Here is a 143,518-nt window from a genome sequence, read left to right as displayed (position 1 = left end):
CCAGCCATATCCTTTAACAATTGTGAAACACAATTCAACATGCGGAGTCCAACACAGTTAGCTCAGGGCAACTGCAGCACAAATACAACTGTGTCTGTCTGTCTGTCTGTCTGTCTGTTCCACCTGTTGGTATCAGTGGCTCTTTCTGCCTCCCCATGTTGTACTTCCTCAGTGATGTACAGTGGCTCTTACAAGTAGCCTACACTCTGACTCTGACAACTTGTCATAAAAAATGAAAAATCAATTGGCTCTCCAAAATATAGTTGTCAACTGCAGCAGCAAACTGCTAAAGCGATGCCTCCAGGCGAAGAGAAGACAACAAAGTCTCTCTCTGTTAACATCAGAAACCCCTGGAAACATACAGAGAACATAGGCTGGCACTCTAGTACTCTACATTATAGATCCACTACAATATGAAAAGTACATGTCCATAGTTTGAAAATAATAATTTAAGGTGTAAAATGTAGCATCTTCTGCTTCTTAAACTTCAGATGACGTTTTACACCACTTCTAATCATCCTCCTCATCAGGTTCTATTTGTTTTAAAGAGGAAGAAGAGCTAGCACCACATCTTGACAGGTGCAAATATGCATTTCAACTATAGCTATATACATTTGAAACAACTGAGATATAACAGAGAAACTGAAATCCTATTCAATCGAATGAGAATTTGAAATGCTGTAAAGATGGGTACACCCTGCCAGTCTTTCCAGTTGTTTTGGCTCTTGATCACTGTGATGTCTCATTATGAATTAGGACTGCAATTTAAAAGTGCCTTTCTAGTCTTATCAACCACTCAAAGCACTTTGCAATACATGCCAACATTCACCCATTGACACACACACTCATACACTGATGGCAGAGGCTGCCATGCAAGGTGCCAACCTGTTCATCAGGAGCATAAGTGCTTCTTATCCAAAGCACCTCACAATGTTTCAATGCTAACCAATTCACACACACCATTTGGGTTCCAGTATCTTGCCCAAGGACACTTCGACATGCAGACTGGAGGAACCGGGGACCGAGCCACTTACCATCTGATTAGTGGACGACTCGCTCTAACTTCTGAGCCATAGCCGCCTGTCTTAAAGTCACTCATCTGAGCTCATCTCGACATCATACCTGTTATCACCCACAGCTCAGTCTATTTAAACTAGTCCCTTCACAAAATGTTACCAAATGTAACAGTCAAAAATGTACCTTTAAGACATGTGTATACTGTGTTACCTAGATACGAGAGCAGAAACGTCATCAGACAGCGCCTTGTATTCCTTGAGTTAGTTGGGTGGTGCACATGCTATGGATGGATGCATATTGTTGAGCTCCTACTTCCTTTTGTCTCTCAACTCAAGTGTAATGTTTAGGTTACATGTGGCCTCTGTTTTGTTCATGTATGATAAAATAGTAACTGTACAACCGAACTTGGTAAGGTTGATGGGTAATAATGAACAAGCTTTGTGGAATCTCAGTACTTGTGTGGATGCGAGTTTTTGCTTATGTTCTTCCTCTACGCTCTCCAAGCTACCTTAACCTACAAACACTGACCCAAACTGTTACACATTGTAATAAACAGAAACGCTTGTGTGAAAACACCCATAACCTCTTTCTTAGGGGTTCATCTGGTCAACTTTAACTGTTTGAAGCCATTATATAACATTTTAGTAGAGATACTTTTTTAAATGTGATGTTTAATTGCAAATTCATTTCATATTCCTCAGGTTCCCCCACATGAGAGCATAAGAATAATTGTTACCCAGTTTAATTGCAGGCTTCGGTGTAACTTCACTGTTGATAAACATCATCATGAGAGAGATTTGCCATCCCTAATTGATTTAATATGCTTGGAAATTAGTATCATTTACTTGGCAAAAAAGCACTCTCATCGCCAATATAGTCTGTTACTGTATCTTGACATCTCTTTTATTTAGTGGAGGCACACAGAGTTGGTAGGAGGATGTTGTTATTATATTAATAGACAAAGACTGCTCAAAAGCTTAATTAACAGAAAGGAAACATTTACTGTGTTTACCTCTCAATCAAACTCACACTAAAAAGGAAGTGACCAATCTTTTTTACATCCTTGAACCTTTCTGTCAATAAATATTCTGTCTCCTAAATATCTTCTGATTAACTGATCAATAAAGGTAATTAACAAAATTCACTAAACACCAAAATCTCATCTGTCCATCCTATAAAAAGAAAGAAAGAAAAATTCCGGCACTGCTTTATGAACACAAGAATATATGATCACACCAAGACCATGGGTTTACATGTAGTACATGCACATGCACATGGGAGGATATCATTACAAGCTGCAGCAAATCCTCTGATTTTCTTTGCCACAACATATTAATAGTAGTAGTACCTTCACTAGTTGTTTAATTTCCCACTTCCTGTCTTCTCTCACACCGGGCTGTTGTGTATGTATTCATACACTGGCATCATTTTTAGAGCAAGCTCACAGCTATTAGTTCCCTGCAAGTTCTCCTTGGGGAATCAATTCTTTGAAGATTGAACTAATAAATGAAAGCTGCACCACATTTTTCCACTCGTCTTACTTTCTCTCACTATCTCTCCTTTCTTTCGTGATGCACGCCAGTCCAGAGCCAAGCAAGCAAATGAACCCATTTCACAAATGTTTCACAAACTCCCATTTTAGAGTTATACAAATATAAAAGCATATAACATACAGTAAGCCTATAATACACTATATTGCCAAAAGTATTCACTCATCCAACCAAATAATTGAATTCAGGTGTTCCAATCACTTCCATGGCCACAGGTGTATAAAATCAAGCACTAAGGCATGCAGACTGTCTCTACAAACATTTGTGAAAGGAGCTCTCAGGAGCTCAGTGAATTCCAACAGGGTACTGTGATAGGATGCCACCTGTGCAACAAGTCCAGTCAGGACATTTCTAAATTCTAATTCCTAAATATTCTACAGTCAACTGTCAGTGGTATTATAACAAAGTCGAAGTGATTTGGAACGACAGCAACTAACCCACGAAGTGGTGGGCCACGTAAAATGACGGAGCAGGGTCAGCGGATCCTGAGGTGCATAGTGCGCAGAGGTCGCCAACTTTCTGCAGAGTCAATCGCTACAGACCTCCAAACTTCATGACTCAACTTCAGATTAGCTCAAGAACAGTGCGTAGCGACAGTCATGGAATGGATTTCCATGGCCGAGCAGCTACATCACCAAGTGCAATGCAAAGCGTCTGATGCGGTGGTGTAAAGCACGCCGCCACTGGACTCTAGAGCAGTGGAGACGCGTTCTCTAGAGTGATGAATCGCACTTCACCATCTGGTGATCTGATGGACGAGTCTGGGTTTGGCAGTTGCCAGGAGAACGGTACTTGTCTGACTGCATTGTGCCAAGTGTAAAGTTTGGTGGCGGAGGGAGAATGGTGTGGGTTTTTTTCAGGAGCTGGGCTTGGCCCCTTAGTTCCAGTGAAAGGAACTCTGAATGCTTCAGCATACCAAAGAGATTTTGGACAATTCCATGCTCCCAACTTTGTGGGAACAGTTTGGGGATGGCCCCTTCCTGTTCCAACATGATGTGCACCAGTGCACAAAGCAAGGTCCATAAAGACATGGATGAGAGAGTTTGGTGTGGATGAACTTGACTAGCCTGCACAGAGTCCTGACCTCAACCCAATAGAACATCTTTGGGATGAATTAGAGCGGAGACTGAGAGCCAGGCCTTCTCGTCCAACATCAGTGTTTGACCTCACAAATGCGCTTCTGGAAGAATGGTCAAAAATTCCCATAAACACACTCCTAAAACTTGTGGAAAGCCTTCCCAGAAGAGTTGAAGCTGTTATAGCTGCAAAGGGTGGACCGACGTCATATTAAACCCTATGGATTAAGAATGGGATGTCACTTAAGTTCATATACGAGTCAAGGCAGGTGAGCCAATACTTTTGGCAACATAGTGTATATAGTATTTATAGTACAATATATTCTAAACTTTTTTTCATTATTTTCATTCATCAACATGGAAAACAAATCAGTGAATACTTGTTGTTCCCTCTGTATTTCAATTCTCTATTGTTCCCCCTGGTAGTGAATACACACAAATACACATATACAGTGCACAGTGCTGCAGACAATTAAAAAGTCAGAAAAGCATTACATTTAATGTGTTTCAAATTATTAAAGCTGAGATAGTGTAAGGTATTTGTTTGATTTGTTTTCACTTCTTGTTTAATAATGGAACATTTCTTTTCTTGTCCCTGAGCAAAAAACAGTGCACACTAAACTGCTCCATCGACTCCATGTACATCCCTATGGCATCAATGCATGTGATAGATATGCAGTAGCACCAATATCAATTACCATGTGAAAAGTGAGAAATAAAGCTTTTAAATCTTCTTTAATGGTTAAGCAATAAACTAAGAATAACATGAGTATGGTTAAGGCCAATGGGACATCAGGAATAGTGCTGTCCAGCTAATGCACAGCACCATGATTTCTTACATCTTATACAGATGGTAAAAGGCTGCCTTCCTAACACCTGCTGTACATCAAGAACCAGCACATTTAACAGCCAGTTTACCACCTCCTCTGTAAGAAAATTGTGTAAGGCTATTAAGGCTTAGGAAAATGCAAATGTTTTGATATTTTCAGCCCAATTTTGTAGGCATACTGCAGAATGTTGTTTTTCATTTTACATTGCCAAAAAAGCAAACAAGTTCTCCATTTAACATACAAACATGCAACGTCAAGACTGGGCCAAGAAATACCTGAAGACAGATTTTTCAAAGGTTTTATGGACTGATGAGATGAGAGTGGCTCTTGACGGACCAGATGGATGGGCCCGTGGCTGGATCAGTAATGGGCACAGAGCTCCACTTTGACTCAGATGCCAGCAAGGTGGAGGTGGGGTACTGGTACGGGCTGGTATTATTAAAGATGAACTAGTTGGACCTTTTCGGGTTGAAGATGGACTCAAAATCAATTCCCAAACCTACTGCCAGTTCTTAGAAGACACTTTCTTCAAGCAGTGATACAGGAAAAAGTCTACATCTTTCAAGAAGACCATGATTTTTATGCAGGACAATGCTCCATCACATGCATCGAAGTACTCCACTGCGTGGCTAGCCAGTAAAGGCCTTAAAGATGAAAGAATAATGATATGGCCCCCTTTCTCACCTGACCTAAACCCTATTGAGAACCTGTGGGCTCTTCTTAAACGGGAGATTTACAGTGAAGGAAAACAGTACACCTCTCTGAACAGTGTCTGGGAGGCTGTGACTCCATGGCTTGTGACTGTTATTGAAAAGAAGGGTGGCTATATTGGTCACTGATTTTTTTTTTTTTTTTTGAAATGTCAGAAATGTTTATTTGTAAATTTTAAGTTGTTTGTTTATTATTCTCACTTTAACAGATGAAAATAAACAAGTGAGATGCATAATAATGCAAATGAGTTGCATAATAATTCTGCACACTAATAGTTGCCCAATAATTGTGCACTCATAGATATTCTCCTAAGAAAGCCAAAACCTCACTTTTTCTTTCTTAAATATTCAGGTTTGAGGGTTTATTAACATTTTGGATTGACCGAGAGCACTGTAGTTGTTCAATAATAAAATTAATCCTCAAAAATACAACTTGCCTAATAATTGTGCACACAGTGTAGATCCCTGTGTCGATGACGAGTCCCCCGCTCCATCTGGTTTCCTGCCACTGCAGCCACTGCTGCCTGACTGATTCCTCACTCAGCTGGCTGGACAGCAAACAGGAAGCTGCAGCCTCTGTTGGTGCAGGATAGGGACACCCTGGAATATTTAGAGAAAATTTTCTAGCTGGGGGTGCAGCTTGCAGTAGTAACTAACAACCTGGGAGTGTTGGGCGTCACTGCATCTAATACACCGCTTGACGCATGTTTGAAAGTTTTGTGCACAAAGATATAATTTGCACATGTGTAAACATTTTTTGTAGCTGTGGAAATATTTTGTGTAAGTGTAATTAAAATTTGTGCAGGAATTTTTTCAACAGTGAGGTTTCACAAAGTCTGAAAGACAGACACACAAATTTCCTACTTTTGTGTGCGACAGTTAAGTTACATAATAGATGGACACACAAATTTCCTACCTGTATATGCGACACTGAAGTTACAACTACAAACTGCAAGTTACAAGTACAAATTTTGACCCTGTTTTTACATCTGAATTTGACTGGTCGAACGTAGTCCAATCTGTCCAATCAGAGGGCAGATGGTTCCTTGCGTTCATCCCCTTGCAGGTCTTGAAAGTTTGACGGTCTCTCCCACATCCCAGGTGGGTTTAATTAGGGCTTGAGCCCCAAAGGGGCGAAGAGCCTATTGTATTTCGTGTGTTTGTTTCTTTCTTATTCTTTCTTTATTAATATGCCACTTAAACCCTAAATTTGACCCCCTAAACAAACCAAACAACCAAATTTGGAAAGAACATCAGGTCTGGTGAAAAATTTGATAAAATGTAAAAATTAACCCCCAAAGTGCCAAAATGTGCTTGAGAGTGCCACCCATTTATGTAATATGGCCACCACGGCCCGTAGGAATGTCGTAGAGAGATCGAACCAAAACTCAATTATTCGTCTCATCAAGACCTACAAATCATACACTGACACCCCTGACCTAAATCCAACAGGAAGTCCGCAATATGCCCATGAAAATACGACTTTGCGCCAATTTTGGACCCCCATGAAACGCTATCTCCTCCAAGGGCGTTAATGGTATCTGCTTCAAACTTTAATACATGACTTATGACACTGTGCTGAACAAAAGTTATTAAAAACTTTGTAATAACTCGAACGGTTTAGATTTGATAAGCCCCCAAAGTTGGGAGTTGAATGGAGCTTATTGAGTGAGAGTGACAGTTTAGTGATCAAGTGCTGCAGAAAAATAAAATCAAAACTAAAATTTGTAGCTCTGTACTGCAGTTTTTCCTTTAGTAAGGTCCGAGCACCTAGCGGTTCACTCACACTTTCTATTCAAATACATGAGTATTTTTCTGTGTCCAGCTGCAGTTACTTATTGTCTCTGCACACCTGACAGTACACATGTCAATCAAACTTTGACCAGGTCATGTGGGTTAAAAGCCTTTACTTTTCTGAGAATAAACTTGATGAAAATTAGGAAATGAATTTGTTTTACACACAAATCTCACACTCATCAAGAGTTTTCAGTTTACTAATTGAAATTCAAGTGAATGGGCCCAAAACATGCATAATTTTGATGCCACAGGTGTGAGCAAGACAGACATGTCTCACCCTGCAGAAAATTCTCATCCTCGCACCGTTGAGATTTGATGTTTCACCATGACAGAGGAAGTTGCTATAACTTTATTGTACATGCTCCAGTCTGCACCAAACTTAACATGTTTGATAAGAGTCCCAGCCTGAACACGTCTACATGACAATATTCCATCAGTGATACAAACTGAAGTGGTTGCTGGATGTAAGCGGCAGCAAGACGCTGCCTTATATACTGTTTGAGACACATGTAATCGGTAGGCGCGTCCTGTTTGGCCGGCTACGTACATGCAAATTTCAGTGGGAGATTGTGTGTGTGTGATTGGAGGAGAGTATTACCCATAGAGTCCAGTACAGGGCTCAGCCTGTGTTTATAGAACTAGGGTTACGATATCTTAACCTTCATCATGGAGTATGTTTATCGACCAACGTGCACATTAGCTAGCACAGGGTTTGAATCTCTGTTTCTTTCAGTTGGGAGGCAAAAATGTCAATAATGTGAATAGAAGCTTATTATGTCTTCTTAAGAAGCTGATGAAGAAGATGACAGCCATACTGGTGTCATCTTAAGGACCACATGAGAAGGCATCAGCCACAACATTGTCACAACGCCAATGACAGCCATACTGGTGTCATCCTAAGGAACACATGAGAAGGCATCAGCATCAGAACACATGAGGGTTGTGATCTGTAAAAACTACCGGCTGCAGAGTAAGCCTCGAAATGCCAGAGGGCCCAGAGCATTGCTAGGGCTTCTTTTTTGATTGTGCTATACTTACACTGGGTGCAGAGAACTTCTTAAAGAAGTAACAAACCGGATGATCAAAGGAATCTTCCTGTAGCAATACAGCACCAGCTCCAGTACCACTTGTGTCAACCTCCAACTTGAATGGTACTGCAAAGTCTGGAGCTGACAGCACTGGGGAGCTACAGAGAAGAGTTTTGACAGTCTGAAAAGTCTACTCGCACTTTGTTTCCCAAATCAAACTTTTAGTGGGGCTAAGGAGATCTGTCAAAGGGGACACAATGGAAGCAAAGTTATGACAAAACCCTCAGTAGTAACCAGCTAAACTTAGAAAATGACTGAAAAATGATGCAGCTCCTGCTTAGTAGTGGGAACAAGAAACTTAGCGATGGCAGTTACCTTAGCATCTACGGTACACACTTGGCCCTGACCGACCTGCTTGCCTAGATAGATGATGGTAGCCTTAGGAAACTCACATTTTGCAAGGTTCAAGGTTAGAGAGGCCTCTTGCAAACACAGAAGCACAGTGGACAGGGTTTCCACATGAAATCAGTGGATTAGACTACCACTTCATTGAGCTATGCTTCACAGTTTGCCACTCCAGACAACACCCTCCACATTAGATGTTGAAAAGTGGCCAGGGCATTGCACATCCCAAATGCCATGACGGTATACTGCAGGACATTGTCTGGGGCAACAAATGCAGAAATCTCAGAAGCACAGGCTTTCAAGGGCAATTGCCAGTGCCCTTGAACAAGTCTAACTTTGTGACATAGCGAGCAGCTCCAACTCTATCTGTGCAATCTTCCACGTGAGGAAGAGAAAATGAATCTGGCTTCGTAACACTGTTTGCTTTCCTGAAATCAGTACAAAAGTGTGGTGTCCCATTGGACTTGTACTAACAAACACAGAAAGTTCCAGGAGCTTGAACTAGGAACAACAAGTCGCCATGCTTTTGTAAATACTCAACCTCTTTCTGCATTTGAGGTCTTATTGAGGGGCTCAAATGGTAAGCATGCTGCTTAATAGGAAGACAATCACCAACATCAATTTCATGTTGCAAGACAGTGGCTTGGGTAGGTATATCTGAAAATAGTGCACAATGATTTTCAATCAACCCAATGATGTCACTTGTACGGGAGCCAGAGTGATGAAACACATTGCTTTCCAAATCAATTAACACTTGGGAATTCTGCAATCGATCACACAGAATAGGAGAATCTTGCATCACTAAGTCATCTTCCTGGGGAAAATAAGAAGGCAACACTGAGGCTAAAGCTACAGGAAACAACTAAGCTGAAGTGGATATATCTGTTTCACTAGACCTTGCAACATAAAGCTTCAGCGTGTTCACATGGCACACAAGAGTCTTGTGTCCCCTATCTGGGGTGCAAATAATATCATCTGTTTCACTCAGTTTTTTCTTAACCAGATAAGGATCCCCCATAATTATGCCCCTGGGTGGAGCCATAGACATTTCTGAAAGGTTCACCACATCTTCAAACTTATGTGAGTTGCAACACAAGCAGGAAACACTGCAGGCAACTGGGATGATAGATCACCCTGGTTATCATCAAATATAGAGCCAGTTGGATAGAAATACAGAGCCAGAATACGAATTGGGACAGGCTTCTCCAACTCAGAAATGGTTACTGAATTCATCCATATGGAACGGCGCAAAGGGGTCATGCTCATGCCTGTCTTGAACGGACTGACTGAGACCATTTTCTACACTAGGCAACTGACATGGTACTGAAGCTATCTACTTTTTTAGCTTTTTACTGAGAGCATGACAGTCAGCTATCATGTGACCAGGCTTTTTACAAAAAAGACAATAAAATAAACAAATTCTCTCAAACTTTCCATCGCTAGAACTAGCAGCCTTTGTAGCGAAAACTGAAGAATGAGGACCATTGCTACTAGTTTTAAAGAGAGGAGTGCAAGGGGAAGCATAACGCTTAGTCTCACAAGATTTGTCACTAAAACTATTTTATGAGCCAAGACACACTCATCAGCAAGCACAGCAGCCTCCTCCACCTTAGACATTCTCTGCTTATTGAGATAGGTGGCAGCCACCTCAGGGACATAATCTTTGAACTCCTCCAGAAGAATCAACTGTTGAAGTTTCTCTCTGGTCTAAACTTTTTGAGATGTGCACCACCTATTAAACAGGATTTCCTTCTCTAAGGAAAATTCCACAAATATCTGCTTCTCAACCTTATGACAACCTCTGCAATGCTGCCTGTAGGCCTCTGGGACCAACTCATAGTCATGCAAGGTGGCTGCTTTAACAACCTCATCAGAGTTTTGAGTGAGTGTTAATGAGGAATACACCTCTTCAGCTTTACCTATCAGTACACACTGCAACAATAATGTCCAGACGTTTTTAGGCCATTCCAAAGTGGTGGCCACACACTCAAAATGGGAAAAGTATGTTTCCACATCCTTCTCAGAGAAATGAGGAACTAAACTTATGTTCCTACCAACATCAAATCAAGGAGGGGAGACAGAAGATGTATGAGAACTAGCAGTGTCAGTTTCAGATCTTGACCTAAACTCTGATTCCTTCATTTTCTCTTCATGTACTTACCACAACCTCTCCATTTCCAGCTTCCTCAGCTCTTCTCTATCCCTTGCCTCAATCTCTAGCTGTTTTATCTTGAACTGCAGGTCCAATTTTCGTAAGTGTACAGACTGATCATCTTGAGTCTGCAACTTTACCTGCTCTGTCTTGCCAAATTTGTCATTAACAGATTTTTCTTGTATTTTCAATTAAAGACTATCTTCTGTAAAACAAAATGTGTAAACATGCCAAGCAACTAAACAGACTCACTTAAGTCTGACTCTTCATCAGACTGGCTAGACTCCCCGGGCAGTACTTCCTGCTCAGCGAGTACAGTGGCTATCTTAGTTCTAAGTTCGTCTTTCTCACAAGAAGTTGGAGTAATTTCAATATGGTAATACTATGCGATGGACATGAGCTGTGCTTTGGTACAACAAAAACTTGATGTAGAACACACTTTTACAGCAAAAGTTACAGGAAAGTACTACTGGAGGCAGATCACAAAATAAGCTCCTAACTAGGTAGCTACAAACCAGCACAACACAAAGTAACACTACCACACAGAACAAGCGCTACAAACTTAAGCACAGTTAACAAACTACAAACAAACCAGTGCAACACAAGGTAACACTACCACACAGAACTAAAGTGTTATGAAACAAAAGCACAGTTAACATTACCGTAGGCCTACACAAAACCAAAAGTAAGCAATAAAAACTTACAAAGCACTCGGCTGATACCAGTAGCATTTTCCACAACTATTTCAGGCCACACAGTATAGAAATAGCATTAAAACTGCCACCCTTACATGAGACAGTGCAACTCAAGCACTAAACGCTACTAATCTTCCCCCACTGAGAAGAAAGTAGGTCACACAAAATGTAGTCCCTGCAAAAAGCATGTGACTACACAAACACAAAGCTCACACAGACTAAATGAAAGCATGAGCACTGGCAATTCTTACTCAAACTGCCAGACTAATCAGGGTTACAAATGTTCTAGAAGAACAAAACTACAGCCTAGCATTTAACAGGAATTACTGCGCATAACAAAATAAAATGGCTCTGACTCCCTACATTCACACAGAATATGGTGTGTGTGACCAAAGGCCAGCGAATGCCACCACATGCTATTTCTAGATTAGAAGTTGACATTTCTAACTAACCTAATCGAGAACTTACTTGGTTTCCTCTCTACATAAGAGACTGCAATTCTATCTAACTAGAACGCGACTAGTCTTCATCGGCTTTCTCGGGCACGCCAGGGGGCATCCCAGGGTAACCACACAAAAACAATGAAGTGGTAATGGTCACACCAACACTTGCAGGCTTACTTAACCAGGAAAGCTCTAAAAATGAAAAAATCTACCTCATGTGGCAACATCAGCATGAACCCTCTAACTAACAGAAACAAAATAGAAAATAAAGTTTTAGAGGTACAAAGATTAACTCACCCACTCCAAGCTGAGCTTTGCACAAGCCCCCATTATGTTATTACCATCTCGAAAGCTGCAACATAAGGAGGGACATGACACCTGGTTAGATGGATACATTTATTTACAAAAAGGATAAAGTAAGAGAATAAACAAAAAACTGGCTCTTGTGTCAGGGAGTTAAGAGAGAATGCGGGAAGAGGAAGGAGCAACCTATGTAAACCCAGCTCACATCTTCACACAGGTGCCCCCAGTCAGTCATCAGTGAGCTGCACCTATAACACAAAGACATAAAGCAGACACACACACACACACACATATACATGCAAGCAAGCAAAACAATAACAGGACACAAAATGACACATAAAAGTACAATAATGCTTTACATGTATGAAACAACCGACCTCAATCAACTTTGATTCATCTTCACTGTTTTGTAAAAAGTTGACAATCTGTTGTGTGTCCCCTAACCCCCTGCTTCTGTCTCTCTGGAAGAACGGGGGACACAGTCCTGGCAAAGGACAAAGATTAAACCAGAACATGTTGGCACCTATGACAATTATAGTTTGCAAATGACCATGCAACCAAGTCTCCTTTCTACTGGGACCTTTTGTCTGAGAGCTTTTAAGTCTACAGTCTGGCCATAAGTTTCGGAAAACAAAACTTGTCAGGGTATGTAGTAACCCTTTACACTTAAAACGGGCACTGAACTCACTAACTCTGCTACTAAGCCCTGCTGCCATACTATGTCACTGAGACTTGAATCCATAATTTCAAAGTGAACCCCAGTCTTCGCTGTCAAAGTCCAGCCCTTTGACACTCATGCAAACGATCACCAACCACCCCCCAAAGGAACCTAATTAGTGAAATAATCCAGTATAACATTTGGTTGGAATTCAACTTGAGGGAATTGTGGGGACCAAGAGTACCAAGTCAACACTTCCCTAAAGAGAGCGTTCCTCCTCAGTCATCTCAGGAAAAGGGAACAGAAGCATGACAAAGCATCTTCACAGTTTGAAATGAGCTTTGTGCTCAAGTTCGTGCCATTAATTAAGCCACACAGGTGTTTCCTCCACCTGTTTTTCTGTTCTAATATAGAATAGCTTTCTTTGGTCACGTTGCCTTTTTCACATAATGAATTTCAGGACTTCCCTTCCCTTGGGCCTTTTACATCAGCTGACTGACCATCTGATCCTATTGGATAGTTGATGTCATCATATTTTGGTAGTGAAACATTTTCTCAAAGTCTTCATGGAAGACACACAAATGTTTAATGAGGACGACTACTGCAAACTGTAATTGGACAACTCACAATGATGAATTACTGACACTGACTGCAATCTGCACAAGTAATAGTTGTCTAATACTGAGCTTCTGTTGTGTGAGAGGCAGGTTGCAAGCACACCAAAACTCCTTTATCATCTTTTCTAATGGAAAACGAATCAAGGATTTAAATGTTACTTACATATGAGACAACCATATTTGTATTCTGTTCAGACACTTATTATTTACTGCCAAACTGGGTGCATAAGAGCTTTAAAAGGAGAATTCCCTGTCTGAATTTTCACTTGGACTTGGAAGTCAAATTTGTGCTTTTAAAAAAATAAAATGCTACACTTAGCCTAACCCAACAGTAATATCCTAGAACCGTGAGACTGTGTAACATTTAGCCTCTGACAAGAAACAGAAGGATCAATCTGTTCCCTTTTCACCAATAAAGCCATGCACACAATATAAAAAAAGCACATGCACTCGTGGCTCCCCTTTTGGGAATACGTCCAACAGAAATCAATAGTTCCCTTTGAGAAGTGCAGTACATATATGCAACAGTTTGTTTCAGAGTCTACAGAGAGAGCCTTTCTACGCTGACACACATCCTGCTTCTCTGGCACAGAGATTGACAAGGTTCCTCCCACAGTGTTTCCCAAATCACACACACGTAGGCAGAGGTTAATAAGGTGTAGGTGCACCTCACTGACTGAGTGGACTGCTGCTGCTCTTTCCATTTACTAACATTTCTACCTTGTCCCACCAAAAACATATTAATATTGTTTTTTAGTAAACCAAAAAGAGACAGCAACATTATCAGACCATATTTAAATCTGCTTTTATCTATTCTCCTTGATGCCCTTACTTGCTCATTCTCTTTCCCCCTGCTCCCTCTCCTTTCCTAACCATCCCCACAAAATCACCCCCACCTCACTCCATGTTTATCCCGCTGCAATCTCACACTCCTTCCTACGCACCGATGTCAGTTTGTCTTCATGAATGTGTGTATTCAGCTCTTTTACAATAGTTGTAGTCCTGTTGCCATGGTGGCTTGGCTTGTTTCATTACCAAATTTGTCATTACCAGATTTTTTTTTGTATTTTCAATTAAAGACTATCTTCTGTAAAACAAAATGTGTAAAATACCTCAAGAGCTAAATGCTTTATATTTTCAGAGCTGTATTAATTGATACCGTCAATTAGAAAAGGGTATATTAAACTTGAGGATAATTTGAGGTAAGCCATGTGGCTTTTCAGAATAGAGAACAGCTTTTGTGCAAATCTTGGCACAGCTTGTACTCTTTCGCCCATGAGAATAACTCGGCAGAGGGAGTCAAGTGTTCTCTTGCAGATAATCGGTTGTTTCAGCTTTAAGCTCTCTCCAATAGCCAAATTGCTTTGTGACCACAGCATGACTGAACTACTGTCCCTCTTTCACTTGCTGATGAAGAAACCAATCGCTTGCTTTAGTATTTCAGAGAGCCGGCTGCTATTATCAAGTTGCACAAATTAATCTTTTGTAAATCAGTCCTGTGGAGTGTGTTATATGTGCTGAAATGTGCAAAAATTGTAAATGTGTATGTGGTCAGCTGTGTTTTCTTCTAGTTGTGTTGTGTTTGTGCTGTCTGTTGGTGGTAAAGGTCCTGCACACCTATTACCCACACAGGTGTTTTCATTTATTTTGGCTGACCAGACCTCTTCTCAAGTCTGTGAGAGTGTGTAGGCTACACACTGTTTGAGTGGCATCTCCCTTCCTCTCCTGTTGGTTATCTTGCACCTGTTGGGGTGGGACAAATTACACCTTTACCATTCTAATTAGTTCAGTGAATCTGGTGACCTCATGTACACCCAGCATAGTTTTGCATACCTTCAACCTGAGTAGAGGTCTAATCAGTCAGAATAACTGAAAACCCCTGTCGGGATGAGCAGGGCCTTTAAGTTAAAATAAGTGGTTAGTTGTTTCCTTGTTAAATGGGCCCATAATTAAGCACCACCTTTTCTCATTACATCAGTCTGTTTGCATATTTAGATGAGGTAAATATTTCACCTACTAAAATGCCATTCTCAGGCGGAAAAAGCTAGGAAACTGAAGGACAATCCATTGAAATAGTCATAAACTGAACAACACATCCTAATAATTAAATGATAGTATAGGTCTAAAATTCAACCGGCAAAAAACAACCTATAGTTACGTTTACGCCATCTAGCAGCCATATTAATGCACTCCAGAATGACCCCTTTCCAAAACTGTTACCAATCTCTGTTAAAAAATAATTATGTTTTATAATGTGACAATGCTGTGGTTAAGGTCTGGTTAGATTTACGCACAAAAACCACTTGGTTAGGGCTTAGGAAAGATCATGATTTGGGTTAAAATGATCACTTGAAACGAGTTTTATACGTGGCCTGAAATTACGACCTATTTTCTTGTGAAGACAGGCTGAAACTGAATGTGATGAAAGCTTGAAATATGTACTTGGTAATCCAGATGAGATATGGTAACGGAGTTGTGGGTCTAAATAAATGAAACATTTATAACGACACTTCCCTAAATGAAAAACCCACGATGAAAAAGAAAAAAATACTGTACATCTCGGATTCTCTGAATTTATGTAGTACAATGCATACATTAGTTATACACAAGCATGGCCTGTATGTTGTCAATAATGTTTTTTTTCAATTCAGCATTGTTTACCAAATTTAAAGGACTTGCTGTTCAGGTAATTTTCCATTTTGGTCCAGCTGTTGTTTATCTCTTTCATTTCAGGTAAAGATTTACCCCAACACATCCTTCAGATTCACCCTCTTGATGCATGTGCTGTCTAGATTGGAAATGTACTGCAGTTCCTCCAGTGGGTCTTTCCCAGGTCTCCCAGTTGCATGCACAAAATAGTCCTGATTAGATGCCTGAACCACCTCACCTGGCTCCTTTCAATGTGAAAGAGCACTAGCTCTATAAACTCAGAGTTCCTCATCCTATTCCTCATCCTGCCCAGATGACACTCTGTTTCTTAATACTGTCGCTACATTGTACTGTCATTATGAAGAGGAATGGATGTTCCCTCCATTTAAGAATGGAACAGATAAGGGTACAGTGACTGTGGATGCAGCACTAATGTGTCTGTTGATCTCACACTCCATACTACATACCCTGACAAGAACAAGACCTGGATATGCTTGAAAACCTTCACCTGGACCAACCACTTTCTCCCAACCCAAAGGGGGCATTCCACTATATTCCCTATGGTCTCACAGTTGGAGGTGCTGATCCTCATCCCAACCACACTTGAATGCAAACTGTTTGCGTGCATACCAACAAGACTATGGCATCAGCAAAGAGCAATAAAGTGCAAAAATACTAACGCCGCCAAAGTAGACACTTTGGCAGTGCAAACTGCTTACAGATTAAATGACAAGACTTGGCATACTTGGTCTTGGCAGAGCCAAATACATTCCTATGCTTAACTCGCTGTCAAAAATGTGGGCAAAGCTTTCATACAGCCTATTGGCTGCATCTCCACACAGAGAATGGCAATCAGGGTCAGGAGATCCTCAGTCTTTTTTCCACCACCTGATTCCTTTATTCCCCACCCTTTATGATACTAGACTTCCCTACCTCCCCATCTTAAGTGAGCTGATGGTTTCAAGAAACTTTTTGATGCAAACTGAAATTCTTTTGTCCAGTCTCCAAAATGCTCCCACACACAGGCTTTTGCTTCTGCAACCACACAAGCTGGGGTCCCTCTGGTCTGCAGGTAGCTGTCTGATATGTCAAGACTTCTTTTGCTCCTGAGTTTCAGCCTGATGGCTTTCTCCACAGGTTTCTCCATGCTACTGCTGCTGCCATAAAAGGCACCAACAACGTTCTGACCACAGCTCAGAGCAGCTGCTTTACCAAAGGAGGCTTTGAAATAGGTCCACTTGGATTTCTGGGTTACAGTAAGTGTTCCGGTTAAATGCTCAAAGTTTTATTTTAAGATACATAACTATATGGTTTCCCTTAGGCAATTAAGGATTGCATTGCTACATCTTCAGGAATACAATTTCTTGGAACTCTTCATCCATGACATCTTGATAATGACTTTGCATTTAGTGGTCTAATCTTTTTTTAAGTGACAGGTTTTATAAACTGTCCTCAAGCCAGCAGGTCTTCCCCTCAAACAGGATCATAAACCCTCCACCTGTGTATCTGATTGGGTCTGCAGGGTGGATATCCCCCCTTAGCAGTCCTTAACAGAGAGTGATATCTGAATGACCATTAACAAGACATCAGTCTCAATTCAATTGCCTTCTGGGATTATAGCTTGGTAATAAATTATGCCGGGATCAGACTACACGATATTTTTGTCTTTCTCGATGGTCTCTGTGTCAGATTAGGTGTTACATCTGCTCCTGCTGTCTCCCCTGACACTCCCTCCACTTCAAATTATGTTTCTTTCTAAATGTCACTTCCCAGTGGCTCCCTCTTCTCCCTGTGTGAGTGGGTGTCTGTGATTGTCTGAGTGGAGACAGGTGTGCTGGAGTCAGAGCAGAGCCCCGCCAGCTGCACCTAATCCTGCAATCAACCCCGCCTATACATTCTCAGCTCTGCCACATCCACCAGATTGTAGCCTCTGTTCAGTCAGTACTACACTTCCAGCCATTTGTTCATACTGCAGCCTTTTGCTAGCTACCCGTTGCTTTGTGCATAGTCTGAACCTATTTCCCTCTCCCCTGCAGTTCTGTGTGCTTTGCCCTCCGGCCCCTGTCTCCTAGACCTCATCTCATCTTGTCTACTCTGTTCTCCTAACCTGGACCCACCAAGCTCCATACTTTACCTTTGGGGTCTCTGCCTTGCTCTACTCTGAACCATTCCCTGGGCCTCACTTGGCTACCTCAACCCTGCAGTCCTGAAAATAAATACCGTTTTCACTCCAATCCTGTCTCTGGCCTGTCTGTATTCGTACTTGGGTTCACCTGTTTAGTTGCCCTGTAACATTAAGCAATCATAGTGCTATAAATTCTTGCTGTGTCTTGGTTGGAAGACTGGCAACCCCAACCAATCATCGTTCGCGACCTTGCACAAGTTCATAGGTTATCAGGGAGGAGGGTCAAGAAATTGTCAATTATGGCTACAGAAGCACTATATGTGATACCAGCAGTCTTGTGTTCCGAAAAGAAAAGAAAGAAAAATCAATTGTGGACCAGTTCCTGGGTGTCATAAAGAGGACAATAAGGAATACGTTAACATGTCAAGAACATTACATAAATGCAGCTAGCTACCAGGTTTGCTGTATGTAAACAGAAGGTCTTGTTTACAGAAAATGATTGGGTTTTGGGAAATGTATGCTCTGCTAAATGAAGATACAAAGATATGTTTTAATTTTAGGTGGTTTCAAAATCACTATGACTGAAGCGCACTCTGGCGCACATATATAAACACCGACAGTCAAAACTGTCCAGCAGCTGTCTGGCCAAGCTGAGCTGCATTTGACTTTGACTTTCTGTGCTGTCATTCTTCAATTATGTCACACTATAACGCCAGTTCATTGTTCCCAATGTTCATAATTGGGCCTGATGCTGGAAATTTGTCAGCGACGACAAAATCGTGTCAAAGTCGAGCTGAATTTGTGTAGACTGTTAGGGAAATGACAACTTGTGTGAGCTGATGGTAATTCACTATGTATGCCAGCTGTCAAATATATGGGCTGAGGTCTTTCTTTGATCAAAGCTTATGAGGGATTTGATGGGGTGTAGTAAAGATAGAGAGAGAGAGAGGAGGAACGAGGGAGAGGTTATGTAGTATATTACATACTGTAGCGAGGATACAAAAAAGTCCTTTGTGAAAGAATTTTTCAGTTTTCTTCCAGTTCTACAATTGTTCCCTCACTACTGTGCACCCTGTGTTCAAATGAAATAAGAGGTTATAGATGTGAAAAAAATACAAACAGCAATTTTAAACATATCAGACTTGCATAATTAATAGTTCCTAAAATTCAAGGTTCCCCAGGAGTTTTTAGATCTCCAGGTAAGAAAATTGAGTGAGAGGTTAAGAAGATAGTCTTCCATAGTTCTGTCTCCACCCACAAAATGTTAAATATTTAGAAAATGTTAAATGACCAAACACAGTATTTAGTATCTTTCTTGTGTTTTAGTCAGTTTACTAGACTAGGTCCAGTCACGCATACTTAAACATTTTAAAAAACACATGATGTGATATATTAACTAAGGCAAAAAAGTTTCTAGTTTCTACAAGTTGATTTTGAATAGAAGCTGATGGCTGCCTCCAAGTCAGAAAAATGAGAAGTCATGGTACAGTATGGCAAAACTAGTTGCCCATAATGCAAAATACACAGAATATATAGAAATAGACTAGAACTTGCAAAAACTTGAGGGAGTTCCACGAAAAAACATGACATTTTCATGGACATTTTGAATTACGATAGAATGAAAAGCACAGGTCTTACTAATAAAATTAACAATAGCTCTGCTCTATTCAAGTACTCCACACACTTGAATAGAGCAGCTAAATGGAGTTCAGCCATCATTAGTTTTATCATTTACACCTGTGCTTTTCTACTATGACATTTCAAAATCTTCTGTGAAAAGGGCTTGTAGTATTTGTCATCCATTCAACTGGAGAATAAGTTTTAGATCAGAAGGTCTGTTAGAACCTGAATGGTAAGCCATAAGAAACAATAGGGAACATGTTTTTGCCAAATATCCCCACTGCTTTCTAAACTGAAAGTCGTCTGTGATTTAACTTGATCTGATCCCTGAAAAAGTTCTGTTTTTTGCTGGTGATCCACAGAAAGGTTCACATTGTCAGTGCTTACTCTCGCATAGCCAGGCCTACAGTGATGTGCCAAAGCTGGAGTAGGGTCTGGCTGCACACACTATCAAATCTGCTACAGAGGAAAAAAAATGCTCTGGCTTGTTTGTATTTCTTTAAACCAGTCACAATTGTCTTGGGCAGCACTAAGCCCAGGATGCAGCGACAGTGCCCTTGCAAAAAATAGTATCAAGAGGAACTTGAGTCCTCGCATTAAAATGGCTAAATCCCTGCAAAAGAAAATGTCACATAAAACACGAAAAGATGTATGTTGACTTTGTGATACAACTTTTACTGATAAAAAAGACAAACATAACTTGCTATTTCCAGCATGTAGGTTGCTAGCTCGGAGGTTATTGTTGTTGTTTCCTGCATCGACAGGGATTTTGAAAACTGTAAGACACAAGGGGAGGAGAATGCCGCCTGAAATAGCACGCCAATGGCAGGCTTATACCCACGGTGTACATCTGGGAAGTCAGACTAGTCAGTGTTTAATCTCCAACTAGCACATTAGTATGTGGGCTGTTATGGCCACTTATACACCTCTGTAGCACACCTGCAAGATTACTGTTATCATCAGAGTGCACGCATGTCATCCATTTAGCACAATTTTAAAATCTGTCCCTGTACCTTTTTCAAAAGAACTGTCTGTTCCTGCTCTCAGAAGACAATAATATTGGCTTCAGCGTTGACAATGAAAGCGGCTGGCTCCCTCCATATTTAATAGCAGCAAAAAATCTATAAACATAATCTTCAAGGCAATTAAGCACAATTAACAGGGTCTGTAGTTTCCTGTGTTCTCACCATAGTGCGCTCTGACCATCATCATTCTTGTCTCAGTCTTTCTTTCTCTCTCTCTATGTCTGTTGGTTCACCCATTTCTGTTGACAACCCTATGAGCCAATAATATCATTCAAACGTAGTGACCGATTAGTGTGAAGTCTTTGTCTTCACTGCAGCTCTTTGCTGCTCGAAGAAGGTGACAAAAGAAAGTAGTTGAAGTGAATTGGGGCATAATGAAAGGTTAGCAGTTTTTTTCCTTCTATAGTCGTGCACATGTACACACATTTCCTTTAGAGTGGAAGTTGTCCTGCGGCAAACATCCAGTCCTGAAGCCAATTGTTTCTTTATTTCACTATAGATATGCCTACTGTAGATGACATTGCATGTAAAAAATCTAAAACGTTTTTTGTATGTCTTTTTGAGACTGTCACAAAAAAACCTGGATGCAGCTCACTTAATTTCCTGCCATGTTGGGCATTTTGGCACGACACACAAAAAAAGACACTATGAGCCTTGAAACCATCTTGCTATGAGGTTAGCTCACCTAGGTAGAAACACAATATAACATAGTTGCAGCTTTTTATGATTTTATGTGGTTGTTTCCATTTACTTTTTCAGTGTCATACCAACTAGCTGGAAAGAGGAAGAGAACCATCTGCTTTAGTCTGAGGCTTTATGTGAACTGCTCAATTTCTTTTTTTTGCATTTCTAAATGGAACAGATTCTTTTTTTTTACGACCTTGGTGGTTTACTTCAAACACTCGAGCCAGTCTTTTTCCTGTTTTTTGACAGAACTGAATTATTGAAGTTTCTAGAATACCTTCCTAAGCTGACTGCATTTAAATATGAGATTTCCCTATTTGTATTTTCTCAATGTGTACACACTTGGGATATAATTTAGTGTGTGAGTACTTTATCTTGACACTGACATAAGTCAACACTTAGGTGCAACACTTGTAGAAAAACCACACCCAGCTACTGTACATCACTGCATATATACAAAATTAAGATAAAGGGAAACGAGACATAGAGAGAATGAAACAACATAGTCAGATCTGTGATTAACTGGGGCCATCTTTGGAGTCTGGACATGTGCAAAAGGAGGGCACAAGATGAAAATCTATACACAAAGGAGACAGAAAACAAAGTAGAGAAAAACAGAGGGACATATGGCCAAGGAAACGAGTCAACACAGGAGATATAAAATAAAGTGAGAAAGTCATGAACAGCACTCCAGTGGTCAAGATAATTGCCAAAAAAGTGCTGTGAGACAAATGCATCTTGAGTCAAGAGGTCAAAGAAACAGCATTTGGGCTTCATATATCTCCAAATGGCCATTATGAGTTAGATCAGGAGGAATCAGATACACACACACACACACACACACACACACATACACATACTGAATAATGGCACAAATACATTAATGCTAAAAGTTAACTCTCCTGTTTTCCTTTGAGACTTTTTTATCCCTTTGGCATTTTCATTACAAGGAGAGCCAATTATAGTGGTGTAGCCTGAATCTAACACATTATGTAGTCTCTAATATCAGTGCAATATCAGCACCCAGAGGAGAATGAATCGGACACTATTAAATATTGTATTTGTTCTGCTAGTTCAGGTAATCTTGGGATAAAATGTAATAACGAATAATTCAATCTCCATTTATTCTCTGTGAAATTCCATTCTGCAGTAGTATTGAATGAATACGCTGTCATGTACTTATAAGAAAATTAAAGACTATGTAAGGCCTTGAGTTATTATAGTACCTACTTTGTCCTTATCAAGGTGGCAATAATTCTAAAAAGGAGTAATCTTGTGTAAAAATAATTGATGAACTTTTAAATTCTAAGAGGTCTTGATGATGATGATGAGCGATTATTTCAACACATGAGGGACAGAAAAGAGAAGTTACCCAATCATGGCTATAGTTCTGTATGTGAACTGTAAGTGCTCAGCAGAAATGAATCCGATCAGGCTAAAATGTAACATGACCAAGCTGAATATTCTATACTATTTTCACACTTATAAGGGACAAAATTGGCAGCATCATGTGGAACAATCAATTTATTTGAATACTGTGGAGTTTCACTCTTCAATAAATTATGTAAATTAATTTCTGCATGACACTGATAACATTTGAAATTATAAACAGACTGCATGTCTGTTAGAAGTTGGTTTGGTAACTGTAATTATTTATACAATATATGAAGAATTTTTGATTGATTCTATTATTCTACTTCATCCACAGCATTAAATAGCATATAATTATGGTGCTGTTATCCAAAGCTGCATGAGGCTTTGAATAACAGTACAAAAATCTTACCACAATTATAGTCATTCTTAACATAAGTGACCCCAAATGAAATTGAGCTCCATATGAATTGTCTGTTCAACCAATTGAGCCTCAGTCTGCAAGTCTATTCTGCGCTTTTTGCTTTATGATATATAATTTCTTCCATTTTACATACAACCTCCCAGTCACCTCAAATGAGTATAAGGCTACATTCTTTGAACCTGCTGCATGTCTTGCCACGTTTTTAGAATATGTACTTGCTTTATGTTTGCTGAAGAGATTTGTCTTATTTCTCAAATGAACACATAGCAATATGCTAATGTGCGACTGACGTGTGGATTAACAGTGCAGACATTAATCCACAACAGTATTCAACTCATATATAGCATGAGGCTGATGCTCTGCATTTATGGACCTTTGGTCCTGATGGTAATAGAGACAGACGAACAGGCAGACACAGACCTCTACCTTTGGCAGTAGAGGTTTCAAGAGAAACAGAATAAATAATGCACTTTCTCCCTTAAGTACTTCACTTATGTTACCCTTGAGCAGGGCACTAATGAGAGAAATCAGTAAGCTTTTTAAATTTCCAAACCAAATAGTTATTTTTCTGTTGGTTTCTGATGTTGTCGACTCAATGAGCACTTGAGTACACATGAACTGCTGAAATTTCTGCCTTTAAAAGTCACTTTTTCAGCCTTGTTTCTGTGTTTGGGATCAGTAAAGTACCTTTGCACTCATATTAACTTTTTTAACACAAATGCATCCAGCTACACTACAAAACTGCTCACGCAACACCTATTGTGCACTGTGATGGCACTGTGAGTGCAGGGTTTGGTCAACACACAATGTAACACAAACCTGGTCAGTTTTAGTATTCTGTTCATCTGTGCTTCTCTCCCAAGGGGGTGAGCATTGACTTTGGCAGATCACTTTCTCTGGAAGAGAAATTATGGATTTATTTGAAGAGACACAAATAAATGGTGTATACAAACTCCCCCCCCCCCCCCAATGGAGTGTGATAGTGTAATTGATATTGTAGAGCACTGGAAGGTGTGAGAGAAATTGAGTGTCGAGAACGAGGCAGGAAAGAGAGAGTAAGTGAGAGAGGCCGGTCCCAAAAAAATAAAATAATCTAATAATTCATGTTGGGAAGCTTATTGGGATGCCAAAATGTGATCATTGGGGAATGAAGTTTCAAAAATAATGCTGGAAGAAAGGATGAGAAAACAGAAGTGATCAGTATTTCCACCAGAGACAAAATGCTTACTCGTGCTGGGATGGCCACATATCTCTCGAGCAATCCGGTGTGACTTTGAAGAATCTTTGCAGACATTTTTTCAAGCCAAAGCAAAACGACATTACAATCCAGGTCACAAATCCATTACACTCTGTCTGTTTCCAAAGTGTTTTCTAGCTCTGAGTCACGGCAAACCTGACTAATCAAAGGAGACATGAAAGTGTTGCTCCTTTTGAACCAGAGTCATTAGTAGCAGCAACCTCAGGGACTCAGTGCCATTGCTAACATCGCACTGCCCGATCACAAGGATAACAGCTGGATTTAACCAGTGCTGGTCTGACTGTTGAGCAGAATTCTACACTCAAATTTCAGTGCACGGCTTTGTTTGGCTCACTGATGTCTCCAGCTGGATGTCTGCCTAAGATCTCATAGCCTCAGATGCAACAAGACTCTTTCATTGGAAAATCTACACTTGTGTGCTGCCAGAAGTATTAGCATGGAGGAGTCAAAGGAAGGAAACTTTATTTGTCCAGCATATTTCTTACACAGGTAATTCAAAGACATTAAGCCTTATACAACTGAAGATACGATGTGAAATAGATAAAATTTTGCTTATTCATTAGAAATAGATTTTATATTTGTATAATCATGATTAATTATACTGTTTAAGTTAAACTGGAATTAATGTTTCAATGAGTATTAAATTGTTTTAACTTTATCTATATTCTTGGGAGTTTATTGTGGTCCTTGGTATGTATATGAAGGTATTATGTATTGTTACACCTGCCCCCATATGCAGTTACAATCTAACATTGCTTGTAAAACATTTGATGACTGTTAACAAGTAACACAGATGAAGTTACCCTACATAAAAATTATATCCAAATAGTTTGAGGTTTTTGAGTAATGACATCAAAACCACTAATTGTTACAGTTGCTCCCGGTCTCCCCTACACCTAGCATTCATGCACAAAACATCTATCTACTAAAGGAAGGAATCTCTGTCTGTATGTCCTTAGCATATCTCTTGAACCATTCATTGGATCAACTCCACACTTGGCGGGTGTCTGGCAGGGGAACAAAGGGAGTGCAGTAATGAATTTGGTGCACTTTGGACATGCGATACATTTAATATTAATAAACTTCGAATACACCAGTGCTCAATAAGCTGCTCCACTTTGTGCAGGGGCAGGGTTGAGCTTCAGGGCTCTGCCGCTCTAAAGAGAGAAGAGTAGACAACAAAAACAGGGCTTTTAATCAAGAATGGACACTCTTACCCTTAATTTCCTTAATGTCATCTAAAACAAAAAAATCAGATTATTATTATTTTAGTTTTTTTTATTAATTTGCATATTGTATAAAACAAAAATTTGGGGTCGCCGACAGAGCACATGAGGAAAATTGTATCTGCTGCATCTGTGTCTGTCTCCTTCAAAATCCCACCACTGCTGAAGGTTGCTTTAAGCTTTTTAACAAAAACTGCTCTCTTTTTGTGGCGAGGACAGTCTTGATTTTCCTGTTAATTAAACATTCCAATAAAAAGTGGCAATCTATGGCATATCTTATGATAAGCAGCCATCATTGTGATGTTCCTGCACTTTATGTCCCAGAGATCACTTTTTTTTCCATCCACTATACATCGGTACAGACAATTGTCAGCTTGAATTCTATCCAATTAGTTACAAGGGGCTTGTATAATTTGTTATTATTCCTCTTGCCTTCTCCTGTTATTGGTATTTCAGATGGAAATCATTTCCTGACAGTGTGATGATACACCATTTTCTCCAGGTCAGATGAGTTCCTGTAATTATGTAAATTGCAGTGGTTTCGTGGATTGGGAGTTCAAATTGGTCAGGAGGTTAGAGAGAGGGATCACGGGCACTGCTGTGGTTCAAGGTACTGTCAATGCCAACTTTATGAGTATGCATTATGCCCCTGTAAGTAAGTGATGCAGTAGAACCAAGTACTGTGCAGCACAAATGTTTCTCAAATGAATGACTACACGATCATTCATTGCAGACTTTGACATCTACTTTTTAACATTTTAACATTTGAGTCACCAGCCGCCACTGATATATATTTATATATATATATATATATATATATATATATATATATATATGTATATGTGTGTGTGTGTGTGTGTGTGTGTGTGTGTGTGTGTGTGTGGGTATATATATACATATTAGTTAATCTTCACACAAAATATACAATTAGCATGGTATTAAAATCGAAATTAATCAAATAGTAAGCATAACTGTATAGTCTAAACTGAGTTTAAATAAATGCCCTGTAATGGTTTAACTGGAATGCAAGGTTTCCATGCAAGGTGATCCAGAAGAAAATAAAGTTGAAGTGAAGTGTCTTTGACAAAAACGAGAAAGCTATTGACAAAAATCACAAAAGCTCTCTTGGCCATTTCACATGCGCTTTGCTTGCTGATGGCCCCTGACTGCTGATGGCCCCTGACTTAAGCTAGTCATTTTCCTCAGTCATCTACTGTCAAGGTGTCAGGCTCCGATATTGGATCATTACGTGAAATGATACTATGCAACATCAGTTGAGCATTAGCCTGCACTGCAAAACAAATCTGAAAACTGATGAAAAGCTATTGAGAATTAAACTCACCAAACATGAGAATATCAAACCTAAAACTGCTATTTTTTTTTACTGTATTTGGAAAGCCTGCAAAACTGAAAGTCATGACATTTTGGCTACCAGCAGTTCCTGTTTGCACTATACAAAGTTACTGTTTGTACCCGTTCAGAGTGCATTATCTGTCCATAAATTAAATTGTATTATTACATTTCACAATAATGACCCACTCACTGTACATTATCCCTTACTTAGATTACATCCCCCCTGTGTACACAAGACTGTAGATTCTTAATGTGGTTCAGAAAAGAATCAGAGACCAAGCTGAACCTCTTATTAAGGCAATAAGAGGAGAGTGTAAAAATGTATGAGACCTCATCACATGAACAGTAGATGATGTTATCTTTATCTCTCTCACATTCTCACTCAATCTCTTTGTTCATTTTCAGCCAGAAACATGTTAGATTGCATGAAGAGTTCTGTAGAGGCGTTTAAAAGGCTGTGAAGGTGTTGTCAGTAACCTTGTCATCCTTGGTCTGGCTCTCCCACTGTATCTGATAAGACTGCTGAAACCTCTCTCCATCTGTTTCCCATGTCTGAATATAGGCTTGGTGCTTTAGCTAACTGACATTTGGAGTCTCTCTCTCTCTGTCTGTTTTTTCTTTGTGATGTATAGCCATTTTATAGGAGTATCCCACTGTTCGAACATCCCACACCATCAAAAGGACTGAAGATAATAAGTATTCAATGTCCGTGAGAACATCCAAACAATCTCATCCCATTTCTTTAACCTCGGTTGTTGTAAAGAAACTGCAAAACTCACTTCAGACCAGCATCAGTGGGTAATCTGACCAACTGGTGATGTGTGCAAGAAGGGGGATTTAAGCACAGTGTAATAATCTTATATTTAGATTCAAAATCTAGTTTTTCTTGTTTGTAATATGAATGGATTATCTTGTGCTTTCTAAGGAAGTTGACTTCCTTTGACTTCAAGTAAATGCCACTTGCCTTGTCTTGATAAGCAACTTTGTCTCTGAGTTATTTTTAACTTGATACAAGGGACATGTCTGTAAAACATCCTCTTCAAGGCTAGAATCCTTATTTTAAGCAGTAGTATGTCAAGACAAAAAGCTCTGTGGTTAACACAAGTTATTTTCCCAGTTGGTAAAGTTACCAAGAAACTTACAATTCAAACAAGAACAGTGAGGCTTAAATTGTTTACATCTCTTTTAATGATTATCATACAATTTGTACATTGCACAATGGACTGATAGTCAACATAACACCCTCCCCTTAAGGTATGGACTAGAAATAACTGATGGTATATATGCATAACATTGACTCTTGAGGTAGGTGAGGACAGGATACAGTTAGGACCCCTACCTAGTGTTGGTAGGGGCTGCCAGCAACTCAGTACCCCCTTCTCTCTGCTTTTAAGGAACCTCTCTTTTCCCTATTATCTGGTCTCTTTAAGTGAGGGGTATGTACAACTTTTTCTTTCTTTTTTGTATAGCCTATAATTTTAAAGTAAAAATGGCAAAAACAATACTGGACAAAGAACAATATTTCTTAATTTCTGAGGTTGTGATGCTTTGGAAATATCAGACCAATGGTTATTTAGTTTTTTGAAGATGATTGAACTGGAAAGACGATTTTAAGATAAATGAACACTAAAGGAAAATAACTTGAATTTGCATAGCTGTAGACTTCATGGAGACAACTGCTTGTAAGTATTTCAATTTAACGTTATTTTGGTATATTTCACCCTAAAAGTAACGTTAGTAAATGATGTTAATGTTATGTGCCACATTTTTCCAAAGAGTTTTCTATCAAATGCTCTCTGTCAAACGTTAGCTAGGCTAGCATGATTAACTTTAGCTAACTACTTTTACTGACATGACTAATGTTATAATGATATGATCAAATAATGTAGCCTGCATAAAATTGCTCTGCTGTGAGTATAATGATTTTTCTCTTTTTGTGTGTGGTAATATTTGGTTAGCAACTTGAAGAGGTATTTCAGTTGTGGACATTTCGATAAATTTTGTTAAACTTTGAGGTCTGTGGCACACGCTTTAGATGCAGGCTTTGATCAAAACTGCCTGGTATTGGTCATAGCATACGTTATGAGTCCTTGTGTGTCCTGCCATCATCCAAGCATCCTCTGGTTTGCAGTGTTGTTGGTAGAATCGTGCTTGATGGCGCATGTTTAGTTTGGGCCAAAGTGGCTACATTGAGGTGTCTGACATGCTCAGGGCCACACCAGAAGCTAGCCTAATGCCAGAAATCAGGTGGATCATTTCCTCACCTGTCACCAGTGTCTGACATCAGCTTGGTTTATCTTAGTTTATTAATTGTTGTCGTTTCACTTGGTATTTCAGATTCATGTTGTGTTCACATTCTACGTTTTTATACAATGGCTTATTCACTGTACTACTGGCCATGGTCAGCTCCTCTTTAACATTGGTGTGTGTTCCCCCTTTTTCCTCCATTTTCTATGTTAGATCTCTGACATTAGATCTCTGACATTACTTCTGTGATATTCAGACATGATACAGTATATTTTCTCATTTTTTAGACATTTCTGTAAATTTTTCAGCATTTTGATAATCAGTTGATCTCTCAACAGAATTTAGTTGAGGAAATCTCTGATGAGATGTGTTTCTGTGGCTTTCTCTTTGAGATAGAATAAGTCCTAGACTAACCACATCCCAAACCTTAGGTCAGATCAGCATGAAAATTCAAACTACTATGCAACTGAAAATACTGTACAACTTTGCCTCTGGGACTACCCATGTATATGTTGTGTGATTTGAATTTATTAGTAACTTACCTGCCAGTTTCCAGTTACTAACAGTTACTCTATAATGCTATTATCAGGTAATTAGCATCAGCAGCACACTGTAATTTTTTAAGAGTGGGCAAACTCAATTCACAAAATTTAGACTTGTACATGAATTTAAATTTGTATTAACAATATATTTTACGCATTCACAGAAATACATTGAATCACTTGTGCTTTCTGATTTCTTTTCAGACATCCACCTCCTTATAACCCTCATGACTCCCTTGTTGCTTGCCTACTCCTACATTTTCTACAAGACAGTTTTGGGAAGAACTTCAGAGCGTACAGAACTGCTCCACTCGCAGTGATCTCCAGTCAAGCACCAGCAGTAAAGCCCCCAGGCTCCATCAACATTTCCTAATTAGAAAGGTATGTTGCCTGTTCTCTAATTTAATAGTTCCTATAACTTTATTTTGCAGCCCTGGAGTAATTGCGTCGTGTGTGCTATTATGCTTATATATTTTGGACAGTGCATAATATGTTAAAGGGGAATTTATGAGGCCATAAAATGTTGCTATGAGCTCTTGCACCAATATGAGGTTTTAATTATGGTTCATAACTTCTAGCAATGCTAGAATATAAACCTCATTACGATGTAAGAGCTAACACAAACATTTTATGGCCTCATAACGTCAGAGCCCCATTCATTGTCTATGGAGCAGCCCCAGCATTTGCATCCCAATTACTTCACTGATTGGAGGGTTCTTTCTCTGATTTCTTGCATTGACTTAGTGATGCATGTTCACAAATACTGACTGAACTTTCTTTGAGCACAGGAAGAACATATGTGAATTCTTAAAATGGGTGGCATTCCCCTTTAATCACATGGCTGCAATTAATTATGATCAATTATTATGCTCAATTATTAGTGCAAGTTAAACACATCTTTTTTGCCTGAATTACAACTAAAGGTATTTTCAAGGTAGTAGTGGTCACTAGAGGGTTTAAACACCACCACTACACTATGACCCTTATTGTCTTGTTTTTCCCTTGTGCAACTGACAAGTACTTTTTATATGCCCTCAGCAACATTGTCAGGGATATTATAGATTAACCCAGACTGCTGTTGCCACACTATCCAGCCAAACCTTCAGTTTGCTGATCCAATAACTGCAATCGTTTTTATTTTACTCTTTCATTTTGCTGTGCACATTCAATATCCCTTTGAAGGAGAAACATTTGATTTGGTGATCCCATGGCCTCTATCTAAGTGAAACAGTCAGGCCAATTTTTCAAGTTGCACCAGATTATGTACAATTTCCCAAGGTGACATTAAGATGCATGCTGTTTCAGGGATATACACACTACACACATACACTGTCGTTCACAATAGCATAGTTTTTTCATGATTATACTACCTTGGGCGCTGCATGAAAGTATTTTTTGCTTTTGTGCTTTGTTTTCAATTACACAACACCTAATGTCACAGTCAAATTTCCTAACACAAACAAGCACAATGCATTTGATGTATCCATATTGTTTTAAGCTAGACAAAGCATTGCTTTGTTGAAGGCACTACCTTCAACGTTTCCTTCCCTAACTGCCCCACCCAAAAAGCTAGGATCAGCAAGTGAGGCACTGTTCTGTGTTCTTGAAGTGAGTTTCAGTCAGTATCAGTTAAACTGAAATTAACTTGATATGCCTGAGGTTTAATTTTGCTCTGCTTTTTGTCTCTACTTTATGGCTCCCAGGCATCTGAGGACCCCGATATGTTTCTCCAGAGATGGCCTATCACCAGTCTAGTCCTCCTGGTAGAATCTATAACCTCCTCCTGGCTGTTGGCACAATGCTGCTGATGATCTTATAATGTCCTTTCTCTCACAATGGGTGTTTGCACAATAAGACTGTTACTGGTGTGTAAGTTCTTTCCTGACTAATTTCAATTCAATAAATGTTGACGGAAATTTCACTTGCAGCCCTGGTGGTGATTTCAGTATAATCAGTTTCCTGTTTTAAGATGTATGCCCTGAGATTAAAGACTAGTTTTAAATTAAATGTGGGTTTAGGCCTACCTATTTCAAGATGAGCCAAGTTGTTCTAGTAACAGTGTAATCATACTCCACTAGTATTAAGTAATTTCCACTTAAATTAGTGATTTATTACCTATTTCCTTGGCTTCCATTTTTTCAGTGTGCTACAATTAAGAATGCAAAAAACTGAATTAAGAATTATTTGTTAATATTCAGTGTATTTCATTACTGTGCTGAAGTCTGATCTCAAGTAATTTGATCTAAAAACCTACTTAACCTACTTATTTCTAGACTGGAACAAACTTATTTTAAGATTTCTTAATTTTTCTTCTTCAAGTAAAATTATCTTGCTGTATGGACAGATAGTTTGACTAGCATTAAGTTATTTTCTCCTAAAATTCTGTATTTATTTCATGTATTTTAGCTAATCTTCATTGCAGTGCAGTTAAGCCAACCACAGCATCGTAAAAAAGCCGAATATGAAACAACCATTGCAGTGATTTGGGACTTGCTCACCTTTAGATCCACCTTTTAATAACGCTGAAAAGTTCATTGAAGGAAAGTTCTAGTATAATTGTTATAGAATATATGGGATCTATTTTTAATGTATGTTGGAATTTGGTTCCCCAGTCAGGTGAGGATTACGACTCCACAGGTTCTGTCTAGACAATTATTCATGTGTATCTGAAGCAACAATTTTGTTTTTCCAAAGAAATTCAATTAGATAAGACTTAAGTATGAAGTACAGGGAACATTTGTTGTAGTGACAAATTTGTGAAAAAAGTATGAAAAATGTTAATTTTACTGTAACAACAGCGTACAATGACACATACCTTATGGCACAAAGACAATATATTGTATGACACCTTGCATGCCATGTATGCAGCAAAATATACTGTAGGTTTCATTAAGAAAATGCACACTCAGAAGTTAGAAAATTGCATTAGGTGATATTGGACAAAAATATATTTAAGAAATAAAATTATATGAGGAAATAAAATAAATTGAGAGCATAAGTTCAGTAATAAATAACTCAAATTAAATTCCTCACTACCATGAAGTCAACATCAGTTTTTTTGTTTTGTTTTGTTTTTTTTTCTGAAATGAAACTACATACACTTTCACACTTTACCCATGCATTCACTGTTCTATATCTGTAGAGCAATCAGAAACGCACTGCACTGTAGCATTGACCCAGATACATCATATTCCCTTAGTGACGTACTGAATCTCCCCCGTTATTATAGGTTATGGATCAATGCCCAATCTACCCTCATTAAAAATGACAAAAAATGACTGGTTTCTACTCCTTTCAGGACAGCTGCGAGCCGGGCATTGTGCTGTTCTATTCTGAATCCTGGACAGATTAAATGAGAGGCACTCTTTTCCCTTCTCCCTACCTGTCGCACACAGGTTGTTCTGCATATTTTAATTGCCAGGACATTTTCTGTGTTATGTTTCCTGTTGTACCAAGGAAATTGTAATGTCTACACACATTCACATATTGTACACACCTGAAAATTCAAACACATGCAGATGGTCATTTACTTAAACTTAACTAAAACTCTCTCCCACATAAAGACATACGGTCAGAGGTCAAGTCCATTAACTTCACACCAGATTGCAGATTGCTAAGGTGGCAGCACTTTCGCGCAGAATGAGGTAGGAAGAAAAAGGTGGGAGGGTGTCCAATTGAATGTTAGAATGGATTTCTCTGTGTTAACAGAATACCTTGTCATGTCTTGCCTATCCAAGGGCTAAAATCTATCAGATCCATAATCCATCATCAACTGCGGAAATGACAATCAATACTGCTGCCGCTGGTGGCTGTAGCCTAATTAAAATAGTTTGTGCTTTTGGCTTTCAAGTGATTCTGAGTGAAAAGGCCACACTGAATCTATAAATGATACTGAAAAGATGTGAATGAGTCTCTTTCACAAACGCGCTACACGTTTGAATATTTTCACCTACAAATACTTTCACCCAGATGACATGATAATGTAAAGCTGCTTTGCCAGTGCTCAACAGTGTGGAATGATTCATCATATCTACTCAGTCAGTGGAAGAGTAATGTTTCAGATATTGCTGTGAAAAAAACAAAACATTGCTCCAGTGTTACCACTTCAGCTTGTGCAGTGAAATGACAATCTTTTTACAAGTCAGTGAGTCCAGGATTTTCTTTTCTGACTTCTAATTCAGTTTCATACCTCCTTAGGAACTGTATGATTGAATCAGTGTTCTAACAATAGAGCAATTTTTAAGCCCGTTTTACCTCTTTAGTCTTTCAATGCTATTCCTGGTAACTGAAAAGTTACTTTATTAGTTGCATTTGTCCAATCTAATCCTTTCAGTACAGCCAATTTACAATCTACTGCTTCCAACACAGCAGCCTTGGAGTAAGTCATTTGTGAAAATTTTGTGAAACACTGTGTCAAAGAGGTCAACTCAGTGGCACTTTTTGATGCTGTAGATTGTGATGGAATTGTATTGAAGGTGTTTCTTATTTTTGTCCATTGTCCACCGACAGGTAAGGAGAAAGACTTCAAGTACCTCAAGTAATTCTTTTACAGGTGTATCAGAGTTATCTTGCGAGACAGCTGGATTCGCAAGATCACAACATCATGAGATCATGCAAGAATCCATCTTGTCAGGCTTCAAGTTATGCAGGTTTGCAGTTGTGTCCAAACCTCCGGTGGTTAAGACCAATCAGCATCCTGTGAGGATTCTCGTATGATCCTGCAATCTCACAAATCCAGCGGCCTTGCAAGGTAAGACGTGATAGCCCATGATAGACAGATGGTTCATCTAAGTATTTTTTGAAAGTGAGTTGCTATAGAGCATCTTTGACTGCCCTTTTCCAGTTTCCAAGGACGACTTCTCAGACAGTTCTGTGTAACAAACCAGCTGGTGTGTCAGGTTAGTATCATCGAGGAAGGAGCTCAATATCTTGAAAAAAAGGAGATATGCACACACTGCTCTTGCATTCAAGACATTATTGAATCAGTATATTGTTCTGTACAGACTGCTGTCCACTGACAAAATTACAGAAAAGATACAAAAAGATTAAATCAGCACCTCACTAGCCATTCTGAACAATATGAGCTTTATAGGATTTATTGCAGGGCTGTTGTATTGCAGCCCAGTATCTCTCAGAATTAGGATTATTCTGAATTGTAAAATTTACATCCAATGCCAACGTTTAGTGCCAATGCAGGAAGTGGTGTGCCCCTCACATAGCAAGGCAGGAAGTACAGAAAGTGTGTGGAGGTTGGGATGGTGAACAAGTGTGTAGCATTTCAGACTCTTGTGCTGGAGACTGCATTTCCCATCATTGTCTTTGGCTTTTTTAAAAACTGTACCCACAATCTTTCCCTAACTATACTGTAGTTCCCATGTACAAATGTTGTAGAAAGCGAGAATTTTAAAACCATAAAAAAATATAATCGTTCTTGTCTGGCTAAAGGTTTGTGTATTGCATTACATTACAGTATGTCACATTGTCAACTAACTCTAGGTGTGAGGCCACAGTATGAACATTCACTTGGGTTTCATTATATTTAATAATAAATCATGGTATTTAAAGTAAAAATCTCAAAGATCTCCATTTTGTTCTCTTTGGAGAACCTAACGGAGATAATTGATAATTGCAGGTGTATTTTTGGACTTCCCAAGGATCCAAACAGTGTCGTCTGTGTGATATCAGAGACTGGAAAAAACGGTACACCACTTCACACACAAGTGAGTTGAAGAGTAAGTCTGTTTCATTAGCTCCACCTACCCTCTCTGGCCGACCAACCACTGCTCAGTGATGGAAAACACATCACTAACTGTATGCCGCTTGTGATTTTTCCCAGGAATGTTGCCACCGACGCCCAGTTCATAATACTATGAATGCAAAGGCTTTCATCAGTGGGCTATAGGCTCAATCATCCTTGTGTTACCTCATTCAGCGATAGATAGTGATTTAACAGACATTTATTCAAATGAAAATCTTTGAAATTATTACTTTAAGCAGTGTAATGAATGTCAATCAAAGCCATTAACATCCTTTTTAATCAGTGAATGTCATCAGTACCAAAACTGTTGAGATTTCTTAGTCAGAGGTCTGTGTGCAGAGCGATATAACTAGCCTAGCAAGCTTCTAAAAGCAGCTAATTAGAGCTAAGATGAATGCCCAGCGGGGAATGAGCCAAGGTTAGGCCCCATCTGGCCCTGTTTCACACAGATAACAACTGCAATAGGCCTTCAGTCTCAACTAAAGATAGCTTTGACCTATGCATACATCGCTAAGATCAAGCCGGTGCAGAACATTGTCATTTTTTTTTTCCATTACACATAATGATATTGCTTTATTTGGTGGTGATGTATTGCTTGCATGTGCAAATGCTATGCAGTGGGCTTTATTACAAGGTCACTTAAAGTCAGTGTGGCTGTTGTTTGGCGTAATTGGCTTATTCCCATAGCTACACTTGAAGGAACGCAGCAACAACCAGTTTTCATGACTCTGGAAAAAAAGGTTGGATGCTTTTGTTTTTAAGGTTAACATGGAAAACCTATATTATACATGGAGTTACCTAACCACATGCATGGACAACTGCATAATTCTCAATTCCTAATAACATGACAGAGTACTGGTACATAATGCTACACCATATTTTTCCTGCATTTAAATTCCCTGTTATGTTTAACAAAGAACCTCCTCTGTGAGCATTGTGGAGATTTGAAAGAAGTCATCATTTATCTGAAAATTACAGTGATGCTCTACAAATGCTTGTCAGGCCAGGAGGAGTTAAACAAGCCAGGCTGGCCATTTGACTGGCAGCTGGAATAAAGGAACACACCAAATCACTGAGACAGCGTCCAAGTGACCGTGACAAATGCACAATCTGTAAAACAAGAACAGCGGAGGTTTATATGGTGGGTGTTTGAACAGGGAGGGTGAAAACACATTTGTATTTCTGCCAGTAGAGACTTGAGTTCTCACACAGCCAGATGGCTGGTGCTGGTGCACTCTTCGCCTATCTGGGGCAGCTAAAATAGATAATTACGCACCAATTGGTGCCAGAAACTGGCTGCTACACATCAGTTGAAATGAGTGAATGTGACTGCTGCATATTAACAGCAAACTAAATGGGATATCTGAATAGCTTTGAACACTTAGTAAGGTGTTTTCAAGTAAATATGTCATCTACTATATGTGCATTGCCTGTTACCAAATATCATCTTGTCTTGTCTCTGTGGGAGACAACAGAGCCTAATAAATGGTTGTATGGCCACCATCTTTGTTATGACTGCACAATTCCTTTTAGGAGTGGAGCCCATCGAGCCAAAATTACCTGCAGGTCAAGAAGTGTTTGATTTACTTTCCCAAGGGGAGACAACATTGAGCTTAATAAATGACTAGTTAACAAGAGGATGGATCGTATGGAAAGCGAGTAAAAAGCCCAGGAGTTCACCACAGAGATAGTGCAAAGATCAGTAGGTCTGTGGCAATCTTTTCTACTGTGGATAGCTAATAAATGAGCAGCTACCGAGAAATTAAGGAGAAATAGGTCAGAAGGCAAAATGTTACATAGGTCTGCTATATATTGATATTTCAGTTTACAATAACACTGTAATAATTATGTTTGATTTTAGATGTTTTATCAGATGCGTAATAGTGGAAAAGGAAACAAAGCTACTGCACAGCAAATGAAATAATAATAATTTCAGCTCAACAGCCCACCAGGTTAAAGTTTCAGTGATACGGTGATACAGCATCTGACAAATCACCAGTGGACTCACCGCTCTGTCTCAGTTATGAGTGTGTCTCAGAGGTGAAGTCACTAGAAGGGCATAAGGCATCCAGGTAGCCCTCATTGAGACATCTGTCTTGCCAGGTGTGGCTCACAAAGCCTCTTTATTTCATGCCTCCAAGGAAATAACACAACTAATTGATATGACCTCAGAGTTCAAACATGAGAGCATAGATGCATTGTTGCCCATTAGAGATGTGGAAAAGCAAGGTGGGCATGCTGACATTAACTGAGATGTATAACTTTGTGGGTTTCTATAACATTTGAAGTGGATTTCTGCACAAATATACACTGTAAATTTTGATATGAAAGCCTGAAACATCAAGTCTAGTGTACTGGTAAAAGCTATAACGAACAGTACTTACACATAATATCAAAGATGATGATCAAATTTAATTTCACAACTGCACTGTATTGTATTTACAGTGTACCTGGGTGCTATACAACTTCTTTACAAACAATATATTTTCTTAACAGTAACTGAGCATTTAGTATGTTTTATCTAATTAACAGTATAACAGTTTTACACAATTTTGTGAAATTTCAACAATTTCAACCTTAATCTAATTACATTTTGCACAGGTCTCTCATATTTTGGATGTATATACTTATTCGACCAAACAATTCCAACTCAAGGGCCACTAACTAGCTTTCAGCTGTATCACATAGTCTTCAATATTACATACTTACTGTAGTGCTGAAAAGTAGGGCTGTAGTCTGCTGGTTGACTGGTCGATTAGTTGGTCAATATGCTCTCGTCTGACTAAATTGTCATTGGTCGAATAATCTCCGTGTTATTTTCATAAGGAGAAAAATGCTACATCAATAGCTTTCAAGGAGTAATCCATTATTTCCTGCCGCGAGAGGTACAGACTAACAAATTATCTGTGAAAACGAGGGTGTATTCAAAACACCCCTGTTGTTTTCACAACTTTGAACTCGCCCAACCTAATGGAGACTGCTGGATCCAACTATACTCAACGTTTATTGGACGTACTGAACGTCTACTGAATCTGTGTTTCTCCATAATGACGCAACGAGAACCCCCGCCAGGCCAAAAAAAAAAAAAATTTAATATTTGATTTTGATTTGAAATCGTCAGCGCTTGGGAGTCTCTGTGCAGCGCTGTTCCAGTACGTGAGTCAACCTCTGTCGTTGCCTTGGAAACCACTGGTCGCGTGGCTCCATTAAGGAGTATGTTTGTGTAGTGTGTGGGAAAGAGCGAGGGGCAGAGAAGTGACGGTGGATGCGAGCGGGGAAGAGGAAAAGGTTAGTAGTAAGTTGCCAGTCTGGCAGTAGATGTACAGTACAGACTACAGTGTGTTAGTTAATAAATGCTAAAAAGTCATGTCTGTTGTTTCCCCAAATGCTGGAAAAGTGAAAGGGGTTAGCTCCAACGTTAGCAACAATGGGTTAGCCTAACCTGAAGACACAAAACAGAGAAATACAGAACAGAGAAATGTGTGGCTGCCGAGTTTACTGTGCACTCTGTCCCATTACATAATTAAAATAATAAGATAATAATTTGCTAATCATTAGTGGCCTGAATCATATAATATACAAATCCCTTGCTTTCTACAAGGGTGGCATAAAAGAACTCTACTACTCTATTACATCAGTTTATTTTATTTTATTTTATTTTATTTTTTTGTATTGGCTCTTGATAGATGATTATCCAATTGTTCCCATTACAGCTGACAGGATTCCACAGCCTCCTATCATGTGATGTTATCTCCCTCAAGGTAAAATTTGTTTTGTGCAGGAATGAATTGAGAACCATGCTGTAGGCCTGCTCCCCTTTTCCCAAACTTATTGGTGACATTTCTAATTCATGTACCTCGCTGCAGTCTCCCTGAGGACATCTTGCTTTCTCTCTTTTATTGATATTTATGGTGTGATGCTGTCTGGGTGCGGGGACTGTGACAGCTCACTCTCCAAAGCAGCACTTGGATTGTTTGCTGCTGTGCGCAAAGCAATAATGTATTTGTCACCCACTGCCAAACGCCATACTCTCCACCGTTCATCTTTTTGTGTTCTATTTTCTGTACAACAAAGCAAAAATATGTCCTACTTTCCCATGGCAGGTACGGGGATATATGGGGATCTGAACCTGAAATCTTTGTTAAAACTGTAAGCCATTATTACAGAAACAAATGGTTCAGTGTTTTCATTTATGAATGTCCATGTTGTGCATTTTAAAATGGTCTGACATGATGTTGCAAAAAATTAGACACACCAATGTCATATCAGAGTCAAGAAGCCTATTAAAGTTTCAATATTACATGAGCCCCAGTGAAAAATGTGACGAATTCAATGACTGTCCTTCCTGTCCACAAGTACTTAAATGCACTGCTATGATTTATGTTTAGATTCCATAAATTCAAGTTTATTACAACTTGGGTCTTACTTTCACAGTTTTGGTTGTCATTTCTTTAAGAACGGTGTTGTAATATAATTAATGAGATATGGGAATGGGGGGGAAAAGCACATGTAGTCAGACAGAAGACAGTTTTTAATCAAACCTGAGGTTAGTCAAAGTTATTTGGAGGAAAAATCGAAGGCAAACAGTGAAAATATTACCCAAACTATCCATTGTAAACCATGAATGTTAAAAGATACTGTGTTCCAAGATGGCACAAAGTGTTGCTTACAGGGTGAATACACAGTAAAAGTTTTTCAGACACATGAATGGCATGAAAATAATCTACTTACTTTTGTGTGTTCATGTATTTGGATGTGAGTATTCATGAAATATTACAACTGAAACACCATTAAGGAGAGTAGAAAAGTAATAGTGATAGAATAGCAGCATTTTAAAAAGTGCACTGTTGAGCCCTAAATAATTCAACATAGGCAAGAAAATAGATACCAGTGAATAATTAAGTCATGATGAGGATAGTAGCAGCCACAATTATAATAATATTAGCAATGATTGTATTGACAACAGTATCATATTTAACTACCAACACCATCAAATGCAAAGGAGAAAAAAAATGAAAAGATAAAATTCAATCTAAAAAAAAATGTTTAGGGCGAGGGGAACCAGATATGATGCATAAGCAAAGTCAAGAAATGGCGACCAGGTTTTCAAAAATGTCATGTGATTATTGGCCAAAGCAGTCATTTTATCAAAAGAGGCATGTAACGTACCATGTTGTACCAATTCCACTTCCCACATGTCAGTAAATACTTTGGTGAGTATAATGTTATCATAACAGAACAAAGAGATGGACAAAACTAAGAAGATAAGAGCCAAGGAGTAATAAACCAGACACTAAGACAACGATTTTGCAAACCACTCATCCTAGCTTACCTTCAAGCAGGTTTGGACTAATGTGTGGACTCCAGCATAGTGCTCATTTGCTTTGAGTGTGTGTGTGCACTGCCTTTCACCATGTTTGACGTAATTCGGCTGGTTGAAAGCAGATCTATCTGAAATAAATCTATGAAATCTTGGATAGATTAAGTGAAAGGCTATTTATAGCAAGCTTTATAAGAGAAGGTTATTCTCTGTGTGGCATGGTGCATTAGTCTCTAACAATAGTTGAAAGGAGTAGCTTTGCTGGAGCAGAAAGATTGGAACTTCCTCTGTGATGGCCAGAAATTGAGTCAGAGCTGTGACAATGATGTCACCGCTGCGACCCAAGCATTCAGATGGAGATCATGGGGTTGGGCCTTGTTAGAATATTTCTCCTGTAAAAATGAAGCCCTGTCATCAGAAATGCCTGTCCCATCCGTTCCTGTCTCTTGAGGGTACAGACCTAATCACTGAATACATTAAATGTGATTGGCTGGATTTTGTGCAGATGCATCTAACCTCTAGTACATCTCATTCCTGTAATGACTGAGCCAATTTAATTGGATGGATGAAAGCTAGAGCTCTGCCACAGTATCCTAGTAGTTAGAGCTATTATGTCCGATTTGTCACCCAGAGGCAGCAAGAAAGCATCACATGTTGGAGGCGCCTGGGGTTGCTTTGCCAGAATAAAATGCATCCATTTTTTTCTGCTAGTCTCCTCAGTGTAATCACTGAATGGAATGAACTTAATCGGTGAAGCTGAGGTCTGAACTGTGTGGCACTGTGGCAGTCCAGTCTTATTTATTTTCTAATCAAAACACACCATTTGTAATGTCAAAAAAAATGAGGTTCAGTCTTGGTCTGAAATCACCAAAAGACAGAAAACTCTTAAGCAGTATGTCTGTTTGATCGAATTTTAGTCAAACTGTGTAAAACTTAACAATTCAAACAGTTTCAATTTCCACGCTACAACTCTCAAAGCACTTTTATTTCTAACCAAATCAAAGTTTTTCCATTTTCAGTTCCAAGTATTCTGTGTCTGGGTGGCCCCATGACTTTATGGGGCATTTCACAGTCAGAATATTGCCTGGAAAAATACTTTTTGTTGTTTGGCTATTTCTTTGTTGCCTGGTAATACCATTTTGGTGATGAAAGGATTTGACTGCCGTTACCAAGTTATCCTGCCACAGCAGCACTCTGTCCTTGATCTCTTGTCCATATCAGGAAAAACAGCAATGTCACCATTTGCAAACATATCTTAGTGTTTGTTTCAGTCAGGCTGTAGAATTTTACAGTAGATAGTTTAGTGCATTAAACTGCACTGACTTTTTTGTCAGTTTAAACTAATTTATTAATAAAGTGATTTTGTAACTTGATAAATGACCTAGTATTCTAAGCACTTCTTCCAGGAGAAAATAACAGTACAGGCTATAAATAAATAAAAAAGCATCTCCTTTGCCATGACAATGAGGGTCATAGTTCCTCTGGCTACAGTATGTACAAGCTCATAATGAAGGCATGGAGTGCCGCAAGACTTATTATTCCATTCACTTGGTTAATATTGACTTTCAGTAACATAGAAACTGAATCCAAAGCAGTTCCCATCTCTGTGGTTATATCATTTGTATTTGTCTTTTTTTGTTGCTGTAATTAATAAATATAGTAATACAACAGTTTTCCTTACAAGAATGTTGCTCAAACATATTACATGACCAACAAGTGCAACAAGCTGGTGTTCAAAGGTTTAAAAAGCAAAGGTTTTTGTACTTCTTCAAAAAGTACAGATGTAAAAAGTGGAAAAGTATAGCTCTTGAACACTAGTTTGAGTAAAAGTTACTTTACAGTACGTGCTTTCATAACCCATCTCCCTCGCCCTCTTCTTGGTTACCTCTCTCTTTCAAAAATCGTAATGCAATCATAATTAAAATCATGATATAGAAAAACGTACACTCATGCTGTGAGTATAATTTGAACAGATTTGAGCTGACATTAATTTTGGACTTGATACCACTGTATTACAGGTTAGGGAACCAGCTTGACTAATGAGCTCCACGCATGAAAAAGTAACTCATTTGTCTGCTTGCACCTGTCTGCCCTGAGCTGCTGACCCTGGCTTGATGCTTCAGGAGTTGAGCGTCTCTTAATTTCAACAGCGCTCACCTTGCCAACCTACCACTAGCCCCTCATGCTCTCCATAGACCACACTCAGCTTTCTAGCTTCATACACAATAATAACTGGACTGCCATGCTGACAGGCAGTGTTCTCTACCGTTCAAAACACCAGTGGCCTCCTTGGCAGCAGTTAACAGATATCCACATGAAGAACAGGCTTTTTCCAGATCTCCCTAGTCAGACTCTTTCTACAACAGTATAACATGTTGGCTTTCAGGCTTCGTACTTCATAATCTTTGGCTAGACTTAAATTTGATGTTGCTGTCACTCTGCCCAGGCGGTTTTTTGTTGAAGGCAATTAGTGTAAGTAACACTGGAAGAGTTCCAGGAACACTAGGGAGTCAAAATCTGATCTGTGGTACATGTGATATTACCTGAGTTTTTAGAAAGGCTGACTCCCTCATCCTTGCCCTCTTGTTCTCCCAGAGCAGATGTTATGCAGAACAATACACTGCATAATGCATTCATGGAACACAGCTGATAAACATGCAGACAGTGTCAGCAGTTAACATGCTAACATTTAGAAGAAAGACCTGTACATGAGATTCAGTGTTTCAAGTGTAATAGCTGTCTCCACGGTGTGTTGATCAAACACAGAGGAAGCAGAACTTCCTTTTATCACTTTAATGGCAGGTTATAAAGGTGGCACTGCCTCATTTAAACAAAATACAGACATTGACATTGAACTACAGATGCACATTTGCCCTGGTGTCAGCAGGGCCCACAGTCAGGTAGGTAATGCCCTTTGGTCAGTTGGCTGGTCTCGTCCTACATCGTGGCGTAGAATCAGTTGTCTCACAAGAAAATGATTTCCTATGATATGGTGATCATCTGATCTTCCACCTAATGCGGCTATCAAGTCAGAATTCACAACTGTCAATAAAAAATGTTTAAATTGAATAAAATGTACTGATCACATCCATGTTCCCACTCTATATATTGAGTGTTTATGGTCTTGTGCCCTCAGTGAAATTAGTTCTTCAGATGTAACTTCACAAAAAGGTAGATTACAGTAGAAAGGTTTGTCACATTTCTATAAAGTTGAACAATAATAATCACCCACTGACTGCGAAATTATGAAATCTTGGACTTGACTCCATAAAGATTAAGTGGTTTAAGTCTTACTTGTAAGAGAGGAGTATATGTTCATTTCCAAAATGGCCTGTCTCCAACCTTTCCCCAAGTTGATATGGTGTGCCACAGGAAAGCATACTTGGGCCTTTATTTTTCTGCACATAATGACCTTCCATCACGGCTGATTAAGTGCTTAAACCAAATGTATGCAGATGACACAGTTCTTTACATTGCACTGAGAATGATAGAGTTGTTTCTTCAACTCTAACAGAAGATGTGAAAGGAGTTGCCTTGTTGATAAGATTCAATAAGATTTCCCTAAATCATTTGATGCACTGAAAATTCATTTACTATCAATAGTGGGGTCAATAAATGTGAGCAGGTCTTTTATATATTTAAGTGTGACAATAACTAAGGGGTTTATAAAACTGGTAGCTCGTTTGGGCATCCTATGTAGAGCGAAGACTTTGGTAAACAGAAAGATTCTCACAGCTGTACAATAATATTTTTCTTACGTCTGGGACACACAGCCTGCATGAACCTCAGTGGTGCGTGTGCATCACTGAACTGCTGCATCTCACATGCTTGCAGTGTCCACACAGACAGTGTTGCTGCTGCGGTGCTTCTGCTGCACTGATACTGCCAGCTCTATCTTTCTACATAGAGTTTGGCTTTGATAATGGCCATCAATAATAGAATGTTTCATATCATTTAATTATAAATTTCATTTATATTTAGTTTAGTCAGAAAAAGATTAAGAAGCGTGTGCTCCATTGTTAAAAATAAATAAATTATATGTAAGGTGAAAGCAGCTTTCTCTCTGATGGGCATGGTGGGGTCTGGTTGGGGCTACTTCTGTGTCAGCCACATACACTCCTCACAAAGGAGGGTTTTTTTTTTTAATTCATTATATTAATCATTCCGCCAGTTAAACCCCTGCTGTCACCGCTCCAAGTGAAGACAATCCCTCCAGACGACATCAAGTTCCCCAAATGAGCCAAACACACTTGTCCAAACTGTCAGGAGGGAAACTGACAAATAAGGAAAATAACACCAAATCTCTGTCTGGAAGCAGGTGAAACAACAGGAAGGAGCCCTGGTTTGAACTAATATCACAGAAAGCGACAGGAGTTGAGAAAAGAAGCTCTGTGTGTCACCAACTCTCTGTGCTGGAGTTCTCTACCAGAGAGGCTCCCTGCCCCAGTATGCACCGTGTAGGCTGACCTGCAGTGGTGACACTTCATGTCTGTGACATATTCTACACATATAGACATTGAAACCACAGTGAAAGGTGTAATGTTGCTGGTATGATGTCAATATGACTGTCAACAGATCATTTTCTCTGCCTATTTTTGCTGAGAACCACATGCGTCACGCGGAAAAAATAGGCAAGACCCTGAATCTCTAGATGACGTGCTGCAGCAGCCGCACATGAGAAGCTTGGCGCATGCAGGCTGTGTGGCTGCTGTAATCTGTTAACATGGGTGCTGAAATGAAAAGTAAGAGGTTCTGCGACGCACACACACTGCTCATGCAGGTTGTGTGTCCCAGGCGTTACTCACTTAGATTAATGTAAAACAAATTCAGCAAGAGATCAGTTGACCAAACTTTACAAGATAATGTACCATATATGTTGTAATGCAGATAAACTAAAGCAAAACAGCTGGTACTGACATTCTTGTGCTTGGCCTCTAATGGTCACTCAAAATCAGAACCCAAGTGCAGTAAGAGGTGGGATCAAAATCTCCCAGAAATCACTGCAACCAAAAACACCACCTTGAGAAGAAGCCACTTTCTCTCAGCTCATCAGGTCTACTAGGGAACAAATTAATCTGCAGGCTGCCAAATACAAACTCAAATCTGGACATTTGAATGGACAACCTTTACAGACTTAAGTTGGGTGTGCGATATATTTTTCATTGTTTTATGTGTGGTGTGGTGTGTTGTTTTGACAGCAGTATTGAGTAGACTATTTTGTGAAGTAATGTGAAATCATATGCATTTTGAAGGGAACATACAGTACACACTGAAGGTAAGAGTAAAGAAAACATGGGGCTTCGACAGTACAGATCTAACGTGATTTATTATGCAAGACGAGACTTTACTTATCCGTGTAATACTGTATTTGTTTTCCAGCCATGCCATGCATAGCACAATTAATTACAGTGCTTGTATTAATGAGCATCCTCTATTAATCTGACAGAGTGTTACATAAATAGTCAAAGCCTTGCAGCGTAGCTAACAGGGCTTGATCATAAAATGTAAAAGTAACACTAAATTTATCATACAACAATACACATACACAGTCACGGTTGCACACACACATAAACACAAACCAAATTGTTGTATGCACAGACCTTGCTGACTTTAGATTTAAAGGTGATTTTGCACCAAGTCGATGAAGCATGTTAAATTCTATTCCCACAGGGCACTTTAATTAACACGTTAAATATTACAACATGGTGCAATATTAATATCTCACACTACTACCTCCCCCCTCTTCACTGTGATGCATACAGGCTGACTATGTGTATGTGTGTGTGTGTTTGTGTGTGTGGGTATATGAATGTACATAGAATATACTGTATATATATGCGTGTGTTTGTGTATATAAACTGCTTTTGAGGATTTCTTTAAATAGTTCAAACTAATGAGATGCTGGAAATGTATCTACTGCAAACATAGCAAATGATTTTTGTTTTTTAATTTTGTTTTGGCACTTGTGAAATTTGGCGTTCTGTCTTGGGATAATAGATGCTTCTGGAACACATTCTGTGGAATAACAATACAGTCCAATATCCAAGGCTTTCAAACAGCGCTAATGGCACGTTCTCCTGATTGAGCTGTCATGAGTTGATTAGCTTTGTTGATCCGGTATCAGCAGCAAAGATACACGGTCTGTTGATAGCAGAGGCAGCCAAAAATGTATGAGTCAACTTATCTAAAAATATACCACGTCAACAATGAGACATAAATAGAGCCCACTAGTTTGGAGTGTGAGTGGAAAAATGATCGTGTACTCTCACAGAGGATTATTTTTCAACTTTACCCTGCCTCTCAAGTGATAAAACGCATCAGATCCCACTTTTAAGATGTAATATCTTGGTGTCTTCTCATCTTCTCACTTTTCAAGAAAGCATTCAAATAATGAGTCAAAACCTGAATACCAACATTACACTGCTGACAAAGCTTTATGAAATTAAGTGATAACAACAAAAGCTTAGAGTATCATATAATGGTGTGCAATCAGCTTTCCATAAGCCTCTGTGCTGTATGTGTAAGCCATACACCCTAAAACATTTGTTTGTTTGTTTGTTTTTCAATATGTTGACACTGAAATAATTTCACAGCAGAGAACAAAGCAACATTTGTTTTCATATGATCAGAGAATGTGCACACACCTGCATATGCACACATATGCGTGTCCTTGGCAGATTCGGCAGTGTCCTTCCTCTATATTGTAATGATGAAGAAATAAGTCCATCTGTTCTTTAATTTCCACATTCACCACACTAAAGACAAAAAGTCATCCTTCCATTTACACAACACTAGCAGCACAGATGCTTAAACATTTTCACATCTCACCCTATAATTCGCACACTGAAGACCAAAACCACAAAGAATGGATCGTGCCTGCTAATAGCACTATCAATTGTGCAGCATTTGCAGCCACTATCTGCCCCGTTGTAAGATCCTATTCACAAAAGATTTTTCGTTAATGATATGGAGGCGCAAACACGCCCATAAAGTTTTGCAGCTGAGTGCAATTTACCCTTGTTTTGTGTCTGATTGAGTAATTGGAGCTGTTTCCAGTGTTTCAGGCTTTTCTTCACATTTCAGCGCACAGACTGGTCCATAATGAACACTGCAATGAACACAAAAGCCTCTAATTGCATGTCTTAAATTAACAGAGGTGTGCACACACAGAGCTCTGCACAATCACAATCCAACTTTCATGTATTTTGCCTCTTTTACTCCTCTAGTATTTTGCATTTATAACATAATCTACTGAAATGTCTACAGCTATTAATGTGATTCAGGCAGGTCTGAAACATGTTAAATTAATGTCTGAATCTTACAATAACATTGTTCAGGTGTCACTGAATATATCTGAGATTTTGAATAAACATCAGTGCTGATATACTGATGATTTGTTTCCCACAGCTGCCTGTATCATAGTTGGCTGCAGCATCACAGCAGCTGAAATGATAACTGCATCCCCAAACTGAGAGAGAGGCTGTGCGCATTTATGACCACACTGTACAAACAGGTGCTAAAGTGAGAAATGATCCTGATGGCCTGAACCTCAGTTATCAGACAAGTGAAAAGTATTGGCAGTGCAGGTAAATAATTTAAATCAAATGCAAATGGTCATCAACCTCAGGAAGTATGTTGTCAATGTTACTTATGTCACTAAATTAATGCTTCAGATATTTTATTTTTTATTTTTTTAAAGTAACCCATTATTCTACAGCTGTCTGACACATTATGCAATCTGGAGTTTACCACTGGAATAATTACATGACATTTTCAGTGTTTAATTATAATAAAATAACACACTGATTAATTAAATGTGCATTTAGATTATTCATTAAAACTTAAAGCAAAAACAATAATTTAAAAATTCACTACATTTATACATTATACATTATATTATTATTATTATTATTATTATTATTATTATTATTATTATTATTATTATTATTATTATTATTATTATCATTATTATTATTACATTTCTTTATTCTGTCTTTAACTGAAATAACTAAATTAACTAAGATGAAATGTTGACATTAACTTCAAGACGCTTTATGGTTTATTTTTAATGTGTATGTCTATCATATTCAATCTTACAATTCATTTGCCTCCTTCAAAATTTACACTTTCCATCCCATCACTACTTCAAAGTATTTTACAGATGTATAAGCAGTGTGTCAACTAAAAATGAAATGAAGTCCAACTCATGGAGCTGAAACAAGAATTCGGGTTGGCCAGCTGTGATATGTTGGCGTTATCTGTTTATTCTGTTCAGCTCTGTCCTGTGCTCGCCTCTGAGAGATGTCCTAATATGAGACAAGTGGAAATGGGGGAGGAGAGGAAACTAGCAGATGAAAGAACATGCCCAATTTCAAAAAGCTGTGGAAATGCTTTATGAAATTATCCCTGCCTTCAGCTATAAATGTACAGAAAACAAAGGGCTACATTTTGCAGTTTATAGTTAATCAGAAATGAAAGTATTACTTATGAATATTTACAAGACAATGTTTTCTGGTTGGATTTGTTATCAGATGTCTCAAATCAGTTAAGGCAATATGGAAACCAGAGATAATGAAACATACAATAATAAACCTTTGTCCCGCAGTAGACATAAAAGGCATATTAATGGTTCCCTGTGGAATTTTCCTGTAAACAAACACAATATATTTAGTGTTTCTAACCAAAATTTATTGTGTGTATCATTAGGGCTTAACAAATATACCGAATAAATTTTCTTTCTTGAAGCATTTGCAACAAATGTATTAAATATTTGGAAACCTGCTTTGCTTATGTAACCATGCTTATATAAGCTAGCAGCCTTCTTCTTCCCCACTTTTTGTGAGTACATTGCAATGTTTCTTGGTATATTTCCATCACCAATGGCATGAAACCAATGGACGTCATATATATACTTTGTAGTTGCATTACCACAATCTGCAGGAATGTGTATGCTCCAGGACTGGTGCGCTGAATAGACGGCTTACAAGCGACCTGACGGATCATCCTCGAGATGACTGGGTCCGGCTCAGTGTGGAGGGGGTGGCAGAGGCTGGGCTGGTATGTGACTGCAAACTAGTGTTTGGAGTAAAGGCAGTGGATGCCAGACAGCTTGCCAGAACACCACGGTCCTTACAGCTGACAGTGCCTACCGTAAGCTACCAAAGAAAGCCTTCGCTAATGTAAGAACATTTCAAGCACATGCATAGACTAAACAAAGACAGAACTTATTTTTTCAATCTGTTAACCATGCCAAAGTAGTTTGGGATCAAACTGTAAAACGTAAAGGCATTTTTTGGAGGCACTTAAACATTAGAAGCGCCCAAATGTGATGGGATCAGAACTCTGCTAACCAGCTACAATCTCGACTTAGTCTTGGTGAAACATGGTTGCAAGATAAAATTTTAATCGGTATGATTGATGGATATAAGTGTTTTAGAAATGATAGAGCAGTGGGTAGAGGAGGGGGTGTGCTGATATATATCAAAGACTCATTTAAGTCTAAAGAGGTTTCACTATGTAATAATATATCAAATGAATGATTATATATAAATGTTTTACTGTCCCCATGTATGGAATTTAATATTCAGATAATGCATATACTTCCCTCGGATTGTGCTGTAACATTCTATAAAAATCTAGAAGAATTGTTTAAAAGCTTCAAACGCAAACTGGTTGGACAAACACTGTAGAAAAAATCAAGATTTGACACTGATATTTGATTTCCATCAGATGAGTGGCAGGCCTACTTGCCTAACCAGGAATACTCAAACACCAATAGATTTAATATTTACAAACAAACCTGATTGAGTCACAAAATCATATAATTTAGTTAGTGGTTTGTCTGATCATAACATGATACTTATTGCAAGAAAACTTACAAAGAAACATCTAGTTGGGTATTTTAACAACAATCACAGAGCAGTAAAACTTGAGATTCCCTGTAAGGATCTGACTTTGTTTGAGAATGAATTAACAAGACCAAATAAATGAATGCTGTATTGAATTGATGTCCAGTATTGGTAGTATTTTTGACAAGTTCATTAAACAACACAAAAAGCCACAGAGAAAAATACAGCTCCCATGGCTAAGTGACAATGCACATCAGTTAATGAAGCAAAGAGATTATGCCCTAAAGACCTTCATCAAAACTCAATATGACACTGACTTGAAATTATTCAAAGGGCTGAGAAATTGGTTAGTTAAGGAACTGCACATTTCAAAAGCAATTTATTACATTAAAGTCATATCAGAGGCTAAAGGAAATGGTGATAATCTGCAAACAACTAAATAGTTTAATAAAACCAAAGGCCAATGTCATCCACAAATATGAATTTAAAGTCAAGGGAAGACATTATCTCTGATCATGTACAAAGTGCTAACAAATTCAATGACTTTTTCATTCAATCTGTTAAAGATCTAGCCACAAACTTTCCCCATATTAATTCTAATAGGAAAGTTATAGTTTTTGATGAAGATGATGTCAACTCATTTGAGATCAGAGAAGTTGACTAATCAGTTGTCTCTAAAGCTATTAACGATTTCAACACCACTTTCTCTAAGGATATATGACCTTGATGCTGTATATACAGTGGCATTCTGTTTCAGTCCCTTACTAATCTTATTAATGTTTCCATCAAAACTGGGCAATTCCCAGATGGATGGAAAAATGCCTTGGTAATTTAAAATCCAGGGATGCTGAAGAGATTAGCAGCTACAGACCAATTACTCTTCCTCTAGTCCTGTCTAAAGTGCTGGTGAAGGTTGTCCTGGAACAACTGCTTCATTACTTTGAGGCTAACCATTATGTCCACCCTCTGCAGTTCAGTTTCAGAGGTGACCATTCCACAGAGTCAGCTATGTGTTTACTATTAGAAAACATAAAATAGTCACTTGATAAAGGAAATGCACAGTGTTGCTGGATTTAAAAAGGGCATTTGATACCATAAATCACATCTTAATTTCAAAACTCTCAATGTTCAATTTGTCAAAACAGTCATTGTCATGGTTTGACTCATATTTAAAGAGTTGTGAACAGTCTGTTGTTATTAATAACATCAACTCTGTTTTTTTGCAAAATTGGAACAGGAATCCCCCTAGGAACTGTCTTGGGTCCCTTCCTTTTCACTTTGCATATACATGACTAACCTGAAATATGCCCTGGTATAGGTCTTCAGATGTATGCTGACGATACAGCTGTCCATGTATCTGGCAAAACGTGATGCTGTGGCAGATAAGCTAACCAAAATCTTAGAAAAAGTATCAGCTTGGCTTGATGCAACCTCTTTGACACTAATCACTAAGACAACAAAGTCTTTCTGTTTTCATCAAAAAGCTACCTGCAACAGAATCCTTGAATGTTAGAATTAAATGTGAGCCCATTAAACAAGTAACAGAGGTATTTAGGGATAATTTTAGATTCTCAATTAAATTTTAAAAGTCATGCTAAAAAGATTTGAAAATGATTAAAGCTAACCTTTGCTGTTTCAAGATGATAAGAAATTGCTTGACATTTGACTGTACCTTGCTGTTCCTAAATTCAATGATAATCTCACATCTGTCATACCTGGTCCCAGGCCAACCAGTCCATAATCAAATCCATGGAATGTTTATGCAATTGGACCTTGAAATCTTTGACAGAAAGCAAATAAGGTACCACCTTTGCAGCATGTTAAATAAATACAAGATTTTAAAATTTGCAAACTTTATTGATTTTCATTATGTAAAGCTAGGGTTTGAATATTTAAAAGGACTTGCTCCTCAGCTTTTCTGTAATATATCAAGAAACTACAGAGCTGAAGCAGATCCACCAGATCAACTTCAAATGGCAACTGTAAAGTTTCATTCTGAAAAACATCTTTTGCTCAGACAGCTTTTTCTGTGAAAGGAGCAAAGTCCTGGAACTCGATACCTGATCACTTGAAATTTGCTGCAAACTTCACCACTTTTAAGAGAGCGACCAAATCCTGGTTAATTCAGCAATAAACCTGTTGTCATGTCTAGTTTTCTCTAGCTATGTTATTACTAAATGTGTGTTTTATTGTGTCTTATTGTACTCACTTTACCTTCCTTTTACCTTGTGTTTTATTGTATCTTGCTGTACTCAGTTTACCTTTCTTCTTACCTCACTGTTTTAATCTCAGATTTTCACAAAAGCTCATATAGGGACAGGTGTTGGAAATCAGCATCCGCTATAAACACCATGGTACTTACATCGGATAGCTGTTCTCAGTTTGTCTATATACATTGTATCTGTCCCTATCAAATAAACCATAAATAAATAAATTAAATAATGGTGTCATGAAATTACTGCTTTATAAAAATACAATGTCAAAAGAAACAATTTGATTGGCTGTATGAAGACAAGGTGTCCTTCTACATGGATCAATGGCATCAATATAATCAACTGCATTCTGAATGATTAACACAAAGATACGGGGTACTATTATAAAACCAGACCATGAAAAATATAAATGTCTCCCTTTTGGTTTCTGACTTTTTTCAAAGGAGAATGCCAGATAAGTGATTTACTGGGTAGATGCTATAGCAGAAAAAAAAAATCAATTTAATTTAATTTCAGTTGGACTTTAACCTTATGAAGAGACACTTAAAAGATACAAACTGACAGAGGAGTTCAAGATAATTTCTTGTTCAGTTGTTCCTGATGTCCAATACTGAAAAGATGGATAAATAACTCAGCAGTTTTTAAATTATTCTCAAAGATTCCTGTGTTATAATTGCCACTGTTCCCATTACCGACATTCCTGCTACATCGTATATTAACAAGCTTGTTGCTTATTGTGTGACTTTCATTGCACAGTAGGACCCCAAAGTAACGTTTGGCTCGGTTCAGTTCACAAAGAAAAAGAGATAATGCATTAAATGTCCTTTTACTAATCTTTTCAATGCGATAGTGGCTCCAGGACACAGCTGAGGCTGGATCAGCCTATTGTGCACAAAGGCTTGTACCATTGTTTGCTCCACAATGCCTGGCAGTGAGCATCATTCAGCTGTGTTGCTGAGAAAATCATCCCGGCTAGTGGCAACAATGGCGATACACTCGGCTGATCTGATTGGAGTGCAGGAGCGCTCACTTTCATCCGTAATGCTGGAAAACAGATCATGTAGCTGGAGCTCTTATCTTGGAGATGGATGCTGACAGCCATCACAGGCTCCATGCGCTTCCTTCCTTCTTTTTTTTCTCCCACCTCTTAATCTTTAATATCCTTCTCAGCACCCACTCTCTCCCATTCCTGCTTTTCTTTTGCTCCTTACTTTCCTCCTTCACTCCCCCTCCCCTTCCTCCCTCCTACACCTGCGTCTTGTTGTCTTTTTGCACCTTCTTTGTCTACAAGTGTCTTTACTCATCCATAATTTATGTGACTTATCTTTTATTCCTTCCCTTTTCTTTTCAGTCTTCACTCCTTCCATCTACCCAGCCCACTTCCCTTCTCCATGCTCCAACCTTTCCCTCATCTTCATGTCCTCCATTTTGTCACCTGTCATCCTAATTTGATACCTTTGCCTTTTCCAACACTCTTTATCACCTTTCCCTTGAACTTCCATCCACAACCCTCATCCACCCATTTCTTGTTTTACCAGTCTTTTCATTACTAGCTCTAGCCAGCTCTAAGAGCCACATGCAGCCCCCATCGCCTGATCTTGAAAAGATAGCTGATCCCACTGATGCTATTTTAAGCCTTTCATGCACACTCTCACTCCTCTTCCCTTCCACGGAGAGCTGGCAGCCACAAAGAGGGACATGAAACATGCATTCTTCCCTCACAACCAGACTTTCGCTTCCTGATTGTGACTTTGAAATCAGTATAATTAACTGTATTATCAGGGGAGAAGCTGGTCTGACAGAAATAGCAGAATTCCCTCCATATGCCGTTGCTAAATAGATGATTTAATTGTCTTGAAGTTTTGTCAGAGCACTTTGAGTGGGTGGAAGACAAGTTTTTTATGGTTAATTATGGATTTTTATAACAGTGTGTGTCTGCGTCATTCACTGATAAGAAGAAAGTCATGATTAAAGTACATTAATTTTTTTGTGCATTAATTGTACTAACTGTACTAGGGTGATTAGGAACAACCAGTGTACTTTGTAGTGTGTAAGTCTATCGTAGATTTTGGGTGGCTGCGGCTTAGGAGGCAGAGCGGGTTGTCCACTATTCACAAGATTGGCGGTTCGAGGTACTCCAGTCTGCATGTCAAAGTGTCCTTTGGCAAGATACAGAAGCCCAAATTGGTCCCGATGGATGTGCCAGTAGTGTGTGAATGTGCATTAGATTAGATCCTGATGAGCAGGTTGGCACCTTGTATGGCAGCCTCTGCCATCAGCATGTGAATGGATGAATGCTGACATGTATTGTAAAGCGCTTTGAGTTATCAGAAGACTAGAAAGGCGCCATATAAGTGCAGTCCACTTAGATGACATTGCTTTTGGTTTTGTGCACTCAACTCACCTGTCATTTGCAACCTTACCTCGCTCACTTGACCGTACACAGCATGTTGAGCTTTCCTGTTTCTGCAAATCACCTGATTTATTCACCCAGTTGCACAGCTGCCTCCCATTTCCCCATTAGCCTCTCAGTGCATAGTTATACCTCTGTTTTTTGTCAGATTGTACAACTTCCCTTGACATTTAGATATTGTTTTTTTGAGGCAGCGCATAAATTTCATAGTCAGAACTCAGACACTCTAAATAAAGTAGTGGAGAATTAATGTAGTACTATATTATAGTATGTAAATATGGCACTGTTAGTACAGTAAATATAATACTTTAGATTTTCGATACAGCTCAACAAAACAAAACAATAAATAATCAAAATGTGCCAGTAGATCGCACCAAATGTCATCATCAATGTCAATATTAATATTATATCTCATGAAATAAGCACACACTCTGAAACTAAAACATTTTAATGTGTTTTTGGCACAAACACAGCATGGGGCCAATTTAATTAAATGTGCGCACATCTGGTTTCAAGTAAATCCCTGATGGATGCAGTTGCAGGAATCCCTGTTATTATATTATAACCTACTATAAATACAAAAACTGCTGTTCTACAGCCAGTGCCAAATAATGTTATCACCCAATGAACATAAACACTTTCCAGAATATATAGTATACCAATTCAGTCCTAAACAATCATTTATTATTGGCATGATGGCATTTAAAAAACAATTGAGGTGAAGGTGATCAGTCATCCACTGATTACTCTCAAATGAATAATCAGTCATTTTACATTGTTACTGTCTTTCTTGATGTGTGTGCCCCAGATTAGTAACCACCACAGCATAAACTGAGAAGCCAAACAAACCAACAAAACCAACTTTCTTAATAATAATCCACTTGATATTTTGGGTATATTAAGAATAAAACCAACTCGTAGGTCACTGTACATAATGTCTTCTTTATTGGTTGAACTCATACATTTTCAAAAGTACTATATACAGTACCAGTCAAAAGTTTGGACACACTTTCTCATTAAATGTGCCCAAACTTTTGACTGGTACTCTCAAGACTCTCTGATGAATTGTACTGTCTCTAAAGGCAGACGTAGTAACAGGACGTCACACCTGGAATACAGGGCAACTCTCACCACGGATGTTTGCCTCTTGACAATTCACATTTAATTTATGTTTAATAAGTAAATTTAAGAATAATTTAAAGATCAGAAAAACTTTAATAGACAGGTTTTATCCCATAATTACCAATACAGTATTCAATTAATATTTTCTGAATGACTTGTGTTTAAATAAATATTCCATGAGTTATATGCACCTGATGAGAATCACTCTGTTTTGCAGGAGCTCAGTAACATTGCAGAATTTATTTCTTATTTGATAATGTTATACACCTGTGGAGGAACAGCAGACACAATCAACACATTTGTGCTTATCTTTTTTTTTTTTTTGCAAGTTTTCTTTTTTTCTGTTAAATATCAGTTTTGACATAATCTTTTTCACAACAACAGACTAAGTTAAATCTGTTATAAGTTTTTGTATACCAACATGCTCACAATGTTTCTGAACCACTTTTTCTTTTTTTCTTTTTTTTGTCAGAACAACATACATCAAAACAGACGCCCTCTTGTTTCAAACAGTATGTGCCAGGTCTACCAAGGTGGTAGCAGACTAATGTGATTTCCTTTGTGGTTCGCAGGCTCATCAAAGGCAGGAGGAAAATAACTGGGCCTGCAGTCATGTACGCAGGCTTCACTTGCAGGGCGTTATGACCATAACTTCATTAGAAAAAAAAAATCACAGACTGTAATTGGGCACTCCAATTGACATAAATTGACAAACTTAACATCACGTTAGAGTCTCTCTTTCTTTTCATACATCACATTTGACTTGAAACAAAATTGCAGCCATTCTTTATCAATAAGATTTACATCATTTGTTACTCATTTCAGGCCCAAAGAACTGAATATCATCTCATGTGCTCTGACGGTGAAAACTGGTCCACTTCATCTACAAGACAACAAACGTTCAAATCTTTCTCTCATGACAGACACATTACTTGTGGCTGTGTTGTGCATGTAGGTGATAATTAACATATTTATCTCTTATTCAAATACTTTCTTGTTAGTGTTTCTTTATTATCTTTATACATTGTGCAAAAACAGCTGAAATCTACTCTAGAAGGCCACCGGGTGTCTTGGTATTCATCTTCACTCTGGATCTGTTCAACAGCATTTCTAATCATGTCCAATGACAAATCTGTGTTTGAAAATGCTCTCAGATGTCTGTGACTGATCGACCTTGTTGTTGAATCATCTCAAAGTAAACAAACCCAACACATATTTTAAAATGGCAAGCAGAGTCAAGCAAACATGATCCCTAATATCAACTTGCTTTCTCACTTAAATTGGACTGAAAATGAACAGCACAAAGCTAACTATTTCAGATGTCAAAAATAACTTTGCAAAAAAATATTCAAGAAGCTACAGCTGACAATCAGACTGTTACTATTCACATAAACCTTTTTTTTCCCACCGCTGTTTTTTCAAACTGTTTGCTGTGTTTGGATCATTTAACCAGATAACAATTGTACCAGCAGCTGCAAACATACTCTGTTTTAAAGGTAAAAGGAAAAATATTTTGATCTAAACACTAACATACTCTTCCTTAGAAAGCCTAGCAGAGCAAAAGGCAAACCACTGTCAGACCTAATGATGATATTCACTGGTCTGTTTGTATTTACAACCAGTCGGAGTGTGAACCTACTGTTGGTAATGCAATGCAGTTTTGTTGTGCTGCCTCTGTTATCTAGAACATAGATTTAAAATAAAACAGAGACTGTGACTTTAAAGTTGTGATGCTCAGCTTTAACTTGAGGGTGTTTACATCCACACGACATGAACAGTGTTGGAAATGTGGCTCTTAAAAGAGAACTCATTGTCAGACTCAGATTTTTTTTTTTTTTTAAATATCAAAATTGATGCAGATATATCGCCTTTTTTATTCCATGCACTCTTCTTTCTTGTCAAAGCAGGCAGTTTGGTCAGAGATTCAAGTGTGTTAAATGCAGCCTCAAGCCTCTACCCTCAAGTTTAATTTTCAAAGGTGTAGTCTTAAGCCACAACCAACACTTGAGGCAATTTATCAAAAAAGCCTTAGAGATCTTTTTTTCACATATGCAGCAGTACTCCCTAACACCTGTAAACAGACTCTGGAGCTGTCTTCACTTCTTGGTTTTGGAGGGTTTTGACCTTCAGCAATGAAACACAATATCAGTTCATCAGTATCATTTAGGTAAAATTACTGACTTGATCAGTCAAGAACATTTCAGTGTGTGGCTAAAACTCCTTGGTTGACTTGTCTGAATGTCTAGAATCACTGCTCTGCTGGACTGTCCTATATCTGGCGGGAAAGCATACACTATTCACACAATATTGATATCTCTAAAACATTGTTCAAAGGTGAAAGTCAGCACTTTCACTTCATAGTCATTGTTTCATTTCAAATCCACTGTTCTACGAGAGCATAGAGCCCATAAAAAACATGTACTTTCTGACTACAGTGTATGGTATCAAAAGCTCCAGAGTTACAGTTGAACAATTTGTAACTTTTGAGTTTTGAATAAACAAACTTTTCTTTTTGCTTTCTGGTTGTTTGTCCAGGGCTGAGCATGAATTTTAAGATCTATTGATTTCAATTCAGCATTGCTGAAATGTCTTAGTCACCAGTGACTGCCTCTGTGGCGTTGTCAGACAAATGTGCCAACAGTCCGTTTATGACACTGTTTTCTCGAAAAGCAACCGTTGTATAATTTGTTGTAGTATAGTATATGTTATAGATGTGTATTATATTTTCCTTCATCCCTGATGGCCCAACACTCTACATGATAAAATAAGAATGGCTGTATTACATTAGCGTCAGTCTACTGCATCACTAAGAAACAGGGGAGCAGCCACACCTCATGGATTTGCATGTTATATACACAGAGTATAATACATTATTCTGGTTAGGCATGATTTATGGTGTTTATTTACATATGATATGTAGTCTGGATTAACATATTCCAACTTCAACTGATAAGATAAATGACTTTAAAATGAAAATGTAATATTCTAGCAATGTAGAAAAATAAGTCATATTCATTGTATTGACATGAGGAGACTGGTTGATTTGTTTCTAGCACCTATTGCAACTGTATTACTGTATAGTATAATAAACCATAGCAGATATATGGGCATCACTGAATATTACTGGAATTTTTTTACTACTCTCAGGAAATACATTTCATGGGCAACATAAGGGCATTTGATCATCTATTAATTTAAAAGCCTTTAGATAGAAAAATAAGTATAATAAAACATATTTTTAGTTCTCCATTTCTATTAATATATCAGGGGCATTTTTTAAATAAATGTGTCTTTGAATAAGTTCATATGATGCATATTTCATTATTTTTTTGTGCTTTTAATTAAACTGTATACTTTGTGCTTTGAAAACAGTTATGATTGTTTATAGAGCCCACTCCACTGCACATCCATAAGCAGCAATAACAAATATATAAGAAGTTCCTGTGTAAATTCTTTCCACTTCCTCCTATTTGTATTATAACTACCAAGAAAGTTATCCTGAACTTTCATCGATAGATGTTGATTCATCAATTCATTAATTACTCCATAACTTTCATAACTAAACTACATCTTTCATCATAGCTGTTTATCATACTGTTCACAAATATCTTGGTCTGTCGTGAAGCTGTGTTCAGCAAACACGTGCATCTGTAAGCAGTCGATTATCAGTCCTATCAGCTCTTATAACTTAAAATAAATCTGCACAAATTTTTCTCATACATTGGACACGATGAGAGCACGGATGCTTCCTTCTACAGTACTTTTACACTGCATGCCTTTTATTTGCCCCTCACAGATGGTTTACATTATGAATAACCTTACAATTAGATATCCTTTTACCAATAAAAGATTTTAAAGTGGACCTATTATGCTCATTTCCGGCTCTATGTTTTTATTTTTGGACTTTGAACTTTGCATGGTTCACAGATAAAAAAAAACTCCTTATTTATCTTATACTGGCCCTTCATGCAGTCCCTCAGTTCAGCCTCTGCCTCTTAACAGGCAGTCATAGTTCCTCTCTCTTTAAGGCCCCCTTCCCAATAAGTCCACTCTGTTCTGATTGGCCAGCTTTCAAGAAGTCTGCCGAGGGCAGCCGTATCAGAGTCGTGTTAAGTTACTGCCAATGCAAACCCAACATTTCCTGCTTTATTGCTTCAAATTAAAAACTTATAAATTACTAAATAAACTAATTATTGTGAAGGATTAACAAGAAATGAAACGTGTTCATCACAGAATTAGCAGAGCTTTGTTAGCGGTGCTAAAAACTGGTCAACACAACAACATATGGAGATATTTGGAGCTCTTTGTTCAGTGGATCAGTTAGAAATAATGTTTACTGTGTAATGGAAAAACACTCATACCATGCCAGCTTGACTCAAGTCACAGCTTGGCATGACTACCCCCAAAACAACCTGACGTCGGCTCAGGCTTAAAGTAGAAAGAAAACATTGGAAGCGTTCAGAGCAGTCTGAAGCCAGTGCTTTTTGGTCAAAAGGATTACTTCTACATATGTTTACCTCATTATTTGACACTTTAGCCACATTTGATATGAACATCCAACATTGTAACATAATATATATGACTGAAAATAAGGAAAATAATAGGTCCCCTTTAACATCTTGAACTCTAATTCTGACAGTCTCATGTATTTGTTTCCTTTTGTTGTTTAAACTGTTGAACCATACGTTCAATCCTTTTATACATATTCTTATACATATATATATATATATATATATATGTTTGTGTGTGTGTGTGTGTGTGTGTGTGTGTGTGCTCTCTTTTAAATATATCTCTCCTAAAACAGAGATTGTGATGTCAATAACACTACCTGTTTAAATAAACAGTTAGCTAATCTGACAATAATCGTGCTAAATGGTATTTATCATCTTTACAAGTTTATCATCATAACTAAAAAGATGTTTCATGATTGATTCCAACATCAGTGAATTTATGTGTGCTTTTGCTATTTACTGTGATCAATAAAATAATTTTCACCCTGAAAGAAGTTTCCTTTACTATGTGGTCCAGATGGTACCTTAAAAAAACAACTTGAACAACAAGAAATCAAATTTACATCAACCTTGTGCAGATATTGATGTGTTCTTGAATTGAGCTCTTTAAAATAGCTGTCGGCCATCTTTGTTTCTGCAACCGCATTGCAATAAATCTCATCAACTCTGACAGAACAGAAAGAGTACATAAATTAATACATGAATAATGGCTAATTTTCACTGAATACATGAACAGCTTGTCTTTGTCAGTAACACAGTGGCTTCATTAATAACTGTAAACAAGAACCACATACCAGCGCTATCACCAGACCCTGTCATCAATATCTATTGATCATCTTGTCAACAGTAAGGGTAGAAAGCATCAGTCTGTGTTGAGAGCTTGAGCAATTGTAGCAATCCTCACCCATCCTGTCTGTATTTACTGTAGGTGTCATACTGAGCATAAATGACCTCATGATTAATCATTGTGTGTGTGTGTGTGTGTGTGTTTTGTGTGTTTGAGTAAGTGTTTTGTTCAGTTTGTGCTCAAGGCATATGATGTAAATGGAAATGTTTGTAGAGGTGTGTTAAATCAATAATCATAAACGATCACATAGGTCCTTTGTACCTGCACTCCAGAACTACCCATTGGATCGTAATGTGCCACTTTCCAAAACCATTACCAATCACTGTTAAAAAAAATATTAAAATTATGTTTTATGGTGTGACAACGTTGTGGTTAACGTCTGGCTAGGTTTAGGCACAAAACCACTTGGTTAGGGTTTGAGTTAAAATGATCACTTGAAATGTGGTTACTACTTCCTTAAAGTTAGGCAACCTTCATCATCATGGTAACGGTAAACACCATATTACAGTTTTAAAAAAATGTCCTGACTCCAGTTGAAAACATGACACTCATTGTTGGAAATGGTAAGTGAACAGCAGTTGAAAGTTGGGAAGTCCACTTTTTGCCATTTTTTGCCATGCAAGTAGCCCGCCTCCTCTTAATAAGGAAGTCACCTTATATTGACGTCATTTGAACTGCGTCACTTCCCTGGGTCATAATTACTACGGCCACTAGATGGCGTCTGTCACTCAAACATAACTATAAGTCGTTACAGGTCGTGGAGACTGAATTTATGATCTATAGGGTTATTTTGTTGGGAGGACAGGCTTGTTTGCAATAAAACCAATATTAGAAAAAGAAAATTAGTTTTGATGCCTTCTCCTGTCTCAGAAGTCCCTAAATGTTTCCTTAAAGTAAAGTAATCAACCCAGCTGTTTACACCACCCTGGAAGCAGAGAGCTCTGGGTGTATTTATAGTGAGAGCGCTGTCGGGACAGTATGAATTATTAATGGGTCCTGATGCAGATTTATCTGTGACCTCTAGGCCACCTGGGTGAGAACACAGGCACACAAACACATTCGCATACTGAATCAGTGTTTGTCTTTGTGGCTCCTGTGATGGTTTTTCAGTGAAATGATGACAGATGATAATGTGTGCAGTCCAGTAACCCTCAGTAACCCCCAGTGTAGCCATTAGCAAGCCCTCGGTTGGTTGCTCTGTTCATAGAGGATGTCTTTCACCCACTTGGATTGGTCCTCTGGGATAAATTATTCAAAGCTCTGAAGCATTCAGCAAGGTACAGCACATACTTACAGTACATACAGTAGGCCTAAACTACATACTCACACATACATACTACATACATCAATAAGAGTCTGTTTATGCTTCTTTCAAGCTTCTGTGTAGACGTTCAACCTACTGGCATAAAGGTGAAGTTTCCCCCAGAAACTGGATTCAAATGAGTCAAGTGTTATCTCCCTTTTGTTGCAAAAGTCATGATCAAAAAACATGTAAACTGATCCTTGGCTTCATGTGTCTGCTCCTTCTGTCCTCTTTCCTGGCTCAGAGGCGGTACTTTCTCAGCAGGTCGGCTTGCCACATGTACTTCCTCTCGGGGAACCTCTCAGGGATCTTGATCTTGCGGAAGTCTTGAATGCACTTTTCCAGCTCCTCCTCCACCGTCAGCTTTTCTTTTGCCGGCCTTTTCTTGCAGGTGCTGGTGTCACGGGAGCTTGCTGTGAGCGTGCGCAGCAAGTCACTCTTCCTTCGCTGTTCGGACTGCTGGAGCATGGCGACGGGGCCCTTTTTCAGTGGCCTGTCCAGAGTTTGGACATTGGTGTGGGGGTGTGACTGGCGGCTGACCGGGCCACAGATGACCGTTCCCTGGGGAGAGCTGGCTTCTGACTGACTCTCAGAGCTGGAGGTGGAGAGCTCATTGAAGGAAGTGCCGCTCTCACCCTCGCCGTCACCCTTGTGGTTCTTGCAGCAGCAGTCACATGAAGGGGAGGACCAACGTGATGGGCCACCTGGAAAGAGATAGAACCAGAAAGGGAGCTAACATTAGATTCTATGCAAAGCTATTTTTTCTACCTTGTCTGGGCTGATCCTCATGAATATACGAAGAGAAAAATGAGACAATGACACAAAGAGAGGCAGAAATTAGTCAGACAGGAGAAGAAAGACAAAGTAAGAAGCCCCAAAGACAGACAAAGAGGAAAAATCAGCTAATGCCAGATGGCCATCACCTAGAACAAAGTGACACGGCATCAGGGACAACTGGCTTGCTTCCAGTCTAAGTGAGCTGGCTGACTGTCTGATAAGCCTGTATTGTTTAGAGAACTATTCTCATGGATCCACCCTGTCACATGAAACAAGTGGAAGAGCTAAAATCACAATGAAGGTACAGATTTACATGCTGTAAATGTATTTACTGTGAAACACTGAAGACAACTGTAGTTTGACATCATGAGCTAGGAGCCACTGCAGTATGAATGCAATACAAATTTTTAACCTAGCAAAGACAATTTTTAACTGCCCAAGGAGAAATGATAGCAATATTGGTACAGACAAACAATGTAGCAAACTGAAGTCTGTCAATCAAATGCAGCTTTCTCTGAAGTCTGTCCCATTCACCAGCCAACTTATTTATCTCTTTAACCGCTAACTTAGCAAGGCCTATAATACCCAGGACCCATACACAATATCAAACACTGAGAATCACTTACATATTAAATTGGATGGAAATTTAATGTAAAACTACCCAGTAATCACTGATTTAGTGATCTGCAGATCAAAAGATGTCCAGGTTGTTTCAGCACCATGAATGACTATATTTCGATCTATTACAGGTCAATACATGTAGTCATTAAAATGCTATTGAAACAATAGTAATTAACCTAGATGTAACCTAGATGTAATAATTAACCTAGGTTTAGACCATTCAATGTTTCTTGACTTGCAAATCATCAAATCAGTGCTGACTTGGCAAACAAATTGATTTTGGTTAGCAGTATTTAAAAAAAGCAGACTTTGCAATGTTTTCTCTCCTTGAACCTTCCTGAGAGTAAACTGTTTTCAAATTCTGTGCAGCAGTGCTTTGAATTGAAGTGGTACAGGTCAGAGGAGAGTTTCTGTTGAGCTGCTTTTCTCTCAAACATACAATCAGTAAACTGTATAGCACAGCAGATTCACCTGACCTAGAGTTTTCCCTAGTTTGGAGTTTATGTCAAAAAACAAAGTTGCAGAGTATCTCAGTGTTGATGAGACTGAGGCAGCTGCCCAGTAGTTGTGGTCTCAACCAATAACATGACAGAAGCAGTGAACCACAGCAATCGCTGAAAGGAATCAATTCCCCAGCCTAACATCTGTATGAGCGTACAATAAGGCTGGAAGGCTGGGAGGAACCAGAGGAGCACCACACCTCTCACTGCAGGAAACAGCCATTTATTTTTCATGCTAACCTCCTGAATAATTGAAAAGGTATCTGTTGCTGATGGACTCCTCTCTGTTTAGTGAGGAGAGAGATCAAAACCCTTGAGGCAAACACAAACACGCACACAAACACTTGTGTGCACCTCCCCCACTTCTGATTTCAAGCCCCGCCTCTCACCTGCTGCAACGCCACACAAACACACACAGGCTTCAGCTTTTCATGCATCTGCTATTCATCATGTTCAATTGTACCAACATTTCTTTTCATTTGCTGCTGAGTGTTTCACTTCAAACAGGTAGTAGGAGACTATAAATAACTCTGCTTAAAATAAATGTCCCACTGCTTTTATATCCTTTTGTCCTCAGCAGCATATTTAGCTTGTTTATAGTGAGAGACAGCAGATGAGAAATCAATTCATCGGACCAATATTTGTTCCTCTAAGTACTACTCATAAATGGCTAAGACATATTGTAAGTTGTTTATGTGAAGATGTATTCTTGGACAGCTTTGACACTGACTTTAACCTCCCCACTGTCAGTCTAAATGGCAGGAGGACAAACATTCAGTACAGAACTAAATAAATACACATGCACACACACATATGCACATATACACTGTTTCCTTTGTGAAATAAGCATCACCCGTCAAAAGTAGTGATGGAAATGGAGCAGTCTTTGTCACCCGTACCAGCTCTGGATCTCTTTAATCACCACTGGCACTTACAAACCTTCAACAAACATACATAAACACACTTCTATGCACATATACAGGCTTTAGACAAAGACAGAAAACACAGTATTATGCTATAATAGCGTAATTTTGAAGGTACACACACAATTAGAAATGTATCAGCCTCAGATAAAAAGATGTAATCATTTCAGTATAGAGAATGTAACCCCATGATGGGTGCAATAGCGTCTTTTTCCAACCTCTGTTTAGGGACACATGAGTTAATCTATGTCACCCAGAGTGAATAGGGGGCCCTGTGATCGATGAGATGCAGACTCGTAATTGGTGTTTTGAAAAATGGCCCCGGACTCCGGTGAATTGTTAAATCTGCCAGTAGCCAATTTGCCCGTCCAAATAAAATTAACACGATGGGATGGGTGAAGCCTAGTAACAAACGTCATTTCTTAGAGAGCCTCAGTGTGTGTGTGTGTGTGTGTGTGTGTGTGTGTGTGTACACTTGATATATGACGTTCTGATTACACCTTGGCATTAAGTAATTATATCCACCTCCATTTACGCTCCTCACACTGTAAGTCCTGACAGTGATGTGCTGTTTTAATTTTCAGGTATTGTAAATGGCTATTAGCCTTACTAACACTAAAGACTACCAGGGAGGGATCTGATTTATCATTTTGACCAGTTGGATGTTCCGTCAAACCTTTAGCTTCATGACAAATTGGCTGGCAAATAATTCAATTGAGGACACCAGAGACTTTAAAATACCAAGCACTGATAACTGAGATGTGTATAATAAGTCACTGAGTGTTGTCTTTATCCTCACTTATACAGTGATAATGTAATTACGGTCCCAAAAGGATGGATCAGTATGCAGTGGTGATGCATCGTAGCACATCAAGTCATGTTAGTAGTGAAACCAATTTCCCCTGCTAATTGAAGTGAAAAAAAAATGTGTTAATGTGTAGACTTTCATTTCCTTATTGGTATTTACGCTGTGGTTGCTAATTGAGGTGAAAATTAAGCCACTGTTTACGTTAGTTTAATTTTTTCCCACTTCAATTTGTGTCTGCTTGAACCAATTTCTATCTTCCTGTAAAGCCAAATCACATAAATTGATCGTAGTCCAATGTAAGGGCCCTAAAGGCTACATACATCCATAACTTAATAAAATATCTCAGGTAATACTATAATAACACCACTGATTTAATTCTGAAATAAACAAACCACTGTTTAAATTAAATGTCCAAACATTTATAAACTTGATATCTCAGACATCCCTTGTCCAATTTTGCCTAACTGTAGATGAATGATGTATTTTGTCAGTGTGCTCTGGAGCTTCAAACTTTACACTGATAAAAGTGCCATAATTAAAGGCTAAAGCTACTACACAAACTGTCTGATTTTGATTATACTGGAGAGGAATGATGCATCTTGTGCAGCCCCAAACATGCTTGCATACATCACTCCAGGTGAACATTTTCATCTGAAAGCTTGTTCCTCTGCACCTTAAACTGCAGGGAGTGTGATGAATTTCCCTGCATCATGCCTGAGCAATCCACTTAATGAGGCACTGTGGTTCTTTAAGTCAATGATTTCACACAGTATATTGGTGGCTGTGCTGTATAGCAGGTAACGTACAGCATGCATGTGCTCTGACTCAAACAAAGGCCAATTTTCTCCTGTTATAAAATTGTATAAAAAAGACCAATCACCAGTATTGTCGTAATCATAGACATGGTATCGTAGGTCTGTTTATTATTGACAAGTAAGTGACTCTCATAAAATAAACTGAGGTTCATTGCTCATATCAGACAGGAGATGGCTTAGAGAGAGGGCGTACCCCCTTACTGTCAATCATGCCCACATGAATGTCAGCATGTTTGGAAAGATATAGAAAGGGTTACTGTGTGTTACAGAGTGAATGTGTCTGAATTTTAACTGAATACTACTGTTATTTTCTTGTAATTTAGGGCACCTTTTGACATTTAAATCATAAAATCATCTCATCTACATGTCACCTACTGATTGCTTGTTCGATCAACTCACTGAGAAAACAGTTTGCCAGATGAGTTGATGAGAATGTCTTCATACATGATTGTCTTTATGTGAGGTCTAACCAAAGCCAAACCAGCTACACTGAATTCAGCGATCATTCATTTTATTATTTAAACCGGAGCTTTCTTCAGGAAAAAAAAAGGCCTATTTTCTTTTTATTTATTTTCTTTTTTCTCTTAATCTTGTTTGCTTACATTATTTTAATGATTTTTCTTTTTTTTTTGACAGCCCAGTGGAGACAGACAAGAAAATTGGGAAAAAGAAGGGAAGGCTCCGGGTCAGATTCATGGTGCACTTCTTAAGGCAGTGTTTTTATGTCTCCTTTCGTAATTACTTTCTTTAACCAATGAATGGCCCAGCTGCCTCTTACTAATATAACCCCAGTGAATAATACTGCATATTGGTTCATTTATCTGATAAATTAAAATACCAACTAGCCAGGAAACAAAGAATGTACTGATGAACTAACAAGAATACAGCAGGCAAACATGTCTTGAGATGACAGCAAACAACCTCACAAACTGCTGTACATAACTACACTATATATCATACAGTATTTTGTGTTGGAGCAAAGCTAGAAGAAATGTCTTATATTGTTTAATGCAAATAAAGCAGTCTAAAGGTTGGAGAAATTGGCTTTTGACTGAAGGGCAGCTGGTCAAACCTCAGCCTTTAGGATGAAACTGGGCAGGGAAATGAATCAGGAGCACTTGCCCTGAGTCTGGACCAAGAACCTTAATCCTTAAACTGCTCTAGGAACAAACAGATGAAACTTTAATTAACAGGGAAGCTTCTGGGTGAAATTGTATTTAACTAGGTAAGTTTGAGGCAGGTATTTATGCCTGAAAAACCTTCCCTGGATAAACAAAGATTCAACCTTAAGAAGTGATTTAGTCTTGAATAAATTTTTTTTTCTTCAAAGCATATTCTCACTGACTTTGTAGGATGTAGACTACATCTTGTAATGTGACTGTGTGTGTCTACAATACAAATTCAGTAATAAAAGTAGCAAAAGAAAATACAGAACACTTAATCTGTGTATTTCTGTGTTTTTGTGCACCTAAGTCTTTTTCAGTGTATGTGTGCATTTCTGCACTTATCAGTATGTACTATATGTGCGTGTTAATGTAAATATTATCTATATGTACGCTCAGTATATGTGGCGTCTTGTGCTCTGAGAGAGAATAAGGTCATACTTTCCTTCAGGGCTGAGTGCATGTTTGTGTGGGAGTGTGTGTCTGTTTGTGTGTGTGTGTGTGTGTATGGGACTATGCATGGGAATATATATGTGTACATGCACACCCATGTAACATGTGAGATGATGCACCATAAGTTAGAGCGTGATATAGGTCAGTTCGTGTGCCTCACTGCAGCCTCCCTCCCTCCACATACATCATACATGTTGTAGTCTGGCATGTGTGTGTGTGCATGTGTGCGTCTGTGTGTGTGTGTGTGTGTGTGTGGTTGTGTGTGTGGGTGTAAGTGTGTGTGTGTCAGAACTACTGTGCACACCAACAGCGTGTGTGTGCCCGCCTGTGGTCATCCCTCAATGAGTAAGTGACATTGGCCTTGGAACTATTATCTGTATGCCATTGGGCAGAGAAAGGGAGGCTGGTGTCAGGTGGGGTTCCCATTCATGTCATCAGAGGTGTCAGACTGTCGGCTGTGCCTCTGGCCAGCATCACTCAGCACACGCACTCTTGCTGTGTGTGTGGTGTGTGTGTGTGTGTGTGTGTGTATATGCCTGCGTGTGTTTTGCCTTATATGTGCAGCAGTCGATTCATGTGATCTCATGTTGTTTCTCTTCCGGGAAGTTGGGCAGGAGGTCTGACTGAAGTCTAATGACTGTCACATGCTATTACACATACAAATAAACACAAACACGCATGCACACAAACACACACATACACACACACTCACACACAAACACACAATGCTTCCTGACAGGTGCTCCAGGCTCTGATGTATTGATCTCAGCAGGAACGTCCACAGCTTGTGTTAGTTGGCCAGACCTGGCTGACTCACACTACACTCACAATAGAATAGAGTAAACACACACACAAACTCTGCACCCTAAATAAATCAACCACACACACACAAACTTTTTTTTAATCCAGACAGTATCCTTCTATCTATAATTTAGTCATGTCAGCTATTATTCGAAAGTCTGTTCATTGTCTTGAATGAGCAGCTGAGAAGCAACAAACAACATGTAACATGTTTTCTAATATATGAATGAGTCAATATTTATGATAGTCATGCATCCAAAACCCTAACCCTAACCCTGACACCATATGCCTCAACATCAATACAAGTCATGATATTTTGTCTGTTGTTTATGTTTGCTTACAATTGATAAGATTTTTTGTTTCAGACTCTCAAATGGGAGTCTAAAACAAGACTGAGAACTGAGAACAATTTACTTGCATAACAAAGCCCCAACAACTGACTTAACTCTAACCATACCATTTATAGACCTACACATAACCATGTCAAGCTTGTCAATGATGGTACACAGCCCGGAGGAAGACGCTTACTGTGAACAACAGCAAATCAATGACCAAGTGCATCTTTAATTCTATTCTCCCATTTCAGCTGAAACCCCACCAAAGTTGATAAAAGCTAAGAGAGTAATGTTCAATTGTCTGTAAACAAGTCATGCAGCATAATTCAACTCTTTTGTTCCTAAAATATTGTATAGTGAGTCCAAACAGACTCAGATATTTACCTCATTATGTTGGCTTACTGAGAAGATATAATTATGTATCCTTATGAACAGAGCTGCAAGCAAAACCAGGAAAAGGCTACAAGCACTGGAATATTTGGTGATCACGCAAGCATGAAATGAGCATAAACACTTGCAGAACATTCATTTTGGGGTAAAAGAATGAAAAAGTAATTTCCACTCTTCCCTCTATACCTTTCTTTTAATCTTATTTTACTATCTTGTACCACCTCTATTTATTTTTGTCAGCACTTTTCACCTTTCTCTCTCCCTCTCCACACACATCTCTCCTTCACCATCCCTCTCCTAATGCCTGTATCGATGAGTTGGAGCATCAGTGGAAGTGTATGGACGATTGCCCTCTGATTGATTTCTGTCATACAGCCTCTCAGCACTGGGAGGCTGTTCGCTGGCGATAAATGATGTTGGCACAACAAAAACAAATAAACCTCTTCTATCTATCACTCCTCTCTGTCAGTTTTTTTTTTTTGAGGGGGGGGGGCTCCCACCTCAACTCTGCTGTCTGCATCTTCCTGCTCCTGTGTCTCACTACTCTCCCCTTCTCTTCCTCAGTCTCCTCTATTCTCTTCCATCTTTCTCGCTAAGATTGAAGTTTCAGTGTCTCTCTCTTCATTAGTCATTTTTCCATGAAGTTTTTTTTTCATTTATTCTCTTTCTCTAACTTTCTGCTCGTCTTGTTTGCCTAATTTTGGCAAGTCAACAGCCCTGATAGAAAGTTTTGTGTGTCTTATTCCTGCATGGCTCCACAATCTTTTTAATGCAGCAGTTCATTTCAGTGTTATAGTTGAATTAGACAACAGATCAAATCATTCATTAATTCTCGATATAATGCAAATTAGTTTGGGGATCGTACACTATGGTCAGAGAACACAAAGAACAGCTCTAAATGAAAAAGAAAAAGTGAAGAAAAGCTCACCGAATGGAAAGAGTTCTAACATGAGCTCTAATTTCAACATCTGTTTTGACTGAGATTATTATCTGTAATCCCCCTCAACTCAAAAATATTTTTCAGGGCCAGAGCACTGAATCTGAAGGAATTATTTTTCTCTGTTATTATTATTCTTCCGAAACAAACTCATTTTTGAAGGCATAAACGTGCACGAAAAGTTGTTAAACTTTGCACATACATCAGAAATTTGACATTTTATGGGTCTTGCAAAAAGGCGGGGCAAAATGGCTTGACAGTGCCCCCTACAAAATTAAGAAAATGGAGCCCCTCAATACGGATTGTCATAAAAGAACGAAATTCGGTATACTTATGTATTATGACCAGACACACCAAAAAGTCTCTTGGACACATACCCTAAGTCCAACAGGAAGTCGGCCATTTTGGATCAAATTTGCAATTTTGACGCCGATTTTGCCATTTCCAGGTTGCATACTTTAATGAACTCCTCCTAGAGATTTGACCTCAGTGACTTCAAATTCAGTCAGTATCATCTACAGACCTTGGAGATGAAAAGTTATCAAAACGGTGCGTTTTTGACATTGCCGAGGGGGTGTGGTCGGGCGGTGAATTTCGATCCTTCGCCATGAAAATTGAAACGGCCATAACTCCGGCATACATGATTCTAAGAGACCCAAACCTTTTGTGCTTGTAAAGAGTAGCGCTGAACACATCTATGTGTCAATATTGGATCTGAGTCATAGCGCCACCTACTGGCAACAGGAAGTAACATGTTTTACGCTTTGACGCCCTGTGGGTAGCCCGGTGATTGGATCCACCTCAAATATACTCAGAATAGCCTCAAGACCTTGGAGTTTGTATTGTCTGAAGTTGGTGACTTTTTGTTGAAAGATGTTGCCATGACAATGCAGTGAATTTCGATGTCTCACCATGAAATTTCAAAGCCTTATAACTTGACTCCACATGGTCTGATCTTTTCCAAATTTCATATGCTTGTTATGAGTCCCGGTCTGAACACATGTAAAGGCCCATATTTAGTGACAGTCATAGCACCACCTACTGGCAACAGGAAGTTTTAAGCGCCACTTTTTGCAAACTACTCCTAGCAGGTTAGTCATAAAAACACATAAAAACACATAAAATTTGGTAAGCCAAGGTGTAAGACCTTGATGATGATAACTCCTGAAGCCTTTGAGTTTTCATCAAAAGCCGTTGCCATGACAACACATTGTTCGCCACAAAATACAAAGCTGTTTTTAAGGGCCAAGACATGCTTGAAAACTCACAAAACTTTGCACACACATGGCAGGTCTTACAGTCTATAATATCGTATTGGTGGCTGGCATAAGTATGGCAGAATGGCTCTACAGCGCTCCCTACAATATTTCAACAAAGCAGCCCCCGCGCCACGTTAAACCTACATGTATGAAAATCGGTACACACGTATCATGCCAGGGCGCACAAACAAGTCTCTTGGACCCATAGCTGAAACCCAACAGGAAGTCGGCCATTTTGAATTTAGTGGTCAATTTTGGCAATTTCACATGTTTTATATTGTAATGAACTCCTCCTACAGAATTCATCATAATGACTTCAAAATCAGTGTGTGTCATCTAGACTAATTTATGATCAAAAGTTATTAAAAGATTTAGTTATCGTTGAAGCGTGTGGCTGTGGCGTGGCGTTGAGTTTTGACGTTTCGCCATTCCAGAGGAAATTGTTATAACTTTAGTGTAAATGCTCCAATCTGCCCCAAACTTTCCATTTTTGATAAGAGTCCCGGCCTGAACATGTCTACATGACAATATTCAATCAGTAATGCAAACTGGCTCCATAGCGCCCCCTATGAAATTTCAGGGAAGCAGCCCAAGTAGCAGGCAAAATAGTGGACAAAGGAAGTGATGTTTATCTCCTTCTTGCACTGTCGGAAAACAGCCCGGGTCAGAACACATCTACATGCGAGTGACAGAAGCCCTTCGACTGCGCCATGCGGCGATGCACGCAAGTGTGCGAGGGCCCGATCATCGCTGCTTGCAGCTTTAATTTCTTTTTGTTCCCTCACTTGGATGTTTGGGTTTCACTGTGCAGAATGATGTGTGTGTAGAGTTTGACACTAGAAGGCTGTTTGCAGATATTCATTTTCCACAAATGTGATGTGGAAACTTGAAGCCTCCAATGCACAAACACTGAGTATGGACTTTTCAGTGAACTAAGAGACATCTTGTGTCCAGAATGAAAACTTCTGAAATGAGATAAATATTTGCATATTTATAGATTCTGACATTTTTAATGAGAGAAAAGAATTAGATGTCATTTTAAGGATGTTAACATGGTAAATACACTTTTTTTTGGAAACACCATATCAGACACACGTTGTCGTTCTAAGCAGAGTATTTTTGTATGTCTTGATACCTGTGTGGAGGGGATCCACAATACTGAAATACTGAAGGAAATATGTGCACTGTTATGCCCTGTAATATCAAGGCTGGTGAAGTGCTGCAATAAACCTTTTACATGTGTCCACCTTCCATCAACCTGCCTCATCTCATCTACTTCTATCCAATCACCAATTTCTCTCAGCATTTTGCATAAAACCTCCAGCTACATGGAGATACTGTGTCAGAACTCGGATGAAAGTTAATTTCACTTGAAAAAAAGTAAGACTCAATGCCTTTTGAATGCAAATGGAGGAAGGATCAAAGACAGACAGGGGCCTTGTGAAACTTCGAGTAACTCATAGGTGTTTGAGATCATTTTAAATTTTGCTACCAATTATCGAAACAATACAATGTTGTGTCACTCAACATTAACCTTATGTACAGGATAAAGTATACTAAACAACAATCTAGAGCAGCACTTGAATATACAGTATAACTCTTTCATAACTGCATTTTAGATTCATTTTTGAATGTGAAGCAGCTCACAGTACCAGGCTGTAACTCAGTAAGTTTCATTCATTAATTCTTATCAGGCTGCAGAGTCTCCACATGAGGGAGCTGTTCAGTCATTGTCAGCTTATTTCTATACATGCCAAAGGCACCACTTATCAATAGGGAGGTAACAGCAGGTTACACCTACAAATGTTGCCACCTATAGGCAAAGAAAGTAAAAGCTGCTGTTTTAACACTTGCCCCACCTGCAGGCAATGAGTGTTTCAGCTGCAGTTTTTTTTTTTTTTTAAGCAGTTACTTGTGTTTCTTTCTTAGTGTATTCTTTGGAGGTTTCACATAACACCTATTGGCAAAAATAAAATGAATTACAGATTTAACATCAGCGTGTCACACTGTCCTCCAGTGGACATTAAATACTTAAATAGAAACACAATTCAGATGTGGCTGAACACCAAATGTTACCTTTTGTAAAAGATTTTTTAAAATAAGTGTGTAATTTATTTCCTTTTCTAAACATCTTTAACTCGGGAACAAGGCAACAAAGGCCATTTGTGGGCATGTGTGAACAATCTGATGTCATCACGAGGAAGAAGTAGAGGTAACAGTGCAAACCATGTTTAAAATAAAATATAATTCGACATCAGAACAGAAAGTAAATGACAGAAAATCACAAAAAGCAAAGTTATGTCCCCTTTAAAAACCCATGTTAACCCAACCTGCAAGGAATCCTGCAGTTCTGACATTGGCTGGGCCTGGCTTTCGGATGCTTCATATCAATAATACTGTATGCCATTGTTTTTTTCCCCTCTTCACATCCCTGTCCACTGGATGAGAAACCCTGGATTACACTATAGTACATAAGGTCTTTGTAAAAGGGTGCAATAACAACATAATGCCACAAGGATAAAATGTAAGCCACAAGCCTTTCTGTGTAAGCCACAATGTCTGCACTGCTTAAGCCTCAAATTGTGCACTGTGTTTTACAATCAGAGCGCTGGTTGCTTTGATCGGATACTTAACTGCTGTACTTTCACAATTCAAAAATGAATTACAAATGGATCTCAACCCCTCATATGCTATCACTACAATCCCAAGGAAAGTTCAGATTATATGACTGAGTGTTCAGTCTGCCATGGCAAAAACAAAGTGAGAGAGAGAAAGAAAGAGTTTGTTCCTGCCTTGAGCATCAGACCGATGTGTAGCACCATAGAGAATCAATCAAAAAAGAGGGAAAATGAGACACTGGCTGTACTCTGAGTGATTTTCTGGGCATATGAGTCTATTTTCTGGTTCAGAGCTGATATTGCTGCTTTAAAATGGATTTTATTTTAGTTCAAAAACTCAGACAAATGCTCTTTGGGTCCACAAAGTCAGTCTTCTTTTCATCGTTAACAGTACAGCTCCCAGTGCTGGAGCACAACCTGATGTCATCTCAGGTTAAATGTAATAACAATGTGATAATGTGTTTATCCCTACAAGAAGATTCTTTTTTTTTTTTTCACATGCCCTCGTCCGTGAAGAGGTCAAAAGAACAGCAATTAAAGTTGGCAGTGATTCAGCGTCTTGCCCAAGGACACTTCAGTGTGACAGATGCTGGTCAAGTCAGGAGTCTGAACCTGCAGGAGCCTGCTTTACATCTCAGCTGTCTGGTTTGTCGCTGTGAGAAGAAGCTTGGTTGGTCAGATATTGATTAAACTGTCCTTGGCACTGGGAATGAGTTCTGGACAAAGACGTCAGCTGTCCAATAAAAATTCAGCATATTCAGAATGCAAGAGGTGTGTATTCCTAAGCAGATTGTTGGTTCAAGCTATATTGGCAAGGTTGGCATAATAAATAAGAATGAAGCATTTCTTCTCCCCTCCATCCCTTCTCTCTCTATTCTTCACCATCTTTCTCTTGATGCAGCATGATTAGTTCCTCGGAAGACAGCATGAAATGATGTGTTTGACTGTTTAGCTTCTTAAACCAGCCACTTCTTTTATGCCAGCATTTCCTCACCCCTGTATTTAAGGACCGTATGTCTCAGTGAGTGTTTCTGCACTCAAGGTTGTTTTGTTTTGTGTCGATGCTGAGTGAAAATGCCTCTCTACCCTACAAGCAGGTGTTACATTTCCCTTCAGAGAGTGACACTACGCAGTGACAGCAGTTTCCATTTCTAGCAGCACATTTCTCTCCCGATCTTGCTCCTACTATCCCTCGTTCTTTCTGTTTATTGATTTCCTTCACTCTTCCTCCCCCTATAGTTTAGGGCCTGTACTGTAAATCTAAATGTCTATTCTAAAGGCACAGTAAGCTGACACAGTAGACAAGTATACAAGAGGTACTTTGGCTGATTGCCACAATATCTGAGGACATGTGTGGTACTGGCTTTTATTCTCATTTAATTTTGAATGTGTAAGACTCTACTACTAGTGGTAGAGGAGGTGGAGAACAGAGTAAATAAAAAGCATGAAGAAGAATGAAAAATACATATAGAAGGAGAGTTGGTAATGTTTTTATATGGTGAGATGCTCTAGATGGTTTTAACATGAAGGAAAATGACCACTTAAAGGTGCAGTGTGTAGAATTTAGTGGCATCAAGCAGAACAGACTTGGCAGAAATGGAATATAATATAAGTAAGTTTTCATTAGTGTACAATCACCTGAAAATAAGAATTGTTGTGTTTTCATTACCTTTGAATGAGCCCTTTATATCTACAGATGGAGTGGGTCCTCTTCCACGGAGCCCATCATGTTGCACTGCCATGTTTGTACAGTAGCCCAGAACAGACAAACCAAACACTAGCTCTAGAGAGGGCCTTTCGCATTTTCGTGAGTTTGCGGCCACCATAGACACACTCTAATCCTTTAATGTCTGACATAGACCAGCAGTGTCCTGTCCTCACATGCACTAAAACTAATTGTAACAATGGGGACTTGTGAAGTTTGAAACACTTCAGAGTAACTATGCTGATGCAGGCTCAGTGAAACTTTCCTTTTGAAGGCCAATCCTACTGATTATTAATCAAGCCTGCTCTCCAAATGTTCAAAAAGTTTCCATTTTAGAGTTTTTTCTTCACCAGCCTCTGTTAACATTCATTAATAATACTTGTGCAAATCATCGCTTGCAAACCACCGTATCCAGACTGCTCTCATTAACATTCATCGTGATGCAAATTAATGGCCTTTTTCTGAGAAACCGCCAACTCTGGTCTGTCTCGCTCGGCTCACACTGAATGCCAGGCCATCAGTGCTCACACTGTTACTGTTTATATTCACCACTTTCCTTTAATTAGCCTGCATATTAATACGTGTTAGAGGAGAAAAATTCAAAGTAGAGATTGTAGCATTTCTAAAATATCACAAGAGTTCGACATACATGTTATTATGGCATGATACACAGTTATTGTATTGAGTATTACTTCTGCATTACTTTTTTGGCTGTAATTGTTTCAGTTAGCTTGTATCCAGGTCTATTCACAACCATTCATCGGTCCATACATAATACTAAACTCAGGCCTTCTGTCTGTTGAACATCGCAATTACAGTTTGGTTTAATTTAAAGAGCCTCAATCATGTGGAATGCTCTGCTATCTCATTTTAAACTTAGCACCTGCAACAATTTAAGAAAGCCGTAAAAGGTTTTTTTCTCTTACCACAATGTTATCCCCATGGATTATCTTCTTAAACAGCCCACTAGTAACAAGTAATTTTATTTATTTTACTTTAATAACTGTGTTCTTGTATAATGTCTGCTATTGTGTGCAATGTTATATTTTGTTTTCTCTTTCTTTCCCACCTTTTTAATGTTTTTTACTTATTTTTAATTGAGTAAGGTAGAGAGTGCCCTAATTAAGCCCCTTTGAAGGTTTTTGCACCTCTCTATCAAATTTGTTTGTTGTTGTTTCTGTGTATATCAACTTGTATCTTTTGCATATGTGTAAACAATCCATTCCACAGACCTGTCAATCAATCCTGCAGCTACTATTTCTCCATTACTACTTTAGCTTTGCCCTCTGCATTGATTATTCATCTATTGATCCATCTCTTCTTTCTACTCTATCCATCTATATATGTACAGTACAATACATTTGTACCTGTATATGTTTGAGACACACATCAATAATACATAAAACATGTGTAAAAGATAGTAAATATCAACACAGCATTGATGCAGAGGGCAAATATACTGGTAGAATTAAAAATGGGGGATTAAAAAAAAATCAAAACTAGGAGTAATAGCAGCAGCAGTTTACATGCAGATGGAAATTTCAATTATACAGCTTGGTATTGCCAATTCCTTATGCTAATTTCAAATATTCACATGTGGATGTGACTCCTGTCCCCTGCAGGCTAACATGGGTGATTAATGGGGGCCTATGACCAGGTGATTCTTTACAGTGAGAAAAAATAGAGTGGCTTTTGATCAGAAAGCAACCAGCGAGCAGCCCGAAGCAGCAGGAAGTGTTGGCACCATTCAGCCAGCAGTAAAGGAAAATGCAGACCACACATACAGCAGAGCACTGTGATATCAATCAATAAAACAACTAAACTCAACAGTCGAGAAGAAGTGTTTCATAGTTTGTTTAAACTGACCCCAAGAAAGATCAGAATGAATTTATTGTTTCCATTTAGATTTTTTTAATATATTTTCCGACAGACAACATACAAGAAAGACAGTGAAAAAAGGATCAGAATGATACTAAAATCTGATCAATGTCCTCTGGGAAAAAAAAGTTGATTTTTTTGGTTGGATTTTGTGTTTAAAATGAAAAGACAAAACAATGAGGCTCATGAGCTTACACAGAGGGAACATTTGTCCAAAGTGTTATGTATATTGACACGTTTGTGGTAATAAAAGTGCACACTGGATATTGCTACTGACAAACAGAAATGCCCTGGCAGAGCGTCCGGTGATGAATTATCTGCAGATGATGTCAGCACAAACAAACAAGGCTGTAATCGGCAAACAATTGCACAACCATTATCACTGCCCAGCAGAGCACTCACCAACCACTATCTCTGTCCCTTCTCTGTCACACATGTTCACTCATGATCCATCTGTTACACATACACACACACAAGGTTGAGAAGGTTACTTTCTAAATGTAATTGCTCACAGATTACTGAATGTCTCAGAATGATTGTAGAAATCCTGACACTATGCTGACTCAGTGATGATTTCAGTTGTACTATATCTAGATGACTATGCTTGCAAACTGGAATCTGAGGTTAAAAGATCGTACATTTAACTTTACATAACTCCGCTATTATCATCAGTTACAAGAATGGTCAGCTGTTTTTCATCATTTAACAATGACATTATTAATTCATCTTTTTTTCCTGATTAGTAACCGTCTCTCATTTTCTCCTCTTTTCCTTTTCCCTCTGGTCACTATCAGTCTCATTTTCACTTAGTTTCTATCCACTTGTTTCATCCGTTCTCAATCAATCTCCTCTCTTTGTCTCTCCAATCTGTCATCTGACCCCTTTTACCCCTTTCTTCTAACATAATGGACTGCTTTTACAGACTTTTCTCTCTCTGACTTCTTTATTTCTTTCTTGAGTCTCAGTCTTTTTCTCAACATCTTTTACTCTTTCCTCTCTCGATGGAAACTGATGATGGTGCTTAAATAGCATTTCTGCTGTGCTGCTACGTGGCAGTAAGAGTTATGACAGTCTTTTTGGGTGTCCATAATAATGAGTGTCACCCTTGGTCTGCAGATAGGACCCTCTTTAGCCTGCAGGCCATCCTGAATTTTTTGAGACTTGGAATCAACAGCGTAGCAGGAAACGTTCAACAGGAATCGCAGCTATCTGACAGATGTACCTCATCCTTTTCTGTCATTCTTCAGACATTTTCATCCACAAGACTACCACTGACTGCTGTTGTTTTTGTTTATTGTCATCCTCGGGAGGCTAAAGACACTTTTGTGCCTGGAAAATCCAGGGAGACTGGCACTTTTCAGAGCAGAAATTATAATACCATGTTCAGTTAATTAAGTCACATATCTTGTCTGTTGTGATGTACTGTAAGCGATACTCTCAACAGTGTCTGCATGAGTGACTGCATCATGACTGAGCTGTTTATAACTACAAGGGGACGTAATTAAGTGGTCACTTGGTGTATTAATTCATGTAGAAACTTATGACTCAACATGATCAGTTACTTATAATTATATCAGTTAGCTGAAAAGTGTTGTAGGGATAATAGATAATTATAAAGGTGGTGTTTTTAATGCTTTGTTTTATCCAGGCAATCTAACGGGTCTAACAGTCTATCTGGTGAGTTTGTCTGAAGTCTCAAAAACTTTTCTCTTTATTTCTTTATGTTGCATACAAGTCAGGCAAAGGGCATTATGTACAAATATGACACATGTTTACTGCTATGTTTCATTTTGGCAGGTATGACTCTACAAGAGTTCATGAATAGTCAACCACAGCCTCATGTGACCACTTGAATTTAACAAGTCATGGGACTGGCACTGATTTCACCTGAGGAGTCTGCAGCCAGACATCTGAAGTGTTTGGGCAGCGAATGTGTTGTCCATTTTGTGCATGACTGAGGCAACTGTGAGGAGTGGTGGACTGTCAGGAACAATCTAAGCTGACATCTATCAAATATAACAGATACAGAAAATAATCAATAAACATACTGCAAAGATAGTTGCACTGACAGAAGAAAGGAGAGTTTAAGACAAACATGAGCGATTCTGATATTCTGACTGAATCTGTGCGGATGTCCAGGATGGATGGTCGGAGAGATGAAAGGATTGAATGAAAACTGGAGGAATCAAAAGATTAAGAAAGGCTGTTGTTGGCTCTGAAAGGTATACAGACTGAAAGGCGTCTGATCAATACAACCTTATCATAGTGTTAAATCCTCTCACGTCCTGGCAGGACTCTCCGTACTTGGCCTCTTTATCTCTGATTCCATTATGCTCTTTTTTTCACTTGATCTGTTTTATTCTTTTTAAGCGGGTGACTAAATGGTTCAGAAATGTTTTTCTTTATTGAGAGGAGAAGCTGTGAGAGGAAACAGATGTGATGGGCTCTTGGGGAGATTTGGTCTGAGGCCAGCAAGGATAATTTTCAATTTAGCCATTTAAGCAGGGTTTTCCTACTACACTGTCTTTTAGTATTATGAATCTCTCTCTTTTAAGCGTTCTCTCCGTGCAGGTGGCTCTCAGAGTGCATGCTTATGATCGTTGAACATCTCATCTCCATGAACTCTGCGAAAACAAAACACTACGTAAACTTGAGAACTGATTTTATCTCTTTACACTCCACTTCAAGCATCTACTCCATGTTAAGTGCCTCAGTCTGGAACATCATCTGTAAATGGCTCATCGCAGTTGACCCATTTCACCTGAAGTATTCCCAGCAGGGAGGATTTTCAGAAAACAACACAGGACAGGATGTGCAAGAAAAAGCATGGTTGGTGAACCAAAAGGAACAAGAGATTCCCTGAGGGGAAGTGACATTCTTTAACATAACCTACTGTAAATCTCTACATGTTGGTGTTCTCTCTTTTTCTATCTCTCTATTTGGCAGCCTCTTTCTCCTTCATTTTTTCATTTACTTTGCTGCTTTCTCTTCCCGCTTCCCCGCTAGTCATCCATTGTGTTGCCCATTTGCAGGCATTTTGTTAAAACTGGAGACATTATTTTTCTCTCTGTGTGGTCTCTCTGTTTTAAGCCACTGCTGATTCTCCTCTAGTGCCACTCATGAGGAGAATACAGACAAATGGGAACAAAATGAGGGAAAAATGAAAAAGGAACAGCTTGTACACACAAAATCTACATCATGCATGTGGCTCAAAGCTGTCTGTGTGTGAGTATTAGCATGCCTATCTGGGCAGTTTCTCAGTTTGTGCAAATGTGTGTCTGTGAACAAATCAGTGTGCAACATTTCAAACATCATCAGGGTATATAGGCCAAATCTGATGGTGTTAATGTCAGTGAGGACAATGACAAAGCTGGACTGCTGGTAACCAACCATGGCAGTTCAAAGGCGTTGCAGCCTTGAAGGCATCAGCTTTGAAATAGAGTTGGAACAGGAGCAGTTTTGGAGAACCACAAGCTCTGGACAGCTTCCCAGGGGCCTCATTAGGGACTATGCATGATTGGTAGATGGAGGAAGTGGGGCGCAGCTACCAACGCATAGACACAACACAAAATCACACATGTTCTCACACACTTGTGCACGTGAACACACACACATAAGCAGTCTCTCCCTCTCTTGCCCACATGCATTCATACATGCAGACGCATAGCAGGGGGGCGAAAGAAAGCCTTAGAGCTTGACAGAGCGCAAAAGTAATTGGCAGTAAAGTGATGTGTCAGGACTGCTGTGTACACCAAGCATCATGCAAATGGCAGAAACAAGTTTAGACAGATGGAAAGAAAAAATTGGTAGTGTTACTTCAAATTTCTTTACTGCAAATGCCAAAGGGGCTAATTGAAACCTCAGTGTTTAGTATGCTATGCTGTTATTTTGGCAGTTTAGTTAATTAATTTCATGTGTTTTTGGCGTGTTTGTGTATGTGTGTATGTTTGTGTGTGTTGGGTCATTAACTACAACAGCTTTGGCTCATTGTGACTTCTAGAGCGTCTCCAGAGTTGATCTCACGCTAAGTGTCATTAAGCCACTCGTCTTTTCACGCAGCTGGTGAGGATAAGTGTGTACATCTCAATGTGCGTGTGTGTGTCTGCGCATGTTCCTGAGTGGTGTCTGTGTGTGTGTTTGTGTGTGCATATACTGGGAGCAGGATGTGTTCCGACACCCTACATTTAGTTCCTCCACAGCTCACTGACAGAGCTCCATATGGTGTTTCTCAGTTTCTACCTCATACACCCATCACAATGTGTGATTTATGCTTTTTTAATAGGCAGGCCCCCAAACATACACACCCATACAGGACACACACATACTCATGCATGCAGAAAAGGCAACTTATTAATGATGCAGTGAAAAAACTAAATGTTCCCTTAAATGTAACCATTTTACAATAAGGAAGTGTTGGCGTTGGTGATTCAACAAAGAGACAACGTATACTATAAGACTGTTGATATGTTTCACAGCTGGTGAGGAAGTCAAGTGCATAAGCATATACCTGCTTTCCTTCATACTGTGAAAAAAGTACTTTTGATATATGACAAGGAGTTCTGTTGGCTCAGCAAGCTGAAGTATTGGTGTACAGAACCATTTGCTCACTATGTCAAAGTTTAAATCCAACCCACATAATCATCTGCTCTCCCTTGCATATAATCCCTGTCACTCTTCACTTTCAGCCATACTAACTAAAAGACAGATAGAAATGTCAAGTGTAATTCTATTTAATATACTCTAAATGGAGACACTTACCATGGTTAAAATATTTTTTTTCTCACTGTAATTGATTTATCTTGGGGATTTGAACATGGAAAGATACAAAATACGGTGTGTAATTTTTGAGGTAATATGTTGGACCATAGTATAATATGTGTAACAAGATAATGCCGATAATCTCATTATTATTGGCACTGGTAAGTGTTACACAAACATTATTTTATATACTATTGACTATCTGATTGTTGTGTAAGTCACCAATGCTTCTCAAATTGTAATTTGAATACTTTGTATTTTTTATATTGTAACAGATTTGAAGGAAAATCATGTGAATTTTAAATGAAAACCACTAACTTGAAAATGAAAACCATGCAGTATCCAAGTCCAAAAATCCCTAATTTTATTTTTGCACAGTAATTATAATTACGATAAATGTGATAGAATAATGTAAACTGTTGCTATTTTGTAAGTTAATGGCCAAAGATGTAGTTTATCTTAAGATTGATTGCTAGATTGATCTAGCTGTACTCTACATGCAGTCACGTGTTGAGAATATGTTACCTAAGCTTCTGCAACTGAGAAAAAAGCAACACTGAGGTATTCGTGCCTCCAAGCTGCTCAAGTAGCTTCCAATTATGTTGCATTAAATCAGACCTGCAGTATAAAAAAATAGACACATGCACTGTATATGAAATGAAATACGTGCTAATGCACCAGATACTCCTGGCACACACACAGTTAAGCTTATTTGTCACTTTGCTTCAGATAAACCCCTACTGTTTAATAACATAAAGACATTTCCCTGAAATGAGCCCAATGGGCACAGTAGGAGGGTCTATATTATTCTCCTCCCCACCAGGAGTAAGAGCATTTATAGTATACATTATCAGCAGTGGTAATATTCTAATCAAGGTCGAAAAACAGCTTTTCTGTGCTATTATCAAGAAGATGTTTAGACTTAATCGATAAAGGTACCTTTGCTTAGTGTCTTAGAGTAAAGCTGAGAAAGCCTGAGTTACTTCCTTTAACCCTGTTTTAACCCATTCCTCTGTCACTACTTCAAGTTTATTTCATTGTCATTCTAACCATATCCATAAGAATACATATATGGCAGAATGAGAAATTGTTCCTCACAGGACCAGGTAATAATAATAAAACATAAAATGTAATAAAACATGCCTCAAATAAATAAAACATCTAAAGTGTGTAGTGCTTAAATAAATATAAGTGCTTTACAGCTGACCTGAGTTAGTTAAAGGGGTGCAAATGGTGGGGTGCGAAGTAATAATGCATTGCATATGTATACTCATCCTCACATATACACATAAACATATAGACATACATTCCCACACATATGTAAACATTAGTGAATTGATGAATAATGAATAATTGTCCCTACAGCCATTTCATGTGTGTCAGAGAGAAAGTTGAAGCTTGCTAGGGTTGATCAGAAATTGCAGTGTGGATGTTGATTACAGCAGGCAGGTGTTTGTGAGCGTTTTTGCATGTGTGCTTGAAGGATTTCACGTGCCAGATGTCAGCACCGTTTAGCAACACTTGTGACTCAGTAGGACAACGCAAGAATTGAAAATCTCTCTGAATCACCCCCGTCTTTCTCTTAGCTATTAACAATATGTTGCTTTCCGTGTTTGGATTTATTTTGAGGGCTCTTATTGGCCTCGATTCCAAACAACCCCTCCACTCAGTAGTCATCCAGCTGTCCATGTCAGATATACCACACGCCTTATATTCTAATTGGTAGGTAGTCTTAGCCATTTCCTGAGTGATGGCAGGGTGAATCGATAAAAAGCACAATGCTAAATGATGTGTCCTGCTGATTCTCTCTCTTTCTCTATTTCTCTCCGTCTGTTTCAGTATTTGCCCATTTTGCTCTCTCTATCACCCATTCTTTTTAAATTCATGGTATCCAAGGCAACAACCATTCAATTCCAACACTGCGGTGAAATAAGCACGCCTTTAATTTGTCTTTATTACTGCCCTGTTGTTCTTTTCTTCATCTTCTTTCCATATTTCATACTCACTTCATGAGGTATGGCGAGCAAGGTTTGCAAAATGTCTCTCCATGCTCCATCAGCTTAGAGGTAATCAATGGAAACCTGGTTCTCAATCAATGCTGCTAATTTACCCCCACCAGCCCCCACCGGTCTCAAATGATGCATTATTCACTGCGTGTCACTGCATGACATACTGTGACCTGTTTGATGAACAGTCCTTTAATGGACTTTGATGACAGATGTAAATGGGGGCAGCATCATGCTGGAGAAATAGAGAGGAGATTGGAAGAGAGAGAGGGGTCAGATGGCACATGCCCATTTAGCAAAATGATGATGGTTCTATTACTTTATAAGCACATGGAGAGAGAGACAAACTGACAAAAAAAGAGAGAAAAAGAAAAGAAAGAAATTAAAATGTCTGCGCTCATTTCATTGTTTCATCCCTCTTCCTCCTCAAGAAAATGAGCACCATCGCCATCAACATCATCGCCATCATCAGACGGTTGAGCAGCATTCATTTAAAGGCAAATTAAAACACTCATGGAGCAGCATCTCACTGTAGATAAACATTTAACTGTCTCTCTTTGCAACGTGGCACTTTACACACATTTGAATAAAGGCACCTTCATTCCAAGCTGGGTGAATAGAATGCACTTCTTGGACCATTGTCACGTCTGAGCTTCTCGAATATGTGCATGCATACAGAGCAGAAAATGAATAAATTCCCCTGGAGAGAATTATGTAGGGTTGGAAATCTTATTTGAAGCCTGCAGTGAGCGGTCCCACCAGATTATTCTCCTAAGCGGAGCCAGAAAATGGTGACAATCAGTGATTTCTAGCATAGGGCAGAACTTCATAAAGCTCTGTCATGGTTGACCAAATACCAGTAAACAAAAAAAAAAAAAAAATAGATGATGGATGTTCTCATTCACAGCAGAAAATGAAAAACACACACATAAGTTCACACAGAGAAAAAAAAGAGAGATGTGCGTGGAGGAGACATTCATAAAGTTTATAAAATGCTTTTATCCTAAGTGGTCAAAAGCAGTTAGTGTCAACAGATTTGACAACTTGTGATTTACGCTTTGTGGTTCACAACATAACTTTAAAAAAAAACAAAAAAAACCACATCTAACAGATGAAAATAATAATATACCATTTAGCTACTTTCGTTCAAATTAAATCCTGAAAACTGTTATTTTAATGTGAGAAAAATGACATGAAAATAAATAGAGATGCATAAGCAGAAGAAATACAATTTTGTATTTCCACTCCCTATTCACTAAACATGATATTTTGTCAGTCAATCTCATGGTATGAAACAGCAAATAACCCTTCATTATGGACTGAAAAAACAAACAGCTCAGGGTAAAAATGCAAAATTGCAGTATATGATTCCTTGCTTTTCAAAACAGCAAGATAAATACAATAAGATATCTTGATTGAACACAATGTGGAGGACTGATAAATAATCAGATTTCTATGGAACAATAGGTAATGCCTTTCTCACAGCCAGTATTACATTTGAACTATGCATAATACTTCTGCAAGCTAAGAATAGTAGCTCCTTTATTTGGAACGGCCTACAGAAACTCTTGCTTGTATGTTGTCTTCTAATTAGGATATTTTCTGAGTTTCAGCCTGGTAATCTGTGAATATTCCTGAAAAGCTGTTATTGTTCTCCAGACCAATTAAAATATAGCGTACAAAACGGCCATGAAGGGCCCCTTAGGTAGTCTAGCCTTGTGCTCGACAGGCTCTCTGTCAAAACATGTCTGGCAGAGCAGAAGATATTTACATACTGAGCAATTAACAGATATCATTATGCTGATACTGAGCCAGTACTTCTGTATTAAGTGCATAGGACGGAGGGGGTGGGGGTGGTGGGGGGGGGGGTTAATCACAGCGGCTGGATCAGCCCAGACTCATTCTGTAGCACTTGTAACCTACAAAAGCCCTTACTCCATTTTCAAAGCAATGTCACTTTTGGACAGAGGTACACAGGGGGATTTTTGTGGCAGAAGCACTTCAGATTTTTTATTAGCATCGGTGTTGAGAACATGCTGACAGAATGTGATGTATAATCATTAAAGCTTGTGTTAATGTAGTTCTAATCACCTTGTCAAAACTTGTAACAGTGGATAAATGTTGAAGCTGGGTTGTGACATGTACATTAAGTATTCCTGCTTTGTCTATTTGGAACTCAACACTTCATATTTTGTTGCCTAAATTATATTTTCTATGATGTTCATTCTGCATACAGGTGGTGTATCATATGATAGAGCAATATATAATGTTACTTTTTATATTTTGTTCTTTATTTTTAGCTTAAAACATTCAAAATTTTCTACATTTTGCTTCAAAGAAATAGTTCAGCATGACTTTCTGAACATGAGATCACAAGACTGATTAAATGACTCATTAAATAGTTAAAAGTTAAAGAAAGATGCCTATCAGCACCTCTAAAACTCACATTGTATTTTGCTTTTTCAGCTCGTACAGAAAAAGAAATGTCAATGTTTTTAGGGGGAGTTACATGCTGAAGCTATTTCTTGGAGAACAAACCAACTGTGCGCAGCCTCCTGAGTCCCTGTTTGCCACCGTGAAGTTGCCGGTTTGGTACCATAACTAAAACCTGTGCTCCCAACCGTAACTGAACCCACAATATAACTGGAGATGCTGCACAGACATCCTGTGTGGATGGATAAACTCTTGTTTGCCAACAAATAGCTCCAAGCTATTGTCCTTCTACAACATTCTAATACTTTACACTACAGATTTAGTTTCCTGTATTCCAAAATATTCTAATTTGGGATTTGTAGAGTGTTTTCAATACTTTATCAGTAATAGCATCTGTAGCATGATTCCAGAAAGCCCTAATCTATACAAGGTATTAGAGAAAGGGATTTGAGTGTCACAATGTAGAATAGGGAAACAGGCAGGGACTGCCGTCTACACAGAGCCAGGCCTTCCAGGCTGATGGATGAAATGGCTTACAGAGGACACAAGCGCTGTGACATTGATGGACAGTCTGATATTGCCTCCCTAATCTTGCCTCCACTCAGTCTCACACACACATACACACATATTTTGCTTCGTCCCTCTCACTCCTCCTTCTCCCTCTTTCTTGTGTTTTCTCAGTTCTGTTCTGACTCATACTTTTTTGTCTCTGCTGTCTCTCATTCCTCTTTTCTCTCACTTGCTCATCTCTGTCATGTCCTTATGGGGTCTTATGTTGTCTCAGTTCTTTGTTTTCGGATTGTTCTGCACCTCTATCGCACTCTATTGCTCTGCCTCTCCGTTCAACTCTGCTGCTGCTCCCTCTGTCCTGAGATGAGGGAAAGGCAGTAGCCATCAAACTAAAAGTTGAACATTATTCACACGAACACACACATATATAAAAAGAGCCATACTTCTCCTTTAGTGCAACACAATAACAATTAAGTCCACCCAGTCATTTGTCTAGACTAAAAATAATCATGTCTCACCTGTCTGCCTTTCAGTCTGTCTCCATTTGCTTGTTTATCTATTAGCTTGTATTTTTGGCAACATTCATACTGCAGGGGAGAGTGCTCCAACTGATTTATTTTTTAAATTGCCTCATTATAAATCCAACCTAGGATAAATGCATACCGTATGTGGTGTATAATCTCATAAGGAGGCACTGTATGAGACATTTTCCTATCCATTTTTTGCATTGAAGCTGCACTAATTATTTTATCCTTTGGTGATTTGGGGTCATGTCTAGATAGTAACCCTAGATTTGCAAACTCTTGCAAAATAACTAACTTGCAAAAAGTGAACTTTGCTGCAGAGGACCACTGTTTACTTCCTGCTTCCAACTGCGAGTGTCACGTTTACAACCGAGAGTCGGGACCATGACTATGATTGCTGTGGTGTTCACTGTTGACATGACAACGAAGGTTGCCTAACTTTAAGGAAGTTGTAACTTGAACCCACACCATGTCTCGAGTGATCATTTTAACTCAAACCATGATCCTTCCCCTAACCCTAATCAAGTGGTTTTTGTACCTAAACCTAACCAGATCTTAACCACAGCACTGTCACATCATCAACTGTCATTCATCATCGTACAAATGCAGATGTGCTTCAAACAGACAAGACAAGAATATTTTGAAGCAGCTCCCGGTATATCTGCCATTGCTAGCGCATGCAGAGTCAAGTGCTACTGTGCTGAATCAAGTGCACATGTGCAATTGTTTCACAAATCTAGGGTTACCATCTAGACACGACTGTGACTTGGTAATGATTTCCTTACTGGGTCACGTGACTACATGTAACATGAAAGGTGCTGCTTGTAGAGAGAGAGAATCATCATACAACTCTTTTTAGCCTCTTTTAGCTCATTGCTTTCATTTCTGCTTGTTTCTGCTCTCATCAAACTCTGATAAACCCACTATTTGCTATACCTGCCCAGCACAAAAGGTCAGACAGACAATGTTAGCAACTAGTAAACATAGCAGAGCATTTAGCAGCTAAAGAGCCAGATATTTTTTCTCAGGAGTTGATAGAAAACATAAGAGAGCTTAAAGAAAAAGGACTCCAAATGAATATTAAAGTTGCTCAATGTCTGCTGGATGTGTCAACTGTTTTCTAGCACACCTAAGTGATAATATGGCAGATAATGTGATTGTATAGCTTATTCACTGCTCCCATTTGGTGAAAAAATAACATTGTTTAACGCAGCTTTGAGCAAATGTAGTCCTCAAAAGAAAACCGTGGTGCATTTCAGCCACTAAAGTTAATCCTTTTGACAAATAATTACCAAAAGAAAATGCTAATTACTATTTGTTTATCAACTGTTGTGCAAGCAAGAAGAGGACACCACAAGAATACAAAAAAATGTCTTTACATGAAATTCTTGTATGTAGCATATATACAGCAGATCATGGATCCCATTTTTTACCTCTATTTACTAATTACTGCAGGTGTTTCCTCCTTCCTTCTCTTTACTTGCCTCTTCATATTAGATATGGCATGCATCGTAGAAAAAAACACAAAGTCTCACAAAAGCACCAGCAGTGAGCTTGAGTCTGAATTTAGCCCAAATGTCTGCAAGCTGCATGTAGCCTTTGTCTGTCTCTGCTGTGAAGCACCTTGTCTGCTCTGACTTCCTATGTGTTGCCTGTCTACCAGCGTGTCTCTCTGCCAACCGATTAACCTGCGTGCACTCACTGTCACTTGTCTCTCCTCGTGCTAGGAGGGGGAAATAACTCTCTTTCAAAGAAAAAACAAATCACTGCATTATGTGAAAGAATAAAACAAATAAAAACACAGCAAAGCTCAAACATTTTCACAGTTTTCCTATTCATTGCTGTCCTCTCTGCCACCTACATAAATTATATTAAAATATACTGTATATGTCCTACTCTTTTACTGCAGGGACTCGAGTTTTCTGGGGATGGGGAGGGTTGTTTTGTTTTTTTGTTTTTTCCATGGTGATGCTTTTGTGTTTTCCTTTTGTCCTCCTTTTTACCTGTGACCTCATTCACTCTGTGACCTGGTTGTGCAGAAAATGGGAGTATTCCACCCAGCATGGATTGGAGAAGTGGAAAATAGCACTGCACTCTCATACGACCTGGCTACAGCCTGCTGTTTGATTACAGCAATCAATCGTGAGAGAGACAGAGAAAGAGGAGAGAGAGCGTGTGTCCATGTTTACACGTGGGGAACTGTGGGTCAGAAAAAGCAGAACAGACAATCACAGAGGACCCTCAAACACACTCCACTCTACACTTGTGCTCATCTGAAGAACACGTGGGACGAATATCAAAGAGAACACTGCTTTTTCCTGAGGGGGAGACGGAAGAACAATAAGAACACATTATGTCCCTTCCGGACCACAGTTTGTTTCCCTGACTTTCTGTTCTGCTTTGTCTAAGGTCAGTCAGCGTAGGTGGTTTTGGTTTGACGTTAACATGCTCCAGTGCTCTCTGTCGACATATCATTGGTTCCCAGTGATGCATTACTGCCCCAATCCAATAACAGCTTGAATATGGAACACGGGTCAGACAAACCATTGGGGAATTGAAATCACATCTGGTATTGTCAGGCTATGGTTGTGATATGTTGTAGTGTACTGTGTGTGTTCTTTTAGGAGAATGCATGAATAAATGAATGACTGATGTAAGTCATATCCACCTCTCACATCTCTGCATCAACTGTCACCACAGTCCAGTTAACAGGGCTGCATATTAATTTGGATATTACACAACACTTTCTTCAAAGGCTATCCTTAGATATCTTCTCGGCCAGACAGAAATAAACCAGCAGACTCATTTGAAATGCACTGATTTGACCAAATGACTTTGTGAAGCATAATGATGCAACCTTTAGTTTCAGAGGTAAGATGAGTAACATGAGTCTATTAGTCTGTCTGGAAGCAGTACCAGAATCAGAATGGCTGGATAATGATCTCAGGGACAGAGAGATTGATCCAGTCTTCTCATCACTGAAATGAGAGACTATAAGACAGACCAAACATTCTGATTGGGTTCCCAGAAGAACTGCCAGCAAATGTTGGACAATTTCTCCTACTGACTATAACAGACATGTTTAATGTCCCAGCAGAGACTTTGAAAATGGAAGGCCCGCCACATGAAACGACGCGCCCTTACATAATTTCTGCAAATTCCATCAGAAAGAAATCAAACAAGCTGGAGATTATTTAAATAACTCAGCACTGTTGTGTATATTGTCATGAATACTTTGCCTACAATTAATCCAAAATTGTTGCTGCTGTTCTGCAAATTACCCCATTTTTTAACAAACCACAGAAGCCCCATCACACATGCAACTAACATTTTACAGCAGACATACTGTATGTGGTAAGTAAATTATGATATCACTATAAGGCTAATGGTCCATACACATTTTGATAAATGTTACATTAAAAACATTAACTTGCATTTGCTTGAAAACTATTTACCTATAGAAAATAGCATGTTTCCCCTTTGATTAACGTTTTTCGTGTATTTCCCACAGCACTGCCCTCCACAGTTGAGGTTAGGTCTTAGGTTGGGTGATGGTTGGGTGTCACATATCCAACTGGTTGGGGGAGTGGGAATATTAGCTAAAGGTATATAGGAGAAACAAGAATCAATAGGGAAACAGACTACGACAAAACAAATAGCATTAACTTTTTTAACATACCACAAATGTACAAAGAAACTCTTATTAACCACATTTAGCCAACCTGGTGATAGCCTAAAGGTAAATATTAGCCATACAGTAAGCTAAAACCTTAAAAAAAAAAAAATGTAGCTTAAAGTGGCTAGATAGCTACTGTAATAGCTAGCTAAAAAATCCTTCACCACAAAGCAATTAAAATTTGTCTTTGATGTGGCTAAATAATGAGTGTTAAAAAACACACTACATATTAAGTAAAATATATGGTACTGTATGTATGGTTGTTTAAGTGCAGTGATTCGCTTGTAAAACTTGATTTTGATGTTAACAGGATTAGGCTAGGGTGTATCACACAAATATAAAAATTCATATAAGTGTCACACCTAAACAAGGCAAGGTTAGTTATTTTAAATTAAATTGGCTTCTTTTTTTAATATGATATTTGACTTCTACAAAAAAACACCTTCTCATACCAGGGAATGAATTCAAATCCAGAGAGAATGGATTATGTCTGATGATTGCACCCCCAGAGCACAAATACAACACAAACTGGGATGTTTGAGGTGCTTTGCAGAATGCTCACAGAAAACATGCCCTTCTGGACATTTCTGGTATGTAGATGATGTGTATGTGTTTTCTCTGTTTCATTTTGTCATTACATAGCAGAAACAGCTGCCAGGCAGAGGCACACTAGAGAGATTAAAGAACAGCATCTCAAGCATACAGCCCATATCATGCTGCAACACTGCTTTTCTTTGCACTAATAAAAATATCAATTTAGAATTCCCAAACATGATAATCACTTACCAATCCATAACTTTGATTAATTAAAGATTTCTGCTGCCCTAAATCTGCATCATCATAGTTGTTACTTATGTTTCGAGTAATAAATACATGCAATGTAACAAATCAGTCACCAATACATTTTGATACATTATGCATTATGAGTATATTATGAGTATCAATAATACACACATTTTATTAACCTCTCTATAATTTATGATCAATTCACTAAGACTGATTTATTTTTGCACTAGTTACACACATGCAGCTGGCCTTGATGAAAAAAAAAAAGAATGAATTACTGCTTCCTGAACACAGTTGGCAAGGTAATAAAATCACTTCTAACCTGAGGAATAAATAATTAATCTGTTACATTACTTGTGTTACTACTCCAAGATTATTTACTTGGGGTTTGAAGTTATACATTTCATCTATGGAGACAACACTTTTTTTCACAAATTTCACCAAAAGAAACATCAAGTGTCATAAAACGTCTGACATGATAAAATAAATGATTCCTTCACTGAGGCAATGATTTGCATCGACCTGTACAGCAAACTCGGCATACCATTTTGTGCTTCTTGTGGTCATGATTATATGTTGCATTCACCTTATTTATTATTATGCTCGGTTTATTTGCAATGCAAATTACGGTAGACTTCAATTTCAATTCAACATCAAAGACAGGTCCAAAGTGCTCACCTCAGACACAAATAAAGGTGCATGTGGTAGCTTTCTATTTTACCTCTCATAATGACTGCCTTTATATTGAGCATCAACAAAAGTAAGTGGCCTTCATCTCCCTCACTTGTATCGCCCTCTATTCATTGCTATAGCTTCTAAATCACCTTCACCTTAGCTACCTTTGAACTAGCCACATGTTCATACGGGTCTCATTTGCATAAGTGCTTTGCAAACACCCTCGTAACATGCACAATTGATGCATCTTCCCGACGGAAGTAAATAGAAGTATAATATATTAGTACTTGATTGCTTTCTGACAGACAAAAGGCATTTTGTGTTTCATAATAACCTTCACTCATCCTGCCCAGTTGTGTCTCATTTTAAGCTTCATGGAATAAAATTCCTCTTGCAGAATAATCGATTTTGACCCAGACAGGTGAATAATGTTATGTTTTGTTCTTGTTTGCACCTCATTCTACTCTTCACACTTCTTCATTTGTGCTTCTCATACTGTTCTCAACGCTCTCTAAATTGTTTATTTTACTGTTTTGACTGTCTTACCTGTACTGTCTACCCTTTCCTCACTTCATACTGCATAGTATTAATCACTTCTTCATATTTACCATATGTGCATGTTTATCACTCCAAACCTTGCCCAGCGTTACATTGTGCCGCACAGCTTTTTGGCACCTCCACATTTCGTCTGCTCAGGCTACAATCAAGAATGACATGCAGGAACTGTTGCAGAATATGCAGAATTTCCAAAGGCAGAGAGTTCCTGATCCCTTTTTCAAAGACCTGCACTTAAAGAATTTTACACCTGCCAAAAATGTTATAAAAAAGTTGCCTCAATGAAGACAAGGAAGTCTTCCACCCTCCTCCTTCTCTTTGAGCTTGTATAAGCATCAGTTAGAGGAACATTTTTCTTTTACCATAAATTAATTATTTTGTGTGTTGAGGAGAGATTGTGGACCCAAATAATATTATGCAGAAGTTAAAATCATTCCTAGCAGCTTGGCATTAAGTATATATGGATAGAACAGTGTGTAGTTACATTGAAAAAATCTTAACAGTTACTAAAGCTGTTTAGATCACAACGATTATTTGTTTAAACCTAATCCAAATGAGTCAGAAAGCCACGGAAAGAAATCCAATTACATGTAAAAAAGTAAGATTTATTCACTAAAATTGAATGCATAAGTAACATGCTGACAGACATTTAAAAAAGTGAGCAAACAACCTCATTGAGCCTCCCTCTTCTCTCCCTATCTTAACCTTCATTCCTCCCTCTACTATATCTCTTCATCCCATCTTCTATATGTCCCCATTCCCACTCCTCTCCATCACTCTATGTAAGCCTATGCATCACCTATTCCTGATTCCCTAGTACTGCAATAGATTACTTATTCAGAGGGAACCCTATAAATCATGTCACCCTGGCCAGCATGTGTTTCTGAAGGAGAGAGAGAAAAATATGAACGCATGTGTGTGTTCAGAGAGAATTTTCTCCCTCTAGATAACTGTAACGCCATGGCTGTCAGCTACAGTACTGAGCTAACCTACTCTGTTGAAAAGGCCAGATATGAAAGTTTTATGGTTTGCACTACATATTGATAAAAGCAGGCTGGCATACAGAGCATATGCAGTATTATAATACAGTAATGAGTGTATAGATGAACTGGAATGCATATAAAAGTTTAAAACATTTAAACTACATAGGAATTGAAATAGGAATTACTATAATCAAGAGGGAGATGGAAAAGGTAGGCGAAGAAAAGTAATCTTTTACTCAGAATTTGTTCAGCCAAAAAGCAAGCTGAGAAATAAAAGTTGCATTAGATAATATTGATCAACGGTGCAGGTTGTACCTCTTCATAATTTAAGGACTTCGGTTATCAGAAATGTGGGGCAACAGCAAACTACACACAGCACACTCATGTTTACCACCATGATTCTGTGATTGCTTTGTATGAAATGGAGAGGCAATGATTACCTTCGAATACTATACCCTACAACTGATTATGCAAAAAGGGTGAATCTATGGTAAAGTTCTTTTTTTGCAGTCATCACTTCCTGATTAAGGTTTAAATCATGTCTATATATTTTCATACAAATACTGTCAATAGTAGCTTTAAAGGCTAAAACTGTATAAAACTGCATAAAACTGTATAAAACTTTTCTTGAAATGGCTGTGACAATTGGAAAATGTTTATGTCTCAGGAGAGTGCTTTTTTAAACTTTGGAGCAAGCACACTAAAGATGTCAAACAGTGAGCCGGGTGACAGTTGTCGGTTGATGACAGTGCAGCTCCATCTGATTGGTGTCATGCACTTTGGGATTTTTGTCATTGCAGTGGAAGTGTCGCTGCAGCTATAGATAGTTAAGCAGAATGGAGATAACTTTGAGCCCTCTCTCCTCACCTGTCTGCACAGACACAGATGGCAAAACAGACTATGAGAGAGAAAGAGAGATGTAGAGAAAGTGAGAAATGGAAAAAGAGCATAAGGACAGAGATAAGGCGGCTGTCTTTCAAAATGAACTAAAGATTAAAGGAGATAGGCAGGAAGAGAGATGGAAAAGGGAGTGACTTAGAGAGCCAAATGAGAACATGGCCATATATATAATTGCAACCATTACCATCATTAGTCTTGTACTCAGATTCACTTGGCTCACATTCTGCCCGCACTCTTGCCAGCCTGCACAATGCCCCTAAAATAGCCCTGTGTTTTAAATTATGCATGGTGATAGAAATAGACAAATTGCAGCAGGACAATTGTCTTCCCCCTCACTAGTATATTGCAGCTTTATAAAGTTGGAAAAACAACAAAAAAAGATATAATCTCTTTCTAAGGAACAATCATTATATCAAAACAAAAATTCAATAAAAAAAACTTTTTATTTCACATTTTGGGCCATTATAAGATCCTCATTAGAATGCATAAAATGCGGATATGCTCTACAGTATACAGTCTTGATTTATTACAGGTGGAGGAGGTCAAGGCTCCTCTCCTGGTTGGATGGGCTCTGGGAAATGGAGTAAAAAATGAATCTATGCATAAGAGTGGTTACATTTGTCTGAATGATATGATAAATGTGGGGGTGTTTGATATATCCCATCTTGCAAGACCCATTTACATGTAGGATGGTTGTGTTTTTTTTTCTTATGCACAGCCTCATTACCACAGAAGATTATACCTCTACATGTAATTTTCTGTCATTTTCTAAATGACATCAAATCCAAGTTAAAAAGTTGTATGATATCATGGGTAACCCATTAAGTGGATGTCTTAAAGAACTCAGTTAATAATGACTCTAAATGCAATGCTTTTTTTTTCATTAACTGATTTTTTGGCCACTTAGGGCAGCAGAAATAAGCTGTAAACTCATAACTGACATTTCATTAAGTTCTACAGAGCTGAGTGGACTGCAGAGTTGAGTGATAATTATATGTGTGTTCGTCACTACAAGTGACAACTTTCACATTTACGTGTATATATAGTCATTTGAACCATTGTTAATATAACTAGAGCAGCTTTAAGCTTTTGAACAAAAAGCTCTGTATGCAGTCATTACTAAAATCTTAAACTAAGCTTCACATTGCTTTGGAATCAAGTCCTTAATTCCTATTGTACCTGAACTAGTTAAATGAGTTAGCTAATATTTTTACATAAAGAATAGGTGAAAATTGGGCTCTGTTGTCATAAATCCAACAAGATAATGTCCATGTATTAAGTGTACATAGCTCACTATCACAGTCATGTCTCAAGGGATATACAGAGAAAGGGGAGAGAGACTTTTAAGGTCAAACTAATCAATAATCAGCCACACTGAAATGCAATTTAGTTCCAACCAAGGGTATCAGAATGTGGTGTTAAGTAAGCAGGTTTTATGCTTTGATGTGTATAGTAGATGCATCAGCTAGATCTCATTATAATAATCTCTTGTAACAGTAAAGCCTACCTTTAACTGCAACAAGATCTATTTCAATTTATTCAATTTTTCATTTTAGTAATATAGATAACATGTAGGGCATCTATAACATCACTCTAGCTACAGTTTGCCACAAAAATATACAGAAATTTCATGAAGGAGACAGGGCTTAACGTTCACCGTGTCTGGAATAATCCTGTAAAATAAGCCTAGTAGGGAGCTGGCATTACTAAACTGAAATCTTAGAATGTTGTTTACCACTCAGCGTGGTGTATGTTGTCTACTGTTGCATATGACTCACAATGTTTTCTTTGCTGGGCTTGAAAACTGAGTTTCCCCTGGGACTATGTGAACATTTTTCATCTTGCATCGTGTAAGCTTGTCGTATTCAGGCCTCTGCAGCTCTGTTTGTCACAAAGTATTTTGATGTTAATGAGGAGTTTGGAGGCAAGTTAGGCAGCAAGATGGACCAAGATTACACTCTGTATGCATTAATTTAAATCCCCTCCAGACATGTTTTAAGATGTGTATAAAACTCTCTACTTTAAAAAATAATTTGTGTCTGATATAATTTTTGCACAAAAAAAGTTCAATCATCTCATTAAAATCCTTAAAATTACATCTACTCCTTCTCCCCATTAAAAATTCTAGAATTGATGAATGTGCAAATAGTTTTCATTTCAAATGTTTAACCGCTGAATACAAGATGTCTCCTACTTCACTGAGAAGTCCATTGTCAGTGTATGTGGACTGAAGGGTTTTAAGTTTCCATGTCATACTTGTGTAAATTAAATACTGGACCATGACTGGCTCTGAAGTAGTTGTGATGTCACAAATGCTAATGCACAAGTGCCTAATGCTAATAGGCTCACCCATTAAACTTGGATTTTCGATGAGCACAGAGAAACTTTCCTCCTTCAGCAGGTGAATGTGAAAACAGCCTTCTAGTGTCAAACTCTGCACATATATCATTCTGCACAGTGAAGCTCAAACATCCAACAGTAGGAACACGAAGAAAAACACAAAAAGGGGGCCTATTATGCTCATTTCCAGCACTATATTTTTATTCTGGAACTACACTAGAATACCTTTGCATGATTCACATTTCCTTATTTATGTTATACAGGCCATTTATGCAGCCCCTCAGTTCAGCCCCTGTCTCTTAACAGGCATTCTTAGCTCCTGTCTCCTTAAGGCCCCCCTGCCGATGAGCCCACTCTGTTCTGATTAGCCAGTGTGACAAGGGGCAGCCGTATCAGAGTCATGTTAAGTTACCCCCAATGCAAACCCAACATTTCCTGCTTCACTGCTTCATATTAAAAACTTTTTAATTACTAAATAACGGGAAACTTTTATGGGAAGAATTTACAGGAAATGAAACATGTTCATGACATGGAACATTTTGTCTGGCAGAGCTTCATTAGTGGCGCTAAAAAACAGTCGACACAACAACATATGAAGATATTCGGAGCTATTTGTTCAGTGGATCATTTAGAAATAAGGCAGGGAGGAATAGTACAAGCAGAAACAGGCACAGTGATGACGTTTGATGAAGAGCTGCAGACAACCAGCACACCTCCAACAGATAAACAACTTATTTTACTTTGCCGTGCTGTGTGATGGAAAAACACTCACAGTATGCTAGCTCAACTCGAGTCATGGCTACCCCTAAAACAATGTGAAGATGCAATAATGTTAGCGGAGTGGAGCAGTGACCTCGAGTGCTGTGCGTGGAGCAGATGAACATATACAGAAATCCGTCGATTTGTCTGAAAAAAAGAAAAAAACGTTGGAAACAGAGCATTCAGAGCAGTCTGAAGCTAGTGCTGTTTGCTCAAAGGGATTACTTCTACATACGATTTCCTCATTATTTGACTCCTTGGCACTTTGGTTTAATATGCACATCGACATTGTAACATTGTATATATGATTGAAAATAAGGCAAAGCATAATGCATCCCCTTTAAACAAAATGAATGAAATTATTAATTAAGAAAGAGTATCTTGGCACTTCCCCCACTTCCCCCCAGTGTCTCAGTAACTCATTCAGTGGGCTTTTCAAAAAAGAACAGGCTATGTATGGTTTTGTTTATATTGTATTTTTATTGCCCCAGCCTGTGCTGTTACAGAAGAGTGCCTTTCAAAGAGTGCTCATTAGGAATGCAAATAATGTTAGGTTCACTTGAGCAACTGCACAGAGGCCTGAGAGCAGGAGCGAAGGAGTGAGGGAGAAGAAGATGAAAAAAAAAAGGTTTTCATATTCATTTGAAACAGAATGTATGAGGCAGAGAGAAAATGAGACAGGGAGTGAAGAAAAGAAAATGTAGAAACAGGTTGAAATACAGGATCAGACTAATGAGAGGGAAACGAGGAAATGGGGAAACATGGAGAGAGAGAAAGACAGGGACAGAGATCCCCACACTGACTTTAACACACCATTGAAACTGTTTATCTACAGGAGAGAGTGGTTTAGAGGCAGAGCACAGACACAGCATTATGTTTGTGGAGATACAGTGGCACTGGTTTAAATCGCTCAAGGTACTCTGATGTACTGTGTATTCATGTGCTTCGCCCAATTGTCATTTCTGTGATTTGAGCTACAATGCACTTCTTTGTGGTGCAGTATTTTCTCCACAGGGGCTGATAGAATAGAGGGACGCATTCATACATTCTTCTGGTCACACACTATTTTATGATGATTATATCATTGCCTATTAGTGCTGCTGCACTATTCAGTCCCCACATAGTGGTTTCCACACATTTTCTACACCCACAAAAGCATTAGCTGTTCGTGGTTATCTCATTTATCAGTGGCATGTTTGTCATCTCGCCACATCAGTCGCTCAACCAGATCAAACTGGCCATTGCACAATTTCGTATCAATTTGGGTACCAAGGGTATGATTACAGTCGTCTGTTTTTCCCTTTGTAGATAATGGTATAGTTACATAACATTTATGCATACTGTGTAATTACAGCCCTTCTGCAGAAATTAATTTCTACTTTAATACATTTATTTGTGATTTCAACTAATAAAAACATCATTGTCACCAGCCTCAATCTCTTCACTTTCCTCCATCCATTTTTGATTATAGAATTTCGATTTTCATGAATTCATGATGTGACTGAAAACCTTAATTGCAATTTGCAAGCCATTATCTATAGGAGTCAGGTTAAACAATATGGTAACAAATGTATCTCTAAGTACAATCACGGTCCTCATCAGCAGATGTAGGACACTCAGATGTCAGAGATGTGGTTGAAAGCTACAGAAAAAACTGTAAATGGACCTTGAATTATGTTGTTTCTTTTGTCAGCAATGAACGTTAAAGCTCAAGATTCACTTTGTTTCTCAGTTGAAAATCTAAATCACCTGCCCGAGTGTAAGCTGGTAGATTTCCATAAGAATGGTATCTATGTGGGAACATATGTGTCAGTTTATTAAAAGGATTAGCACCTATGGTTTCTCAGGCCTGTTGTTACTGCCAAATTAATGCTCTTCTCAGCTTTAGAGCAACATTGTTTTGCCAAACAAGTTCAATCAATCACAGAGCTGCATGTGAATATGTTTCAACTGCTGACTGGAAAGCACAGTCAAAAGATGAAAGCTAATCTTCAACACATGGTTCAACACATTTTCATCAACACTGCTTTTCATCTATTACCTTCCCAGGGGTGTTATTTTCCTCTATAGGTGAGGGCATCACATTGTAAGTCCTTAAATTGCAGAAATCGGGAGCACCAGCACTAATTGTAGGAATAAAGCTTTTAAAGCAAGTGCAAACATTAAGGCAATTAGCATTCTACTTTTCTCATCACGCTGCTTCCCTACTTCTCATTTACCATATAGGGAACTCAATGGGTAATGTGCACTGCCAGTTGACTGTGAATCAATGAGTTAAATGGTATATAAATTACCTACCTCTCACATCTTTTTGCAACAACCCTACATTGCCGTATTTTCTAACTGAACTGCAGTTGCCATCATATATCACCAGTCTTTACTAACTGCATTTTTACAACTGGATATCAGAGGAAATCTGCTGGATTGATTTACAGCACAACAGACGGCCCTGTTGTATTCACCATTTTCAGAATTTCTCACAAAGACAGATGGTGGAATGAGTAATAGGTTAATGTTAAAACCACTTCCAACATGTTTACCTTTGATAAGTAAAACAAACAAACAAAAAGAAAAAAATCTTTTGAGCAAAAATCATCTTTAGTTGCATATTTAAAGGGAAAATGTCTTAATTCTAAGAGATACCTACAGATTGCCTTCAACAATGGCAGAATCCTTTGACTGAAACACTTTTATTCACAGCTGTCAGTCAAATATAATTCAACTTATTTTATAAGAGCAAACAATTATAAACTGTGCATTTGTTAAATTGGTTAGAAAGAAAATAATGTGTTTTTTTTTATTAGAATATATTGACTTCCAAAGACTTGTTATGATAACAATGCCTCTACTCAAATACAGGACAAATAGGACCTCAATCCATGAGTGAGTCTGAGTGTGTGTGTGTGTGTGTGTGTGTGTGTGTGTGTGTGTGTGTGTGTGTGTGTGCACCTTACAGGCTTACAGTAGGTCATTTATCAGAAAGTAGTCAAGGCCCAGATCAATGATGAGTACATTTAGGAAACAGAATAAGCTATCCCTTCACTGGGCTTCAACATGAAAATTGATTCTCGTGAGGCAGCTACTGCTGGTTACAATAATGTTTTCACTGCAGTGAAGAAGTGCAAGGTGTGTGTGTGTGTGTGTGTGTGTGAGTGATAGATCAGTGTGAGAGAGGACATCGACTGGCTGCATAAGACTGAGTAAACCTGTCACTGTAATCTTGTCTCCTCTGAGTCATTTTCTTGCTTACCTCTCAACAGCCCTGCCGAGAGCCAGGCCCTGAGCTCATCTCTACCCCTGGCACACCTGGGGTAAGGCCACAGACACAGCTTCCACTGCTGGTACAACATCCTCCTTGACCCCAATATGCTGCCCTCAAGAAGCTATCAGCAGACCTGGGGAAGCGAGGTTGCAGTGATAATGGTAAGTGTTCAGATGTCACAGCTGCAAGTTTGCTGGGGGTGACTCGATGAGCCATGAAGATCTTTTATTCCAAGTGTGTCTCCCTCTCTCTTTCTAATTTTCTCACTATTTGCCCTGTTTTGTGCCCTTTTTTTCTATCCCAGCTTCCTTCCTTCATATTGCTTCATTTGTTTCTTTCACCTTCCCTTTGTTCCTTCCTTTTCTCCCGGAATTGACGCATAGTACTCCTTGCCAATGACTTACCAGTGAGAGAGACAGAATCTTAGGTGTTATTTTAGGAGGCACTTGACCTTCTTCATTTCCTGTTTTCGGAGGATGCAATTAGTGAGGGGAGGAATGAAACAACAGCTAAACATAACAAGAACACCATTCAACCGGCTGCCACTGCAAAGCTAGATATCAGTGTTTATATAATTGGAATAGTGCTCCTTTGTAATTGGCTTGCTTTTCTCAGAATATTACAGGGAAATGGGAAAACTGACTAAAATACAAAGGGAAAGTAATCAGACTGTTCATAGTAATTATCTTTGTGTGTAATGCACAGTGGCACACAAACAGATTCAAAGCATTCAAATGCTTCTGCATGTATGTTTATGTGCACACAAAAACACACACAACAGTCCGGTGTTTGGATGTCCATAGTATACAATAAGTGTTTTCAAGGCTTATATTACTTACAATGTACAAACAGACATAAATGGGTCAAAGAGCAGTTGAAAGTTTGTGTAGAAATACACAACACCACCTGACATTCCAGCCGTGTTGTACCAGACACCTCAGCTCACCTCCAGTGCTTCATCCCTGCTCTCCATAGATGAAAGGAGCCGCTGACTCCTTTGGCATGCATGACTGCATGACTGCTTTGACATCAATGACAAGCCTCTTTATCAATGGCCTAGCTTGGTGCACGTCAAAACCATGGACAGCGAGAGATGGGGAGCTGGAAAAAAAAAGGAGTGGGGATTGTGCCTTTGCAGAGAGATCCAGACAAACACACAGAGAAAGAGGGAGAGAAAGAGCACTGAGTGTGTCTGACATTTCTAGCGCTGGTATATTGCTATATGAGGAGACCTAGAGGGACATGAAGCCTCCCCTCCTCCTCCATGCACCCACACATCCCTCACTAACATTTGTTTGGGGCATCTTTGCACCGACTTGCCTGGACCAATAAAGCATGCAGGGAGGTGAAGACCTGTCGTAGAGTGGCTCAGAAACACAGAGCAAGCAAGCAAGACAGAGAAACAATGCAAGACAGGAAGATAGTAGGAGAGAGGGAGAAACGTAAGAAGACAAAGAGGCAGCACAAGTGATGGCAGAACAATTGGAAGGGTCAAAGCGGCTTGTCATGATGAAGCACACATCGTGTGTCGCTGCAGGGGGCAATACCAGGGCTGTAAAATTTGCATGCCTGCTATTGGTAGACACTGAATGGTGTAGGGGGAAAAGCCTAAAAAATAGTTTGGACAGTGTGATGCCCCACAGTGGAACACAGTGCTGTTATGTAAGAAGAAGTGGTCCTGTTTTTCAACCACTGCAGTTTCAGAAAGAAGTATGCCTGTTTTTTGTTTGTTTGTTTGTTTGTTTTGGAATGTGTCCCACAATTTTGAAATCCTGTTGAGATGCTGCACAATTAACAATTTGCACCACTGCTTATTTCATCAATATAATCTACAGTAAGTGAGATTCCTTGTGTTAGTAACATGCCACCTTTATCTTACAAAAATGTTCAAAAACTTAAAATAGTTCTGCAGCAAGTAGAATTGCACTTCAGTGAACACGAGGGACCCATGTGAGACACAAAGAGCGAAAAAAAGTATGGTTGATACAGCAGAAGATGAAATATCCTAACTCTTAAAGCTGTCAAGCTGTAAAAACACTGGGTCCTATATCTCCCATAATGCAACTCAAAAGCATCTCTATATCAAACCATTCCTCCCAGGTAAAGGCCAAAGTCTTTCAAAATCACATCCATGCTTTCTGTTGTTAATTTGCAGTTTCCAAGCCCAAAACCATATAACCCTGTTGACCTACGAATTCTTTTCTCAGACTTCATAAAGCTTCTCATAGAGCCACAAAAAACAATATTCCAACTTAAGAAACCAGATAGATTTTCTGACAGGGAAGCTGCAGCCAACTTCAGCCACGGTCAGCTTGTCTCATTGTTTTTTCTGTGACCCATCCATCAATAACTATACAAGTGTTTGCTGCTGTATCTGCATCTAAAAGTACAGGCTGATTAAAGAGGAGATGCCAAACAAGAGAAGCACTTTTGTGCCTCCCCTAGAACATAGAAGCTGGACAACAAATATTGAGAGAACAGCAGGACTGAGAGTCTTGTTGTGACATAACCACACTCATCAAAGGATTCAGTTTACAGTCCAAATTGAATAAATGTATAACTGTCTGGGAGCCAGACTTATGAAGACACAACAGGGCTCTTATGATACACCAACTGACAACAAGCAAACTAAATGTAAGATCCGATGACTGCAGAATGTATGCTTACAACCCTTATGCAAAACTGTTTTTGATTGCTTTGTGTCTTTGTGTCTGTCAATGCCTTGCTGCTGTTTCATCTCAGCAAACTGCTGACAGTGACCAATGTTGAATGGCATGAACTTGCCCTAGCTTATAAATCCTTGCCCCTATAGTTAACACCCTCTCTTCTCTTCATTTCTGGCCCCCTCCATTGCTGCCAATATATGTGTTGTATCAGCAGAGTAAATATGCTGGCGGTGATTGAGAGTTTAAAGGTCATCTACAGTCTTTGCAGAAACAGAGTGGGGATGGGGGACTGAGGGCTAAATGTCATTCTCAGTCTTGGCAGTGTAGCCAGTGCATAGCCAGAGGGGAGGTCACAAGGTCTGATGAAAACAAATCCATCACTTTGGTGCCCGGGTAACAGGCCAGAGAGCTGAAGGGCTACAGGGGTGGAGGAGAGCTTTAGGTAGGGAGAGATGGACAGGAATGAAAGGAGGTTGTGTGTGTGCTTGTGTGGTGGTGGTGGGATAATGCTAAAGCAAGAATGAGCTGGTTGGAGAAGGCAGCAGACGAGGGATGTTTACAGAGAGGATGAAGAGAGATAGAGATTATCACAGCCAGGCCAACCTCATCTATCTGTGATCAGAGTTCTCTATGATTCACATTCTGGGATAAAAGAAGAAAAATACCGAAAACGCTCTGCAACACTATTCAAACACACATCACATATTTCCATAGTTGCCGAATATATATATATATACACACACACACACACACATATATATATATATATATATATATATGTGTGTGTGTGTGTGTGTGTGTGTCAGAGATCAAAGAGTATGGCACACATTCAAACAAACATTCATTCATTCCTTTTTCAAATTAATGGTTTGTGTCTCAGCCCAGGGTGTTTTTAAAATGCATTGCAAAGCTCAGGCCTGTCTCATGAACCAAAATCTGAGTGGTTTGCAACCCACAATTTAATGCTGCCAAGAGGTTTGGCGACATCGCTCTTATCACAGAAAAAAATGACTCAAGTCAGTGCAAAATGATTCTGCCAGTGATTATGTGTGGAGCAGGACTGTTAAGATGTTCTTGAGCATAACACTAAACTCTTACAATTCCTGAGATTGTGATTTGTGGCCAAGAAGAGAATTTGTACTTGTGGATAGCTTCAACAAGCTGTATCTCCACAGCTATTGTGGAATACCTTGAGCTCTGACCTTGCTGGAGGGCAGGTAGTGAGAGGAGAACTTTGCAGCGACATCAAGGTATCACATTATCATTATTAAAGGGATATGATTCTCTCTGCATATTGTTAGATAAAGAAGAAATGCCTTAATGGGGATGTACCATGCACATTTCCAAGCCTATGTTTATATTCTGGGGCTTTACTTGTACATCTTTGCATGATTTACAGTTAAAAAAACTCCTTATTTACTGCCCTTTATGCAGCCCCTCAGTTCAGCCTCTGTCTAAAACAGGCCGCTTTAGCTCCTGTCTCTTTAAGGCCCACCCCTCCCGATGAGCCCACTCTGTTTTATTGGCTAACTCCCTGAAGTTGCCCATCTTTTCCCTGTCTTTCTCATTACTCAAAATGGAAACTTCTCACATGTTCGAGCCTGAATCCAATCTAAAATATGCAAGTGGACAACGCAAGTAAGCCATGGGACTACCATAGCAACAACCTTAACGACAAAGGCTACCAATGGACGGCCATATGTGGGCATGCACAAACAATTTCATGTCATCACAACGAGGAAGTAGAGGTAATTGCAAACAAAGTGTTCAGAGCACACTGCAGCCCTGGCTTTTGACTTGCAGGGAGCATTGTTACATAGTAAGTTTCTTTTACCATGTTTAACATAGTAATCCAACATTATAACACTATGAAAATGATAGAAAATCACAAAAAACAATAATATGTCCTCTTTATTTATGAAATGTGTCTCTCAACAACACATGAAATGTAAGCTATGGGAAGCACAAACAGTATATAAGATGCATTTGATACTGTCAGACAGGCCAGTAAAGAACATTGATTATGTTTCTTACCTCACCTTTACATACTGGAGTTTTATACCAGTATATTTGGCAGAATAGACAAACAGTGATGCATTTTATCCTATTAAAAAACAGAAAACAGCCTGCACAGTCTGATCTTGGATGTAAGTCTATACTTTCAAATACACCCACCACCAAAATCCTTAGTCACTCTGAAGGGAAAAAACAGCTTTATTCTGATATCTGATTGGACAAGAGTGCTGACTCCATCAAGTCCTAGGAAGTTTAGCCAGACAGTGTAATTGCTAATCGTTCAAGCTTGAGACACACCTAACAAGGCGTGCCGGGCCCCTCGTCTTGAGTACACGCCATTCTCTATGGCTCTCTGGCTATAGTGAAAGTGATAGGCTGTCCCCTGAGAGCAGAATAATGTACATCTTGCTGCAGCCTCTAATGGACTAATGGGGTGAGTGAGGAAAAGAATGGAGAGCAGCCTCCACTCTGACTGGTGCAGATAAAGGAAAGCCCAGGGAAACAGAGGTAGTGGTGAGAAAGAAGATGAAAGTGAGGGGGCGAAAATTTGAGAAAAAAAGAAATGGAGTGAGAGAGAAAGACAATGTGAGCAAGATGAAGTGACAAGGGCAAAAAACTGAAAGATTCGGAGGGAAAAATGAACCGAGATGCACAACAGTATTAGAGACAATGTAGTAGTAGTAGTAAGAGAGTGAGAGGGATAGGAGAAGAAGGGAAAGAGATAGAAAGGCGAACCATAATTACAAAGATAGAAAGGCGAGCCGTAATTATAAAGATAGAAAGTGGGTGAGGCAGACTCAGAGAAAGAGAGACGGTGAAAGGAACTGAGATAGGGTGTTGGCGGAGAGAGAAACTGTTAAAGCGCTAAGAGGTTGAGCGGAAAAGCAATTTAGAGCTCTAATCAGATTGCTATTGAATGTGCAGGAATTAGACTTTGGCCCTGAAGCCGTCTTGGCTACAACCAGACACACTCAGCATCCAACACCCAAGTACAGTTGGATCTGTGTCAAGCAGACAACAAGGGAGCTCAGAACACCCCAGAAATCAGTCTCAAGTGTGTGGATGTTGTGTATGCATATAAGTGTGTGCAAGCAGGTGAATTTTAGGGAATGGGTGAAGGATTGTCAGGCGAATTCATGTCGTTTCTGTGTGCATGACTGTGTGCCTCGTGTTTTGTGTATGTGTGTGTGTGTGTGTGTGTGTGTATGTGTGTATGTGTGGTTTGAGATGAGAAGGCTGTTGGGGAGATTAGCGGATTATATAAATGAGTTTAGCCTATTTGTAATGCTTGTGTTGAAGAAGAGATAAGACGCTAGTTGTGGAGTGCATTGTTCTTAAATGTGCAAGAAACAGATACAGTAACACAGAATTCAATTTATTCTTCGTTCAATGTTATTAATATTACAAAGGGGAGTCCTGTATGGTATGTATTTTTGTGAAAGACGACATGAACGCAATAGCAATGAATGAAAAGCAGACCTTGACACGTTATCCATTTTGTTATTATGCAGCTCATTATACACAGTTGATGTAATAGAATGATAAATAAAATAAGATGACTTTTTTGTCTTTGTATAGTGTACAATATTTGTCTATGTACTGTACCAGTAGCCATCATTGTGATTATTTTTGCTGTGCCCTGCACTGGCTCTGTGTTTTCCCTGGCCGCAAAATTTCTTGGCTGATGACTCCTCCCATCATGTCCTATCTGTCTGAACCCCGGCCCAGGATGGGCCGCTCAGCAATAGGAATTATTTTCGACACAATTCACTGTCAGGGCAAATGGGTGCAGTGGGCTGAACTTGAGCATCATGGGTGATGGAGTTGGAGAAAGGATAGTGAGGAGAGAGAGAGAGAGAGAGAGAGAGGAGGGAAGACGCACAAAGAAAGATAGACAGTGAGAATGATGGGATAATAGAGAGCTGGAAAAGGGGTGGCGCAACTGAGGGTTAGACGAGGAGAGAAAACAAATGGACACTAAGAAAAAAATCGGCAAAAGAAAGGAGTGGCAGTGGAGAGGAGGATAGGGGGATGGAAAGCAAAAGAAAAAAAAGTTAACAGAAGTGGGAAGCCAAATGACAAATAACCACAAGTGAGTTTGCAGCTTTGTTGATTATTGTTAGCAGGATCCACTTGTTATTCCTAAATCAATGAAGGCAGTTGGAGATGCAGCCTCTTAGTTACACTACTGAGCATACATACTGAGCATTCAATACACTGCTCTCACTTTCTTTCCACACATTCTTTTATGCTACCATGCAGATACTTTTTAGTATTTATTGTGCATAGGTGCATGTATATGGGTATATTTGAGTGTGTGTGTGTGTGTGTGTGTGTGTGTGTGTGTGTGTGTGTGTGTGTGTGTGTGTGTGTAACAGTGGAGGAGTGGATGGTGTGGAATGAAGAGGCGGTGTGGCATTTCTCAGCGTGAGAGTGAATGTGGAAACAGAAATACATCCAACTGATAAGACCTACAGTACATTCTCTCTCTTTCTTTCTCTTCTTCCATCTGCGTGTAACCTGACTACTTTGATGTGCGTGAGAGTCCCAGGAAAAACTTCAGCTCCTTCCAAAGGCCCCAAACTGGGGAAGAGACGTTTGAAGAGAGAAGGCAAACTTGCCTAATGGTGTGTGGGTGGGTAGAAAGCACAGATCCTGTCTATAAAAGTGAAATGATTTTTATTCTGTAATATAAACACAGTGAAATCCATGATGCAACTGCTAATCTGAATTGTATTTTTATTTAACATTATGATTAAGGTTCAGAATGTTCAAATGTAACAGTAAAAGCCTCATAATATACTGTATGTATGTGTATGTATGCTCATACCCAACCCCCACCCCGGCCCACACAAACACATTTTATTTCACACAAAAAGACTAGGTTTGAATGTTTAGACACTACGAAGAGAGACAGCATTTGAATGTTTCAGCACCACAGAGAGAGACGGTTTGAATATTTCAGCACCATGGAGAGAGACAGAGATAGAGATAAAGGAGCTGTGCCCCAATTCCAAACTACAAAGTCATTTCAAATGGGTTTTAGAGTATGCGGTGCATTCACACTGGTAAACAATGATGATGTGATATCAGTGATGTCATCAATGACATAACCCACTCCTCTAGCAGACTCTAATGAGTGAAAAAGTCTGAAAGTAGCACACACAAAAAACATGATTTTGAATGATTTCACAAAACATAGCAAACACAACATAAGTGAAAGAATTTAAAGAGTGATGACTTGTTTAAATTATGAATTCAATTTTTTGCAACAAGTTTGTAAAATCTCAAAAAGTAGTGACTTTGGGTGTTGTTTACAACCCTTTCCTGTTATTTTCTGGTGAGACAAGTTTGAATTTTCCAGAATATTGTGAAAACTGCACAGCAAATTGCTACCCAAATGTCATGTGACATATGTCCTCTGCCTGTTTATGTGACATAACTGGGAAAGAAGTAGCATGCCAGAGTAGAAAACTAAGAGGAAGGTGGAAAGATAATTACACAGGTTAATAATAGGGTAAAGGAATAGTCATTCAGCATCAGAACCTCCAGCAAAGCAAGTGAAGTCTCAGTGTTTATGTAAACTAACGGTCCAGTTATGCAGTACAATTCAGTTTGCATTTGGACAGTAATACATACTGTATATGATTCTAATGCTGTTCACTCAACATCCGCAAACACCTTTGAAGCTGCAAGTCAGCATCTTATTTTATTATCATTTTCTCATTTCAAATCAAATGGTCTGGAGAACAAGAAATGTGTCACTATCCAAATACTTACAGATTGCTGCAGCATCCTCAGTCTACAAATCTACATAGTATTTCAAGAAATGTCAATGATTAAAATTAACCAGTGACACAAATAGTCTTAACGGCATTAGATACGTCTGTACTCTCAGAAGCGTGCTCTTATAAACAATTATGACACAACAGTCATCAGCCTCATCCCAGATGGAGATGAGTCTGCATACAGACAGGAGGTTGAACAGCTGGCCCTGTGGTGCGGTCGCAACAACCTGGTGCTGAACACACTCAAAACTGTGGCGATGACAGTGGACATCAGGAGGAGTCCCATCACTGCCCCCCCCCTCACCATACTCAACAGCACGGTGTCAGCTGTGGAAGTCTTCGGGTTTCTGGGTTCTAAAATCTCCCAGGACTTGAAGTGAGAGTCCAACATCAACACAGTCATCAAAAAGGCCCAGCAGAGGATGTACTTCCTGCACCAGCTCCGGAAATACAACCTGACTCTGGAGCTTCTGATCCAGTTCTACACTGTAGTCATAGAGTCTGTTCTCCGCACATCCATCACCGTCTGGTTTGGGTCGGCCATCAAACAGGACAGGAACAGACTGCAACGGACAGTCAAGTCTGTCAAAAGATTATTGGTGCCGACCCGCCCACCGTCCAGGATCTGCACACCTCCACAGTCAGGCAGGGAAAATCACTGCAGACTCCTCACACCCTGGACATACTCTGTTCCAACTTCTCCCCTCTGGTAGGAACTACAGAACACTGTACACCAAAAACAGACACAGTAACAGTGTCTTACCCCCTCGCTGTCACACTTATGAACAGTTAACTCATTGTGGCACTGTGCAATAACCCTGGAACTCTAGTAATTTGTGACTTTTATTACCATTTAATACTTATCACAGCACTCTTTGCACTCTTCACTTCTTTGCACTATTTGTATCCTGTTTACAGTCCACAGAAATGGTCTCACCCGTATTTAGTCATTCCTTGTGTATATTTCTGAAGATTGTTGTGTTGTTATTTTATGTAAGTAAATTGAGAGCCACTTAGCCGGAGTCAAATTCCTTTTATGCGTAAACATACTTGGCCAATAACAATGATTCTGATTCTGATTACCATATCAGTATCTAAAATCTACCAAAACAATAGATGTTATTCATCAAATGAAGCAATGAAGCACTGTGGACTTTATGGGAGTGTCTGTCTGAATGTTTTCTGCTATGACTCAGACATAAATAAACAAGGCGGATAGTAACGATCACTCTGTAGACGCATCCGCTCCAGTTGGTTGGTTTCTAAATCTTTTCTTTCCAGTGAATTAGTGCAGTCTCCAAATCTGTCCCTCTGAAGTACACATAAGTCAGTGGTAACTTCAAATTTCATGTTCATGCCAGCTCGCATATGTCTAAGTTCATTAAGGCTCCACCCTGCACAGGGAACAAATTAAGGTAGTTGTCCCTATAGGGAGTGAGTGCACTCTCCTTCTGTTTCCTTAGTATTTTCTGTCATCATCCCGTCCCCTTTGCCTTAGTGGGCCGCTGCAGGCAAAATCCCAGAGAGCACTGAACTGTCACTGAAGAATGCTCTACATAATCTGCATCCCTGTCAATCACAATGGGATTCTAGGTCCTTGTAAAACACACCGGTAACTCACCTCGGCAACTCACCACAGCAATTTCTATATCTATTTTACTACACATCAGAGGCTGATATTGTATTTTCATGCCATTACTTTCATCTGATAGGCAAGACATCAGTCCGACTGTCTGATTGTTTCAAAAGTGTTGTTTCTCAAGACGTGGCTCACAGGAAAATGTATTGTCCCCACCAGTCTGTTGACTCAAGCAAATTCTTGCAAAGTACTGTAAAGACTGGATATAAACTCATTAATCTAAATTCTAATCTAGCAAACATTGAATTTCAAAAGTTCCTTCTGTGCATAAAGTTCGAAGCAAACAAATTCCAAGACATCCTATATATCATAATAAGCCTCAAAGACTCAGACAGTCTTTCAAGTTCAAGCCTTTGAAGTTTCATAATTCCAAGTTTTGTTATAGACGGGAGGAGAAACAAAAAGCTCTATTGCTGTCTGAGTGAAAGTGGAAGTGACATGGTCTTGGATTGCAGGATATGATCTTATTAATATGGGGTTAACATTAAATAAAGTTATTCAACTTTACTTAGAAAGCTTTTGTTTGTTTTTTATCTGAAAAAAGTTTGTCATTTTGTGTCATTGCTAATGATGTTATCGAATAAACACTAAAATATGCAAAATTCCAGACAAAGATGAAAGATACACATCAGTAGAATTACCAAAAATAATCTAATGAAGTTTAAATCTAATTTGCACTGTGGCTCAAGTTTTTGTTGTATTTAGGTCACTTGTCCCATTCAACCTATTCCTTGTTGATCAAAATGGCACCCACGCAGTTGGCACTGATAAATTGTTTTACCCAGAGGTTTAGCCTAAAGGTTAGAGGGATGGTTACACTGAAGGTGCCCTTAAGCAAGGTTTTTTAGAGTATCTTCCATTTATTTTGCTGCTCAGTACCAAGTTGTTGTTCTGCAAAACTCCCTGAGGTTATTATATGAATATAAAGCATGTTGCTGTAAAGATCATGCTTGAGGAGGAAAATTAAGATTAATTTCCTGGATAAATGAAGGCTGGTTGATTATAAAGGGATGCTCTCTCGTCACTGTTCTCGTGAGAGGATTCACCCTCTAGTCACAAAGACTATCAGTGGAGTTTAGCTTAAAAGAAATTTAAACTCTCTCTCTGTCTTTGTGCATCTCTCTCTCCTTCTTGTTGAGAGCACCCGCTAATTAATTAATAGCATGTGACTGTAAAATTGCTTCCACCCAGACTTCTCTATTGTGTGCAATGCCAAGTTTCTGTAGCAATTATATTTTCTTTAGTATTGTCAGAGAAATGATAAGCATTAGCTACATTCTTTTATGTATTATAATTCTTGTAATCTAAAATGAATTTTTAGCGCTTTCATATTATGTATTATGCTGAGCGCTTGTGTGTTTGTCCACATGTTTGTGTGAAACAACATACATGTATTGTATATGTGAATGTCAGTTTGTGCAGTAAAGGTACAACTAAACCTCTAATAATTCATTTTAGGCCACTTGGGAGCAGCATAACAAGCTATAAACACAATATTGACATATTATCACCTCATTAAGCTGATATGGCGAAGGTGCTGTTGCTTATTTACACATCCAGCAGACATGGAGCAACATTTGCTCTGTTTTAGTCGCTAACTTTGTCTTTCTGCCATTTGGACAGGTAGTGTACAGGTTTATCAGAGCTTTTTATAGCTAGGAAATATTGTATCATATAGTACAGTTCAATAAACATATACTGCTGATTGCAGTTGTTCAAGTTACTGTTTCACACATCTTTAAGCACATCTTTCTCTGTTCTTTTAACTGTCTATTTCTGTCAATCCCTGCACCCAGAACGGTGCAGTGGGGCCTCTTCACTGCCAATTTTATTTGATTTTTTTTTTTTTGGTCTTTTCCCTGGCAAAATTATCCCCTAAACTGTGAGTTGTCTGACATGGTGGCAGGAGTCATATTCCTTTTTCTTGAATTAAGCCTGATAGATATTTATATGATCACTGATTAGTGTAAGGGGTCTGACAGCCACAAGGGGCAACAGTCTGCCATTTACCCTCCAATGGAATGACTGACTTCAGGTCTTTTTTACTCCAACAGTGAGAATATGGTAACGCTTTTCATGATTTGATAACAGGACAGGACAGGACAGAAAAGGAAAGGAAAGGAAAGGAAAAGAAAGGAAATGAAAGGAAAGGAAAGGAAAGGAAAGGAAAGGAAAGGAAAGGAAAGGAAAGGAAAGGAAAGGAAAGGAAAGGAAAGGACTTGAGCTGCTGTGAGACATTTTTAGTTTTTCCTTTATTCGCAGCACTCTGTAGGAAACAGCCTCATCTTCTGTCTAACTATCCTTTGCCAAGTCTTGCTAAAAGGTCTCTTAAGAGCACTCTAGACAGGATGGTAAAGTAATTGCACAAAATGTCTCAAATGTCTTTTCTTGGAACTATACACTTACACTGTGAGCTAACATTCATAAATTGTGCTTAATCACTTGTTGATATCAGGTGGACAGTCAGTGCTTGACCAATCGTGTACTTGCATGTAGTAGCAGTGGCTTGTGTGATATTTTGCTTTTATGCAAATCAAGTTCACATGATGTTAATAAGTTGAACCAACCTCTTAATTCAGCAGCAATGTTTGATTAAATCACACAATAACCAAATACGTAGGTGAGGAGCCAACAGGCCTACAGTGCATTAGGTGCACTGTGAGACTTAAAGAAAACTTTAATTCATGAGACAAGCAGCTGCTTTAATAGCTTACCTAATCACTTGCAAATTCCATGTGAAGAAATATGTGGACAAATGGAAATATATGAAAGCAGTCAGAATTCATAACAGGTTTCTATTTTACCCTTAACAATTTACTGACATCTGTATGTTTTAGCATGCAGCACTGCACTGTTGCTACAGAACTATCCAATCCAATATGCACTCTCAGTCCAATACCTGTCTCTGTCTCTAAATCTCTTTCTCACTCCTTGCCTTACAATCGATTACACAAAACCGCAGGTCAACACGGGTCACTGAATTAACGAGAGCAGAACAGGCTTTCAGATTAATAATGAAGAATATGGCACAATTAGGAGGGCAGTGATGTGTTTTTATGAAAAAAGACATTTCGCATTTTACCAACATGCAAAATGTCTCAAAATGTACATTAATGTGCATTTTGTTAAAAAGAAATGCAAGTATCCAACATTATTATGACATGAAAACATTTAAAAGCTCTTGACACCCTTCTTTGTTAGATCAAGAAAGCATTGTTGTCAAATTAGCTTGTGGTCTGAAATACAGTATGACTGCTAAGATGACATTCTCAACAAATATAAGGGCTGCTATAGGTACTTTATTGGTATTTAGAATGTTTTACAGTGGTTGAAAGGCATCAGCAGCCTTCCTTACACTTGATTTATCAACTTTCAGCATGAATTTTCAGAATTAACCTCATGCAACAGATGTTCAAATTGGGCCTAGGAATTTGTTTACTTTTTGTGTTTGGAGTTAATTTCCTGCATCATTTATCAGATGTTGTTTATATTTACATTTGTTTCAATTCTTCTATCAAAGTGGGGCACAGTTTAAGCCATAATTGTGTAATGAAAACAAAGCTGATATAAATATCTCATTAATCACAGTGAATCCACGTAAAAGCTGCCACTATTAACATTTAGAGGATGAAAATACAAAAATAAGGAAAAACTCTGAAACAGTGATACTCTCTCTAACAGGGCTGCTACTTACGCTCCAGGCCATCTCCTTTCTGTTCATTTCGATTCTTGGCCCCAAGCTGGGTGCTGCAAAATCAGGATAAAACATCCGTACTATACATCTCTTTCACTGAATGCTATGAAGCTAGCAGTCCCCAGAGCACGCTGAGACACACATAAATTGAATTCAATAGAGAATTCCATTTGGGACCAGACATTTCCTGGAGCCATCAACACTGGTGTCATAATGTACAAAAGCCACCCAGTACGTTTCAGCCAGAACAATCACCACTTCAAAGGCCCCCACCCTGAAAGCAGCTGTGAAAAATCATTTTCAGGCAAACCTCAAGGTCATGTCTTTTTGAGAGGTTCTATACTGAAGAATTTCTTTTAGATGCTTTCAAACTGACTTACAATGAACACTGGTGAAAACAAGGAACATCGTTTGTCCTTTTCATCTTTTCTTTTCACGTTGTCACACTGGCTCCCTGATCATTTGGTGTACCCTCTGATGATAGGAAGCATATATTTTACGTCTCCAAGTGACCTTTGAGGGCAGTGCACTAATGAGGTTTTAACTTCCAAACTTGGCGACTCTTATCTGTAAATCTAGAAGTCTCAGATGAGATGTCAAAGATGTAAAGGTTGTGTCTCTCTGGTATTAGTTGCCAGTCTCCAAAAACTCTCTGAGTTGCATACAAGTCATTGCTGGTCTTCAATGAGTTTGTGTCTAATTGCTGAATGCAGTTTTTTTTGTTTTTTTTTTTTGGTAACACTAGTATTTTATATTAATTTAAACATACCTTTGACAGTCATGTAAAATATATGGAAACACATAATGTACATTTTATAGACATTAAAATAAATAAAGTGTTATGTGATTATGACATAGCATTGCATGTCTGTCTTCGTCTGTCTGTGTCTGCATTTTATATAGCTGTACATGTGAATCCTTGTGTGTGTGTGTGTGTGTGTGTGTGTGTGTGTGTGTGTGTGTGTGTGTCTGTGTGTGTCTGTGTGTGTGTGTGTGTGTGTGTACAGTATGTGTGCCATTTCCACTGCCAGTGCGAGCTGTGGAGTGGCGGAGGCTCCAGAGGCACTGCCAGCCAATAGCTTCCCTGTCAGAGTGCTGCCTTATCTGATGATCCATGAGCACAGTGAAGCAATGAAAGCCAGCCCGTGGAGTGGAAATATCACTTGATAATACCGGATCAGATCCCCTCTTTCATAACACATAACCTTGCAATTTATGGCGCATATAATGCTGGGGATGTATGGTGGACACTTCCAGGTGAGACGGAGATTATATAGGTTGGCTTAGATGGATGTTTCTGTGAGCAAGAGAGAAAAAAAAATAAGGGGTGGAAGTGAATGAATACTGCTCTCTGCAACTGTTGAGGTGCCTTTGACAAATGTTTGTAACTCATAAATGCCCCAGTGGAGTAGCTTAGATGCACACCCCAGTGGTCACTTGATTCACAGAATAACAGCAGGTCAAATGCTGGACTATACAGTTACTATACAGCACTTACTACCACTTCAAAAAACATCAAATACAATATATCCATTTTGGAAATCTGTAGAGTTGAACTGAGATTTCTTAGTTATTTCTCAAATATAAGACTAGAATATTGTCAAACTAATACTTATTTATTACCAGCATTTAGTAATTTTTACCACTAGGGAATAAATGGCTGGTATATGGCTGCATTTATACAGTGCTTTTATCCAAACTGCTTCACACCTATTCACACATACACCAAGGGCAGTGTACCAAGGACATTTCAACATGTGGACAGGAGTAGCTGGCATCTGAACTGTGAACCCTGTGATTAGTGGACAACCCTCTGTACCTCCAGAGCCACAGCCACCCTGTGACAAAGACTGCGAAACCCGCACATCACAGAACCAGAGCCATTGTGTTTTGGGGCATTTTGGTGGCCTGGTGATTATCACAACACCCCCTTTGTTGCGCATCATTCCTGCTCTCTCTCCTCTCACTGCCTATCACCTCTCTACTGTCAGCTTTAGAATAAGGCATAAAAAATACTTTTGAAGACATATGTACAGTACTCCTATTTAACACAATCACCTGACAATGGCCAGCTTCCCAGTGGAGTCCTCTTTCAGACTACCTGACAAACACTTGATGAACAAAATCTTAACAACAATATCTTAACGCCTGCCATTTAAGATGGTGATGGTGGTGAATGCAGTGAATAGTGAGTTTCTTTGCTCGGAATTACAGGGGTTGGGAAGTATCCATACAGTGTATTTGCAGAGAGGGTAAAAACAATAAACCAGAAGTGTCTAAAAGCTAGAACTACTGCTGCAGAGTTAGATGTTAGCTTTCAGTGTGATTAGCAGTATTAGCAACCATTTCATAGGCAATTATAGAATGTGCCAGTTGCTACTAACAGAGACTCCAGGAAGTTACTATAATCGCTGCAAAGAAATAAAATTGGGTAGGCCGCACAAGCACCCCGTAAAACAGCAAATTGTTTTGTTTTTGTATGGACAGACAAGATATAACGTGTTAATTAGTGATATTTGGAAATGCTGGTAGGTGGATTTTGTTACCATTGAAAAGAGCCAAACTAGCTGTTTCCCCATCTCTCCTGCCAAAAAGCTAGGTTAGCTGGCTGCTGGTGGTAGCTTCATACTTAGCGTACTGACATGTGGGTGGTTTCAATCTTTTCATTTAACTCTCAGCAAGAAAGCACATAAGCATATTTTGTAAAAGGGTGGAACTGTCCTGTGTAGAATTCAACTAACTTCTAAATAAGTGAAAGAGTGAGTGATAGTGCGGCAAGTAGGCTTTTTCTACAACACCACAATATCCTTAAATCCCTGTATGTTTGCCTTCTTAAAATTAACTTAAAGTATCTCTTTTTAAGTTAACAGGTGCTAAAGGCAGTCTAGTCAATAATAATTAAGATTTTACCTGAACCATTTTAATGAAAGATATTATCCATTGCCATGATAAAATACAGTATGTATCCGTAGATGTGAAACCAAATGAGTACCAGTAACCAGTCATTTTCAAGATGTTCTCAACTAAATTCAAAACAAAGTCACCATATCCTGCCGCAGAGGCCTCCAGCATATTGCTTCCCCAAAATGAAGTCGTACTGACTCGCATTCATCACACCGTAACCAAGTTGATCACAGGAAGTCCTCCGCTCAGCGTGAATGCACAAAGTCATCACTTCAGCTGGCTGGAAGCTGCATGCAGTATATGAGAGGCATCCATTCACATTAGCACCCCACCCACTCATACCACATCAGTCAAACTCTCTCTGGGCTACTCCATATTGATAATGGATTCCTGTGTTACTGTAAGCATTAGGCTGTGTGAGTGTGTGTGTTCCCAACTGTCCTGTCTCATTTTTTGGATGTCTGGATGGTAGTGTAAAGTGTTTTGATTTCAATATCTGGATGTCACTTTGACTCCTCCTGTGGTCATTCATGTCTGACTCACATGAATTCACACAAGTGCAGATGCTAACAGCAACATGAACTAGAAATACAGTAAATACAAACAGACAGGCCTGAAACATGACTGACACAATCTCCAGTCAGTTATTTAGTGTATGCTACAGACAGACACACGCACATACACAGACTGACAATTTCATCCTAAGATTGAAGGTTACAGTAGGAGGCATTTCTATCTGTGTTAGCAGAGGACGGGAATAAATCACTGCCAAAGAGACAGAATGGAAGAAACAGCCACAGAGAGTGAAACTACCAAAACTTCTGCACTTGCATTCAAAAATGATAACAGCAGTAACAGAACGAAATCCACAAAGCAAACCAACAAAAATCTACATGTTCACCAGGGGAAAAAGCTGAAATAACAGGATATTACAAAACAACAGGATATTACAAGATAACATCATGCCTGGGACTTTGCTCCAAAGCATTCAGTGTTTTTAATATAATCTGAGTTGAGATGTGTCTGCATCCTTGGCCATAAGTCAAGTGCAATGGACCCCAACAATGCTGTAGCTTGTGGCAGATTCTATTCAGCCATGTGGAGATTCTTCTTTGAAGAAGAATTAGTTCTGCTGGTTTTATCATGTAATTTAAAATAGTTAGCATGAATCAAAACTCTTGAATTAACAGCAAAGTTTACAGTCAAGATCACTGATCACAAGGTTTAGGTATAGTGATGAAAAGAATAAGATGAAGATCCAACAGCCAAAATTAAGGCTAATCTGTACCTCCTCAAAATGAAGCTATTGGAGCTATGTGTCTACAGAGATACAATGTGGAGACTGCAAGAGCTGTGAATGGTGAATTTTGGCTGCTTGTGTTTTCTCCTTAATGTTTCAGATACAGTTGAGATTGATGATAGTGAAAACATCAAGCAAGTAAAAGAAAGGCTCATTAATCTTCTCCTCCTCAGGAATACTAAACAGATTTGTAGCCATTTCATTTTTTCAGTTACTTCAGGGTACACAGCATGATACAGCTTGATAATGTACAACAAATCCACCAAGTGATGCAGTGGTGCTATGAATTGATTAAATTCAACACTGAACAATAAAACAATTACTACACCAGAAATATTCATGGTGGGACCGCTATATCACAACTGTGTGTGGTCACAAGTACCCCAGACCACACCTGACCACACCCAGCTGTGATGTTGGATGTGGAGATTCAAAAGACCTTTCAACCCATTAAGACCAGTGCAGCAATTTTTTATGATTCCCTCCAAAATGTAGTTCAGCATTAGGTCTTTAGGAGCTCGGATATTATATTTATCGAAGAAGCCAGATGAATCCAATCAGTTAACTAAACTCAAAGCATGCCTTAAGGACATACAGACCTGGATGACCTGCAATGTTCTGCTACTAAACTCAGACAAAACCGAAGTTATTGTGCTTGGTCCTGAACACCCAAGAAACACATTATCTAATGATATAGCTACTCTAGATGGCATTGCCTTGGCCTCCAGCACCACCTTAAGGAATCTGAGAGTTATCTTTGATCAGGATGTCGTTCAACTCCCACGTAAAATAAATTTCTGCCTTTTTTCACCTACCTAAAATCAGGCACATCCTGTCTCAAAAAGATGCAGAAAAACTAGTCTGTGCATTTGTTACTTCTAGGTTGGATAATTGCAATTCCTTATTATCAGATTGCCCTAACAAGTCTCTAGAGACTCTCCAGCTGGTCCAGAATGCAGCTGCATGTGTACTGACAAAAACTATGAAGACAGATCATATTTCTCCCGTTTAAGCTTCTCTGTATTGGCTTCCTTTAAAATCTAGAATATAATTTAAAATCCTTCTCCTCACCTACAAAGCCCTTAATGGTCCTTTTTGATAAAGCTTATAGCTGGAGCCAGCCAGGCTTGCCTTGGACCAGCCCCTAGTTATGCTGCTATAGGCCTAGACTGCCGGGGGACTTCTCATGATGCACTGAGCTCCCCTCTCCTCCTCCTCTCCATCTGTACACATTCATGTCCCATTAATGCATGTTACTAACTTGGCTTCTTCCCCAGAGTTTTTGTGCTTTCTCATCTCACAGGATGAGGGACTTGGACCCCCTGGTTATCGACGACAGGGACCATGACTGCAGGGATGCCGTGGTGGCATGGTCCTGTGGGTGTCCTGCCTCGACACCATGCCTGCTGTTATTGTTACTAGTCATATTTCTATTATTATTATCGGTGTTATTGTTATTATTGTTGTTATGCTTCTCTGTGTCTCTTTCTCCCCTCTCCCCACTCCTTCTTGCTCTCTTAACCCAACCGGTCGAGGCAGATGGCCACCCATGTAGAGCCCAGTTCTGCTTGAGGTTTCTTCCCATTAAAGGGGAGTGTTTCCTTGCTGCTGTTGTCAAGTGCTTGCTCATGGGGGAATATTGGGTCTCTGTAAATTAAAGAGTAAGGTCTAGACCTGCTCTATGTGAAAAGCACCCTGAGATAACTTTTGTTATGATTTGGCACTATATAAATAAAATTGAATTGAATTGAAATTGAATTGAATAGATATCCTAAAGGAGCTCAGAATTGAATCACTGCTCCTCTGCAACCAACCTCTTGCTCTTTTTATTATTGTTTTTCACTGTTGTTTTCATATAGGTAGGGTGTACACCAACTTTTGGGTGATGGGAGCTCATAGATCAAACCAAACCAATACCTTTATGTAGTAAAAGGCAAAGCTGAGTAAGTAGTTTTACAGTGAAAGGTGCAAATAAGCTAAAATACAATAAAATAAACTTTAACAGTCACAAGAGGGACCTGAGAAATTGTTTAAACTGTGACCTTTTTTCCCCAACTTTTCCCTTTTCACACTTGGGCAGTGGTGCCTCCTAATTGAGTGTAGAATACACCTAACAAGGCACCCAGCCTCACTTACAAATGGCTCACAATCCCACTCATCCTTCTTGTGCTGACCTTTAGAGGTTTATTTTACGGTCTCGTGGACGACCAAAATGTACGGTCGGTTAGGCTGAGTATTTATGTTATATAGGTTTAATGTAAGAGCAGCAAATGGCCAAGAAGTGCATCGCCTGTGTGACTCTATTTCCATTGCACTTGCATTCTGTGAGTCTCTCTCTCTCCTTGGCAGAGGTAACAATGTAGAAGATATGAGGATCTAGTCAAGAAACAACTGAAACAATGAGGCCAATAATGTGGACTGAGAGAGGAGAAAAAAACTAAAACAGAACGGAATGAAAAGAACAAGCAGGACTGTTGTTTTTGGCTGCTGTTGATTTTACTCCTCAGGCGCTTGGAGAGAAAGAGAAATATAGAGACCCATCAAATAAAGAGAAACAAGAAGACATTGAAAGCAATTGTGACAATCCTCACAGAAAATGAGAGCCAAATCACAACAAACCTCAGTTCTTGCAGGAAGAAAAAGGCAGAGAGGCAGATACAGGAAGAGGGACAGCTAGGAAGAGACAAAGGCCCAGAGCGGAGAAAACAACATCGACCAAACGCTCTACTCCAGCTGTCAGAGGGAGACAGACTGGGAGGGAAAGAGAGGCATAGAAGAGGGTTAATACGAGAAATGGCTATAGAGTAAGACAAAGGCTCGGAGCACTAAGAGCAGTGAAAGCAACAGCAATAAAAAACATCTGCTGGCAGCTGCAGCACTGGCAGCTATACCACTCTGTGCACTCCAGGTGAGATGTTTGAAGTCAGCGAAACACCAGTCAAAGATTCTTTACGGAAGGCAGGGGGCTGAGCTTTCGGCACAACACCTTGATGCTTTCAGTGCTCCGGAGAAAACTGTAAAATATCTGATCTGCACAACTGGCAGAAAATCAACTGCTCAAAGCAGCAGCAGATATAGAACACGAAGGTGAGACCCAAGAAGTAAAACACAAAAACAGAAAAAAACATGCTTGTGGCATACATATTTGACGCCCACTTGTAGATTTCAATCCAAAACATATTTCTATGTTGCCAGTGAGCCAAATCTAAGCATCTATTTGTATTTTGTAAACCTGTGTGCTATCCATGATGGATTTGTTCACACTCAGCTGTCTCCATTGCCCATAGCTTTTACAATGGTAAGAACTTATAACTTTGCAAGACCAACAGACATAGACATACTGATACCATCAGTAAGCTGTGCCCCATTCTACATATCCTTGAGTATGTGTGTGCGTGTGTGTGTGTGTGTGTGCTTTTGTGTGATTAACAGAGCAGTGAGAGGAGGAAACATTATTTTCTTCCACCATAATTTCGTGATCTTCTTTCTGCCTCCTCTTTTAAATGTGTACTCTCTCATAGAACATAATGTGCCATTTGGTGTCATATATTACGTGCTGTATGCTGGATACTTTATTAACAAATACCCAGAGGCCCCATGTGGTGTAGCTAACAGCACAGCATTGTGATTCTCTAAGTGTTACAGAGGGAACACAAAACACCTGATCAGTAAAACGAGCTGGGAATCAAAAGTCAAACAAGGCAAAGCCCTCTAATGCCCTTGAGGAGTCAAGGTATTAACAGATGAGCCAAAAAAAAACTTTGAAAAGATTTTGAGTTCCAAAGCAAACTCTCTTCTGCAAACACACCCTGAATATTTATTCTGAATCTTCAGTTTTGGCTCATTGGCTGACTAACTCAATATGCATATTTTTCTTTGACTTTGTCTGTTTTTGGGCCTATTTTTGGTTTGTTTCCCTGCACAATCTGGCATATCTTTCCAGCCGTACAATCTTTTGCTGGGAAAAAAAACATAGCATATCTAACAGTATATTAATGAGGAGAATATAACTGAAGGGATATTGCAAAAAAAAAAAAATGGAAAAGAAGTGAAGTGGAGAAGAAAAGAGCTTCTCAAAAGGGTGAGTGATGTCTGGGGGATTGGAGGCAAAGTGACATTTGTTATTGGGTGTCGCATGAAAAGAGGAGAGTGAGATCTGAAAAGGCCAGTGTCCTCTATTCCACCTCACACACACACACACACTCAAAAACATCCACGTGTAACCCACACTATGTCCTAATCAAGATGAATGAGATTTGCTCTTCAACGAGGACACGTCATTATATTATGAGACAACTACATTATTGCTCTGATCTCACCGTTTTAACAGCTTGAAGTGCAGTGTGTGTGTGTGTGTGTGTATGGGTGGATGTGCTTCTATGTATGTGCATGAAAGGGAGAACCTTAATGATTAAAGGGGATTGGTGCACCCAAATGTCAGCCTGTAACGGCTTTAATTGGCTAAATGAGGTGATGGATGTTGATAATTGTCTTGCTCCATTTGCTTGTTTCTCATCCCAGCACACGCAAGCGTTCATGGACAAATGAGACCTGCCACGCTCCAGAGATCATATCTATAGACTTTCAATGTATAGAATAGGCGGAGCCTGCATGCTGACACAAATCTGCACACTGGAAAACTGTACATTGGTTGTGTTGCCATAGACAGACACACACTGCTTACTAATCCTGCTAAAGCTTTGGCCAGGTTAATCTTGTAGTAAACAATGTGTCTCTAGGCTAGACTGTGCTGTCTGATCTTATCGGTATAATGTGTGTGAGTGTGTACATATGTGTATTTGTGCATATGGGCCGTTTGTGTGTTTACGCCCCGATGCATTTGCTCTTGTCCTGCAAAAGCAACTTACCAACAGACCTCCTGTCTGCAGACCATAATCACACAGTAAACACAGGTTTCTCAGCCAGCAAATCATTATCTACACACAGCTAATACAGGCTTGTGTGTTTAGGACACCATTATACAGGTTGTATGTGTACATAGGACCCCAGGTAGCAACCCATTACTTTAGCAAACAAACAGCTCTGTGTGGCTGCCACAGACTGCGCAGTCCTCAGCGAACACAACTCAATAATTCATTACCCAGTGAATAGTAAACAGCAGTGCGGGGTAGATGGGATGATAGCTGATGCTCTCACTTTCTATAAATCATCATCGCTATGAGACAGAAAACACAGAGTCATTAACCACAAACTCTTCAAATCCATTGGATGTTTGATTAAACACAACCAGATGACACCAACCAATCTAAGGCTGTAGTTGCCTTCTGCATACGCTTCATTCCCTTGCGGTAACCAAGGAGACAGTAAGTTATCTCTCTTTTGTTTTGTACTCCATTTTGTACTCTGCTCAATTAATTGAATTCAGTGTGTACTAGAAACGATAACTCTGAAATTCCTTTGTTTTATATTGTCATGATGTGAAAGACCATTATGTGATGTGTAAACATCTGAATAAAAAATTAATTAAACGATATGTTAATGGGTTAATTTTCCAAACTATTCAGGTATTTGTACAGCCTATTCCCTGTGATATATCCTGCATATCATTCTCTTCCAAAGTTCTTTACCTTTGCAAGAGATTTAATGGCAAACACAAAACTTTTTAGATTTAATACATTTTTAAAGATTAAGTTAAGTAGCACTGTTGCTTTTTATACAAAATTCGAACTACCATTCAGATGTCTTTGCCAACACAATATGGAGAAAACTAGTGAGCCGTACTGAATGGAAAATCATGACACCAAGCCATTGTGAGAAGTAATGGGTGGAAGCATTTGGGATTCAACATCACAGATGGAAAAATCGAGATAAAGCTAAAGCTGTTTGCTGACTTCATAAAGTGGAGGCACCACGGATGAATGGCACAATATCAACTCTACAATGTAGTTCTTGGACTGCCGTTAACCCCTTGCGTCAAGTATAAACCAAACAGACTATGTAGGTAACGTGTTAGTTCTAAATTGTTTGAATTTAGGATGATTTCGAAAATCTGGCCTGCACACTTGGGGCAATCAGGCTACAGCCTACTGCATGTCAGCCTGTTCTTGTGGCTGTTGCTAAATTACATGTTCTAAGGAATAGGGAGGGACGAACTCATGGGGTAAGGTGAGATCAGTGATCTTGCTCTGATTTATTTGCCTGGTACATCCCCTTCAGTCTTAAAGGGGCACTATAGATGAAAGCAAAGGAAACAGATTAAAGTGGAAACTTTTTGCCACAAGGTGGTTTGAGGTTCAGCTCAGCAATAGCATAGTGTTCCTAATGTGCCTGCTGCACTTAGTGTGTATCACTTTGCCATCTATACAGAAGAATTCAACAGAATCCATCTCATCCATCAAAGTAAAAATCGTTATCCCACTTCTCCCTACTCTACATTAACAAGCAGAAGAGATTCAACACAACAACATTCTGAAACTATCTATAAACCTAAGTGTGTTTAAGTGAGCAGTCTGATCTATAATCTCTCGAATGAGAGTTATTTTTTATCGGTGAGCCGTTTTTATAAGTTAACCTCCAAGTGCATGCAAGTGTATGAGAAGGGGAGCATGTGTGTGCATGCATGGCATGCTTATGCCGACAGTATATGCTGTATGTGTTTTAATGGACAGGGAGCTTCACAGCCACTTAGGAAGGAAATGGTGTTGACAGCATGCTCTAGCAAGCAGCTGAGTACTCTGAAATGACACCAAGGCATTACAAATGAGACACAGTATTGGAATTAGAAATAATCCTCTGCAGCAGCATAACTTAACAGTAGCATAACAGGTACATGCTGAAGACTATTTTAATACAGTATACAATCCTTTGTGATTATCAGAATTAGTTTGACAGTGTGATTAATTGGTTAAGATGTATGCAATGTAACTGTGACAGCCTGAGATAAATTATTTGTCACAGCCTTTCCAATCTACCTCTGTTTTTTTTTTTTCATTTTCTTTCCTCTATGGCTATTCAATATAGGCAAAAAGAAATGTATGACTTGCACTATTGAAGGCTGCAAATCAATCAGTGTGCTCCAATCTTTTCTGATCTTGAATTGTATGACTTTGTATGACCTTTATTTGTATTCCCTCTTGTGTCAATTGTGAAAACAAATGCATTTGAAGCAAACTGTTGCTGTACTACACATCATGACACATCAAGTCACAGGCTTTTATCACAAGTTACCATTGGTGGTTTCAGTAATTTCCTCTGGAGTTGCTACATTAGTGCCTCTGGCTTTCTTAATGGACATAAAGACTTTATTGCCACTGACAAATCAAATGCCACTGACATTCTGCAATAGGAAGCGATGACGCACTGTAGAATGAAATTACAGTGGTATGACCATATGCTCGATCAAGCTGTGGACCACTGCTGTGTGAGTGACAATGTGTGAATCTAATGAGGCACTGTGGAATTAGAAATGATTCAAAACACGATCAAACTGTAAAGTTTCATCATGAAGTTTAAGTACTAATGGTCTGAGTATTGACCAACTGTTTCATCAGTCACACCATTTTCAGAGTGAAGAAGATAAATGACAGGGCAGATGGAGGTAAATGAGAAGCAGAGCTAACTGAGGTGAGAACAGGAATAAACCGCCGCAGTGAAGCAAAGACTTGTCCACCCCACCCACGTACAAATTAACTCCCGAAAAGGTTTACACTGTGTCTACACAGGAGGTGCAGTGTGAGCAGCACGTTAGAGCAGCAGCTAGTGCTCCATCAGCATGCTCACAATCACAATGCTAACTTGCTGATGTAAAGTATAAAGTTTACCAAGTTCACCATCTTAGTTTTGCATGTTAGCATGCTAACACTGGCTTATTAACGCTATACACAAAGTACAGCTGAACCTGGCGGGAATAGCATTATCTTTGACCATAAACCAGAAGTACTGGATACATTAAAATTTTACAAAATTATGGCTCAAGATGAAAAGTCAGGAGAACACCAAAGTGATTACAATTCCTCCTGAGGGGAACATGAAAGTCTGTACTAAATTTCATCGCAATCAATCCAACAGCTGTTGAGATATTTCACAGGATAAGTAAAAATTTTGACCTACTGGTGGCATTAGAGGAAAAATCACCAAACTCAGCAAGACTCTGGACCACAAATATCTCATCTATAAAACATTTCATGGCAATCCATCTGGATAGTTGTGGAGATATTTCCCTCAGGACCAAAGGTGAGCCTGACTGAGCCACAAACTAACCAACAGACCTACACTGCCATCCATAGAGCCATACCACTAGCATGGCTGATAATATCAATAAGAGGCCAGAACATAGAATATATAGCTTTATTGTGGTAACGCATCTGAAAACAAAAGTTAATTCAAAGAGGTAGTCATTGATTTCTGACCAATAGGGGTCAGAAAGACACCACTACATATTTGAAAGTAAACTTTCCTATTATTCTACAAAGCACAAGCACAACACTTGCCGATGGAAAAAAACAATATCTTTTTTTACAACAAAGAGCTGGTATATCTCTACATAAGTCTATCTGCTCTACACAAGCATCTCCATTGCCTCGTCCAGTAAAAGATATATGTACCAAAAAGGAGAGTGGGTAAAATTTGTGCGAGAGAGATTTCAGTTTGGGCCAGTAAAGATTTAGAATCATGTTCCTGTCTTGTTTAGTATTTCAGAAAAGCACTGCAATCAGACACTGGAACTTTAAATGTCCTTTATTTATTATTCCTTAAACTGGATGTCGGCCCCCTTTTGCATTAGATTCCCTATTTGAGAAAGTTTAACAAATGGCAGCAGGCATTAATCTGAACTGTGACCTGCACTCCCACAGTGGAAACAGCCGTTGTAATGATTAGACGATGCAATTACTGACGTGACAGGAATTCCATGCATCCTTTACATTATGTTTCCAGCCAATCTGGCCTTGCACATAGCGGAGCTATTACGGCATTGATGCATTGCAGCAGCCAGCCGGTGGGCTGAGCAAGTGAAGAGGCTCTCCAGCTGCAGTTTCTGTCATTATGGCAACGCTCCACACCTCGTCGCACCGCAGAGCACTTATTCCAACACAACAGGGGAAGAGCATCAGCATTATATCAACTATGCCTACCACCGCAGAGAGAATAGAGTGTCAAGAGTCACAGAGGAGGGGAAAATGGGCTGATAGACATGTGAGGAGAGGAGGGAGTCGCTAAGGGCTTAAGGGAGCTTGTTGTTGACTCTCCAGTGTTCACTCTCTGTGTTTTCTTTCTTTCTCTCTCTCTCTCTCTCTCTCTCTCTCTCTCTCCCTCCCAGAGCTCCGTAGTTCCCCATACCCCCCAGAGGCTGGGGATTATGGGAATCTACACTACGTAATCTTTCAGTGGAGAAGGTCAAGGGGAGGCCAGACTAACAAGAAAGCCTATCTTCTTTCCATATGACCCACTTGCCCTTTATCCATTCTTTGTTCTATACTGTCCTCCCCTCACTTTCCTATAACCCCACCTGCGCCTCCCTCTGTGACCTTTTACGCAAAATCAATCAAACAAACAGCGATATAAATGCAAACAAATGTGTTGTTTCAAGATTTAGTTTTCTCGAAGACTCACTTGCTTATATACTGAAATTTATTTTCTATCAAATTGAAAAGGTGAGTAAACTCTATTTCAAAAATAAAAATTGAGTTCATTTTCTGTTTACCCTTAACCACATCCAATATTCCCAGTGTAAAGCAGTTTTTTATCGTTTTGGTGAGGAAGGGAAAGGGTCATCTGTGCTTTCATTTTCTTCACAACTCTCTATTCCCACCTCAGTCAAAAAGTATTTTCCTCACCCACAGCCTCTACAAAATGCTGCAGCTTCAGATCTTAATGGAAAAAAGGGCAAGCTTGCATCAGTTTTATCTAGCTATATTAGCTTTCCAAAACAGCATATCATTATGAAAGGAAGTGATAAGAAGCAAAAATATATATTTGTAAATTCAGTATACGGTATGCAGATCCTTCTAGATTTCTTTTATATACTTGAGACTCTAAGGTACACACTGTAACTGCAGCTGGAAGGTTTGAAACTTCCAGGTTGCTTGCAGTGTCAGAACAGTTAAGAGAGCTAAATCTGTGTCATCTTTTTCCATTTTCTCATTTTCTGAAGCCTTCCTTCAACTTAAATAAGTTGAAATGGTTCGTTAATGGTGTCGCTTTTATGGTTTTGGCCTTTCTTTTATTCTCCTAACCTTGATTTTATTGCATTTGCTTTTGATTTTATGTGGCTTTTTGTACTCTTTTCCAAAGCAATTTAAAGTGTGTTTTGAACATTGCTACTGCACATAAGTAACGATAAACAGAAGTAATACCAATAGTTGTAGTAGAAAGAGCAATGTTAATGTTTCTGTAGCAGTAATGGTACTTTTAACAATCTAGTACTTGGATTAACGTCACAAGTAGTACTGGTAGTGGGAAGATAAATGGTTGCACTAGTTACAGTAACAGTATTTATGGCAGTAAAATAGTGGTAGTTATAGCAGTAGTAATATCAGTAGCCATGGAAACTGAAGCTTTAGCAAGAAGAGTAGCATATTTTTCTCTACTTTCGTACATCAAACAGTGTTCCCCCCTCTGCTTCATCTCTTTCCTTTTTATCTCAGTCTGAATAATGCAGAGTTGAGGTGTGTGGTGGTGAACTCCCCTGTGGAGCTGTGGCCAGGGTAGCAGCTGTCCCTATCAAGACTCTCCTCAGAGCTGTCATGGCCTGTCTGCTCCACGGCTAATCACTTCCTACAGGCCTGCAGCATGGGACCGCCGCTGCTAATGTCATCAGCAACTGGGCCGGGAGAAGCTCGCTGGATGAGCGTGATGTAGTTTCATACACTGATGAGTGTATGTGTGTGTCTGCCAGTGGGTGTGTGTGCATGTGTGCAAGGGGTTGGTGGAGTGCAGGTGTGTTTAGCTAGCGGCTCAATGGGTGTGCAAATGCCTCAGGTAGTGCAATATGGGTCACGCATAAACTCACACATACACACACACGAACATCATAACCATTAACATAACCCCTTCCTTCCCACCTGCCAAAACACATTTGCCACACAAGAAGTTACTCATCCGTGTGTAACAAGCTAATGGCAAAGTGTGTCACACACCAGCACACATGGTCATATAAAAGTGGCCATTTGTAATGACACGCACTTCACTCCGGTATTTTGAGCTGAGGCAAAAATAAAAGCCTGGGGAAAAACATCCTGAGCCAAAAAAATCTGATTTTCCAGAATGTTGTGTTGTTTTTGATGGTTCTATTGTGGTCAGCTCTGTAAGGCCCTGCGGTGAATACCACTGAACCAACTGTCAACAGAAATGATTAATTATCAGTCACTCCAGCCATGCAACAAATTGGTAAATACATTTGCCTTCTGGGGTTTCAGCAGCATTTGAATAACAGAAAAGAGATTGATAGGTATAATCAGGGAGTGGAGAATTCAGAGAGAGAGATAACAAGCAAAAGGAGGATTGAAAGAGATAAAGGAGGTTTAGGCTTCTGGCAAGAAAAAAAATTAATGCTTGTGGATAATGGCAAAGTTATTACAATCAAATTGGGAACAAAAAGTGAATGACTGGGAGTCTTAGATGCCTTAAAAGCTACTGTTGTTGTGCCCTTAAGCTCAACAGTTTACCTCAAACACATCAGGCTCAATTATGGAGGCTCCATGGAGTGATTGTGCTAAATACAAGGCCAGTGCAGCAAGAGGCAGATAAAATACCTAAAATGTAGAATGAGCAGCCAGAGATGGGGGTAAATAAACAATCATGGAGATGGACAAGCAGACAGACAGAGATATGAATAAGAAGTGAGAAAGGAGGCGTGACAGTGCAGTGAGGCATGTAAAGGCAACTGGTGCCGCGCCACGCTGCTCCTTGCCCCTGCGGCGCACAGAGAAAAATGAAGCTGGGGAGAGGGAAGGCGGGAACTGAGACAAGAAAGAAAAGCCGGGTATGATTGACTTCAGCAAAATGACAAGACATGAAAGGAGAAGAGGAAGAAAAAAGACAAGGAAGGCAAGGAAGAGGGAGGATGGGGAGAGGGGAAAGATGAGCGTGACAGGCAGATAAACAAGAGACTGTCAGTGACTACATTTAATCCACTGGGTGACTGCAGCATCCTGCATTTCCCTGCATACATACATGCATGCTTACCTGTGTGCATGTGTGTCTTTGTGTGCACATCTGCCTATTTAATTATTATGGGTGTGTGTGTGTGTGAGAGGGGGGGGGGCTGTGTGGATGCATATAGGCTTTTTTGTGACTGCGTGTGTTGAGGTTTAGACCCAGCAAATCTGCCACTGCCTTGTGCCCTTGCCTTTGAGTGTTGAGTTTGTGCCCTCTGACAAGCTGAACATTTGTCAACAAAGCTAGTAAGCAGTTGTTGTTTGTCAGTAAGCAAGAAGAGGTCTGCAGAGGCATTCCAAAGACACACTGCCAGATATTGCATAAGTAAGGTGTGTGTGTGTGTGTGTGTGTGTGTGTGTGTGTGTGTGTGTGTGTGTTAATGTGTGTGTCAGCAGCCCCCACTACCACTCAATTTGGCTTGTTAGTGCTACTTCTGGGGGTTATGAGAGCCAAGAGCCATCTAGTCATTGTAACTGTTCCATATGGGCCATAAATGCAGAACTCATTTAGTCCAGACCCAGCCCAGCGAATAATGCTCGTGTTTTTTAATCCTTTTTGCTCTGTGACTATGTGATCATTTGACTTATGTGATTTATGGAGCTGACAGTGGTTTTCCCTAAGAAAGTAATGAACACACAGCTCAGTAGTTCCAAACTAGCAGCCCAGGCCCCCATCTCAGTCATGACAAGGAAATCTTGGAACAAGATGAATAAAAAATATTTTGGGAATGTGAAGAATTTCATGGATACTGCTAGAATATCATAAATGCAACTTGAGCTTTCTTTGAGTCACATGACAGAATAGAAATTTGCCTTTTAAGGAGGTTTGTAAACTTCCGGTTATGTTGTGCCATTGACAAGTCACAGTAACTTGGCTCATCGCTAACTTTCTGAAAAACACTTAAAGGACCAGTGCGTTAGATTTAGTGGCATCTAGAGTTGAGGTTGCAGATTGCAACCAACTGAACAGCCCTACCTTCACCCTTCTCTTCCAAGCATGTAGGAGAACCTACGGTGGCCGTGAAACTGGCAAAAAACACGAAAGGTCCTTTCTAGAGCCATTATTTGGTTTGTCCGTTCTGAGAAACATGGCGGTGCAACATAGCAGACTCCGTGGAGGAGGATCCACTCCCTATGTGGATATAAGATAGGTTCATTCTAAGGTAACAAAAACACAACCATTCTTATTTTCATGGGATTATACACTAATTAAAACATACTTATGAATATTACATTCCATTTCTGCCAAGTCTGTTCTGCTAGATGCTGCTAAATTCTACACACTGGAGTTTTGAAAAAGCTCTGTCAGAAACTATGCCACGAAAAAACACTAAACCTGGACAACAATCATTCAAGACACTGGTACAAAACAACATAACTAACAATGCCGCAATCAACACTAGCAATGTTGCTGAGGAACAGAAAGAAGCTAGTGCTAGCACACCTTCCAACAGCAATAAACTGGGTGCAATTCATTCACTGAAGAGAGATTTCGTCAAACAATCTGTCGATATGCTGGAAGCAATTAATGGTAATAAAGGAGATTTACTGTCACACTCAAGGAAAATTGAGGAAGCAGAGGAGAGAATCTCACAGGCAGAGGAAGATATAACTACCCTCCAACAAAAGGTTGAAAAACTGGAGGGAACAATGGAGACATTAAGCAATAAAATCCAAGACCAAGAAGACCGAGGAAGACATTCTAACTTGAGACTAGTTGGTCCAGAAGTGCAACTTTTTGGAAAAATGGCTTCCTAAGGTATTGAGTGATGTTCTCACCCCCACCCCAGTCATCAAACAAGCACATCGGATAGGTCAAGTTAACTCAAGCCGGCCCTCAGTGCCCAGAACAAATGTCATGAAATTTCTGAACTATAAAGACTGTGAGGAGACTCTGAGAGCAGCCAGAAGACAGAAGGAAGTGCAGATGAAAATCAGTGAGTCAGCTTCTTTCCAGATCTATCAGTTGAAATCCGCCAGCATCAATTACATTTTGATGGAGTTGCAGAGGCAGAGGACTATCTCCGAAGGATCCAAACTATTTTACGAGGTTCCCCATGACTTGAGAGCTGAAAAGTATACTGTCTCTCCTTACTCCATCTCAAGTAAATATAAGGTATGCCTGAAAGTCACAATGGTGATAAACTGAGGACTTTAGTTTGAGATAAACTGCAAGTAACACTCCCTTTTTTCCCCCCATTTATTACATGGGCACTTTTATTATGTGAACTCTCACAGTGGACAATTAATGTAATGACTTCAGTTTTAAACACAGAAGCCTAACCAAATCGGACCTTAGAGGCATTTTTCTTTGGCACTATTTCTGTGCATGATTACTGTAACAGAAACTTACCATGATGTGTGGTAACAAAAGTGGCTGATGTGAACCTTTTTTTTTCCCTTTCAATTTACTGCAGGTCGAGCTTGCGGTCAATCTGTCTTCAATATGTTAGTGAGCCTATAAAACAATGTGTCAGTACCCAAATCACGTTGCTCCTCACAGTGTGGATCAAACGTTCTGCATAACCAAAGTTAATTACTCTTTATGTTTTTTACTTACGCTTCATTTGGGAAAGTGCATAAAGGTTTCTTGGGAGGAGTTAAGATACTAATGTACAACCAAGAAAACAAATAGCACTACTATGTTTGAATCATCCTGTACCCATAATCTAAAAGCTATTTTATAGCCTCATGCTTAATGGATCAGACTTAAAAATATCTTGCTGGAATACAAGAAGACTGAACAAATTGGTAAAGCTTAAAGAGATATTGAATAGGACTAATCAAATGAAATCCAATATAATTTTCCTACAGGAGACACACTTGGTACAAAATGACATTAACAGGGTTGATAAAAGGTGGCCAGGACAAGTTTATTCTGCTGTCTTTACTTCTCATGCCAGGGGAGGTCATGATATTAATGCATAAGTCGATCCCCTTTCAGTTGAAAAATAAATACATAGATCCATCAGGGAGGTACATTATACTTAATGTTACCATAGTATCTATCCAGGTCAACTTAATATGTATATATGCTCCTAATAGTGATGATCCCTCCTTTTATCAAAACCTCTTTCTCTTCTTATCATCCTACCCTGGTCAATATATAATTGGTGGTGAATTTAATTGTGTGTTGGACCCAATACATGATCGCTCTACTGGCATCAACACTTCCCACGAACAAACAAGAAATACTATTCAAACATTCATGGTGACTACAAAACATACTCTTGAATTGATTACTTTTTAATCTCTAATGGTTTACAATCAAAAACTGAGAAATACTGGTATGTTAGTATATTGTTGTTGGACCATGCCCCAATCTCATTAACAGTGCAAGTATCTAACATCATTTCCTCACCGCCTAGATTTAACTCTCAATCTAGATGGCTCCAGTACCCTGATTTTGTGAAATTTCTTGATGGAAAAATAGATGAATACTTATCTCTAAACACAAAACAAACCACTGTTTCAATAAAATGGGATTCGTTCAAGACATATATAAGGGGCAAGATAATAAGCTATACTGAATACAAATCCAAAGTTTATTATGCACAGCTGGACATTCTTGAACAAAAAGTTAGGGAGTTAGAACAACAACTTTATCACAGTGATATCCCAGAAAAACAAGAAGAGCTTCTCCTATTAATATTCCAACACAATGAGCTAACTACAAATTAAATAGCTTCCAATCTGTTGTGGTTAAAGCAATCATATTATGACCAGGGAGAAAAAGCTGGAAATCTGTTAGCATGGTGAATTAAAAAGATACAAACAAATAGAGCTATTAAATTAGAAGATGGAAAAAAAACTTGTTGATCCAGTTGAAATAAACACTGCTTTTACAACATATTATGAAGATCTGTATAAATCCGAATACCCGCACAGCTTAGAAAAACAAAATGAATTTTTGGACCAACTTCAATTCCCAACTTTAACTGAGGAGACTAAAACTAATCTTGATAAATATGTATGTATCGAAGAACTAGTAGATGCATTGAAGAGTATGAATAGTGGAAAGGCACCCGGGCCTGATGGCCTATATAAATAAGAGGTTATCAGGAAAATTGTTACCACACCTCCTTGAGATGTTTAATGAATCCTATGAAGAAGGAATATTACCTCCTTCCTTAAGATCTGCAGTAGTTTCTCTTCTGTTAAAACCAGGCAAATCTCCCTCAGAAAGGGCATCGTATCGTCCTTTTCTTTAATGTCATGTTGCACCAAAATACTGTGTAAGGTCCTGGCTAGGTGGATAGAAACAATCATTCCCCTCCTGATCACTAACGATCATAGTGGATTTGTGCAGGGTAGACAAGCATTTCATAACACACATAGGCTGTTGAATGTTTTATATGCTAAACAAAATGCCAGAGACCATGAAATCCTGTCATTAGACACCAAAAAGGCTTTTGACAGGATTGAATGGAGATACCTTTTTGATCTATAAAAAGATTTGGATTTGGGGAATGATATCTTACATTGATCAAATTGATTGATATTGAGCCAGTAGCAGAAATCACAACAAACAACCACATTTCAAAGCTTTTTAATCTCTGTAGATCTACAGGCCAGGGCTGTTCTATGTCCCCTTTATTATTTTTGTTTGAAGGATATTCAGAGACCTAATTCTAGTCTAAAGAGATGTATTGCAGTCTGGCATTATAAAAACTGATTTACATTGTAAGAGATAAAGTTGAGGATTTTAATAAGATGTGGGTACCTTTCTTACATTTTATGAATGACCTGACTGTGTAGATGTCTGTGATAGGACAAGGATTGGTGGTACCACCATCATCCCAAGATAGCTTGTAATTTGTACCACAGCTAGAGAAACATGGTTGTGAATAGGGAGAGAGAGTATGATGAGGACTGAATTATATATTTATGATTGTTATTAATTAATTGTAATGTTTCTATAAATTTTGATGTCTGTGTATATGGATGCATGTATGTATGTGCAGGTATGTATAAATATATATATATATATTCTTGTTTAAACTTGTTCAGTTTTTACTTGTGTATTTACCATAATTGATTTTGTTTCTTTAATATGTGCATGTATGATTTTCTGTCTGTATATATATATTTTTTTCCTCTTGTCTATAATTACTTACTTATCATATTTAATGTTTGTTAAGCTCCTCTTTTTACAGAGAATGTTGTGTTATTGGGTGTGGGAGGGAGGGTTTTTATGAATGTTTGTTCTGTTTATTCAAAATGAACAAAAAGCACAATATAACAATAGACATAGTATTGAAAAAAGGGATGTTTGCACATGGGCCCATAACTGTTTTTACTTGCCAAACATCTGGAGGATTCGGCACTGAAATGAGACAGCAAAGCCAGTGGTATTAAGAACTTGGTCACAAGTCCTTCTTTTGGAACTGAAAAATTTCCAATGAATATGAAACAGTGTCCACCATTTAATTATAGTTGCCAAAAGTACCAAAATCTGTATTCTGTAATCAAAATTTACTTGCAAATGAGGATGGAATAGGAATTTAGGACAAACATGGCAACTGTTTAGTATGGTTGTTGTGTTGAGGGGAGGTTTGACAAGATAGTGTGGGACCATAATGGATGTTACAAATAATAACATACATACAATATTCAAATATAAAGGAAAGCCACAGCTAGTACTAAACTCTTGACAAAAACAGAAAGATTTCAGTGTTTCAGTAAGTCAGTACAAACAAGTCAATGTCACAACTATTTTAAGGAAAAATAAACTCGACATTAAGTCATAGTGCCTATGAGAGTATAGACTCTTTTTCTGTGTTGAATACCATGATAGCTGCCTTGACACATTGATCTCAGTACTGTTGGCAGCTTCACTAGTTCTATGTGCGGCAACAGTCAGCACATTGTGCATTGTGGTCTCTCTCTTATGTAACAAAACTTGATTTAATCTTTGGAGGTTTTAACACAGATCAGATTTAAGGTTGTTTCAGTGTAGTTGCAATGCGAACCATTATTATGTCAAAATATTGTCCTGTTGTATTTGCAGCTATTCATAAAGCCATTGTGTACTTGTTCAAGTAGATATCATTGAGCCATGTGTTTGCCACAGAAATACATTCCATAAAAAAAAAGCAAAGAGCCTGCAGCTAGTGGAGAACCAGAGGGGTATGACAGTATATCTGCACAGTTTAATAATTGTCATTCATTCATTATGAAGCACAAAAAAACATTATTTAGGGGGTTTTTGTTTGTTTGTTTGTTTTTTCTCAGTAGAGGATAATTTGGGGGTTTCCATATAGGTTACACCAATCAAATTCCCTAAATGTAGTTGCACATTCTTTATTTTTATTTCATCTCTTCATTTTTCGAGGTATTCCTTTTTCTTGGGCATCTCAACTATTACTATGCTACTGATTCAGTAGGTTATTCCAGGGAGAGCTTTGTCTTACAGCTTTCCTAATAGCACCTAAGTAGTTTATGAGGCACTAATAACTTCAGCACAATCTCAATATCACTTACAGTACACTTGATCTCTTTTATGACAGCTTTATTGCAGCAGTTTGTGATAAATTATGAACTGTCATATCAGAGAGTATGGATTATTTAGTTGTATCATAAAATCTTACATGAGCCAGTGTAAAAGTTATGATGACCTCTTCTTCACTGTCACTCCTCTTTTACCTGATCTTGCTCAGACTCCAACCAGCTAGTGAGCAGCTGAGATGGAGAAATGGAAGGAAAGCAACAAAAAAGGCCAGAAGGAAACGCAAGAAGTTGAAAGAGTGGATGGGATGGATGAAAGCAGAGAAGAGGTGGAGTAGAAAATTGCGCCATGATGAGAAACGGCAAGCATTGACAAATCATTGCTCTGACGTTTGCTGTGGCTCAGACAAGAGTGGAATTATTAAAATCTGGTTAAATCTAATGAAATATAAACTAGCCTGAAAGAGTGCACTGAATGCTGCAACATGCTGTAATAGGGTTGAGCACACTGAGATCAAAACGCCAACTAGTCTGTCAGTTATATGTTTGCTGCTAAGGTTGCGTTGTTTCCAGGGAGAGATACTGTAACAACACCTTGGCTTAAACCCAATTACCAGGAGTGATCCCTAATTGGTTTTGTTCCACAGGGCTCACAACATGTACGTTTGACTCTGGGTCCATGCCTGTATTTTAACCAAGATGATGCAGGCTAATTTCTATGTCTGTCATAGAAATGTACTATCCTGGGGGTTTTTATTAATCCTTTTTGACCCTGTCCAACCCAAAACGTCAGGAACACGTACTACACTTTAGGTAACAGAAACAGGTAGACACAGCTCAAATCACACAGTCTGTAGTAGTCACCACACTGAAGTGTTTAGTCCACCCACATCATTCAAAAGAGAGGTTGTCCTTTGCCAAAAAAGGCTCATCCCATCCTGATACCCAGATGTCTCTGTCACGCGAGCGCGAGTAAACCAATTGCGCCTTCTAGCGGTAACTCCCGTTTACTGTATGTGTTTGTGTGAATGTGGACCTGCTGTGGCAACAAAAAAAACAGCAAAAAAAAAACAACAACAAAGGTTTCACTTACGGTAAAAGACGTATTCTGTGTAGCTGGACCAGATCTTGTCCTCTGTGTGCTGGTTGACAAACGAGGCTGTGACTGACGAGTTGCAGGCCACCATTTGGAAACCGCACTCCGACAGCATGTCAAAAGCCCTCTCCAGGTGCTTGAACTTGAGGTAAAAGCGGGAGGTGTACCGATCCGGGGTCCTGTCCGGGTCCCGGCTCTCGTTCAGGGTCTCCCCGAAAACTTCTTTGGCCAGGGCCACGCGCCCGCATATCAGTATCCGAGGTACCCTCCTGAACTTGGCGTCGGTCTGACTCTCACGGCCCATAGTGCACGACCCCCGGTACCCCACCGTGATGAAACCGCTCTTTCTATCCGCAGGAACGAGAGAGGGCGGCGGACACTGCCGGTGGTCGCTACCCTGGGAACCGTCTTCATAGTCGCTGTGGAAGTAGTCGTCCGGACTGTGCTTGACATCCTCGGGGGTCAGGAGCTTCACCAAGTCGGGCAGCTGGAAGTACTCCGCCTCTTTTCTGAGCCTTCCTTTCTCCGGGAAGTGGTCCGGGAGGACGACTTGCTTGTCTCGGAGGTAGTCCAACACATACCGGAATAAAAACCCGTCTCTATCAATGAAATAGCGGCCCTTGGGGTCTCTCGCCAAGTCATTAGACGCTTCTTTTTTGGACGAGAATAGCTTGCTTAGTAATGAACTCGGGGTGCTCACCAAAGTTGAGTGACGCGTGTAATAAACCTGTCCCCCTACGTTTAATTCAACAACATCTGGGAAACTGTTCTGAACTGACGCCTGCTCTTTGGGGTTAGTCCTACAGTTTCCACTCAGCGCCATCGTTTCCGTCATGAACAGCTTCAAATAGGCTACACACCTATTTCTACAGCAAGTCTCAGAAATGAAAACGATGGATCAGTGTCAAAAGTTGCCTAAGCTTTGCCCTCGGTTATTCTGCGTTCACACAGGGTCTCCAACTTCATCCCACAATAACCTGAATAACAAGTCTCATCGATCCATGGCCCTTATCACCTACCAGTCTTTAGCAGTGTTGTCTGGAAATGGGGGAAGATGGCAGTCCGGGGATCCCACTGTGAATGTTAAAATAAAAATAAAATAAAAAGCCTACGATGAAAGAATTGGAGGAGAAAAGAATCAGTGATGCGAGAGAGGAGACATGTACACGGGCGCATCAAAGGCTTGCGTCAGTGGCTGTGGGACTCCCATCGCCCCTGGAAAAAGAGCATTACAGGGGGAACCGGTGGAGGCTATAAGAAGCCTATTGCACCAAATGAAAAAGAAACTTGTCCTGCTGCCTCTGGGAGTATTATCCAACAAGAAACCCGTCTGCACAAAGAGGAAAATTACGCAGTAGAACTGGGGGGTAAAACTCCACCAAAAACTTATATAGTCCAAACTGAAGAAGGTGTTGAGGTGCTGTTGTCACTTTTGTTTCCTCTTCAACTTCCCTTGAACACCAGCAGGTTTTTCCGGCGGCAGGAGGAGGCAGAATGCCTTTTATTGGCGAGAAACTTCGCAGAGATTGCACACGCAAACGGGAGTCATATAATGGTTTTGTCTGTAGCCTGTCACTGCAAATATGTCGTCTGCTCTGGACTGAAATAAACTAAATCCCCCTCCTCGAAAAGCATGTTGTCTTTGCAGTCCTCGAGTGGTGTTAAAAATCTCAGTTCAGCTTTTCTTTCTTTCTTCTCAGAGCAGCGGAGAGGACCGACCCGCTGCTGCTGGCTGCTTTTACCGGGAGCTGTCCGCGGTGCTGAAACGAACATCTCAGCCCCTCCTCCCTCCTCACCCTCCCTCCTACCCTCTCCATCAGAGCAGGGTGGTGTCTTCACACCTCCCCCCCACCCCACCCCACCTCCTCTTCCACACACCCACACACACACGCACGCACGCACACACACACACACACACACACACACACACACACACACACACACACACACACAAACACTCTCCTACACGCACAAGTTACCAAAGAGGGCGATTCTAGGCTGCAAACGCTGCTGGGTGGTAAAAAAAAAAAAAAAGTGTGTAAATTAACCCAAATCAGTCACAATCAATGATCACACACATAGGTTTAATGTATAAAAATTACCCCCTCCACCCCCCACTCCCCACCCTCACTACATGCAAATGTGGTGCTGTCAAAGGTTTAAGAGCTGCGTTTTCCTTTTTCAGCAGCAACTCAGTGCATAGTCATGGATTTGCTGCATCCCGCAGCTTGAATCAATTTTCATGACATTTGGTTTAAAGATAAAAAAATAGAAGACCTGGCAATTTAAGGTTTACCTGTGTAGTTCTCTGTTTTATTTATTTATTTATTTTCAGTTGAGAACACTTTAACAAATCAAAATCTTTTGACGAAAAAGATTATAATAAATGGCTGTAACTGCCAGTCAGTGGTAACACTAGATGAGATTTCTGTCTTGTACTCTGTAAAACGAGTAACAGCGCCTCCTTCTGTTTTTATGTCGACATGCCCAAGACTTCCTCTTTCAGCACCATGGACAGATCCTCACACAGGAAAATGGAAGCATTAGTGCGCGGCAGCTGTT

At 39.2% G+C, this 143,518-nt stretch overlaps 1 protein-coding gene and 2 long non-coding RNA genes across 6 annotated transcripts; 2 read left to right on the top strand and 1 right to left on the bottom strand.

Annotated features, from left to right (window-relative positions):
• The first annotated feature begins 16,950 nt into the window (after positions 1-16,950).
• LOC121910749 lies at positions 16,951-18,169 on the top strand. Its single transcript, XR_006099729.1, has 3 exons — positions 16,951-17,186; positions 17,704-17,867; positions 17,967-18,169. It is a non-coding gene; the product is annotated as an uncharacterized LOC121910749 (long non-coding RNA).
• Positions 18,170-24,698: 6,529 nt separating this feature from the next.
• Positions 24,699-31,726, top strand: LOC121910748. Of its 4 annotated transcripts, none has more exons than XR_006099727.1 (3): positions 24,699-24,926; positions 30,010-30,186; positions 31,509-31,726. It is a non-coding gene; the product is annotated as an uncharacterized LOC121910748 (long non-coding RNA). The 4 variants fall into 4 exon arrangements; XR_006099725.1 differs by lacking the exon at positions 24,699-24,926 and adding an exon at positions 28,536-28,698; XR_006099726.1 differs by lacking the exon at positions 24,699-24,926 and adding an exon at positions 28,843-28,926.
• Positions 31,727-62,724: 30,998 nt separating this feature from the next.
• kctd16b (potassium channel tetramerization domain containing 16b) lies at positions 62,725-141,791 on the bottom strand. The gene is made up of 2 exons (XM_042431794.1): positions 140,954-141,791; positions 62,725-63,844 (listed from the first exon to the last, which is right to left on the bottom strand). Exons 1-2 carry the CDS (start codon positions 141,789-141,791, stop codon positions 63,381-63,383), a joined length of 1,302 nt encoding a protein of 433 aa, XP_042287728.1. The 3' UTR covers positions 62,725-63,380.
• Between the last annotated feature and the right edge of the window lie 1,727 nt (positions 141,792-143,518).

This window comes from Thunnus maccoyii, chromosome 13 (genome assembly GCF_910596095.1).
Source record: "Thunnus maccoyii chromosome 13, fThuMac1.1, whole genome shotgun sequence".
Taxonomy (NCBI): domain Eukaryota; kingdom Metazoa; phylum Chordata; class Actinopteri; order Scombriformes; family Scombridae; genus Thunnus; species Thunnus maccoyii.
Note: the sequence above shows the minus strand (reverse complement) of the source record. Positions and strands in the feature narration are given on the sequence as shown.

What these genes read in the sequence shown, in the direction of transcription:
- kctd16b (XM_042431794.1), bottom strand. Translation starts at nt 141,791, where the DNA reads ATGACGGAAACGATGGCGCTGAGTGGAAACTGTAGGACTAACCCCAAA. An exon ending in CACAGAATACGTCTTTTACC is followed by an intron (nt 63,845 to 140,953) that starts GTAAGTGAAACC and finishes ATCTCTTTCCAG; the next exon opens with GTGGCCCATCACGTTGGTCC.